The sequence below is a fragment of the Mixophyes fleayi genome, chromosome 3 (assembly GCF_038048845.1).
Source record: "Mixophyes fleayi isolate aMixFle1 chromosome 3, aMixFle1.hap1, whole genome shotgun sequence".
Classification (NCBI taxonomy): Eukaryota; Metazoa; Chordata; class Amphibia; order Anura; family Limnodynastidae; genus Mixophyes; species Mixophyes fleayi.
In genome coordinates, this window is record NC_134404.1 from 327,838,619 (window position 1) to 327,982,797 (window position 144,179).

At 41.5% G+C, this 144,179-nt stretch overlaps 2 protein-coding genes across 2 annotated transcripts in view; one reads left to right on the forward strand and one right to left on the reverse strand.

The window, feature by feature from the left end:
• Nucleotides 1-16,394: 16,394 nt before the first annotated feature.
• On the forward strand, nucleotides 16,395-90,502 carry PPP2R5A (protein phosphatase 2 regulatory subunit B'alpha). Its single transcript, XM_075204221.1, has 13 exons — nucleotides 16,395-16,884; nucleotides 51,989-52,185; nucleotides 61,609-61,710; nucleotides 63,917-64,009; nucleotides 72,188-72,318; nucleotides 74,854-74,913; nucleotides 79,423-79,531; nucleotides 82,088-82,141; nucleotides 83,688-83,738; nucleotides 84,970-85,089; nucleotides 85,372-85,499; nucleotides 86,046-86,147; nucleotides 86,893-90,502. Exons 1-13 carry the CDS (start codon nucleotides 16,737-16,739, stop codon nucleotides 87,017-87,019), a joined length of 1,422 nt encoding a protein of 473 aa, XP_075060322.1. The 5' UTR covers nucleotides 16,395-16,736; the 3' UTR covers nucleotides 87,020-90,502.
• A 31,115-nt stretch (nucleotides 90,503-121,617) lies between these two features.
• Nucleotides 121,618-144,179, reverse strand: part of PACC1 (proton activated chloride channel 1) — a 27,661-nt gene continuing 5,099 nt past the window's right edge. Inside the window, exons 2-8 of the mRNA XM_075204222.1 lie at nucleotides 142,642-142,744; nucleotides 141,851-142,060; nucleotides 139,632-139,786; nucleotides 135,405-135,547; nucleotides 128,193-128,337; nucleotides 127,530-127,637; nucleotides 121,618-124,075 (exon numbers count right to left, since the gene is read on the reverse strand). Coding sequence (XP_075060323.1) covers nucleotides 123,914-124,075; nucleotides 127,530-127,637; nucleotides 128,193-128,337; nucleotides 135,405-135,547; nucleotides 139,632-139,786; nucleotides 141,851-142,060; nucleotides 142,642-142,744 — 1,026 coding nt within the window. The 3' untranslated portion in view covers nucleotides 121,618-123,913. The remainder of the gene's footprint in view (nucleotides 124,076-127,529; nucleotides 127,638-128,192; nucleotides 128,338-135,404; nucleotides 135,548-139,631; nucleotides 139,787-141,850; nucleotides 142,061-142,641; nucleotides 142,745-144,179) is intronic.

Here is a 144,179-nt window from a genome sequence, read left to right on the forward strand (position 1 = left end):
GCAATTCTGTAGTTACTTAATCCTTCATAGCCAGTGGCATGAGTCTAGGTGTACACACTGTGGGTTGGAGTCATACAGCCGCAAGTCATACACGACTGGAAGTTTTTCTATCAGTTCACAGTCAAATAGAATTTGGAACACTCTAAACTCAGGGGTCAATTATTGTATGGAGTGTACATCTGTTCCAAGTTTTACCAGTCCCAATTTAATGCTGCCAGGCGGTCCAATAACTGGTTTGACTGGGCGATCAACTACATGGCATGGGAGCTATCCACAGGTGAAATCCAGGTCTGGTGTACGCAGGAGCTTAATGACCTGACCCTCATAGACTAGTAGATTTACTGTGTACTTTTTTTCAAAGAATTTCACTTTTACTACAGTATTTATCTATGATTCCAGCCCACCGACTGCTGTACCAGTGTCACCATCACCCTTGATAAAGTTTGACAGCAACTTTGCAGCTTAAAGTTTTAGCAAAAATCTCCCGCACAAGGTTATTTGTCCCTACTGATAAAATAGTAAATCAGGTATACTAATATAAATAATATAATAATGTCACTGTAATGCAAAGCAAAAATAGACAGAAATTATTTTTCTCTTTTGAAGTACGAGAGTCAAAATTGCTTAATGTGCACTGGAAAACCTCAAACTATACACCAACTGCTCAGTAAACATAATCTAATTCCGCTCCAAATATAATCACATGTAAGATGTGTTCTAGTTTCCTCCATGATTTATAACACTTTAATTGACGTAAGACACAGTCTGATCTTGTTCTCTGATCTGATGCAAGATACAGCTAATATCTGACCCCATAATCAAGCATCACTGCCGTTTAAAATGACTGGTTTACAATACAGCCACCCATCCTGAGGGTGCCCAGCAGAAGTAACTTTTTAATATGCCTAGAAGTAGTAGTAATTCCATAAATGCATGAAATAGTAACAGTTATATGCCCAGTTACATGTCTAGCAGCAGTTATGCCCAGTAATATGCACTGCAATAGACATAGCAATAGTAATGCCAAACCAATAAGCACAGCACCAGTAATGTTCAGTAATTTGCCCACTAGTAGTTTTATGAATGGCCAGAAATATGTCAGGAATAGCAATGTCCACTAAAATTCTAGTGCCCAGTGGTATGTAAGGTGTAGTAATACCTAGTAATAAGCCAGCAGTATTGCCTGGTAATACGATACCATTAACGGTCAGTAATATGCCAACATTGGTAATGTCCAGTAATATCTCAATTGTAATTATCAGTAAAATGGTAAACGTAATATGCCCACAGCAATTATGCCCATCAGAAATGCAATACTATTATTATTATTATTATCATTTATTTATAAGGCGCCACAAGGTTTCCGCAGCGCCGTACACAATACAAACAATGGACAGTACAGGGAATAACAGTACAAAACAATGAACGAGTAGTATCAAGACTTCAGAGGCTCCAGGCAAGGCAAATATATGGAGGTCGGAGCAGAAGAGAAGGTAGAGAGACAGGAGGGAGAAGGGCCCTGCTCATACGAGCTTACATCCTAAGGGGAGGGGAGACAGACGACAGGCACAGAGGGTGTCGGAGGAGGGGAGGAAGCGCTCAATAATGAACACAATAGTAGTGATTGATGTACTTATTATAGGGTATATTACTAGATATTCATGCCACCACTTTCTGTTAGGCCCCCACACTCTACTGCTACTCTGCCATAGTGCCGCACTCATGATCTTTGCCCTCTGCTTAGCTGATACCCAATCTGCACTATCTCTAAGGATGAGTAAAAGTCAATCCTATTGCAAGCCTAAAAAGCTTTACATCCACTAAACCGGGAACACCCCCATTAAATGTTCAATCTCAATATCTTGAAGTTTATGCAAAACAAAATGTAATTTCTGCATGTAGGCGCGAGGAAGGGATCAGCGAGGAACACCCAATCTACCCAGCTCTTGTCATCAGCGCAATCAACAGTTAATTCAAAAACAGGCGGATGACATAATTCATTGACTTTTGCGCTACAAACCCAATTTTTTTTTTATCAAACTTCACAAAAGATCCTTTATGTTTGGAATACACTGAATTGACTTGGAATTACTCACAATCACTTTTTGTGTTTCTCTGTCATTAAAAAGATTGTCCGTTTCTATGTAACTTAATTCTCTTCACTCCCTGAGGCCTAGACAGACATTTCACGAATATACATTTATGACCTCTACTGAGCTGTGAGCTGCTGTACATCTTGCCTGCTTTACGTGGGATCCATTTGTTTAGATTTATGTTCCCCTTGGCATCGCCATCCTCTCAGTCCCTGGACAGAGCCCACCCCTGACCGACCTGTCACAGCAGCATTGCACTGGCTGTTGATATGAAATGTTTGCTATGCACCTAAGAAGCTGGATGAGATTTTGGGCTTCAGAAGCTGGCACAAGCGGAATGAGAGCTGCAGGGCATGCTAGCGGGCATAAAACATGGTGTTATTGGCTGCTGGACTCGTATACTAGGAAGAATGAAAATAGGTTACAATATAGTATCATTGCATAGCGGAAAATGTATGTAAAAAATATTGATTACTGATATCATCATCATCATTTATATAGCGCCAGCAAATTCCGTAGCGCTTTACAATTGGGGTATAATATAATATGAGCAATGGTTTTGGGTATGAATTTAAACTGATTATTTGCTTTTTCGTATAAATGGACAATCCCTTTAACAAATGTATATTTTACTTACTCTCCTCATTTACATTTGATGGCTGGGTTTCCTATTCCAGGACCTCAACGCACAATCGCTATACGCTGTCTGTGTCTTAGAATTTATACTTACAGACAAAAGAGCAGCGATGTTGTTTGTTCTTCATATTTCTACACTTTGCAAATCATTCCATTGGAACTTTGAACGTGGATTACAGTACAATATGATCTGTGGAGGATTATAGAGGAGACAGATGGGTTACAGCCTAACTACCATGAAATCCCATGGTAACCGTGCCTTCTTTATTGTCAGAGAGAGCTAGGAGTTTGCTGTTTTAACACATATGACTTGCACTTGTGTGAATAATTAACAATATTACATTTCTCCATATATTAGCGCTATACAAAAAATTCTAATCATGAAGAAAACAATCAGTCCTCATTTTATAAACTGACATTTTGTGCCACAAAAAGTTTTGAATAATCAGAACTGTGAATGCTTTTTTTTCCCTTTATTGTCAAAATAAATTATTAAAAAAGGGCTTGTTACCTCTGGGGCTGGACCGCTTAAGAACAGGCTAATAAACACCAAAGGGGAGAGATAAATCAGACAATTAGCTAATCAGGCTGTTCAGTATGCTAACCAGCCTGACTTACAGCTGGCACTGTTTGTTAGTATGGAGCGCCACGTTCTGTCTCCTGGATCCCCGGCGGTCTAGTAGGACAGGAAGTGGCGCTACTGTGCAAAACGGAAGTGTCACTACTCCCAATATATGGATGTGAGGCAGCACTACAAGCTGCATGTATATGTTACCTGAGGCTCTAACACAACATAAACTATTTGTCATGGCAATATGGTTTCTGAGATCCGTCTTGGGACTAGCTGCGGCAGGGATGAAGTGAAAACTAGGAGGCCGGATGAAGGTCTTGCTCATAGAGGGAGGATGTGCTCTATACGTGTCTACCAGATGACAGGAGGCGGAATGCTGGACTGGACTTCGCACTGGAATAAGCGACTGGAATCTGGATGCAGGAACAGGGAAACTGAACCCACGATAGACTCAGCACCCTCCAGGGTCCAGAAACTAAGAAGATTATCATACTAAAACTGGTACTGGGGGGTGACTACCTACTAGACTGGATAAGCCTGGAACTGGCCCTGGGCAACTCAGAACCTGCGTCAAGCCTGGAACTGGAAGCTGATACAAGGAGACACAGAGATGGCTCCAGAAGTTGGAAGACTCAGAGCAGTAACCTACTACCCCAAATAGACAGTAGGTGAGTCAAAGGAATAGGCTGAAATGAGCTGGATCCACACAAATGGTTAATGGCTGAAGTCTGTACAGCAGCAGACAGAAGGAAACTGCATCCACACATAGGGTTAATGGATGAAGAGCTTAAAAAGTAGTTTGACCTGGGGGGCAAATACCCCCTTGCCCAGCCGCCCTTGCCATCTTACATGCTAATCCCTGCAATTATAGCTTGTTTGCTCTACGTCGGCGCTCTAGACCTGTAGATAAGTGCTGCTCAGGAGGGACAGAGTGTTGTCTGGTATGATATACTGAGAAAACTTCATAACCATCTCCCTCCCTCCGTTAGGAACAAAGACAGTGGGGTGGAGATTTGTTCCCCCTTAGGCTTCAAATAGCCTGTAATTAACAAAACAGAATGTCTCAGTGACAGGTCTATTTAAGTCACCATTACTCCTCACAGTCAGTGGTGGGATAAGATGAACATAGACCAGTGTTGGCTAACCTGTGACACTCCAGGTGTTGTGAAACTACAAGTCCCAGCATGCTTTGCCAATATATAGCAGCTTATTCCTGGAAGGGTATGCTGGGACTTGTAGTTTCACAACACCTGGAGTGCCATAGGTTAGCCAACACTGACAAAGACCTTGGTCAGCATTAACACCATGGACCCCCAGGCAGGCTCCAGCAACTCCTTCTTACCATGTTCTTTGAGCTGTAATTTATTACCACACTAATATCACTCCTGAATGCTTGACTTCAACAAGATGGGGGGGACGACAACCTATACGGCTAGTTCTCCTACAGGGCACAATCTGTAATAACCACCACTGTGTGATGGGCTGAGTCACATGACATTCCTGGCAGTATATACTCGTACCACAGTGATCTCATTCTTATTATCCTTCATTTATATAGTGCCAACGTATTACGCAGCACTTTCCAATGAGAGAACATTTATTCATTTACATTACTTCCTGCCCCGGTGGCACTTACAATCCACAGATACACACACAAACACTCGCTATGGCCACTTTCACTGAGAAATCAATTAAACGAACAGTACGCTTTTGGGCTGTTATATAAGTTATACGCCTCATATATCTCACTTTGGCCATTTCCAGTATTAGTAGACATGTACATTATTGCCCATTTACTCTTCATACACTTATTTGTGATTTTGTTGTGCAGATTCTATATTGGTGTCCTTACTGAACCATGTTATAGCATGATTAATGTAATGGTAATATTAATTCTCTGACCCATTTTTCTTTAAATCATTGAAACATCTGCTTTGTAATGCACCTCTTCACTGACTGTAATCTGCTTGTCTGTCTGTTTTATATATTCCCTAAGGGTGCATACCGATTAGTAGACTAATTCAACAATTCTTTTTCTTTTTAAATGTACAATTTTTTTAGTGTAAAAAAGTAGTGAAGAGTTGAACATAATCACATGCGTGTTCAATAATGTCTTAATGTAGCTTCTTAGTGCTAGTTATGGGCAATAGGGTGGCAAAGTGGTTAGCACTGCTGACTCACAGGGCTGGGATGGTGAATTAAATTCCAACCAGGACCCCAGCAAAGTGGAATTTGTTTGTTCTCTCCATGTTTGCATGGGTTTCCTCCATGTGCTTTGGTTTCTTCCCACATTCCAAAACCATGCTGTTCTGTTAATTGACTGCTAACTAAAGTGTGTGTGTGTGTGTGTGTGTGTGTGTGTGTTAGAGAAGATAGATTGTAAGCTCCAGTGGACCAGAAATGATGATGTGAATGCTTAAATATTCTCTGTGGTGGCACTATGTAAATAAATGATAATATATAGTTAGTTGTGACATATTTTACAATAGGGATTCACAGATTGGTTCACCCAGCTTTCATCTGACCTATGTTGACCTGCTGTTTGTCAGCTGTTGGATTGATGAAAATATATAGAGGCTAGAAAGCGCCCATACTGGTGAATAGGTAGATGTAACACAACACATTAAGATATAGGTAGCATTGTACCAAACTACATAAATAAGGCTTATCTGTAAATCCTGAATGGTTAGCTTGTCCTTGTGGTGTCCATTTGAACCACTAACAGTAGAGTAATTTCTTCAGAATAGGGTCTCTCTGTCAATTGCTGAGTAAGATGTGACGGCTGTCAGCCCAGTATGCGGACAGTCGGAACCCTTTAAACAGGTGACAGCATAGATTAATGTAGCCGGGGTAAACTAATCATCCCAAAACGTGTTCAGCCTCATCCTAATTGCTATGTGTTTTTTTCAATGCAATTTACCCTGGACATCCATTCTTAGACAGACTGCCAATCTCCCTATGATCAATTGTTTCTTGAAAGTTGCTGTTCAACTCACTGGAGAATAGACAGCAATAATATAAAGCACACAGCCAGGAGATGCAAGCTGCAGCAACATTTTCTAGTGTCATTTGAGAACATGAGGCTGATGAACTACAATTAGCATAAAAATACTGATTATCCAAAGGTGGACCTTGTTCAAAATTGCAGATATTTTCTCTGTAATATGTGACATAAAACATAAAACCTCGGTAGTGCGAAACGCGTCATTCCACAGTGGTGGAGGTCTGTGATGACACGAATGATGTAGTCGCTCATCAGTGGACGGGACAAGATCACATCATCTTGATCTACACACCCTGGTCCTAATACATCAAGGCACGCACACTGAGCGCAACCTGCGTTTGGGTTTAAGCGCACTTATCTTGGCTTTGTGGAAGCCTGAATTCATCAAGGCACGGATCTGAAGATATGTGTGCTATTGAATTTGGGTGTAGGTCTGCTGTGCTCTACTACACAAGACACTGCAGGATATGTCCAACACCTATGTGGATTATAAATTAGTCAAAGAACGCAGAGGGATATACCGTATAACTATATACTCATGTATAAGCCGAGTTTTTCAGCACATTTTTGTATGCTGAAAAAGGCCACTCGGCTTATACACGGGTGAACTTACCTGGTGTCCGGTCCCTCGGCTGTTAACTTCTGCATTGGAACGCATATGCGTTCCAACAACAGGAAGTTCGGCATTTGGAACGCAAACTTGCGTTCCAAATGCCGAACTTCCTGTTGTTGGAACGCATGTGTGTTCCACTGCGGGGGTAAGTAAAAAATCTCTCTCGTACGAACTAATGCACAGGCTAACCCGATACCTGTAGAACACCGCCCACAATGTGTTTGCTTAAGCTTCTGATTGCCTAGCATCTCTCAATCTATTTCCTGATTGGCTCTATACCTCCTTTGTCCACTGCATATTACTTGGTTTGGCTTAGCTTATAATCAGAAAGGACGGCTGGCTGAAGCAATCAAATGGCTTAGGTTTGAAATATATCCCAGCCTGTGAACAGGGCAGTTGTGTGTATGTTCAACAGTGTGCCTAGCTGCCTAACTCCAGGTCCTTCATTAATACACAGCCCTTGTTTTTAGGATTGTATCCCATGTAAAAGCAAACTATTTAAATGTTGCAGTATTTACTTTCACTGTTATGGAAGCTAATGGACTTGAAAGAAAATATCGTATTGCTGCTCAAAAAGATCAAGGGAGAGATGTGTATTTACTTGTCTATAATATCACAATACTTCATATGCTTAACTTCTATCTGGCTGACTTTTACAGCAGCTTTGCCCATTAAAAACTACTTTTCTCCCTTGTATTCCAGAAAGTGGGAACTTTGTGCCTAAATCCCTTTTTATTCCCACTTGTGACAAAATATTACACACAGGGGTCAAAGAGCAAGTGCTTGTCAATTACAATTTTTCTTTTCCCCCAGTCTATTTCCTGCTTTTAAAAATTGAGCTAGTGACTGAAGGAGGTGTCATGACAGGTGATCAAATTGTAAATCAATAAGTGTTAGAAATATCCTTGATCTCATGAAACGTGTTGAATAAAAATATTTTACACATACAAAAAAAAAATAGAAATATATCTAAGTCTGTGACAGTTAATTTGATATGTCTCTGCAGCATGTGTGTAATGCAGCTGAATCCCTCTCCCTCAGAGCACCCTAGGGTGTTGCTTACATTATCTTTAATTTATTTCGGTTAGGTGCTACCCATGATTTTATAATCATTTATGAATGTTCCTTGTCATGTACTGTTATTTATATGGTTTAGCTAAAAATTATTTCATAGATTGAACCTATCATTTTTATTTAGGTTTTTGTGGTTAAATTAGCGCTGTGTTCCACCCTAGGCTTATACTCGAGTCAATAACTTTTCCCAGATTTATGTGCTAAAATTAGGTGCCTCGGCTTATATTCGGGTCGACTTATACTCGAGTATATACGGTATATATATCTATATATATATATATAGATATATATATATATATCTACTATATAAATGCCTAGTGGCGTGTGTGAAAAAAAAAACAACCCAAGCTGCAGCGCCACCTGCTGGGCAGAGTTATACACTGACCTATATATTTCTTGAAGGAGAAGTGACAGTTGGGAGTGGTTGGTGGTTGCCGGGGGTAACAGTGGGGAGTTTTTAACACCTTAAGTAGCTTGATGAAGGATGTGGCGATGAAGATGAAGGATGAGGTGATGGAGAAAAATTATGAGGTGGTGACATGTGGACAAAACCACGTTAAAAAAGGGTGCTTGCGTCGGGAAGTAACGCTCTTCCCCTGAGGAGGCCTGGGCTAGGCCCAAATGCATGACAAGAACCTTTTTAACACCTTAAGTAGCTTGATTTGACTAGAATGCATGAGTATCATGCACGGGTTAACTTGTATATATATATATATATATATATATATATATATATATATATATATATATATATATATTTAATGCCAACTGCTAATTGATAATTGGTGATCAAACAGTAAATGTATTTCACATGAAATATATTTATCAAGATGCAGTCAATGTCTACTGAACCTAAAATACATTTTTACAGTTGCTCCTGATTGCAAGCACATGTTATAGCATGATATAGATGACAAGACTGTCATCACTACTGATCAGGACTTAGACTAGTTCTGTAGCTGGAGCAAGAGATACGGCGGAAAAACAAGTAACTTTGAGATGCTCAGAGCTTGATTCGAACGTAACTGCGTGCACTCGAGTCTGGCATGCCCTTACTGTACAGCACAGTGGCTCAGTGGTTAGCTCTTCTGCCTTACAGCACTGGGGTCATGAGTTCAATTCCCGACCATGGCTTTATCTGTGAGGAGTTTGTATGTTCTCCCCGTGTTTGCGTGGGTTTCCTCCGGGTGCTCCGGTTTCCTCCCACACTCCAAAGACATACTGGTAGGTTAATTGGCTGCTAACAAATTGACCCTAGTCTGTGTGTGTGTGTGTGTGTGTGTGTGTGTATGTTAGGGAATTTAGACTGCAAGCCCCAATGGGGCAGGGACTGATGTGAGTGAGTTCTCTGTACAGCGATACGGAATTAGTGGCGCTATATAAATAAATGGTGATAAATAATACATTGACTATGGCAAAAATTACTCCTTTCCCGCACGATCACTCCCTTTGCGTTCCATGATGAAGCGGACAGGGCTGCCTATATGGTCCGCTTCTGGGCATGCACATAGTGATTTTGTGTACAATACACTCAATACACTACGAGCCTTGATGATTCAGACCCCCGACATTGTAGACTTGTCATCCGCATCTCCTGAATCAGCAAGTATGAGGTTAATGCTGGCCACATATGCTGTGATATTGCCATAGATATTCGTCAATTCCCCTCAAATAGCAGAATGTGTGGCCCTAAGACAACTGTGATGGCTGACGATAATTAGATAGATATGATCGGCTCATTACTGAGCATGTTGGTAATTGTGCTTGGATAATGACCATTAAAGGGCCATGTGTGCAATCATCTTCAGGCCACAGTCACATCGGGAACTGAACTGAACGCTCAGCCCGAGGCGCCAATAAGAATGATCTCGTCTGGCTTGACCACCTACATTCAGGGGCAACCCGAAACTCGCCCGGTCTGCATATAGCCTTACTTTAGAATCAGTAAACAAGAGTGCTATTGGTAGTTTGAACCCAAATCTAAGACGCTGAAGATAAATAGTTAAGAAATATGTAGAGAATGTGGAAAAAGTCAACAAATGGAGGAACAGTAAATATATAAAAACGTGAGAAATAAAAAGCAGGATAAAATATAATGATAAAGTTAATCATAATATTAACATATAATGTATAAAGACATGTACACAATGACTGTGGACAGTGTCCAACAGGTATAATGTAAAGGCAAAATGTAATATACATCAATATCAGGAATGGTGTAAACTTAAGAGTTATTATAATAGTAGACAATGAAATGGTTTGTGAGCTGCCAGCGTTCCGTAGCCCTGGACAGTGGAGAATACAGCTGAGAGGAGCGAGTGTGGCTCAGAGTGTAGACTGGGACAGTTGTGAGGGTGCATTAGTGTGAGTAGGGTAGGTGGGGGATGGGTCTAATAACGAGATAGGTTTATCAGAGAGCTAAAGATTTGAAGGCTGTGGGAGAGTCTGATCGGACATGGTAAGAAATTCCATAAGAGGGTAGAGGCACAGGGGAAGTGTAAGTGGGAGTGAGACATGGTTATCAGAGATGAGGCGCAGGTCACAGGTAGACCTAACAAATCATGAAGAGAGTATTTTGAGAGCAGGCGTGAGATGTATGAAGGGGTGGTGTAATTGAGGGCTTGTAGTTGAGGGCAATCTGGAGAATATTGGGAGCCAGTATAGATATCTGCAGTTATAGAGAGTCGACAGAGGAAGATCTTGCTGCAGCATTTAGGGAGGACTGAAAAGAGGATAGGTGAATAGGGAATAAGGGAATAATCAATAGGAGGAGGGTACATTAGAATCAGTATAAATGTGCAAAAGTAAATACTAGGTTTAAGTAGCAAAAACAATGGGAAGTCTCTTTTCCTCAAACTTGCCTGCTCTTCCAGAATGTCCAGGAAACTCCCAAATTTTGGAAAATTTGGCAAGTATGCCTTTCCTGCTACTTCCAAGGCCTTGTACAGACCCTCTTGTTCCCCTTTTATTAACAAAAATATGTAAATGCGTACAAGTGAAACTTAAGTAATCACATAGAGTTATGAGTGCCATCCACATCAAAAATTCTAGAAAGAATATTTAGAAAATGAGCACAATCACACACAGACAGTTGCAATTCAATTATATATATTACTAGCTGAAGTACCCAGCATTCCCTGGGTTTAAATCTTCACGTTATTTAGTTTTCAATGAGTTGGATATAACTGTCAACATTTAAAATAATTAACATGAGGTGACTGCCCGGTGTCGCTTTTGTTTTTATATTAAATGTTATCCAAATCCATCCAGTGGAAGGCCCAGAACAGGGTCAAAGTTCTGGCCAGCGTACACCAACAGGAGGTCTGACCAGGACCCTAACCCCCCCTAAAATATGGCCGGGATCCAACTGGACCACATCGTGTTGGTTTCATTTTAATCGGTACAGAGGTGTCCGAATGCATAACCGGAGGGACAAACAGAACAATGAATTTTATATATAAGATATATAAATATTATAAAAATTCATCAAGTGGTACAAACCATAAATGCCGCAGCAGTCAATGTATGATTGCATCATGGCTACCCATAAACTAGTGTTTGCAATACATGAGTAAATGTTATTTAAATAATAATAATAATAATAATAATAATAATAATAATAATAATAATAAATGTATTTAAAAAAACAAATACAAATGTCATTTAGTGAAAGTCAAATCTTACCTGAGTAATAGTGAAGTGTTACTTCGTCTCTGCAGCAATAAATTAGGTTAATGAGGAATATGAACCCCTCGTTGTGGATGTAGGAGGCCAATATTTATTTTAAAACCCTTTAAATTACCTCCTAGGTTTTCAGGGTGATAGATCATTTTTCAGTTGGTGAGAACCCTCTACCCTATTCTACAGGCATGTACAATGCCCACCATCTATGTTAAAGCCATGGATTTCTTCACTTATCATACCCTCCCAACTGTCCCGAATCGCGCAACTCAAAAGTGGCGGATCTTCTGCAGGAATGGGCGAACATTCACCTAAAAGTGGGCATTTTGGAGATAATCTGGGCAGGTTTGGGCAGATCAGGGGTAGAATTTATTGTGTCCTATTCTACATATCTCATTGTTGGGAGGTATGATTTATTATTATCCATGATTTACATGGTGCCAACATAGGCCCTGGTCACTAGAGCATACAATCTAAAGAAGATGTGAGAGACATTAGGTACAGTGGGCCAGAGGATGAATTCTATTAAGTTCTAAATAATGCTTTATGAAGAGGCCACACAACTAGTTGTTTTATAGCACATTCAGTTATACAAAAGCTGTACAAATGTGCATATACTCAATAACAAAAGTGCCTAATCAATCACTGAGTTCATGAAGCTGAACGCATACATTAAAGCTACACAGTTGCCATAGGCAAACCAATGGGGTGTTGGGGTGGGGGGGGGGGTTCTAGTGCCTGGAAACCTCCCACCAAGCCTGGGGCACTGTATAACTGAGGTGGCTGGACCCTTCCCCCGCTTGACACGGCTCTGCTTGAAAAGGGAGAGCTGCGTGCACCCAACAGTAGTGCATGCAGCATTGCCCATGTATATTATAGGGATAGGGAGAGTTGGAGAGCAGCCAAGCACTGTCTAATATTATAGCCACGCCCCCATGTATGCTGTCCACGCCCACTGGCGGCGTGGTGTGGAAACCCCCCTCTACAATTCCTGCATTTGCCCCTGCGTGCCTTACATTAAAGCTACACACATGCCTTACATTAAAGCTACACACATGTCTTACAATCTGATCCTTCACTTTTGTGAAAATACATTTTATTGACTTATAAAAAAAAAACACAAAATGTATTTTGTATGTATATTATCACCAGAACCATCTATCTCAGGTTTTCAGCTACAGGACCCTTGTCTCAGATAATACAACTGTTTTTAATACTGGCAACCTGCACTGTACTCATTATTTTATGTTATATTATGGGTTCAAATGTCTGTTTATGTTGTTGTGTATGCTATAGAAATGAAAGCCCTTTAAAATGTGGAATTTATGGAGATATAAATCATGCCTGATTTGCAGATCTAAGGAGGAAGCTTAGCATGCTTGTTATGAATCTTCAAAGACGATTTAGTGGCTGTACATCAATAAAACCTAGGAAGACCTTGTGAGCTCAACAAGTAGAATACACATGCAGAAGGAACATATTAATTTAAATTAGCATATAAGCAGAACCATTTACCTTTTACCAGTATGAAAGCAATGATTACTGCACTTTCTCTAGCATAATATGTCACATAGAGACATCATATATTGTTTTTTTTTTATTATTATAGTAATAATAAAATAAACAAATAAACAAAACATAATTAGAGTTACCTATTTTAACTACATAATGATTAAAGGGTTCTTGAGAGGTTCATGACCAAGGGGTATATTTACTAAAATGCGGGTTTGTAAAAGTGGAGATGTTGCCTATAGCAACCAATCATATTCTAGCTGTCATTTTGTAGAATGTACTAAATAAATGATAACTAGATTCTGATTGGTTGCTATAGGCAACATCCTTACTTTTTCAAACCAGCCGTTTAGTAAATATACCCCCAGATCTAGTTTTATGTTTTGGCATTACATTGGGTTTCAATGGGAATAACTTTTCTATGTTCTTGTTGCATATCCAAATACATTATACATTTATTCCCTGACAGTTATGAATTTTCTTTGGAAGCATACTCGAAGAAATATATTTTTATTATTTTATGGACTATAGAGAGGTAAAAATACCATTAGATGGTAACCCAGGCTGAAGGGGTTAAGGGGACTATTTAAGAATTACCGGCTTTTTTGCCCCGTTAAGTATCATCTGTCATCGCAACGATTACAATTGTACTTAAAAATGCCTAAACCATGCAGAAAAAACCATTGCCGCATAGTTTAGGCCCTAAACTTTAGGGCTTCATAATTAGGCCCCTAAGAGACAAATAAAAAGTCTTATATTAATAATAAAATCACACTTACAATTAACCCCTTCAGCCCGGGTTACCGTCTAAAGACTGGTTCATTGCTTTATGCCATCATGAGTCTGGTAGGAGAACTTGCCCCACCTTTATTGGAGATATTTATATGCTTATTAATTCATCACTGTTCGTAAGTGTGTTTTTATATATTATTTTTTTTTTCTTAAAAAAGGATAATGTGCCAGAAGCCTTTGTATTTGTAATTTTATATATATATATGTTGGAAATCCCTGGGTTTTTTGGAGAATCTTGATAACATTCCGGATTATCATGAAGGGAACTTGGTACATGCTGCTTTTTATTTACATTATATATTATATTATTATTATATTCACCAGGGGGTGTGAGAAGGCCACTGTGTGATTTGGTTTTCTCAGTACGTGGTAATTTACACATGTATTTAATCACTGTGAGAAGATCATATATACAATTTATGCTTTTTGCAGTTTTTGGTGTCACGTGGTGGATTTAAACATCAGAAATACTTCACCATATTATGTCATATGTTTTATCATTTTCCTAATATATGTATGAATTTGTGGTTTGAAAAATGCACATGGTGTAGGAAGACTGTATACTGAAGTATTATATGTGGGACAATAATTGACGAGGAGTCTTGTTAAAGGAAGAGATATTGAACTGAACATTGAGTATTGAATTTTTCTGTCTTTATTTCTTTTGTGAGAGCTCCAATTTTCTTTATCTGTATTGGTATATATAATTGTTATAGGCATACTTACCATCTTTGTACTCTTTCCCTACGGGAGTTCCCGGAGGAAAGGTGAACCGGAAAGATGGAAGGAGGTGGGGTGAACTGCATCATTTTGCACAGGGGTGGGGTCAAAATGATGCGATTATGAGAATGGCTTGCTATCCCAGGAGTCCAGGAGACCTACCCGGAATTCGGAAGTCTCCAGGACATTTCAGGAGAGTGGGCAAGTATGGTTATAGGGTGTGTAGAAGTCTCTTTGTTTTGTTACCTGGATGGTATATGTTTACAATCCACTGTCCTACCTCTTCCAGATCTTACAGTGGTCCAGATTGCTCCCCGCTAGGAGGTGCGAGCAAACATTTGCAAATATGGAGGTCTATTTATTACTGCGTTGACAATCACTTTGCAACTCTGCAAATTGCAGCTATGCATTATTAAACACCGCTGTAATTTACCATGTCCGGCCCAGTGAAGTCCCCACTCCTCCACAAACTCTTTCTACTACTTACCGGCAGCCTAACTCTATGCGCATAGCACTTCCATCCAGCGAAGGCAGAGAGGCTTGGACCCCTTTGAAAATGAGAGGTAACGTCAGTGGAGGGCTGGCAAATTTTAGCCCGGGGGGCAAGACTCGACTCAGCAGCCTATTTTAAAGGAAAACAAATGCAGATGGCTCAGTGACCCAGCCCAAGGTAGCCCGCTACGGGACAGGACCAGATGCCCCCCCCCCCGGGGAATGTCATCCTTAGGTAGAGCATTCACAGGTTAATAACTTGGAGAACATTGCAATCCCCAAATTGATATCTGGGGTCTGCATTGAGATCATACTTGCCAACTTATGGCAGTCGGAGTCCAGGAGCTGCGCATGCTGGGGAAGGGGCTCAGAAAATCGCATTATTTTGGCCCGGGAGACTCCCGGACAAGTATGGTTAAGATACGTTAAGCCCTTTATAAATTATGCGATGCCCATTGTACAGATAACTGCTGCTTTCCCCGCTTTTATGGCTGATCGCACCATTATCGCAAAACTCCTAACTGAATTTCTCTCAGCGCATCACATGTGAAAAAATAAAATGCAAGGCAAAGTGCGCCTAATTAAAACACCTCCATGAAATCAAAACTCCTGTTTCAAACTACTAAAGATTTTTAAAACTGCTGACTTGTTGCGTTACTGTTTCAGATGTCAATGAATGTAATTCTAAAATGCAAAAGCAGCAGCACCAAAGAGCAAATCAGTCCATTGAAAAACATTGTGGTAATTGTTCTATTCAGACACACAAGACACTGGTGTGGGGAATATTATTTGCAATTTTTTAGTGACATTTGGTTTTTGTTACTACAATAATAATGTGTGTGGACAGTAGATTTACTGACTGGCCACGCCCCCATGCTGGTGACAATCGCTGACACACGTGCTCTTCCTGTCAAGTTTTCAATCAGCGTTCATTGATCTAGACAGCTCACACACGCACCTCATTGGTCGGTCTTTTGAAAGACCCCCATTTAGCAGCTCTCTCATTGGTTGCTCTACCTGTCCATAACGCGCCATCACTGTCTCCATGACAACGGACTGTTTCCACTTCTGACCACTAAGCAATTTTTTTTCACTCCCCAGTTTGGTGTTACGACGTCAATCTCGAGGCCCCGCCCCTATCACTCACAGCTCTCTGCTGCCCCCCGCTGGCGATGATAGGTAAATTACTCCCTCTCAACCGTCTCGAGAGCTTCAAACACGCTGCACAGTGGGGAAGCGGCGGCTGTCACGGCTCTCTCCGCGCTGTGATTGGTCGGCTGAGCTGTCAGTCATTCTCCAGAGCTCGGTGCTGCCACAGGTTTCCCCGGCTGCCGCCAGCTCTCACCCCGCAGCCCCGGAGCCCGCGGCCCATGGAGCCCGCGCTGTGAAGTCACAAAAGTTCCCCGGAGAAGATGACGGGGAAAAGTCCGGCTGAGACATCCCAGGGAAGCTAGAGGGGTCCGGGAGACTTACATGCGGCCGGTGACCCGAGGGCAACGCACACCCGGATTACTGTGAGCAGTGACCCGGCCCGGGGGCGCCCTCGCCATGTCGGCCGTCTCTCCCGCGGAGAAAGTGGACGGATTCACGCGGAAGTCGGTGCGGAAAGCTCAGAGGCAGAAGCAGGCGCAGGGCTCGTCCCAGTTCCGGGGACAGGGAGCGCTGGTGGAGCTGTCCCCGCTGCCCGTACTCAAAGGTAACATCCATGTGCCCCCCCCCCCCCAGGCTGGACCCATGGTCATATGTGTGTACACCCCCCCCCAGGGTGGACCCATGGTCATACATGTACCCCCCCTGGCTAGATCCATGGTCATACATGTACCCCCCACCCCCTGGCTAGATCCATGGTCATACATGTACCCCCCACCCCCTGGCTAGATCCATGGTCATACATGTACTCCCCCCAGGCTGGACCCATGGTCATACATGTACCCCCCTGACTAGACCCATGGTCATACGTGTACCCCCCTGACTAGACCCATGGTCATACGTGTACCCCCCCTGACTAGACCCCATGGTCATACGTGTACCCCCCCTGACTAGACCCCATGGTCATACGTGTACCCCCCCTGACTAGACCCATGGTCATATGTGTAACCCCCCCCAGGCATGACCCATGGTCATACGTGTACCCCCCCCACCCACCCTGACTAGACCCATGGTCATACATGTCCGTCCGTCCCCCCCATTCTGACTAGACTCATGGTCATACGTGTACCCCCCTGACTATGACCCGTGGTCGTGTGTGCGCCCCCGTTGGGCTGGACCCGTGGTCGTGTGTGCGCCCCCGTTGGGCTGGACCCGTGGTCGTGTGTGCGACCCGTGGTCGTGTGTTCGCCCCCGTTGGGCTGGTCCCGTGGTCGTGTGTGCGCCCCCGTTGGGCTGGTCCCGTGGTCGTGTGTGCGCCCCCGTTGGGCTGGACCCGTGGTCGTGTGTGCACCCCCGTTGGGCTGGACCCGTGGTCGTGTGTGCGCCCCCGTTGGGCTGGACCCGTGGTCGTGTGTGCGCCCCCGTTGGGCTGGATCCGTGGTCATAAATGAGTGTGCACTCACAGAGCAGGAGGGCTAGGGGTGGTGTGTGGAGGCACTTACACCTGTGGGTTACCTACTGTTAGGAGAGAGCAGGGCTATTGGGCGAGGGTTATTTTCAGACAGGAGATGCACTTGTGAGGTAAGTTGTGAGTGGGGGGTGTCGATTGTTTTCAGGCAGGAGGCTCAGCAGTCTGTGGGGGACTAATTGTCAGGCAGGACCTGTATTAGGAGGGGGATTAAGTTATTTAAGAGGCTCCTAAGATGAGGTCATCCGTTACTGAGGAGCAGCACCTGGTGGTGCAGTGAAATGCTCACTTGGTGCAAGACAGGGGCAACTCCTGTTGTGCGGTGAGGACCACAGTTGCTGTGAGGCGCACCTCCTAGGGGGTGAGGCGGACACTTGGTGCCATGATTATTGCCTTGGGGTAAGATGAGGAGGCCACTGTCAAGCTAGGTACAAACTACAGGTTTTTCAACCTGTTAGGTCTAATATTGCATTAGTAGTACGCTCCCAGGATTGTTTTATTGTTCCAAAGCACATCATATCTTTTGATTTTATAGCTGGACAAAAAAATCTCTATAAATGATGGAACAATGTCGGGCAAATTCTGCAGTGTGTATGCACTCAGGACCGGCAGTGTAGGCAGATCTGCATAGTTTAGAGTCGTGATCTTTTCAGCTGATGGTTATGACAGATGAAGAGCACAGATCTGACGGTAAATCTTGTAGAACGTGTATAGTGTGTACACATGAATCGGCATGTTGATCGGGACTTTCAGTTATTGTTAAATCATTAAAGATATGACATTGGATGAAATTTTCTGTAGTGTGCACCCAGCCTAACATAGGATCAATACCCAGAGAAATGTGACTTCTGTGCACGCAAGTCATGTAACCAATGAGCTAATATTTGTAGGTGATTTTGTTTATCCGTGTTATCTGAATGACGATTGGACAGAAAACTGTAAATTAGCTGGTACATATTTATTTTTCTTGACAGGCCTAAGACAACTGTTGCTTCAAGGTGATTCGTACAAGCCTCTGTGGTTTACCTTTATATTTACATTAATGCTTTGACCTTGATAATAAGTACGGATTGTTACAACATGATGTTTTGCAAACTGTGTCTTATATAGTGCAAGTAAGGTGCACAAATATCCTGATACACTATTGGAAATATAGGATTGTCATTGCAGCGAGTATAATCACTGTTATACAAATCGAATAACAATGTAAATCTTTTCCATAAAGCCGCCCAGTCCTAATTACCATCCAAAGCTCTGGCGTTTATATAGTTCCTCTTTTCTGGGGAATATTGCATGCTTGCTATCTTGTTATTCTTTCACAGGCCAGATTTAGCTATGAAAATGTATTTTAACCCCATCTGCTGCCTGTTTCTGGTGTAAAGAGTTGTTGTATACACTGCAAATGAACTCTTTGTTAATGTTTCCTGATTTATCTGCCATTAGTTATTAAAACACTTAAGTAAATGCATGTTTTAAATGTCCATTGTTAAGTGCAAAGAGTAACTTTGCAAAGTTCTATGGAAACGTAACATTTAATGACGACCCTGAACATTTTTCTGTATAGTGTTATTACTGGGGATCATTGAGGGGTTTTATACGTGCTATTATACTTTATGAATTGTGCACTATTAATGGAGAAGGCGACTCATGTTAGAATAGCTTTTACAGCTGTTAATTTTAATGAGTCTGTTGTACTTTTAGTAATATCACTTGAGACATTTCTTGGCATAACTCTGCAAGAGGTCTGTGGACAGAATATAAAGGTTGAATATTTGTTTTCCCTGCCTTGTTGCACCCGGTCAGCTTTTCTGTTGTGGTGGTATCCTAGATATAGCTGTCGGTAGCAGGGAGTTGCCTGACCTGTCCTTGATGTACACTATCTGGAGATGCTGGTAGCGCTGTACAAACGACACTACCCTAGTGTGATTGCAGCAGGCAAAGTCAACACCGTTCCTTACAGGAATCACATTTATGGCCTACCATATGTAGATTTACAGCTTATTAGGGTTTCCTCATTTGTGGGACACTTTTAGTAACTATGAATTAGTACTGGAGTGGTACTGATAAGTAATCTTGCAATTGGAACCATTTGAGACCCTTGTAAAGACTATTTTAGTTTCAAAAACCCCGAAGGTTTTGCAAAAATTACGAGCCAGCAATTTTGTAATAGATAATTTGCAAATCGCTAACAAAATCTTGAGTTGTGGTGGTGCATATCAGTAGATAATATAACATCGTATGTAATAATAGCCAGCAGATAACTACTCCACACTCTACATCAGTGTTTGCTAATCTGTGACACTCCAGGTGTTGTGAAACTACAAGTCCCAGCATACCCTTCCAGCAATAAGCTGCTATATATTGGTAAAGCATGCTGGGACTTGTAGTTTCACAACACCTGGAGTGTCACAGGTTAGCCAACACTGCTCTACATCATTCTGCCGCAGTGTCCCACGTATTATACCATTCTGTGCTTATATCACACTTTATTAGCTTATCACCGTGATGATGTCTTCGGCCCTTTTAACCTTCGAAAGGGCCGCACATTATCGTTAACTCAGTAATATGTTAAAAGAATACATTTAATCAAAGAGACGACTATCTAATTATATATCAGCGGGAGTTTTACACAAGTGTTACAAGTTCTACTAAACAAATTTGAAAATACAGGAATGAACTGGGCTGTCTGTTGCCCATCACTACTCTATGGCCCCTTGTTGCCTTCTGGCTCTCCCCACATCTGCAGGGCATCTGCACGTTTAGAAAAGGTTCTAAGAGGTTATAGCTCGCAGGCACAGTGTTATAACACACTATTACACTGACCAGAGCCGCACCCACTCCTAGTAGTGAAACCCTGTACGTGACGTCACCAGCAGAGCTCTGACAGCTGTAATAGCTTGCTGTGCCTGGGTACTTCAGTGGTTGGGGACCAGACCTAAAAGGTCCAGTCTGATTACAGAAAGGGGAGGAAATGTGGGACAATTAGAGACACATTCTGGAGCAGCGTAATGGAGGCACAGGCTGCTCTAATATGCCGGTCACTTGGGCAGATCGATTGCAAAAGCCGTCAGAGGTGGAAACGTGATCCAGTAACCTGGTTGTCTTGTATTTGCCTTGGTGATCTTGCAGGCAGAATTTTTATACCGGAAAAATGTTCTGTGTTATTATACTCTTGGCGCGTATGTGCAGCACGGTGGCTCAGTGGTTAGCACTTCTGCCTCACAGCACTGGGGTCATGAGTTTGATTTTTGATTGTGGCCTTATCTGTGAGGAGTTTGTATGTTCTCCCCGTGTTTGCGTGGGTTTCCTTCGGGTGCTCCCGTTTCCTCCCACACTCCAAAAACATACTGGTAGGTTAATTGTCTGCTAACAAATTGACCCTAGTCTGTCTGTCTGTCTGTCTGTCTGTCTGTGTGTGTGTATGTTATGGAATTTAGACTGTAAGCTCCAATGGGACAGGGACTGATGTGAGTGAGTTCTCTGTACAGCGCTGCGGAATTAGTGGCGCTATATAAATAAATGGTGATGATGATGATTGTGTTGCATCTAATTCACACGTTGGTTAAGCGGAGTTCCAAAAAAGTGTCTCTCTTATAAGCTTCAGCAAAGCCAATCAAGTGCCTGTTAATGTTACACTTACCGAAGTCCAATTTTAAGCAAAACTCCTTTTTAGAAAATAAAACAAAACCATTATTTTAAAAATGATAATACTTTTAAACCAAATTGAGTGTTTAAACATGTTTACAATTCTTTACCAACTACTGAATCTACCTGAACATCAAATACACAACTTTATTACATTCAGAAGCAATAAAATGTATCTAGAGGAGAAACAAGTGGGAATTGCCTTCATCCAAATTATAACCCTTGCCCATAAATATCTCCGCTAGCCCTTCAAATAAAACGTCTTATTTAAATGAATGTCCTTTTCCCTGGATTACGTGTATCAATAAATACAAATAGGTGGCTAGTGAAATAGAATGACAACTCTCAGCACATAAAGCATGCTGCAGTTGTTGGTGTTGCAGGAGATTGTGTGTGGCTGGTAATGTACAGTGTGGTCTTAAAAGCATGCAGTTGTAACCTGTGACCAAGTACAATTGTTCTAAATTGTCTATTTAGTCCTCCTAGCTTCCCTAGTTAAGTCTAAAAGGAAATATTTGGATTTAGCAAAAACTTTGGTAACTGTTACACCTAACTAAAGAGCCAAGAGACCAATAGCAAAGGAAAGTAATTTACTTTACTTATCTCAAAGTGGTTAACCCCCTTTTTTTAACTTTTATTTATATAGTTAAGTCAATCATCATCATCATAATTTATTTATATAGCACCACTAATTCCGCAGCGCTATACAGAGAACTCACTCACATCAGTCCCTGCCCCATTGGAGCTTACAGTCTAAATTTCCTAATATAGACTGTAATAGTCAATCACATTAGTCCTTGCCCTAGAGAAGCTTGCAATTTATATTCCACAATATATATATCTATATATATATCTATCGATATAGATAGATATATCGATCTATCTATATCTATCTATCTATCTATCTATCTATCTATCTATCTATCTATCTCTCTCTATCGGGGTACACACGCATTTGTCAGAGGCCAGTTGACCTACGTATATGTCTTTGGGGAGTAGGAGGAAACCGTAGCTCCCAGAACAAACCCATGCAGACACGGGGATAATAAACACAGGGGCCCTGGTCTGAATTCAACCCATGACCTCAGTGCTATGGGACAGCGATGCTAACCACTGTGCCACAGTGCTGTCCCTCTGTAATTTGCAGAGTACATTCTAGATTGAGCGTCTGGTGGAAAATCACATTCATCTAGAACCACTCAGGAGTCTTTCTAACTGAATGAAAATGTCACGGTCTGCAGAGGCTTTACATAATTTGTAGCTATAATAACTGTTAACTGTACACTTTTATTATTTTGTTTGGTTAGATAAAACATGCTGAGGATGTCCGTCTATAGAAATAACATAAGATGATTTGCCTTTAAAGGGTCTTTTATTTGTAGTTAGTGTTGAAATGTGCTGACAGCTTTAGAGTTGGAGGAGGCGTGTCCTAGCTCAACTCTAAATTACAGTTTAAAATAAAGCTGCTTAGAGTGTGTGTGCTGCATGCAGAGGGCAGACGGGGTTTTCCCTGCATGGAAAAAATAAATTGCATTTGCTGCTCTTTGCATCGCAAGATGGTTTGTCCAAGTGCAAATTTGCTCTTTAGCTGGATTAGCTCCTCACTCAACAAGGCCCAACATGTTTTCTACCATAAAAGATCATGATGGCACATTGAATGCCTTTTTAATTATAAGGTATCCTTTTAGTCTTGTTTTTAAATCTTAGATTGCACTAATATTCTGTAAATGACATGCATTTTAGCGTTAAGCTAAATCCTGCCCTTTCAATCTTATCTTGTATACATTTTATCTTCCAGGCTTTTTAAAATTGTGTACATTTTTATAGCATGTAATTTTGACTCCCTCTGTCTGTTCTTATATCAACCTGTTTTGTTCTGGTTCATTGGTACATTCACACCCGAGTCTTTATACTAGTGATGGGAAACAGGGCCTCATGGGTGACCCTCAAAAGGGCCGTACATTACCTTTAATCTTGGTAATGGGTTAAAGCAATGATGGCTAACCTGGGACACTCCAGGTGTTGTGAAACTACAAGCCCCAGCATGCTTTGCCAGCTATCAGCTAGTTATCTACTGGCAAAGCATGCTGGGGCTTGTAGTTTCACAACACCTGGAGTGTCACAGGTTAGCCATCACTGGGTGAAAGCAATACAGATGATCAAAGAACGAGACATCTGTAATAACATATCAGTGTTACAAGCTATAGCAAACTAATCTGACAATTAGGCAGGATGGAGCTGGGGGCCCCAGGTGAAGCCTTGGAGGGCCCTTGGGCCACTTGTTGACGTTAATGCTATATACACTAGACTTCCACAACTGGTTGGTTGCACTTTAATCAAACAATACACAATATTATACTTTTTGTTTTAACACACTGATCCTGCCAACCAAGTGACGAGATCTATCCAGTTTGTGCTGCTATTTGTGTGACACCAAGACGCCTCTTTAGTATTTGAGCCGAACAATGAGATCGCTGTGTGTGTCTAGATCTTCCAATAACTGATGTCTGGTGTCAGTGGCGCTGTCCCTACACTAAATAATTATTAAACTGTTGTCACTATTGTAGTCTGCTCTGCAAGACTGTAGGAGAATAGAGTGATGTTATACATTGTGTACAAAATATTTAATCAATAACATACATCAATCTGCTAGGTTCCCTTGAAGAAATATTTCTTCTCTTAAGCCAGTCTTAAAATAGCTCCAATATTTTCACGTACTAAATGACTTGGATTAGTTTGGTCCAATATGTTGTGTAGGGAGAAGTCCTGCTTGCAGGGAACATAGAGAAGATTTTCAAGATTATTTTAATATGTCCCTTTATAGTGTTGGACTGGTACAATAAACTACTAATAAACCACTAATAGTGTAATGTAGAGTTCTGTTCAGATTAAAATGTTCCACATCTATTTGTGTATGCAGCCCGTTGCACAAAATTCTTATCTCGTGATATTTCAATTAACATTGTTAAAATGTCTCCTCTCCTATCTTCCTCTGCATAGTATTCTTGCTATGATGCTGTTTACTCCAACATGTAGTATATTGAATTTCATTGTTTTTTGCAACCTTGTTAAAAGTATTGAGTAGTTCATATTCTACCTCTGTGCACGAGGGATTTAGGTTACTACATCTTCCAGAAAGAAGTGTAGTGTTTGTTTCATAGTGACGTCAGCGTTTTGTCAGCTAAAGGCCTCGTATACTCCAGCGTTATATGGAGGCCTGATCTCAAAGCCTATTGAGCACGCTGTAGCTTAGAGTGTGAAAATGAATGTAAAAGAATGGATCGGTCCATACATACTTTCTGGCAAGTGTACTCTTCGCTTTACTCTGCATGAATTCCAACATTGCCAGAAGCACTTAATAGGCCTAATGCCCTGTAAAAATACAATTGAGTTCTATGGGAATGCTCATAAGTGTATTGTACATTATTCTGCTGCAAAGCTTGGAGGCCAGTTAGTAAAAGTGCTTCAGATTTTCTGTTACAAGCGAGGACAAAGTACCAGGTTTTGTCCATGATTTAAGTAACGTTGCTTTTCAAAGCCTGTGTACAAGCCCTTAAAGAACCTTGTTCATAATCACATATTTAAATACAGCTATTTGTCTAGGAAGCATTTATAGCAATCATTGTAAACACCTGACCTTTTATCATTTGTATATTATGGGTGCAAACGTGTCACCATGAGCTGTTTTTTGCTTCCTAGCTTTCAGTTATTGGAATAAGAGCCTGTTGTGCGATATTAACCATGAAACAAAACACATTGTTCTAAGCTGACATTCCACTGAAGCGCAATTAGACAGCTTAAGCGCTTCTTAAGTTGGGTACACACCTATGCAGTTGCCGTGCACATCACACGATTCACAACCGTTTGGTCAGATATTGAAAGAGTGTGTTTCCCACGATCATGTTTTATCCTCCCAAAACACATCGTGTCTGTTGATTTTGTTTTCAAAACTTCCTAAAAATCACGATCAACAATGTCTGTCTGGCAAATGTCTGACACTTCTGCCAATAGTCCCTCCAACATTTTGCAGCGGGTTGGGTATTGTTTTACGGTGTGGATAACTCCGACACCGAACAGTACTACACCTAAATTCCGAATGTTTTAAAAAACCGAGTGTACAATAATTACTTGCCTGCATGGCGACCCTGTAGATGTCCAATCGCATTAGGATGTTGACTTGAAGTAAGTCCGACTATTGACATGTCAGTCAGTAGATTTTAACGTCAGCGCGACCTGTCTGACTTGTAAATTAAAGCGGCAATGTCTGTGGGCTCCTGACATTGCCGCTTTACAAGTCAGACAGGTCGCGCTGACGTTAAAATCTACTGACTGACATGTTAATAGTCGGACTTACTTCAAGTCAACATCCTAATGCAATAGGACATCTACAGTGTCACTATGCAGGTAAGTGATTATTGTACACTTCGTTTTTTTAAAATATTCGGAATTTAGTTGTAATACTGTTTAGTGTCGGAAGGGTGGTAATCGTGAAAACTATTACCACCGTTTGCAGCAGCGTACGCAGATATCTGTAGATCGTGCAAAGTCACGATCTTTTCAGCAGATGATTATGAGATGAAGAGCACAGATCTGGAGGTAAATCGTGTAGGTGCGTACACATGAGTCGGCATGTTCATCGGGACTTTCAATCGTTTGTGAAATCCTTGCAGAAATTGCATCTTAAGTAAGATTGCACAGGTGTGTACGCAGCTTAATTGATGGGCAGTATTCTGGTCCCATAGCAATAGAGCGGTAATAGGAGGTTGCAGTATATACCTAACATATCATTTTTATTTCTTTTTGTTCTGTGGCATTACATGGGTCACTCCTTCTAATTGGATAACTATCGTGGTGTTATTTGCTTCATCTCCCAACCCTGAGACTTGTCGCTGTGTATCAATCCATGGAGTTCCGTTTTACCAAACATAAATCCAACAGAAATTGTGAATGGCAACAGTGTGGAAACTTGGATGCAAGAAACGGAGTTCTGGCTTCTTGACGTTTTCTCTCTTCTTTCCCCCTACAAGGACCTTTTGTAATTGAGACTTAGGACGGAAAGATGGCACAGACAACTTTACCATATTTTTCCTTCTAAGAGTTTTCTGGATGCTGTTTCCAGCGTAAATGCCGCATTCAGTGGGCTGCATATTTTTATTTTTATTTTTTTTCATCGCTGGCTTTGGCACTTCTGGGCTCGTCACATTCTGACTTCAATATCTGTAATGTTTTTGTAACACACAAATTATACCTTGTTTGCATTTTCAGGTAATAACATTGGTTTCTGTATAACCCGAAACTAGAATGCACAGTAGTTTTAGGTCTGTGGTGCGATTGCGGGAAATGATCCATTTTTTTTTTATTATTTACAAAGAAAAAGTTAGATATATGGATTCTTATACCTTCTATAAATAGGTCTCCTAGCAAGAATGGTCAAGTCATTTGTTAACCTTGTGTGTGTGTATGGGGACAGAGATAGAGAGACGGGGAGGGATGGAGAGAGAGATTCCACTTTTCAAATGCGCTTCATCTCTCTGCACTGTGCAGAGGTCACGTGACCCGGAAGTCGGCTGCCCAAAGGTGAAGGTTTGGCGGGCCGCCTGTTGCCCACCGCTGCTCTGCAGCATTGTGTTTTGGTATGAAGGGTCACTTTTTGCGCCAAGTCTTTTAGTTCACTTACAGCAGATTTACACCTGGGATGTAATATTGTGTACACCAAGAAAAACCAGGTAAGCTAGTGCATATTTCTAGTTGAAAATACATTTTGTGGTTTTAAACTGGATTTGAAAGTCATGGTGTTCTTTTACAGAGTTAAGGGTTAATAATCCACCCTCTTGAGAAATGTGCACTTCCCACTTTTATAGAATTCTCCTTGATCTCCTATCTACAACATAAGAGGAAGTAGGAGTGGCCCTTTATACCTGTTGTATCTCTGGTGATGCGCTGACCACACGTTTTGGAACTAGTCACGTATCACAGGTGTCGCATAGTTACTGTGAAAATGCAGCATCCACGTTTTACGTTGTCTGTCTCCAGGAATCTGGCTTGTCCACTGAGATATTTATATTGCTCTATACTGCTGTCAGGCTCCTATGTCATCGGGGAAGTTTGCAGTGTACACAGATCTGTTGATAAAAATGTATATAAAACATTGAGTTCATGGTGTCAGTGCTCTCTTTTATATATGAAAACTACTTTACCGGTGCAATGTCTAGTTTAGGACTGGGAAGTTTTTGTGAGATATATATATATATATTTTGTATGCCATAGCACTTGTGCATGACGTCAAGTTTTCAAAAGCCTGGTTAAAAAAAACAAAACCTCTAAAATGGAATTAAAACAGACATAATACATACTGTCCCTCTGTGGAATGGTGCTAAAGTGTGTAATTTAATTTTGTATTGTAGATGCCAGGTCTGATGTGTTTTATATGCTGCCCTATTCCTACAGTACCAAGTTCATTCTTGTGTGATGTGTTTGGGTCCCTCCTGGCTCTTATTACATTATTAAATGGTTTACATTACACAGATGCTCTATGTAGCTGGGATTTGAGCATTGAAGTTAAATGATCTCCCAGCTGCACATACAGCAAACACCATTTCTTCTATACTTACTTAGATAACTATTTTATATTACGGCACAAATGTGATCCCTGTGTATTGTTTGAACATGCAATGTACTTTGCATATTAAAAAAGTGGAAAGTCCCAGCACGATGACTATCAATGCATTATGCAGATTCATACAGGAGGGTGTGATATAGATTGTGATTTGGAGCATACGTTTCCAGAGTAAATTCAGCATAAAGTAGAATTACAGCTTTCCAGATGCCCAGGATTACCGTATATTTGCACATGTTTTTCCCGTGTTTGCGTGGGTGGGTTTCCTCCCACACTCCAAAAACATTCTAGTAGGTTAATTGGCTGCTTTCAAAATTGACCCTAGACTTTGTGTGCGTTAGGGAATTTAGACTGTAAGCTCCAATGGGGCAGGGACTGATGTGAGTGAGTTCTCTGTACAGTGCTGTGGAATTAGTGGCGCTATATAAATAGCTGATGATGACGATCTGTAAAAGATCTATATTTTTCCATCCCAGTCACATGGAATCTGGGTACACAACATCCGTGAAGGCAGAGAACGGTATTTTTGTACATTTTCTTCAGTTAGTATGACAACCCTGAGATTTCTCACTGCCGGTATAATGGACGGCTCTCCAGTTTTAAGCTTGCCATGGTGTCTTTGGTCCTTGTTAATTATACGGGCGCCGCAGGGACTCTGCCAACCTATTGTTTGGTTATTTACACACATGATGAGCTCCTCCGCTGTAGTTCTCCAATACCCCTCCACCCCAACACTCTTCTCCACCTGCACACAGCACGGACTGTCCGCATCAATGTTCTTAAACAGCTGCACTGCTTACCAGGGAAGGGGGAGATCTCAGTGTGCAAAAGGGTAGTCATCCTAAGTGATATGGGACTGGAGGGGTTTGGTTACCAGCATCCACTCACCACTTGCTCTTGATACTGAATGGCAGGTGGGCAGAGTCCGTGTGGTTCCTGTATATTCAGCAAGTACAGTTTCTTCTTTAGGTCTGTGTTTTTAATCAGCTTGGCCATGTTGTGAGATTATAATTTCATTGGAAAAAGTGCAGGTTTTATTTGTAATTCATTTTATTGCACTCTTTACACTTCCTTTGTCAGATCTAAAATTGCACTGCTCTGAGAGCACAAATTTAGCAAGTTGCGTGTTACATTGCTGATTGGTGTCGCTGCTTAGTACTGTTATACATGCTAATCAGCATTACACCTTCTACATCGCAGATATTACTTGGTTATGTTCTTAAAGAAAACTATTGTGGAAGTAGAACATATAAATGGTAACATTTGGTATAAAAAAAACAAAACCAAAACTTTAACATTTGAAAAGATTTCAGTCCCTTCTTAATTCTGTCCACATGTTGCTAACTAATCTGGAGGGTACAGTGGTTGACATTGCACTGGGACCATGGTATCTCCTCTGACCAGGGCATTATCTGTTTGACGTTGTAGTAGGTTAATTGTCATTTTCATGAAATTACTCTGTGTGTTATCTTGTGGCAGGTTATATAGATGGTAAGCTCTATTGGGGCAAGAACTGACATGAATGACCAAATATTGTCTTGAAAAGCGCTGTGTAATATGTCGTGCTATATAAATAAAGATTAATTAACAATTGTTGCGGTGCTCAAGTTAGGTTAGATTAGCAATTATGACTGTCTTGTTACTTTCTCACAATGGGCAGTCGCTGAATGTGTCATCTGCTGTGGTGTTTTAGTAACTGGAATTCTGTGATTACGTTTTCTATAATCTCTGCACTAATATTTCTGTGTACAGTCTGCATACACCAGCCTGTGAGAGATCTGGGGGAGGGGTTTGTGTTGTGTGTGTTTTTTTTTTTTCCTAATGATCATGCATTGTGATGTCAGGCTCTTTGTGTAGAAACAATTTGTAATTCATATATTTTTTTTTTTTTATTTTTTTTTTATTGAAAATGTATTTCAAAATTAGTACATCACCATGATCTGTTATCATAGGTCAGTTTGACAATGTCCCTGGTGAACTAAACAATAATAATAATAATATAGTAGATTTGTAAGGCGCCACAGTGCTCCGCAGCGCGGTACAGTAGAGAAAACAGGACGTACATAAAACAAGGACGTACAAGGCAGACATGAAAACAAAGGGTATGGAGGACCCCGCTCATTAGAGCTTACATTCTTAGTGGAAGAGGGCACAGCTAAAACAAGAGTGAGTGTGGCTTAGAGTGGAGATTAGGACAGTTGTGAGGGTGTATTAGTGTGAATAGTATCAGAGATAAGGTAAGCTTCAAAAAACAGATGGGTTTTTAGAGAGCATTAAAAGATTTGAAGGCTGTGGGAAAGTATGATTGAGCGTGGTAGGGAATTCCATAAGTGGGGAGCAGCACGGGAGAAGTCTTGTAGGCGGGAGTGAGAGGTGGTTACCGGAGGGAGAGTATTTTGATATGAGATTTGAGATGTATGAAGGGGTGGTGGTGTTGAGGGCTTTGTAGGTAATGGTGAGTAATATGAATTGAATTCTGGAGGACACAGGGAGCCAGTGTAGGGATTTGCAAAGTGGTGGAGCAGGGAGAGAGGAAGATCAGTCTTGCAGCAGCATTTAGGATGGATTGAAGTGTGGATATATGGATGTCAGGAACGCCAGATAGCAGGAGGTTGCAGTAGTCAAGACGGGAGATGATGAGATAATGGATAAGCGTTTTGGTAGCATGTTGAGCAAGAAAATTTTAGCCCACTATTTATTTTTAGATATTTCACTCCTGTGTTAAAGTATGTTTTAAATGTTTTGAAGCAAAACTTTCTCTGCCATTTTAGAAAGTAAGGCTTACCTTTTTGTCCCTCTTTACCTGAACTACAGGGGGGCCCACCTAGGTGTTGCTGTGCCTGCATTAGGGTCCCTGAAACCACAGCGTGATGCGCTGTCTACCCCACCTCTTATCCCTATCTAGGGATGTCCGATGGTCCAGAGTTTGAACTATTGTGTTGGTACGACGTATTATATTCAAAATTGTACGGTTTTTTTTTTTTGTTTTTGTTTTTTTTTTATTATTTCCATGTAGTTTATAAAACAAACCAGAGGGGTCCAAGCTCAGTCCTCAAGGGCTTTCAACAGTTCGCAATTCAGGATTTCTTTAATCATACACAGGTGAGTTAATCCATTTGGCTGGGTTAGTAAATATCCCACCTGTTTCTACAGACAGAAATCCTGAAAACATGAACTGTTGGTAGCTCTTGAGGACGGAGTTTGGACCCCTCTGCTCTAAACCTATGTCACATACAGTCAGGTCTCCCAATGCACTCTCGGTACGCTAATGGCAACAATCCCCTTAATGATATATGGTAATGTAGCACATGCAACACACCCCAGTTGTCCCTGTGTTTTCTGCCCTAGTTCTCATGTAAGGAATTGGCTGATCAGACGGTAGGTGGATGTGGAAGGTCAGTAGCTGGTGTAATAGTTACTTGATCCTGCTTACGGGTGGTTAACTTGTACAGAAACCAGCACAGCTAGCCGCAGGTTGTACCACGATCTGATGTCCTGCTCACCTCTACATGGTTTGAGCTGCATCATTCCAGATCCGTAAAGTCAGAATGTCAAATCGTTCTACACCAGGGGTCGGGAACTTTTTTACCTTTTACCCCAAAATACATTTAGATACGCCGACGTTACCCCCTTGATTTGAAAGGAAGGAAATCCTATATTATTAATTATTGGAATTCTAAATTTTATTGAATCTATTCAAAATTTCTGAGAGCTTCAACTTCAAAACTTCAGGTTTTGGAGAAATGATGTTGCCTCATTTTTTGATACGAGTGTATCAATATTGGGGCATTTTGATGTCAGAGCAATTTGGATACAGTCTTCAGCTTCCAATCGATTTCTCTGCTTTGTTTTTATGTTCGTTAGAGTGGAAAATCCTTGTTCACAAAGGTGAGTTGTTGCAAAAGGCAGCAAATTTTGACTGCCTCCTCATGTGCAATTTTGAATGCCTTTGCAGCTGTTGACATCCAAAAATATGACAGATGTTCAGCTCTTTGGAGAGATGCATGAAACTTTGCCCACCTCTGCCAGTTCATTCCAGACAGGTTTTTTTTTCACAAACCACAGAAGGCGATTAAGAATCTCCATATGAGCAAAAGAATTAAGTAAAATGCTAATCAATACATACATTGGAAAGACGTGAGCTTTATTTCATCAGGTCTACATTGTGGGCAACTAGTAGGCTTATCTGAGAGAGCACAAATGATTGACTTGGAAGGACATCAAACAAGTGGGTGGCTAGGTTGTGTATCGGCAGCATTACCCCCAGGAATTTCATTTTTACCCCATTTGGGGTAATTTACCCCTGTTCCCTGACCACTGTTCTACACAGTAACTGCAGTATGAGAAAACTGATGGGTGCACCAGCCAGACATCCACAGTAGAGTAATGGGGGGCAGGATGGGGTGAGTAGTAACGCTTCACTATGCATGATTCACTTGCGGTACATCTTATTTTTTTTTTTTCCTATGTTTCCTTTATAGGTAGAGAAACTTTTGAAGAAAACACATTAAGATATGTAACAAAAAAAACAAAAACTTTAAAGGATCAATGTTGTTTTCTAGACATGAAATGGCCCCGTACAGCTGTACTGTATAGGAATGTAATCCATATTCTGCCAGTTTCTGAAAAATAGAATTTTAAGCTTATTGGGGCACATAATGATGATGATGATGATAATATTCCTAAAGTGGGTGAATAATACCCCCCATCCTCTAAACATGTCCATGCTCTTCCCTCCAGTGTTGGTAAGACGGAGTAAGGGCCATGTATTCCGGTACAGTGTGAAGTACATTTACTGCTACTTTCTACTTCCTCCACTTTGTAAGATTACCCCCCTTGTGTGGGAATAATAGCAGATTATACGTTTGTTAGAGGAATTCGAGATGGTAAAACGCAGACTGTTTTCAGTTCATATTGTTGTGTTAAATGGTTGATATCGTGTAGGCGTCGATGCTATAGGAAGTCAAATGAGTCATATATTCAATTTTCAATGTTGGAAAATAACTCCCAGTTGTTTTCCTTTATGCTATTAGTGAAAACAAATCATATCATAATCTGATACAGTGCATATGCATTCATAGACCATTATTTACTTAAGATCTGACTGATTTTAAGTAAAACTATTCATATTTTCATTAGATGAATTTCTTGGATTGAGTTTGATCTAATTGTCTGACTTAATTAAGTAGTTGTAATCTGCCCTTTTTTTTCTTTCTATCTTTAGAATTATATGTATAATTAAGTATTTTCCCAATTTAATCTTAATCTGTAAAACAGTACAGTCATTTGGTTAGTTTATTAGATTTCATTTTATCCTATGGAAATCTGCCAAGCCGCCCTTTAAAGGGCTAGATGACGACTTTGATATTGGCATTAATAGTTGATGTAACAATTTTAGTAAAACTATGATGCGATTTGAGTCCCAAGTGTGCCGAAGCTGGAGACGCACTTTAGGTTTTCCACCTGATTATCGTGCCAATCACACGATAAGAAACAGTTAGGTCAGATATTGCATTGGTGAGTACGCTCTCATGTTTTGTTGTACCAAAACACATCGTATTGTTTCACTTAAGTTTATAAACAGACTAACAATCTCTATAAACCATGGAACGATGTCGGGCCAATCCTGCAGTATGTATGTACTCACGTCCGGCAGTGTCCATAGATCTCCATAGAGTTTACAGTGGCACGATCTTTTCAGCCGATGGTCATGACAGATGAAGAGCACAGATCTGAAGGTAAATCTTGTACAACGTGTATAGTGTGTACACATGAATCTGCATGCTGATCGGGACTTTGTCGTTGGTAAACTCGTTAGATATGGCATAGGGAGAAATTTTCTGTAGTGAGTACCCAGCCTTACTCTTGGGTGAGTAACGTCAGTGATGCGCCAACTTGGTTTTAAGGGTGCAGATGTTCCAATAAATTGAATGGATCCCAAACAATATCCCAACTTTGATCTTAAAAAGTTAAATGTTTTTCTAATTTATAATTATTTGTATGTAGTATGTACGAGATGATTTAAGCACTTTGTCTCGGTGCAGCTTTAAACCATAAAAATGAATTATCTGATAAGACGGCAGGTGGATGTGGACAGTCAATGAAGAGGAGCAGGATTCTGAAATGTAATTTTTTTTTCCTTTTCAATTTTAATGTAGGGGGGCATCAAATGTATTGAGCTTCACTCGTATTTTTGTCCTTGAGAGAGGTCTCAAAAGGTCATAATAAAAATACTTTTCAGTTGTATGCTGGAGACTGTAACATGGTGTGTAGCGTTGGATATTAGTGTATGGTATACTGTACTCTGGTGCCTGTATCAGATGTTACATGTGAAGTTATACAATTACGTATTTGATTTAGGATCTAAGTTCCAGTTTCTTTCTTGGTTTAATTTAGAATCCCTCATGCATCCAGATAGTATTGAAGCTAGTAGCCACAAGATAAAACTTTACTGTATAAACTGCTGACAAGTGACATTACATGTTCTGTCGGTGTAAATCATTGCACTATATGTAAGTGCGCAAGGCCCTAAACACAATGGAAGTGAGTGAGGATAATTATTAACAAAAACAGAGGTAAGCGCTCATCTAATATGCAGCCCCTATAATACAATCGGCAATATATAAAACAGAAAGGGCGCAATGGACATGTATAGTATAAACAATAAAATCGTACAGACAACAAAAATGTTTATAGCTCCTTGTGAAAAATGTAAGTGGAAGTACCGTAGAATAGTATACCGGATGGCGTGAGGAGGGGAGAGCAAATAAAACTAATTCTTACCTTAGAATTCCCTATGCATGCTGGCAGTCCTCGGCAAGCCGTCCAGGTAAAACGGTGAGTCTCCTATGGATAAAGGCTCCGGAGTGTCCGGGTATCTCGTGTAGCCGCGTCTTGGAACGCGGAAGTGATAGATTGATCCGCACAAGTACGGTGGCTGCTTAGGTACAAAAATGTGATCCAACGTGTTTCATCCAGATAGGACTTTCTCAAGGATCATTTTTGTTGTCTGAAACATTTTTGTTGTCTGTACGATTTTATTGTTTATACTATACATGTCCATTGCGCCCTTTCTGTTTTATATATTGAGGATAATTATTAGTACCTTTTTTTTTTTTTTTTTTTTATCAATAAGTTTTTATTGAAATTTTTCCCAGGCATATGGGGGGTAAATTAGTTTTCTGTCAGGATACAGTTAATGTGTTTGGAATATTGTAATTTGTCACTTGTGATCCACATGCTGTTTCTCTAAATGTTGTCATTCTAATTGTATCAGTCTACAGTGACTGAAATGATTTTCCATTAAGACAGGCCCAGGCCATGTACATGTAGGAATGTATCAGTGCTGGCTGTTCCCACTCAGAGAATGAGGCCGTGTGTACACAGTATATGTAACCAGTGTTTTATCAAGGGAATGGTCTATTTCATTTTACCATTATGGAAAATTCATTTTATGATGGGTATTTTCAAAGATGTATGGCTTACAGGGGACTTGTCATCCTCACATTAAAACCACACCGGTAGCTTCAAAACATTAACATCCTAGTTACTGGAACTCTTGAAGACCAGAGCAGCCTCATAATTCAGCCTTATATCTGGTGCACTGGAACTATGTGTAAACAAATTTCATATTCTATTTGCAAAATGATTTCTATTGGCAGCTTTTTGGATATCCTTTTTTTTTTTTTGTTTTAAACCGAGTAAATATTCCATGATTTACACTGTTATATTTTTTTATGCAATTAGTACAATGACAGAAACGTAAAATCCACAGAATACACCGTTTAGACAGCCCCATACTAATAAAGTGGCAGGCTCGCCATTACTTGAACTGAGCTATTGGTATGTCCTGTTTGACCGCAGGCCGAGGTAGAGCCGTCAACGCACAGCGTTGACTGAGGGGCATGGACTACTTGGAGTGGAGCATTTTAGTGAATATTGCACCTTATTGGACCAGAAGACGTTGCCATCCAATGAGGTGCTTCCTTCACTGTACGCCACTTACCTTACGCTAAATATGCAGTACAGGTTTGCTCTGCAATGCTGATGCGAGGAGCTCTGGGAGATCTGTTACTTGCTGGCGTTGTTTTTCGGTGCACGTGTATGTTCGTGTCAGTGTGACTGACACAATTATTGTGAGCTATTCAATGAAAGCTTTTTCTTGGGGAATAATCGTATTGTGTAAAGTGTGGGTTTTTTTTTTTTTTTTTTCCCTTTTTAAAATTTAAGTGTTGCACTAACAACGAGAATAAGTTTTTAATTAATTTAAGAGTTGTAATGTTTTGCAGCTGACTTTTACTATAATTAGAATTAGGTTTTATAAATGTTTCTATCTTCTTGCCCAGAGAGTAATAAAAGCCCCATTATTGCCTGGGACATAAGTCCTATCAAAATAGGTTCCTCTTTCTTCTAACAGGTTTATTCAGACACTGCCGAGATGAAAGGATATTACTAGACTGAACCGATGGGAATACAGAACCATAAACTAGCCAGCCTTCTCTTGTGCTTTAATACAGCTAGTGATGATGTGTTTTTGTAGTTGAATCATTAGCAGTGATGGAGATGAAGAATACTGCTGCAATAATTAGGTTGCATTTCTTATTTTGAAGTGAAACAAATTATAGCGGCTTGTGCATGCTATGAAATCCCTGCTGTGAAGAGATTACTTTCGCAGCTCAGGGTTGGTCAAGGTTACTCTGAGAATTACTTTACAGCATGGTAATTCGTTAACTACATATTTTTTATTGAGTCCTAGAGAGCAGTAAAAACAAATTGCTAAAAAATGTTAATTTGGTGGAGGTGAGCGTGCCATAACTCTGAGGAGCGTTGCTACATCATTTGTTTTACTGGTGGCAGCCATGCAAAGCATATTGCACTCGCTTACTAATGTTTTAAAATGAGTTATTGTTTGTTGTGAAAGCCTCCATGAAGGGGAGGGAGATGCTGGATTGTCTTTGTATTAATACAGATGGATAATACAAGTTTATTCATATCTTCCCAACTGAGTCGGTGATGGGTTGCAGGCCCCCTTCTGAGCCTTTATCTGCAGCCCCCAGCTTCTTGCTGTTTGCTTGTCAGATTTGCTGTTATGTAACTCTCATATAAAATGCCTGCTAATGTTATTACAGATGAGTGTCTTGGATTATAAGCATTGTTTTAACGTTTATTACTGGCAGTAAGGGTAAGGTGCGGCCCTTTTGGAGGGTAGAGGGCAGCACAGGGTGGCCCCTGAAGTGTATCTGGATCCCCATCACTGAACGGAATCATTCTCAGAATGGAAAATGTACAATGCTACTAAATAGGTTTTATTCCTTAGATACATAGAATTGATATTGATAAAGGAATGGGCCATGTAAGCCTCTCATTGTTTACAACTGTGACGTCTGCTAGAAATTAATTTATTTCCATTAGCTACATTGTTTATGTATGTGTGTGTTATATCACACACACACACACACATCTACCTACCTATAGGGAGATTGACATACCTTTAAAGTGGTTGTGCACTTAATATAAGCAGGGGTTGTTAAGAAAAAAAACAAAACTCAATGAAATGCTGGGCAAGTTGTTTCTGCAGAAATAAATATGACAGTTGCTTTAATTCACTGTTTCCGAAGTCCAGTCTTAAAAGTGCAATTCTCCAGTTCACAGGTGATGTGATTAGTATCACATGTGGATCTGTTACATTGTGCCAGTCAGTAAGGGGACAGCCAGTGGTGAAGAATTGAGGCTGATCAGGGAAAGTAGGAAGCAAGTTGGGAATACTTAGCGGCGACTTCTCAGGTTTGTGAAATGTATGTTTTACGCGGTTCTGTACATGAACACTCCAGCACAGATGGATATAGAGGTGAGCAATGTTTGGGTACCATAGTACCCGGAAATGTGCCCAGCCGGACATCACGGTGATATCTGGCGGCTCATCGCTAGTAATTGAATAGTGTGTTCTGTTTCTTTTTATTTTTTTTAAATTATTTTTATGTTCTGAATTTGTACTTGTCTATAATAGTTTGAGGTTTGTGCCTTGTAAGATATGTAGAATTTCCTTTTTTATGCAACAGTTGTCTCTCCCTCAGTGAACAACCATAAAATTACACATCAGTTATGAAATATTGTGACTTATTAGTGCAGTAAAATTTATTTTATTGCACTCCTTCTCTATTTTAGGTGAGATAAGACCTTTATTACTCTTTACACCTCCATGAAGAATTCAGAAGACAAGAAAAAAATTCAAAACTTGTCTGCAGATTTCTCTGGCCCACAAGTAGATATGCTAGAAAGGTTTTTTTGCCCCCTTGCGACTGGACCAGAATTCACATTTTGCAATGCGTTAATTCAGATATGTTTTTTTTTCTGCATGTAAATTTACGGTTTTCAGGAATTTTGATTTGTGTACAGTTTTTTTTTTTTTTTGTGACCCTCCCCCTCTTCCTGGCCACAGCCCCAGAAAAAAATGAGGAACGGGGGTGTGAGCAGATGGACGAATTTCAAGCTGCTGCCACTTATGATTGGTCCGCCTGCATAGAATGTCCCTTCGCCGCAATTTAAAGATGTTTTTTAAAAAAATAAAAACAAATAAAAAACAATTTGCTGGTAATATAGAACAGAGAGAACCATAGGATAAACAGCTGGTGCTTAAAGCTGCACAGTCTGTATAAGCACCAGCCAATAGGATCCTGGTATAAGTCTGATCCCCCTTTATTTGCAGGGCCCCTGGAGAGCAGTCTGACCACCCCCAACCCATGTAGTGGTAAGCCTGTGTTTTATATGTATCCTCCCCCCCCCCCCCCCCCCTTTTGTCTTGGGATGGAGTCCAACAACATATTACTGTTTATTTGGAGAAGCTCTAAGATCTATATATTATATCTACATCACCACCACCCCACGTATTAAGGTATACCAGCATGCGAATTCCTGGTTGGAAAGACACATGGGCTAGGATTAAAAAAACAAATATTGTAAGACTGGCATCATTTAGGGTTTTGGGACTGCCTGCCTTTCACGCATTTCACAGGAGTTCACAACACACACGCAATTGCGTGTGTCGCACAAGTCACGGTGCGCTCTAGCCATAATGGGAGGCGGATCGGAAAGTAACTTTTATTTATTTTTGTAAACCTTTTCACAAAACTAGTAGATGATGTTCTTTGGATCTAATATCATACATGTATTCTTAACCGGAGATCCCCATCTCCCCCACTATTCTTAGGCCCCCACCACATAGGGAATTGTTGACTGTATCAGGTTACCTGGCATCCACCGCTGCAGAAAGCAGAAGCTCATTTAATGCAGTGTATTAGTGATTGAAAGGGCATGAACCGAATAATAATATTTTCCAGCCTGACGTAAGTGTACCATGGCGGGTTTGGAGCAGGTTAAAACATACGTAACTTTTCAGATGAAAAACTAATAGTCATTTTGGCTGGTGAAATTGGATACAATTGAGCGTGTCTTTTGACGCATATTGGAATAACTAAAGATGCTTCAAATATACAAACGCACCAAAAAAGATTAAGGAGGGGTGACATAAACCTGCTTGGTGTCTGTGTTTACTTCCCACGTCATTGTTCTCCCCTTGGCACCTATTTCCCGGGTGCTCCACCCGGCTGTTTTTACTAGCCACCCAGCTCTTGGAGCTCAACAGAGTCCTATTATAACGGAATAAACCATTGTTTCTCCTGGTATAACAGACATTATGTGAGCACTACAGCCAGCAGTGTGTGTTACACCACTGACCACCAGTCTGACCAGTCTTGGCAGGTGTGGGCAATAACCTCCAACGTTCTTCATTATTATTGCAAAGTATTACAACTGCCTCCACCCGGCTGCTACTTAATGCCACCCGTCTGTCAAAATCTTCTGAGAACACTGAGTGTCCAATTGAGGAAATTGTCTACTCTTTTTCTAATCCATCTGGGTGTTGGAAGTGATGGCAGGTCTGCCACTATAGGGGCATATCATGTACTCTTATTAAATAACCCCTTAATGTGATTTTGAACAGCTGAAATTGCATCCGGTTTTAAGCATTCACTTTGTTTCAATGTACCAGAACCTGTATGAATAGTTTCTTAAGAGTGCTGAGCTTAGATAAATCTTAACATAAGTATTCCCATCCGATGACCATATAATCAGTGTGAAAATATAACTCTCTTACAACCTAGGACTGTAATATTTTGGAAACCAAGGCTTTTTCTTCCTGTGACCAGAGCCTGATGATACTGCAAGGTATACTGATTGGAACCAGCTGTTTATAAGGTTATGTGAATCTGACTGTGGATTAATCTGAACATTCTGTGGTTTAGTAACATGTGAGCTTGAAAGTAAAAATGTGAGCAGTGCAGAATTTGGGTCTTTCTATAATTGCTATGGATTCGAAAAGTGAATTTTGTTTTGCAGAACAAATTATACTTCCCTTGTTTGGATTCTAAAAAAGACTGCAGAATTACCTTAATGGGAACAGATTTGTTTTGGGATGGAAAAAGTTGAACCTGATATTACATAGGCATGCTGGGTTTCATAAACTCCTTATTTAGAAGTAATTTTTAACCTGATTTGGACTTGAGTTTAATATCTATTACTAGTGTGTTGCATTGAATGACTTTACAAAGAAGTGCAGTTACCATTGCTTCAAGTAGAATTAACTTTTTTTCAGCTTGAATCTTTTAAATAGCTCGTTCAGTTTTTAATGTTTTCTTTTCATTTACAGTTGCCTGCATGTTAATATAATTTTGTAGAAATACTTATTTAAAATGTAACTCTAAGGACGTTAAGATATGAAAGATAACTTTTATAATACACAATAATTTTTGCAAATAGAGGATCAAGTGGAACCTATAAGGGAGTGATCACAACGTGAACGTTTTAGAAACCAATGTACAGCTGTATTTCTGCAAGTAAATTGGTATCCACAATATGTGTGTGTGGTACTGCGTTTACTGTATGTGATTGAGCCAGGGGATGTTATCTAGTAATTGGTTACTTGATTGTAGCAATGGACAGGACAGATTTCTTTTATATCTAGTGGCCATTTCTGTCTGTGGTTAAAGAATAAATGTTGGCTTAGTTAGAACTGCAAAAGCGATGTCATTGCTGCTTTCTATGGAAAACACACCAGATGTATAGGACATGTACAATGATACGTGCTGGTACCTGATAACTGAAGTAGCTCAGTGGTTAAATTCTCTGAGAGAAGCAATGAGAATTTTATTTTTGGTTTCTTGTACCCCTGAATAAATAGCTTCATCCCAGATTTAGCTTTTGTGATTGATTGGTCAGGGGAAAATGTTTGAAAAATGTAATTTATGGTATGGAATTGTATGCAATGCATAACATATAAAATGTTTAGGAATAGAAATATAAGGAGGCTTGGTTGTATTCATGTTCCATGCTTTTGGTACTGTATGAAGCAGAGCACCTGATTTTTAGATTTTGACCTTCATCTGATTTGTTTCAGAGTCTAAACTGGGGTAGACAAAATTATGTAGATTTCAGGAGCCAGTCTGTTAAAACTAGGAGCCAGAAGGACAATGCTTATTAAAAGCATAGCCAAATGCTTGTACTTTTTTATTTGTTTTTCTTTTTTCTTTTACAGCGCATTCAAAGAATGTTCTCAGTTTTCCTGCAACAAGAAGTGTCAGCAGTGTGTACCAGTGTTTTGTCCAGCTAGTGACCACCTTCTCTCAAAGCTCTGAAGAAGGGCACTGGCTGGCAGAAGCAATGGGCACACACTGCTTGGCACTTTCTTTTGTGGATTAAGCCTCACTTTTGATTGAAGACCTGTGAAGATGCCTAGATTGGCTGTCTCTCTAGCTCACTGTATTTTGGGAAGAGTGCTTTAATGTTGGATGTCACCCAAGTGTTAATGTGTCTTTTGAGCTAGCTAATGGTATCCCCAAAGTTCTTATCCAAATATACTGCCTGGTGGGCAATCTATGTAAAGTCCCCTATTCTGCTTGGAGACTGCACATTTTGTAGGTACCCGGTCCAAGAAACGCTGCGCCACTATGAATTCAGGGAGAGGTTACAAATAGGAGGTTTTAATACCCCCTTCTTTCAAAACACAAGGAAGTTCTTTATACAACTTTACTTTTAGTCTCTTACATTTTTGGAAGGGAAGTGGCAGCTGTGGACTTGTGACATATTGTACTCTTCTACCTTATTAAGTAGTTTGTGTTCTGTCCTCGGGCATTTGTGCACTAAATATAGTACTTTCACAAAAATTCTCTCAATTGCCAACATTTTTGGTGGAAATAGTTATCAACAGTTTGTTTTGTTTAAATCCTACTTCTCAATCCACTTAGTCTAGACTGTCTTGCTGACTCTTTTACTTTAAAAGTATAGGCGATGTTGGTTTGTGTTGATTCAAGGTTGTCTTATTCTTCTATAGATCCAGCCAGTAGTGAAAAACAAAACAAAACAAAAACCATTCCTGTGGCAGGGTCAAAATTTGTACCTTCAAATATGAGATACTTTTGTCCATATAGTGTATTTGGCCACACCTGTTAATTATTAAATTGAGGTGTTTCAATCAGACCTGTTGCCAGAGGTGTATAAAATCAAGCACCTGGCCATGCAGTCTCCATTTGCAAACATTTGTGATACAAAATGGGTCATTCTGAGGAGCTCAGTGACTTCAAGCGTGGTACTGTGATAGGATTCCACCTGCGCAGTAAGACTGTTCGTGAAATTTCATCCCTGCTGGATGTTCCACAGACAACTGTAAGTGATATAATTAGAAAGTGGAAGCGTTTAGAAACAGCAGTAACTCAGCCATGAAGCAGAAGACCACGTAAAATCATAGAGCGTGGTCAACGACTGCTAAGGCGCATGTTGCGTAAAAGTCGCCAACACTCTGCTGATTCCATAGCTGGAGAGAGCTCAGCTTCCACTGGCATTAATGTAAGCGCAAAAGCTGTGCGGCAGGAGCTTAATGGAATGGGTTTCCATGGCCGAGCAGCTGCATGCAAACCTCATATCGCCAAGATCAATGTCAAGCTTTGGATGGAGTGGTGTTAAGCACACTGACACTGCACTGTGGAGCAGTGGAAATGTGTTCTGTGACAAATCGCCCTTCTCTGTTTGGCAGTCAGGTGGGTGAGTCTGGGTTTGGCGGATGCCGGGAAAACATTACCTGCCTGACTGCATTATACCAATAATGGGTATGGGGCTGTTTTTCAGGGTTTGGGTTAGGCCCCTTATCTCCAGTGAAGGGCAATCCTAATGCTTCAGCATTACCAAGACATTTTGGACAATGCTATGCTTTCAACTTTGTGGCAGTAGTTTGGGGAAGGCCCTTTTCTATTCCAACATGACTGTGCCCCAGTGCACAAAGCAAGGACTACAAAGACATGGTTGGATGCGTTTGGTGTGGAAGAACTTGACTGGCCCGCACAGAGCCCTGACCTCAACCCCATCGAACACCTTTGGGATGAACTGGAATGGAGATTGTGAGCCAGGCCTTCTCGTCTAACATCAGTGCCTGACCTCATAAATGTACTACAGAATGAATAGGCACAAATTCCCACAGGAACAATCCAACATCTTGTTTAAAGCCTTCCAGGAAGAGAGTAAGCTGTTATCTGGAACCAAAGTGGGTTTCTAGAATTGAATGGCTTGAATGATTTCTTCGCTTGAGATGGGAGAATTTAGAGTAAGTAAATTTGCATGGAGTAGTCACTAGAATATAGATAAAAGTCTATTGCCTTGTTTTGTTTTTAATATATTTTCAGGGGTGACCAGGCAATTTACAGAGAGACAAGTAAAAGTTGTTAAATTTGATAGCAATTTTGCATGAGTCATATGTTAAAGTGCCCTATTAGAAACAATTTCATTGCTTCAATTAAATTTAAAGGTTTTTTTTTGACAGGAAGAGAATCTGCATTATTGGTTTTATCATAAGAGTTGTATCTGTTTGAGTGGTCCAGCATTTATCAATGCTTTTATCTGTCCCCTACGAGATGTGATTTTCAACATTGACTTGAAAAGAAGAGTCGGTTAGAACCACTTTCTAATTGAAAATGGAGTAGAATTATTGACAGGTGCCTTTTAATTATGTCTCCAGGATTAGGGACTGAGAGAAATAGGTAAGGTATGGTTAAGAGGGATAACAAAAAGCCAAATTGGGCAACAAATGTTAACAAGAATGTTCTTGAAGAAATTTGGCACTAAAACCTCTGATTTCAATACAAACTTATGCAGGAGAAGTGTGTGGGAGGGGGTGGATGGAATAGCTGCTCAAATTAGTGATAGTCTGAAGAACCTCCCAGGGTTAACTGTGCAATATTTGTTTTTATAGAAAACAAACAAGAGGTGGAAATGGGGGGTGGAAATGTGAAATATCACCAAGGACACAACTGGTGGAGTTGCATGTGGCTTGCATAATAATCTCCTTTGTCTTAAAATAGTGCATCCGTATAGTATAATCTCTTGGAACTTGTCTGGAGTGTGATTTAGGTTTCTGTTCACTGTGAGCCTCTGTGCATTGGGTGCAGTCGGTGGATCTGCTTGAACAGACTCGGTAGAAGGCCTTGGGTGTCCACTGAAACGGTTGTTCCTGTAAGACCTGTTTTCAAGGTCTTTGCTCTGAAATAGAAGCTTTATAAGATAAACACAAAGTGCCTCCAGTTCTTTAAACATCACTCTATGGGACCTGTTCTGTTGTCAAGTTCGGGAGTCTCTGATTTAAATTCATTTGCATCTTTTGAGCTCCTGGTGGAAGGTGGATTTAATATCTAGCAGAAGATTGGCGATAAGGAGGTGCGCACCGGCTTCTAACACCTGTTCTTGTGGAGAATTTGGGCTGGCGGAGTTTCGGCTGGATATTGTTGGGAAATGTTTAATATTTCTTGAATACTGCAGCTTCAGGATAAGACATTTCTTTTGCTTAACTGTTACGTGATGCTGAATTAATTACAATGAAATTATAATACTCAATACTGAGGGATGTTTAATTAATAAAGCTGGTGGTTAGACACTGGTGTCTGTATGCCCCCAGAATTAGACACCCATATTTAGATTTGCTTTGGCAGATGTACTGAAGGTAAATAAAAGGGTGCTATGTAAGTTGCCCTATGTTTCATTTATTTTATTTTGTTATGGAGGCTGACCCTGGAGAGATTTCACTTAATGGTGGCTGGTGTTTATTATACCCCTGGGTGTTATTTGCCTTGAAGACAGATGGTAGGCTGCAGTAATTGGCTAGAGAGCCTCAGGAATAAATGGATGCATCAGCATGTTGATCACTGATCTGCACTGGGTTAATATCTCGCCCATGCAAGGCATATAGTGGTGGGGTACTCAGAAAACTGCAGATGTAATAGAGGAGGGGAACATGCATCCAGTTCGCTCTGAAGACGGGTTCTGCCTCCTACATGTTGTTTTTAAGTGCATTGCACAGGTCAAAACGAGTACATTTAGTAAAAAGATCCCTTAAATCCTTTAAACCCAGTAATGAAACCCTATTAATTTGTCCTAATAGGCTAGTTCTCCTGAGTTTTGGAATACAAATTCTATGCATGTTATCTAAGATATATAGATATAGGGCCTAGAAACCAAATAATTTGCCTCCGGTTTCCCCTGTTATCGGTACTGATGGATACAGTGCAAGCTGTATTGACCAGCAGCTGTCATATCAGCCATTGTTGGATCCAGCATACACTGCATCTATCAGTGCTGACAAGCAGGCGGGATGTCTCAGATGGGCTTCTCCAACCATATGGAGATCCTAAATGACATCACTTTTGTAACCTCACAGTATTTCTTGTGATGAATGGGAATGTCCAGCTTCCTCACTGCCTTATAAATAGAGCCCCTTTGAGTGTTGAGTACAGTGATCAGATTTCTTAGAACCTAAAGCTGATATATTGAGCAGTCTTACTCCTAATATTTATTGGTGGCAGGAATGAAGATATTAAGGATAATGTGCAGCCACTGACATTAATAGGAATGACATAAATATATCATCATCATCATCATCCACATTTATATAGCGCCATTTATTTATATAGCACTAGCAAATTCCGTAGCGCTTTTATCTTGATGCATTGCCTGTAGAGTCTGGAATTTTCAGCCTTGTTCGAATGCTTTTTTTTTGCTTTTTGTTTTTTTCCTGCATCCAGTTTTTTTTTAGATGGATTAACATTTGTATTATAAAGCTCAGATCACGGTCATGTTATTTCTTTCTGTAAATAGACTAATACTTGTACAGTGTTATGACTGTACATAATGAGCTGTTATCATAACACATTCTAATGTAAGAGGTACAAGTAAAAATGTCTGTGGACGGTTCCGTCCAGTCTGTTCTACCAGAGGTCTTGTTGTGATGCCCCACTAATAATATGAAGGAATGTACAGTGTGAGAACACTGTCATGCTTCTAAACCAGGAGATAAAGGAAAATATGTGAACAATATCAACTGAATCAAATCTCTGAGGCTGCCAGAAACCCAACTCCCACAACTCTTCCCATTATAATCCGGTGTGTATTTATCTCAATCTGTGCCAGGCTCAATAATCGTTGCATGCCATTTCATGAGCGAGATCCGCGTGTGTCTTCATTCTGCTCTCACCCTGTGGCACCCAATTATTCATCGCACGTCAGAGGCTGGCTGTTTAAAAATAAATGGCTAGAACATATTCTATTCGATACTCCTCTTATTATTTGTAATGTGATATTATTATCTCTACCTCTGGAGACTTGGTGTTATTTTGGGTGTTTTGGAGGGGGCTGTATCCTAGCAACAGGCGGGGACATCACCTCTTGGTGACATGCTGAAAAAGCAGTTCATTGATTCTAACTTGGGAAGCTGTCACAGGATATCAGGGACACTGTGGATTTGTTTCTGCTATAGAGAATGGCAAACGTTGAATCTTATACAGTAATACTGTGTCCTTTTATCAGTATATGTGGGAATAGGTGGCACTAAATACCGATTGTCTGACGGATTTCTTCCTATATCCAATGAACTTGAATAGCTTCGACCTATATCTTAAGAATTTAAATAGCAATGACCCACATGTCGGTTGTAAAGAAAAGCCACTCCAGTGACGAGGGCTGTGTGTGTTGGGTGACGTTTATGGAAAATCGGGGCATGGATAGAAGATGTTACTATGTTTAATATAGTAATTTTTTTATGTTTTAAGCCCAGCTTAGAAAATGAAAGCAAAACTTTGGTGCAAAGGGAAAATGTGCTGTAACCCATAGTTGCTAAAGGTTTGCTTTCATTTTGTAAACATGTTTAAAAAAAACAAAACTCCAGTTGAAGCTGTTGCAGCACCTTATTTCCATGACCCAATTTTCTTAAAATTAAAAGATAGCTGGGGACAGATTTAAAAACAAAACTGGTGCACAGGGAAAGGTGTTGTAGCCCATAGTAACCAGTCTTCACGAATCTCCAGCTATATTTTCCTACTAATCTTGCTGGCCATGCACTTTTATTTTGGCTGGTTATTTACTCAACCTGATAACCGATATGTATAATTGCGATAAACTGTACAAAGTCATCAGCAAGAAGCTGAACACCAGCAATAAATAGTTGACAAAAATTGACAGGCGATCGTGTTTCAAAATGATCAGCGCAGACGTTTCCTGGTGGATACCATTGAATCTGATTGGCTGCAGGTTGTTCTAACCCCACCCACTTTGCAATGACACAATGAGCAGGTGATGAAAATTGATACAGTGAAGGTTTTCGAACCCTGGGTAAATGCACTTTAAATCTGCAATCCCATGAAAGATGTATGCTTGTTTTGATGTTTTCTTTTATTTGATTGTAGCAAGCTATTGTGGTGGGCAGCATGGTGGTTAAGCGGTTAGCGCTTCTGCCTCACAGCGCTGGGGTCATGAGTTCAATTCCCAACCAATGGCCCTATATGTGTGGAGTTTGTATGTTCTCCCCGGGTTTGCGTGGGTTTCCTCCCACACTCCCAAAAAAACATACTGGCAAGTTAATAGGCTGCTATTAAAATTGACTCTAGTTATTGTGTCTGTGTGTATATTAGGGAATTTAGACTGTAAGCTCCAATTGGGCAGGGACTGATGTGAATGAGTTCTCTGTACAATGCTGCGGAATCAGTGGCGCTATATAAATGGTGATGTTGATGGTCCTTTTTAGTGTTACATTTTCTTGATCTTTGATTGCATGGTGTAATGAGATTACCTTGATAACCACCTGTCATCTAATGTAATTAGCAGGCACACTTTGGAGAACCCTCTTTACATGCGTGTTTATATTGGGCACACACACCCTCCCCCAGCTCTCTCCTTCTTATGCTATGATTTACATGGAGTCATGACTGTCTCGGGTACATGTTATTTTCCTTGAAGAACAAGCTGGAGTGCTGAAGTGCAAATGTATTCCAGCTGAGAGATTGCGCCTTGTAATGGCAGTGAGATCAGTCTCCCCTACAGAGCTTTATTTAGCAAAGGCAAGATTGAATTAAACAACATTTTCTGTTGAGGGAAAAAAAAAAGTAAGTATTTGTGTGGTTGCAGCTTTAAAAACTATGGGTGCAGTCTCTACAGGTGCATCCTCAGGATACCACATTTTGGCAATGTGTTATTTAAAATACAGAGTTCTGTGTGCTCTCCTTTGTGAAAAATGAGATTTTAGTGTAAAAGCTGTGACTGTAACCTGGATGCACAGCTGGTTTCATACAATTTAACTTAACATGGCAAAGTTCAATTTTCGATTTGGTAGTTGTCTCTGGTGAGCGCATAGCACGTACAAAACGCTCAGGATTTCATGGTCTCTGGTTGAGTAGCGTGGGACTTCTTTTTCATCCGCCACCCCTCCCCAACGGCGCTGTGCCCAGGAAGGTTTACTAGCGTGTTTCAGTTAGCTGCATTTTATTGTATTCATTCTGCTTTGTACGCATGTTCCTGTACGTTTCACTGTATTTCACTGTGCTGTTTTTATTTTATCTCATAATTATTTTTGGTCTTTGTGCATTATCTTCATTCTATTGCTTGATCCAAACACCCCCTCCACCCCAGTGAAAACCTCCAAATGAATAGATATGTATTTCAAGCCCTCCATAGGATGTAAACTGGGGAGAAGTGCTACATTATTTAAAAAATACAATTAAAGAAACAAAACAAATCCTACACCATTCATATTAAAGGAGTGTGTGTTTTATTTTTTTTTATGAGCCGTAAAATAAATTCTGCTTGTGAACCTGGGGCCTTGCTGCTGCAAGCTGGGGGGTCCAACAGTACCCAGCCCTGATTTTGAGTCCTGAAACCTGTAATATTGCATTTTGATTATTATTTGCCCAGCCCTTTGTGGGCAGCCAAAAATAAAGCCTCTATTAATTCTGTGCTGTGCTTTGTATGTAGATCTATGAAATCAGCACAACTGAATCACTCTGAAAATTACATAGTAATCCCTGAACTGAAAGTGTTTCATTAAATGTACCTTTGCTCTGATATGCCGACCGTTTGTCTGCAACTCTAAAGTGTTACAGATAAATGTATTTAACTGTAACGTTGTTGTCCACAACTCCATATATATCTGGTATGGACAATTTGTTGATACATACATTAGAAATATGATTAAGATGCTTCCAAACTAATGCTCGCTTTAGAGCTGTTTCTGTGATGCATTTATAACCCACTTTTTCCAATGCAATCTATTATACTGAGATGTAGATCGTGCTGAGTTAAATATGTGTTATTAAGCTTGTGGACTGCAGTGGTTGGAAGGCGCCCACAAGAAGCCATTTATACTGTTTTTAAAGTGCAGTAACAGCAGATAGGTGTAACCTGAGGAGGGTACTGCTGGCTGCCCATTCATCGGCATTCACGTTTCAGAATTGTCCCTCGTTATTTTGTGTGACCACCTTTACGGAAGAGAATTCAGAAATACTTGGGGGATTCATCTAGTGTATTCTAGCTAAATGTTGTCTAGAATCTATGGGCAACCCCTCCAATTTTCCTTTTTAGAAGTTTTGGTAATACTGGAGGGTGAGGTTTTTTTTCCTTAGATTTAGTCTAGGAATTATTTAAAAAAAGTAATTATTATTATTTATTAAAATAATTAATTATTTTTAGTTTCCAGGAATCTGTTTATTGTAAATTGTCCCAAATTTTGTACAGAAACACATATAAACATTTAAATTATAGTTTCAGACCTTCATTGTACAGTAACTGCAAAATAAACGTTAATGCTCCATAAAGACCAACGTGACAGCAGATTGTTGGTCCTCCTGTGCTCCTTATCTGCACTATGGACGGTGGGGTTTTAGAACCAATACTTGGAATTCTTGCTCTGAGAAAATAGTTAACGTGGAATAAAACCCAAACTCCTTGGTCTCTTTCTGAAAACTCCAGCTGGCATTCATGGATTTGCAAAGAACAAGTTGACTTTTTTCCAGGCTTGTCATACAAAGACAACTCAAACTCTCGCAATACTACTGGAGGTCATATCCTAATTCCTTGTAGCTCTTGCTATTTTGCTACTAGAGCAATTATTACTTATCTGCATTTCTCTCGTCTCGGCACATTGCCAGAGTCCGTTCAGCACTATCGAGCTTTCACCAGTTGTCAACCGCCAGAACCCCGTGGTCTTCCCTGTGTAGCGGTTTTTCAAAGGGTTCCGCTGTTTCGCTCACAGCCCCGTCTAATAAAGAAAAATTGCGGTTTGTGATTGGTCCAAAGTAGTTAACAAAATGATAGAACTGTCAGCGCCCCTGGTAAAAACGGTTGAGCATTGCCAAGAGTCTGGTTTGGTGACTTGTACATATGATAAGGTTGTTTTACAGGTGAAGGTTTAGTTTTTAATATGAGGGAGTCATACAAACTTGTTTGCTGCAGGAATGTGCAGATTATTTTTTTGTTTGTTTTTTATTCTCATTCTGCATAGAATCCAATCTATTGTGTCCAAGCTGATTGTTAAGGTGAGCTGGTGATAGTATGTCTTGCATTGAGTCGTGAGTTGTAGCTGGAGATGACGATATTTTAGTGAAGTGAGATGTAGCTACCTTGGAATCATTGAACAACAAATGAATGTAACGTCTAAGCCAGTGTTTGCTAACCTGTGACACTCCAGGTGTTGTTAAACTACAAGTCCCAGCATGCTTTGCCAATATATAGCTTATTGCTGGAAGTGTATGCTGGGACTTATAGTTTCACAACACCTGGAGTGTCACAGGTTAGCCAACACTGGTCTAAGCTTTAGAGAAGTAAATATTACTCAAACTGTACTTCCATTGAGAATAGGCACATTTATAGAAGTACTCTAGCTACTTCTCCTGTGCATTTTAAATGGTAACTATACTGAAATTGTATACTTTAAAAATAAATTAGCTGTTGTTGCATAAAACTTTACATCCTTATCTTATGTCTATTGTTCCAATGGTGCTTTACTAAGATAAAGATGTTCTGTAATATTTTCACGTATAATCAGAGTCCACTGTTCCATTTAGTTCGTACCTGATAATAGAGCTTGAGGCATTATTATAATCCCATATATAAAGTATGTAGATTGCTATAGCTCTTTATGCAAAGTTAAATCAATCCACATGTTTGCTTTCTTTGACAAGCTCGTTATAATTCTATAGTACAATTTCCCATTAACACATATATTGCAATTTGTTTCTGTACAGTAAAGTGCCAGCCCTAGGTTTCAAACTGGAGTCTGCCAGCAATTATAGTAGTTATGTCCTTGGGTTTGTTAAATAAGGAAAGTGCACTGAAGTCATGAAGTGAATCCTCACATCCTGTCCGATAACACTGAGATGTTTGTCAAATGTACCTGTCATTTTGTGGGGAGTATGCTTGTGTATTTAACAACCTTCACCAGTATTTAGTTTTTGTACACTTTTAATGGGACCGTGGGATTGTCTTTTTCACAGCCAATCGGAATCCTCCGTTTAGCATCTGTCAAAGAATCCAAGTTCTGTTTATAAGCGTAGGTGTAACCAGCCGTGCCAGATGTACTCACTGCACCACTGTCAGTTACATATCTCTGCTGTCTTCATCTTTTTGTAGATGCTGCTTCCAATGACCAGCAAGAGCTCTTCTGTCAGAAGCTGCAGCAGTGCTGTGTACTCTTTGATTTTATGGACTCAATATCGGACCTGAAGAGCAAAGAAATAAAAAGAGCCACACTAAATGAACTGGTTGAATATGTGTCCACAAATCGAGGAGTGATCATTGAGTCTGCATACCCAGATATCATAAGAATGGTAAGTCCTGAAAGGAGAGATGAATACTTTATAGAGAGATGTAGGGTCGGTGCATATAAGCATTGTCAGAAAACACAAATTGGGGGAAAGAATTATAACACCCAATTGATTTCAAGTTGTGCAATATTTATGCTCAAATAGTTGTTGTTTTTTTTTTATTTGTTTTATCAAGAATAATAAAAGAACAGTAAGCTTCATGCAAACCACTCTTTCCATGTCTCATTTAGAAGGGTCGTCTGGTTTGGGCCTCCGTAGCACTTCCTCTGGCATTCGCTCTGTTATGGACGAGCACTTATGAAATGAGAAAATCTTTCACTACTTGATAGGCAGAACGCGACAGTGGGATATGCATTTCTTATTACTATAAGCTTGGTGCTGCACAGTGGTTAGAATTGCTGCCTCAAAGCGCTGGGGTCATGGTTTCCATAACGACCAGGGCCCTATCCGTAGGGTTTTAATGTTCTCCCTGAGTTTGGCTGGGTTTCCCCCCACACACTCCAAAAACATACTGGTAATTGGCTTCTGACAAAATCGACCCCAGTCTCTTTGTGGTTTGGAATTTAGACTGTAAGCTCCGATGAGGGCAGGGACTGATGTGTGTGATAGTTATTCTCTGCATAGTGATACATCATGATTGGGACGATATAAATAATGATATGGGCTGCATTCTGCCATGGATTATGCTGTGTAGTCATAGTAGTAGACTGGAGTGGTGCAGGGCACATCTAGATGCCAAAGCTCCTACTTAATATCCAAATGTTGAGGACTCCCATCATAAAGGCATCATCAATTTATATCGCGCCACTGATTCTGCAGCGCTGTACAGAGAACTCTCACATCAGTCCCTGCCCCATTGGAGCTTAGTCTAAATTCCCTAACACACACACAGACTAGGGTCAATTTTGATATCCGCCAATTAACCTACTAGTATGTTTTTGGAGTGTGGGAGGAAACCGGAGCACCCGGAGGAAACCCACACAAACACGGGGAGAACATACAAACTCCACAGAGATAAGGCCATGGTCGGGAATTTAACTCATGACCCCAGTGCTATGAGGCAGAAGTGCTAACCACTGAGTTATCGTGCTGCCTCATGGCATCTGGGGAATGAGAGAAACTTCTAAATAAAACAAAAAAATTGTCCTTTTAATGAGCATTTAAGCCATATAGATATTCCCATATGTTTACAGAGCTAATTAAAAATGTCCCTTCTATGCACTGCTGTTATATGAAGTCTGTGTACTCTCCAGTTGCAGGACAGATTGTGGCTGACTTTCTAGTAGGGGTGAACACTTTCGTCTGCTTCCCCTTTGTTCCCCCTTGTCGATTTACGTGGTCAGTCAAGCTCTGTCCTTCTTATATTTTTATGTTCTGTTACGATCCTCGTAAATGTTTAGAGAGAAATGTGTGTGGACTAGTTTGACAGCTTCCATTATGCGTCCTAACGTTTATTTTGCCAATGTAAACTTGGCCTTAAGGTTATTTAATTATTGCAAAACGATGTTTTATGCCGGTACCTACTCCTCTGTAAACAGTAACTTTTTTGCTTTCTGCTTCTAATATTTATAAGCTACCCGTCACAGCAATACTTGTTCATTGTCGACTTGTGAAATGGTTTAGATGTATTTAATGTCATTGACAGCAGCTTCCCGGTGTCCTCGGTGATGTCCCTGTTTGTGAAACAGGTGGGAGCATAGTTACTAATTCTGTGCATAAAACAAAAAGTGCATTTTCATCTGCAGGACCTTTTTAGATGGTCAGAAATGGGCAACTATGCAGTTATTACTCATAACTCCCAGCGTTATAAATAGCATACAGCAATCCCAGCTCGAAAAGAGTCCGTCAGTGTCTCCATGGCAACTTCGTAAACTTAGATCACAACATGGCTTCCACCGGGCTGCCTTTGTAAACGAGATGCTAATTGATGTGCATTTCAGCCCCCCCTTGCCATGTTCTTTCTGTATAATTTACACAGTCGTTCTGCCATATATTCTGGGTTAGAAGAAAGAGAGAATGATTTCAAATTTAAAAGTTCATTCATAATTGTAATGTCACATAATTTAACCCATAGGGTCTGGATCAATGAAGAGCAAAGTGCCATAGAAACCTTGCGCAAGTTTCCTTGGCGGCACGTTCCAGGTTAAATCGCTCATAGTCCGTGCTGTACCCGCAATAACAGTGCAGAAACTATCACTTTGTGCAATGTCTGTGTGAGAAATCACTCCTAACTGCATCTGCAACATTGACACTAATATTTATTTTTAAGCTTAAATGCTAAGATTGGAGAGAGATGTATGCATATCAATAGGGAATAGTGGAAGAATGAACAAGAATAACCTTTCATTTTTGATCCCTTTTCTTGACATGATGTAATTAAGACATTTGGTTGTGGTTTCATTTGCACAGTTACCATTATTGCACATTGTTGACATCTTGGGGGTATATTTACTATGCTGTGGTTCCAACGAACCTCTGAAGAAAAGGACTTGAAAACACCGGGAATCAAAGACAAAACCCGATAGACTTTGTCTTTAATAGAAGTGTATTTTTAAAAAATGACTTCAAAGTGACAGGAATCAGCAGTTCATTAGAATCACCGCATAGTAGATAAATATACCCCTTAGTGCAGGGGTGTCCAACCTTTTAGCTTCCCTGGGCCACATTGGAAGACGACGAGTTGGTTTGGGCCGCACATAAAATACACGAACACCAACGATAGCTGATCATCCAAAAAACCATAGAAAACATAGTTAACATATTAAACTTACTTGCAAATGAAGTTAGTAAGAGTTAGGAAACCTGTTGCAGAATCATGATTAAAGCAGTAGTCCCATTACCAGCTACAATTTAACTTGCCTGCATCTGCCCCTTAGTGTGGGGTTCGGGGAATTAAATGCCAAAAACTTTTTTCCTCTCTTTCTGCACCCATGAATCATTTTTTTTATTGGCAAAATGGTCACCGATATAGGTAGCATCAGGAGGACGAATAGAAATCGACAGAGATTTAATGATAGGGTGGCGGGAAAATGGCTCATGGAGCAGCCTCCGATGAGGGTAACAGTGGGTGATATTTTCGCCCTACTCAGCACTGCACATTTAAAATGGTTTAAAATATTAAAAATACAATCATCTCTTAATATTTATATTAGATACATACAGAGAACACAGCTAGTTCATAATTGCATGGTGCAGAAAGTCCAAATTCAGAGTAACAACAATAAGATACTGCTGCTGATAGTTCGTGCAGGTGACTCCTCTGTGCTGCGCTACGCAATGGATGTCGGGTGTGATGACGTCACCCGCGACATTCACTGTGAGCGCCGCAGGAGGAGGAGACCAGGGAGGGAGCCGGAGCGCCAACTGACGTGACCGCAAGGTAAGTATTTTTGTTTTGCAGTATTTTTTTTTTCATTTACAGCACTGCCCCCTTGCCACAACCAAAACTCCTGCTGGGCCACATTTACAGGCATGCTGGGCCGCATGCGGGCCGCGGGTTGGACAACCCTGCCTTAGTGTGTCCGGTTAACACCGTCTTTATGTGGTGCATAAGAAGATAGCTGTGGCTGCACAGAGAAGTAGGCTGTGTAGTAGATGGTTTGTGACATTACTTGTCCTAACAAATTTAGTGCATGAAATATTTAGTGTGTGTGTCTGTGTGTACGTGCTTTCAGGGTAAAATTGTAGTTGCTGGTCCCGGGGTTGCAGTGTTAGTCTGTTTTCCACCTAGTCTTATGGTGATGGTATGTCACATTTCTCCATAGAATACTTTGCACAATAGTTGCGGTGTGAGCCATACAGAGAATAAATTGTGTTAAGTATCCAGATGTAGACATTCAGTGGATTTTACGTTTATCGGCCTTATACCTTGAGTCCCCCTTATTAGGCCTAGATTATTAAGGACATGCAAGGCAGTTTCCTAGTTAGAGGCAGTATACCATGGGAATGCTGTGTATATACATTGAAATATGTCAGTATCAGACCTTGGTACCAAGTAGATGATTTGGGGCAGGGGAGATAAATGGGGAGTTAAAAAAATAAATAATAAATAAACCTGTATTAGCTTTTTATGCGGTGTATGGAAACCTGTCTGCACAGGGTTAATCTGTAATACTATGGCTATATCCACTTCATGCAGGGTGTGCAATATGGAATTACATAGGAAAATTGGATTAGATATAATTATGCGCTTTAACGTTCAGCTCAGGTTACACTGTTGTGTTGTCTTTAGTAAATGACCTCCGGAATTAGTGGGGGAACTGTCATTGATGTCATTGTCCTATTCACTTGCCATTGCCAGTAATGGCTTTCTGAATCGCATACTTTGCATATATACTCACTTAGGGCCTGATGCATGTTCTGCAATTCGTAAAGTATATGCTCTTTACGTTACTTCCCGTATGTAGATACGCACAAGTATCTGTTCAATAAAAGGTCACATCAGAACACTCACTCAGTTTAAATTTTAAAATAACAACTCTTAACAGTAGAAAAAAAAAGCATTATTTATTTCTTCTAACATTAAATATATAAATATGGCGTGTGTGTGTGTGTGTATGTGTGTGTATTTATTTATTTTTAATGAAAAATCTATGACATGTCGTTCATCACTGTCGGCACTTACATCTGCCCTGTTGATTGTGCAAGTGGTACAGCTAAAACCAGGCGTACTTACGACAAACGCAGGACTACAACCGGCTGCATCTACATAGGAATGCCCTTTCTGTACATTGCCTACATTAATCCGCCCCTTTCCTCCCTCGTTCCGGCTATTAAGTAGTATCCTTTGCGTTCAGACATGAATTTCATGCAATTACGTTTATTGGTGTAAGGTCCGTTTCTGAGCATGTGCAGAGAAATTTCACGCAAGATACAGTACAATGACGTCCAGCTGCATGTTGGTGTAACAAAAACACTCAATACAACTTTTGCCACATACATGAATATGTATCTACATGAATCTATACATGGCACTGACAAAGGACAACAATCTGAAAGAACAAAGCATAGCATGTCAGTTAAGCATGCTGTGACTTCACTGCCAATTTTCCTGTGTGCAAATCTATGATTCTGTACAGTGCATTTTTGAGATTTCACTCATGCGTTAGACTCTGCACTGCTCCACAGTAGGGAGAGAGAGGAGCTCGGTCCTCTGCAGGAGCTGTTAGAATATGTCTGTCTAAAGTACTGGTATGTGACAGGTAGCCTGCTGGGACTTGTCATGCAGGTTTCAAATTCTGACATTAGTGGGAACGTCTAACTGTGCATTGTACAGTTACCACATGTACCGTTCCTGACACAATCTGCAGCAGAATGGTTTCCCATAATCTGTCTTGTGCTTCCCGGTATTTTGCATTAGGTGAAAAACAAGTAGCTGTTAGTGGTGGTTGTACTGTGGACTGCAGAATGTTACATGCGTAAGAGGTTGATAAGAGGTGCAGGTGTGATATGGTTAATGAGGGCCTGTTGGTGATAGAGTACAGTCTGGTGGGACAAGCAAATGCTGACATAGTGGGACTCTGTGGTAGAACATGCAGACGGGGTGGTATCAAGCAGGGATCTAGGATGGGCTATAGTGTAAAGGAGGGGTTTGAGACAGAATTTAAAGGATTGAAGGTTGGGAGAAAGACTAGTCAGGCAGGGCGGAGGGTTTTATAAGTGGGGAGCAGCACAGTGAAAGCCAGAAATAAACCCCCCGGAGATTGTGTGGTTAGTGGCGTTGTCTTGTCTAGGGCTGCACTAGGGCAGGAAATGGTAGAAATAGGAAGAACTATTGGTTCAATTGAGGCTGAGAATAAAGGATATTTTATACTAGCTCAGACCATGGCTTCCATCACTGATCCTCAGTCATGTTTAATGTTTAGTATTAATACCAGTTCATGGCTGCAACACATTAATTTAGAAAGTACATTTGTTTGTTGAGATATCGGTTTATTAATGTCTGGGTGATGGGTCGTCTTTAAATATAAACTTAAGCTATAGACCTAAACACTAGGGAAATAACTTACTAGTTCTGAGTAATCAGTGTTGGTATTTGTTAATTATACGGTCACCACAGTAACTGACCATTACCACTTGAACCTATATTGCAAATCTCCTGCTACCTATGTGATAAAATAATGTATTCAGTGACTTGAGGTTGGCAGCTGAAGATTAAAAACTGCTTTGGGCCATACTTCCAGATAATTAACTAGCCTGTACTAGCAATTTTACATGAGATTAGTTTTCCGGAGATAAGCCAAGCATGTATTCTCTACCTCTTCTGCAAGCTCTTGCTGTGTGAGGAGAGCAGTAGTAAAGAGTCTCTCACTTATACTGTACTTCCACATGGAAGTACCCAGCCAGTATTATGTTATTGGAAGAGGTAGTTCTGTACAGGAGATCGAGCAATGACGCTACTTTAGGTGGGATTGGGGCTATGCTTACTGTACAGTTATACAGAGGCAAAGTAAGTACACTAGCGTAGGCCTGGACAACCTGTTTCTCTCCAGTTGTTTTGAAACTACAAGTACCAGCATACTGTGCCACCTATCGGCCTGCAAAGCATGCTGGGGCTTGTAGTTTCAGCTGGAGAACCCCAGGCTGTCCAGGCCTGCACTACAGAGACCATAGAAAGAGAAACTATTTAACTTCATACCATCATGAAATCCACTTGCTATTTATGTAGTTTATCTCTAAATGGGAAACCAATTAATGTAATCTGTTTTGTAATAACCTTGCTTCTGGTTAATAAACGGACAGCACAATTCTGTTGGTTTTATACAACACATGGAAATGCACTGATTTTATTTAAGTGTGGGTGATCAGCAAATATTCAGTACATGAATAGATACAAAACAATGACATGATATAGTCCACAGTATAAATGTCTGGAGACTGCACATTATTTTGGGTATGGTTGAAGAAATCTTCTGAAACTATATTTTTTATTAACGAATACACAATTGTTTAATATATGTCTATGTCCAGACAGACCACGTTGAAATTGAGGGCTAGCGGGCGGCATCTTTCCTTCTGGCCCCAGGCGCTTAAATTTTAAGTTCTGGCTCTGGACATAGTTGATAGCTTCCAGAAGTAAATCCCTTCTTACATTAATCCCTGGGATAGCTGGTACTTCCCTAAACTGTATGACATTTTGGGAGTGGTCACCTGACACCTGAAGAAGGGGGACCACCTCCAAAAGGCTGCGTTGGCTTTTTTTATTATTATTATTTCATAATCTTTTAATTATAAGGTGCCACAAAAGGCCCACATCTCCGTATGTGACATTTCCATTAATAGATGATTCATTAATGCTTTCTGTGTACAGCCTTTGAACATTATAATGTAGCCCTTTTACCGTGATAAAATAGTACTGTCATTTATTTATTTTTTATATACAGGCTTTTTTTTATGTTTTAAAATACAGCTACGTGCATTACGTATCTCTCCCTTGATGGTTATTTTGATGTTTCTTCCATTATAACCTCAGTGCCTGTCTACACACTTCTCTGCACTCTTCCCCTAATCTTGCACAGTAATCTCTTGCTCCCCAAACCAAGTGCAGTCAGCATCCAGCTTGTTCAGTCTGGTGCTCTTCAGGACTTCACATTTTACATGCTGAGATCTGGCTGGTTCAAAACTCAAGTCATACTTGGTGCCTAACTAACGACTTTCCTATCCGCTTTAGTGAGCAGGGGCTTTAACACCACTTGTGTAGCTTATGTTCCTGTATTGTAACCAATGTCTGTTTTTGTATTTTCCACAATCATGTAGTCTTATAAATGTTATATAATGTGTCCTGAAAATGAATGTGTGATTACTGGCATTATTAGGTGTGTAACTTACTGGTGTATTTTCATACAAAGCATTTATTGTATCTCCTATAACATTTTAGTCCTTGTGTGTTTAGCAGATTGTATATGGCGTAAGCTGTGTTTATTCTGGGTTTGCTCTCCTCTGTAGGTTTCTATAGTAATGACAGAGTTTACTATGCTGTGTATACAGTAAGAGGAGAGAGCGGACAGTACTGCAGAGTGCATGTCACTCACATGTATGTGAAATAATGATCCTGCAGTGTCCATTGCTGATATAGTGTCATGCCTGTGAATTGGAATGCGGTAGCCCTTCAGTAGAAATCTACAGTGCTATAAACAGAACACGGCTGTGACGTTGATACTGAAAGCTTTCAGTGTCCTGGTTCCAGAGCTTTTCATGTTCTATGTTCAGGTTTCCTCCTCTTGTTTCTCAGGAAGTGCGATTTCCTGAATGATATCGCAGCAACTAGAGAACAGCTTTTCCACTTTCTCCTTTCTCCGTTACAATTAGCTTTACCTTTTTCCTGGTCTTATTTCTGGATGGATGTTTATTAGACTATGATTATAGTTTTCTACAAACATTCCTATCAGCGGATCAGGCATGAAACTGATGGTGTCATTGTGTTTGTGCTGTTCCTTGACCTTGGATGTCAGTCGTTCTGTTTATACTGCTGTTCTAGTGTGTGCTGTAGCACATTGACAAATCGTTTCATTCTGTCTGAATTGTAATACATGAATGCTGGTGAAAATACCTAATGGGCTTCCTAACCAAAATGTATTCCCTCCTCCTCCTCCTTAACGTACCACACCACAAAGCTGCACAGAAATGCCAGTTTCCAGCGGTGGCTTTAATATTGGTTGCTGATAATAGCCACACACACAAGGTCTCCACCACCCGCTATAATTGTTAATCGGCTACCTATGAGTTGTTACCCACACCTCTTGCGTTGTGCGCTCATTTGGGCCATCTTTACCTTCTGTTGCATGTTCTCCTTTATTTGCATTATTATCCAGTTAATGTACAGCGTAATATGTTGATACTTTAAAAATAAAGGATAATACTGTAGTATTAGGCTTATTTAATTTATTATAAGGCTTAAAAATAAGGAAGATAAAAAAAAGTGACAAATGGCTCTTAAGTGCTTGTAACCCACTGGGTTAGACTTATTAAATGTATTGTACCATAAAAAATACTTAATTGTATGCTCAGTATAAGGAATGAGAATGGTGGATATAGCTTTATGCTTGTGGTACAGACTGTGAACAATCTCAGGGGGGTTTTATCACTTTGGCTTTTCCCCTTTCAACGTTCCTACAAAATATCACAACATTACTCTGTCCTTTTTTATAAACTGTTCAGGTTTTCAATTCATTATTCTCAGTTGCCTATTGCACATCTGCAATCGAAAGCAGGGAACATAAGAACTTCCTGCAGGAATTCAGAGATTGCAATTGTGTGCAGAGAGATGAGCAGCTATAACCAGCCGATATAAAGATTTATACAGTGACTAGATCACTGCACACTGTTTTGTTTTCGCTTAAACTGTCTGTTTTCCTCTCAGGTTGCAATAATCTTTTGAGGATTTTGTATATGTAACTAGTAACCAGCCTCTCTCTGCTTTTGTTACAGATTAGCTCGAATATTTTTAGAACACTCCCGCCCAGCGACAATCCGGACTTTGATCCCGAAGAGGATGAGCCAACGCTGGAAGCGTCCTGGCCTCACATACAGGTGGGCAGTTGTCTATTCAAGTGCTATAGCCGTGCTGTTTGTTTAGGTTAGTTCTCGCCCTGCTCATTCATTCCCCTGCTTAGAAACAAAACTTTTGTTTTTGTTTCGGGTTTGACCTGACAGGTGAAGTCACCCGACGTTGTCCCTCATTGTGTCAGACCCAGCTCTTAGACATTGGTAATCCGTCTCCCAGCAAAGTAGTGTTAGGAAAATATAGATTATAAACTTAACTGTGGCAGGGACTGAAGTGAATGATTAAATATTCTCTAAGTACTGCGTAATATGTAGGCGTAATATACACAACTGGTAAATAAGTCTCAGCATGGCATACCAGCGTTTGCATTACACATGTTAAGATCTCTGGAGGGTTTCCTAATAAATAACTTGCTAGGAAAAAATTAACATTGATTGCAAAACAAATGGTATGTTGATAGGCAAGTAATGGAATGTGCGTATAGTTTCCAAGTGAGAATTATGTGTGATAAAACAATAAACTAGACCTGTATTCTGTGCAACTGGGGTCACAGAAGGCTGTGCAGCAAGGAGCCTGTTCACACTCTGTGTGTGTGTCCTGGATGTGAGACACACACGCTGCACAAGGAACAGCTGATCGGAGAGTAGTAACCGAGATCTTGTACAGTACAAAGTGCTCATTGTCCAGTAACGGTCTGTGTAGAACATCCTTTTATGTATCTTGTGACTTGGAAACCTCGCTGTCTCATGATGAACTGTTCATCGTGCTCTGCTTCTAACTCGTCAGGATTATGTACCCTCTAATGTGAAGAGAAAACATTGGGGGCAGCACACAGGTAACTGTACAGGAATTGCTGTGGTCAGATTCCTAACGTGGTTCTTCTAGTACAGTGTAAAAACTAAGTCTTATTGCTATAGTTACAACAGTTCTTAGAGTTCCCCACTGAGTATCAAAGTGACAAATTAGACATCAGTGTGTTTCTGAGAAAACATTACTATTGAGTGGAAAATGGAACATTGAGATACAAGGTTTAGGTTTCTTTTTGGATTTTTTTCTTTCTACGGTTAAAATTTCTCTTCATATTTGTGTTTATTAACGGGAGCTGCCATGTTGTCACCCTGTGGGGCATATTCAGTTAGGATTCCGGTCCGCGGTAACGCGCGTTACTGCGGAAACTGCGCACTATTGCCGGTAATACGGTACCGCAATAACGCAGATTTTCATACGCTACCCTATGGGCTGCGAACTAAAATCCACATTATTGCGGTACCGTGGATTAAGTTTGCGGCCCGTTCCGGCGCGATCCCGTGGGCCGGAATCGTAATTGAATATGCCCCTTACAATGTAATGCAATAGCTCCAGAAATGACATGGAAGATGTTACACAAACGATGTTTTTGCTGTGGAGATTGCATTCCATCAAAGCCAGTTTGATGCATTTGTTTGTTTTATTTTTATTTTTTTTAATTATTAGATGGCAACTGGTCTTTGGAGATATGTAATGGGATATGTAAAGAGAGTTTTGCCTAGTAGAGTTCCCGAAAGAATATGCTGATTGCTTAACTGGTCCCAATGTAGTAATTGACAGACTGGCCACACTTGCTTTTGGAACCTCTGGGGGTAAACTATGCAGATAGCATTTTTTTTTTTTTTGTTTAGCCCACTCAGTACTTCAGAGGAAATGAATAATAAAATCGCTCTGGTGACAGGTTCTATAGAAGAAGGTTGGATACATTTTTAAATCTATTAATTCCACTTATGCTGTGGGAACATTTACATTGTCATGTGTGATAGTATGTCGTAGTCACAGAATGTATGTGTGACATTTACATTTATTTGGCCTTTTATGTAGAAATTCTGAACATGTATGAACAGTCTAAATATTGTCTCTGCCTATGTTCCTTAGCTGGTTTTCTCTTGAGAGAGGCCAGAGCCCAATCTCATTTCAGGGTATGATAGATTGGACCTTTCACTGAGAAATGATGATGAAAATGACAGTGTCCTCTACAGTTATATGACCTGTGTGCGTACAATTAAAACCTGGGGAATCGCAGTGTCTCAAAGGACTCAATCTGAGACAAGTTGCTGGAATATAATCGCACACGGCCCATCTACCAGTGATTCCACCTGTCACAAGTGTAAAATGGTCATTTTATATGGCTGTAAATACTGTACAGCTTGTTTGTTAAAATAACATTTTCTTCCTTCTTTTTTTTTTTTTTTTCCCCCCCAGCTGGTATATGAATTTTTCCTGAGATTTTTGGAGAGTCCAGACTTTCAGCCTAGTATTGCGAAGAGGTTTGTGGACCAGAAATTTGTACAGCAGGTAATTATTTTATTCCTTTGTCATTATTGAATTTGATCAGAGATTTCCTATGTTTCATTTTACCCTGGCAATTACCCATGTAAATCGTCCAGTCTGATCTCTGTCTGCCAACACTGAACAGATGTATCTGTTCTCAACACCAGTGTTACATAGTAAGTTGACAGTGAGTGGTGTACGTGTAGTGACACAAGGTGATGTCATTGTGTGAAATACTATATATATATATATATATATATATATATATATATATATATATATATATATATATATATACTGTCGGTAGAAGTCATGGCTGAGCTGAGAACAGCTGTAAATATAACATTTGTCGCAGTCCATAGGAAATTGTTAGTGCTGTGTCAGTCAAATAATCCCCAACCTGCTCGGAAAGAGGCCTAGTAGACCCTACAATGCTGTATTGCACCCAAATCGGCAGCAATCCAGATCAAATCTGATTGGGATTGACCAGATGTTGATGATCAGAAAACATGGCAGACAGATGATCCAATCTGCCAAATATTAGTCATTGGTCACCCAGGCTAACTGGGCACCATGCAGTTTTATGGTGCATACATCCTCTTATTTATTTGTGCATATTTTTTTAACCATAGATGAAATGCATTAAGGTATTAATGATGATGATAGTAAACATTACAATAAGCAAAAATGCAAAACATTGTTTGTCCTTTTAAGTCCAGCAAAACCGGAGTAGCGAAGCCCACTATCCAGATCTAATGCCCAGAACGGCCACATAGCCAACTTATAGGATAATGTCTGAGACCAACGTAATCTTCCCCCGCAGTCGATTACAGTTTTCCACTGTACAAAGCAGAAACATTGAACAAATTTACATATATTAAGAGACCTGCCAGAGAGTGTAACCACATAACACTGCACCACAGACATTAACCTAAGCCCATCATTACATTCATTCCCATTACACAATCCAGAATAGTAGTATTAGATCTGTAACTGGTATCATCATAATAAACCTTTTACAATGGTGGCTGTAAACCCATGTACGTAATCATGAAGTATCAATCAGTGAAACGAATTAGAACCAATAATCCAGCCATGTGCAATGAGGCGAACAGAGGCAGCTGTCACACACAGTTGTGTTGCCGCTAAATATATGGCATTAATAACGAGGAATGCAAATGTTCTAGCCACAAAGTTGCATATTATTGGTTTGTGCATTGTTGGTAAATCTGTTTCGAATGATGTCTTTCATACTGCATATTCTGTCCATTTCAATGTTAGATTGGGAATAGGATCTCGCGTAACAGAATGATCAGAACCAGGCCCGCCGCTATAAACCATAGCAGATCATACAACGGTCATTGGGATCGGCTTCTAAAGCAGCCCAGCAAGAGACACAGGCCTGTAAGGGCTCCCCACAGCGGCACCGATACGTCCCTCTGTATTTTACCATTTAAGTACTAAGGGAGGATTGTATGTTAAATATTTCCCCATTTGCTATGAAGGTGTTGCATAGCTTAAATCATTCCCTAATGGAAAATAGTAACAAACTAGACCACACCCCAATCTACCCATGTCAAACCAATGAGAAACCATTTTTAGCCTCTGAAAATTGGAACTATCCCATGAATATGAAGGTTAATGGGAGATATAATGGTCCTCAGTTGGCTTGTGGAACTCTCCAGTCAGTAAAGTTGCCATTGTTTGTCATCTCTTCCCCATAAGCCCTTTGTCTTAGTGTCCTCTTGCCAGTCACATTGATGTGTGACGATTTTTCACAATACAATAAGATGAAGGCGCGTCCTAGTTTGCTAAGAGCTAGAACATAAAACTGTTACTATAAATGGAGCTGCCAATATACAAGTAAAGAGGTAGGGCTTTGTTCATTGCATTAAATAGAGATTCACTAAAGTCCCTTCTGATCTTCAAAGCTGTTTGTACAGCAGATTTTATTATTGTTTATATAACGCCAGTCTTACTATGCAGCGATGTACAGAGCATATGTAATCATTCACATCACTCCCTGAACCATTGGTGCAACACACACACGTACTCATATGCATTTTCTCTATAGGTAATCTACCAGTATGTGTTTGCAGTGTGGGAGGAAACCCACGCAAACATGGGGAGAACATGCAGACTTCATAGATAGGTCCTTGCCCAGAATCGAACCCATGACCCCAGTTTACGTTTATACTTTTTTGGTTTATACCTAACCTGACTGTCATTGCTAGAGCAAACACATCTGTATGGGAGAGCATTAAGTTTACCTCTCCATCTGACAGTGGCCTGTGTGGGCTTCATGATATCCAGCTCTGTCCAATTTGGCCACTCACGTGTGATTTTGTGCACAGATCCGATCACTGGACTCTCCGTTTCAGCAACAGGATTTGCCCTGATATGGGCGGAGCATCCACACTCTCCGGCTGCTGCATTTGTCCGTGCCGGCTAGTACTGCGCTGAAGAGGAGTTTTGTTTTTATAGGAAAGAAATTAGCACATTTAAATGTGCAGTAAAATGACTATATCACAGAAACTAAAAATGAGCAATAATCATAGGACAATAAACCAACAATGTATACATTAAATACATATTAAATATAAATCTATAGGAAACGGATTATACAAACTGTTAATAAAGAACAGACCATAAACAATAGGGAACGTTCACTCAGAATTCTATAAAGATCAGTCTTTTATCAAGACCTGTCCTCAGGTTGACTGACTGGGAGAGGTAATTGCATCATTGATGTATATAGTCTATATATGTATAAATTGTAGGTTCTGCAAACATTAGCAATACTTCTGACCTCATCTACCCACTAAAACCAGTCTCTGTGTGTGCATCATGGTGGCGCCAGTTAGTGGGACCGTAGCTACTGCTGTATCCATTGTTTAAGTACAAGGTTCTCCAATTATTTGAATGTCTGGTAACTTGGTGATACTCGCATAACACATCAGTGATGAGAGGGTGGGTATGTAGTGCCACCTCATCAGATACTTAAGCTGAGTACACACTACACTGTTTTCATCCAATAATCGGCTCAAACAGCCGACATACGACCGCTCGTTCAAAAGTCGGGTCAGTGTGTGCAGTGACACGATGGTCGAAAGTCTGCCCAAATGGACGATTATCGCCTCATTTGGTTGGTCGTACCGTTTAATATTTTCGTTCCAATCTCGTTTCCGCTGTGTAGTGTGTATAAACTTCCGACCGATCCACAACAGTGAGTACGAAATTACAGTCATTGCTCACGACAACATGGCTGTAAAAAGTCGCTAAAGGGACGTCCGTTCTTCCCTTTATCGTCCTAAACAAAGCTCGTGTATATGCAGTCCATGGACCGAGCGATCGCGTCATCGATCGCATGTAGAATCGGTCGGCATAAAAAGTTGGTCGAAATTTCTGTAGTGTGTACCCAGCTTTACACATGGCTTCTCTGATCTGTGCACTTACAGAACCCATTTACATAGTGTGGAATATATTAGTCCGGCGCTCTCTATTCAGCATTATTTCTAGTTACCTTCCCCAATTTATGTATTTAGACAAAACCTCTTGGTTTAAATCCATTTGGGTGTGATCCAGCCGATTGGAGGATAGCATTGGCACATGGCATCTATTAGCATATTTTGAGGTCATAGGGTGAGCCTTAAATTAGGTATTTTGTGCAGATGATTGGAACCACTGTGATGGGATCTGTGCCGTCATGTTCCTCACAGACCCAGTCAGTTTGCGGTGATCTAGTTTGATTCACATGTGGAATAAAGTGAGCGTCTGAGAGATGTGTAAAGCAAGCCTCCCAATACGTGTGCAGGATCCTGCGTCTCCAGCACGCCCCCAATACGTGTGCAGGATCCTGCGTCTCCAGCACGCCCCCCAATACGTGTGCAGGATCCTGCGTCTCCAGCACGCCCCCCAATATGTGTGCAGGATCCTGCGTCTCCAGCACGCCCCCCAATACGTGTGCAGGATCCTGCGTCTCCAGCACGCCCCCCAATACGTGTGCAGGATCCTGCGTCTCCAGCACGCCCCCCAATACGTGTGCAGGATCCTGCGTCTCCAGCACGCCCCCCAATACGTGTGCAGGATCCTGCGTCTCCAGCACGCCCCCCAATACGTGTGCAGGATCCTGCGTCTCCAGCACGCCCCCCAATACGTGTGCAGGATCCTGCGTCTCCAGCACGCCCCCCAATACGTGTGCAGGATCCTGCGTCTCCAGCACGCCCCCCAATACGTGTGCAGGATCCTGCGTCTCCAGCACGCCTCCCAATACGTGTGCAGGATCCTGCGTCTCCAGCACGCCCCCCAATACGTGTGCAGGATCCTGCGTCTCCAGCACGCCCCCCAATACGTGTGCAGGATCCTGCGTCTCCAGCACGCCCCCCAATACGTGTGCAGGATCCTGCGTCTCCAGCACGCCCCCCAATACGTGTGCAGGATCCTGCGTCTCCAGCACGCCCCCCAATACGTGTGCAGGATCCTGCGTCTCCAGCACGCCCCCCAATACGTGTGCAGGATCCTGCGTCTCCAGCACGCCCCCCAATACGTGTGCAGGATCCTGCGTCTCCAGCACGCCCCCCAATACGTGTGCAGGATCCTGCGTCTCCAGCACGCCTCCCAATACGTGTGCAGGATCCTGCGTCTCCAGCACGCCCCCCAATACGTGTGCAGGATCCTGCGTCTCCAGCACGCCCCCCAATACGTGTGCAGGATCCTGCGTCTCCAGCACGCCCCCCAATACGTGTGCAGGATCCTGCGTCTCCAGCACGCCTCCCAATACGTGTGCAGGATCCTGCGTCTCCAGCACGCCCCCCAATACGTGTGCAGGATCCTGCGTCTCCAGCACGCCTCCCAATACGTGTGCAGGATCCTGCGTCTCCAGCAGCCCCCCAATACGTGTGCAGGATCCTGCGTTTCAGCACGCCCCCCAATACGTGTGCAGGATCCTGCGTCTCCAGCACGCCCCCCAATACGTGTGCAGGATCCTGCGTCTCCAGCACGCCCCCCAATACGTGTGCAGGATCCTGCGTCTCCAACACGCCCCCCAATACGTGTGCAGGATCCTGCGTCTCCAGCACGCCCCCCAATACGTGTGCAGGATCCTGCGTCTCCAGCACGCCTCCCAATACGTGTGCAGGATCCTGCGTCTCCAGCACGCCCCCCAATACGTGTGCAGGATCCTGCGTCTCCAGCACGCCTCCCAATACGTGTGCAGGATCCTGCGTCTCCAGCACGCCCCCCAATACGTGTGCAGGATCCTGCGTTTCAGCACGCCCCCCAATACGTGTGCAGGATCCTGCGTCTCCAGCACGCCCCCCAATACGTGTGCAGGATCCTGCGTCTCCAGCACGCCCCCCAATACGTGTGCAGGATCCTGCGTCTCCAGCACGCCCCCCAATACGTGTGCAGGATCCTGCGTCTCCAGCACGCCCCCCAATACGTGTGCAGGATCCTGCGTCTCCAGCACGCCCCCCAATACGTGTGCAGGATCCTGCGTCTCCAGCACGCCCCCCAATACGTGTGCAGGATCCTGCGTCTCCAGCACGCCCCCCAATACGTGTGCAGGATCCTGCGTCTCCAGCACGCCCCCCAATACGTGTGCAGGATCCTGCGTCTCCAGCACGCCCCCCAATACGTGTGCAGGATCCTGCGTCTCCAGCACGCCCCCCAATACGTGTGCAGGATCCTGCGTCTCCAGCACGCCTTCAGTTGTGGTGCTGTGTTTGAGGACCTTGAGATTCCTTTATCTGTATGAATAGCACTAGCATTGTTTTTGTTTGACTTTTTTTTTTTTAAATAAAGTATATTACTATTAAATATAGAACAATAATGCATTTGTATGTTTTCTGACTGTTATACTTTTAGACCAGCTGTTAACAAACCAGTTAGGAGAAGGTTCAGTGGTGTTTTAATAATTTTAAAGTATAGATAAATCTGTCCATTTGGTATACTGACATATAGGGTTTACTTAGGAACATGAAACGGCCATCTTTGGGGCGTAAACTATTTAGATGACAAACAGGTTTCCCGTGATTGCTCTCTGCTGTCAGCCCTGGTGACAACATCAGGTATTGGTCAACCCATTGACTTACTGAGGAAGGGGAGGGGGGATCCACAACTTTTTTTTTTTTTTAAATAAATTGGCCCTAATGTTTTGTGTTACTGCTATGTAATTGGGATTTCTGCCTGTAGATAGCAGCCATTTTTGTTAGTTTGTGCAAACGGTTGCCTTACACACATGTGGCATTAGAGTGATGAGAATGTGTTGGGTAATCTGTCTTTTTAAGGGCTAGTATCGTGATACTTAAGGCTGGCAATGATTTGGGAAATGCACACAGCTAATATACATCGGTGAAGAGGCTGTACAATGTATGTACTAGCTGGGCTTGGATAGACATGTCAGTGGGATAACTAGCACCTTCAGTACAGCATGTATTTGCATCAGTTGTCATTTCACTTACGGACAGGGTGTTATTAGGAGAGTGGTCACTTATAACCTAGCAACCATCGAATACATTCCGTATTAGGCCAAGAGAAGTGTTCTATTATCTTATGGCAAATGAGTTACAATTGCATTTGTAATTAAAGCCAGGCTATTGATATTTGTATCCCTTGTAAGAAGTGTGTATGTTGTGTACTGAGCTGCTCAACTGACACATAAACCAATATGGAGTATTAAACATTATTGTTAAATAATGAGGCCAGGTTTGTATCTATGTTAAAGTATATAATAAAGTTTTAACCCCTTTATGACCAGAGGTAGTTTGCACCATGAGGACTGGAGCAATCTCTGCACTTTTATTCTGTGCTGGCTTCGCTGAAAATAACTTTATTTCTAATATAATTAAGAAAATGTTTTAGATTTTGGGGGGAGAAATTGGGGCTTTTATTCTGTAGCTTCTTGAATACATGTCTTTATTTTGTGCGCAATTGTTTGGGAGGGGACAACACAGGCAGAATAACAGAAAAAATACAATTTGCAGAATTCTTCCCATAGTTGCTTTTATGCAGTTTACTAAGCTCCAGAAAATGAATCCTAAACCTTATCGGTTAGTACTCCCAAGTATGAGGATACTAGATTTATATACTCTTTGTTATGTTTGAGGTAGTTATAGAGACGTAAGCAATAGTATTTATTAGAATTTGGAATTTTGAAACTGGGCTATTTTAAACTAAAATTGTATATTATATAGTGACCTAGTGGTTAGCACTTCTGCCTTACTGCACTGGGGTCATGAGTTCACACAGATAAAGCCATGGTTGGGAATTGGAGTTTGTATGTTCTCCCTGTGTTTGCGTGGGTTTCCTCTGGGTGCTCCGGTTTCCTCCCACACTCCAAAAACATACTGGTAGGTTAATTGGCTAATATCAAATTGACCCTCTCTCTTTGTCTGTCTCTGTGTGTGTGTCTGTGTATATTAGGGAATTTAGACTGTAAGCTCCAATGGGGCAGGGACTGATACGAGTGAGTTCTCTGTACAGCGCTGCGGAATTAGAGGCGCTATATAAATTGATGACGATGATGGCATATGTCTTTTCTTTTTCTTTTTCTTTGTCTATTCCCCCCCCCCCCCTCTTTCTCTCTGATCACGTGACCGTGAATTATTCCAATATTTCATGAACACTCTTTGACCTGTCTGTGTCAGAGGTCAGCGGTCCGGCCAATTGCAGAGGCCTGAGATTATTGCTGCTGCCTATATACTCCTGCTGTAAGTGTACGGTGGGTGGCTGCAAATGAATTAATATTGGAAGTTATATTTATCTTTGTTTGTTTTATTACCCATTAATATTGTTTTCTGTGCATTCTACACACCGTTAAGTATACGGTCATAATGTTAAAAGTTTAAGATTAAATGTTTGTTTTTCTAATTTAAATTGGTTTTAGTTCAGCAAAGTTATATTCAATTGAGACTCTGAAAACATTTGTGTGTAATGTTTCACCTTGTGCGTTAGTCTTTTCACGAGATTACCAGCCCAAGCTAATTTTTATAAATATACCTTCAGTGTCCCAGGTTTTAAGGTATGTAAAGAGTCATCTTGTATCCATTTACAGATTTAGGTTTAGTATTTTGAATACGTTTTCCATTGTGTCTAATGTACAGAACACCAAACTGGGATAGTGTTTATATTTAACGTAGGCTCTGGCTGTTTAAAGTGCTCAAACCACAATTTCTTGACATGATTGTGCTTGTCATGTTCCAGCTTTTGGAGTTATTTGACAGTGAAGACCCCCGGGAGCGAGACTTCCTCAAGACTGTACTACATCGGATTTATGGCAAGTTCCTTGGCCTAAGAGCATTCATCAGAAAACAAATTAACAACATTTTTCTCAGGTATTGGAATTGAGATTTGTAAGTACACACCACAAGCAGTTGATATTTCCCACATATTGGTACAGTGATTAAACGCACAATCAGCTGTACTGTTGCCTCACTTGCAAAGCTGAAAACATGTAAAAAGGGAATTAACAGAGTTCTATTGAAGCAGTTATATTTGTGTAGACTGGAACAGCAGAAATGTGGCAAATCATTCACTCCTCCAAGTCAGTGATGTGCAGCTAATTTGGTCACACATGGAAGCATGTTGGATAAATCCAGTAATATGGAATTTTGGCTTAACCGTATGGATTGTGGTTATTACCAGGCGAAGCAACAATACTTTGTGATTAAACAAGGAGAGTAACATCATAAGCACCTGCATGATTCAATCTAATCATTCTTTCATTAGGAAGATGCAGGTGTTTGATTTCACCACTGGAAGCCACTTTAGTGTCACAAAATAATTGACCCAATTAAGTTACTTACTAATAATCTTCTCCCCAGAGCCCCCGGGACTGCACCATGCAGGTGATTTGTTCCTAGGCATCAGTATTCGTCTCACAGCCCCTTCCAAAAACTGGCGCAGTGTGACCCTGCAGGGTTGTGAGTGTGTGCCAATCAGGAGCCTCAGTCACTGCCATTTCAGCATCTGATTGGTGGTCCCGCTCACACCCACCTTCTGCAGTCATTTTAAAGTGGTAAATGAAAATGTTCACCACTTTTGCAGTGGGCAATTCTTTTGGAATAAAATAGAAAGTACATCTCAGATGGGGCTTGTAATATACCCAATAGAACATAAACATGAATGTAAGGTAGAATGATTAATGCAAGATGTGCATGTGTTCCGTACTCTTTTCATAGAGGTATTCCAAGCCCCATGACAGGCATATTTCTGTCTATAGGCACCATTCATTGGACAGAAGCAATAATTCACTTTCTATTTCTCTAAAACTAAATTCCAATTTTGTCCAAAGTGTCTCCAGTGTTTCCTTCACTAAGCAGAGCAGCATTTCCTTAATCCTGCATAGCTACAGTCTGTTAGGTTAAAATGAGAGAATCATTCATTATCATTATCCACATAAAAACATTCTTTTAACAGGTCCCATTCTGGATACATGAAGAGGGAGCTGAACAACTTAATATTATATAGTCTAGTCTGGATATATTTGATATATTACATACAAACGTTCAAATTCCTGTAGCCTGGAAAAAACTTAGTTTTGAGCTGACTTTGTCTTAGTAAAAGAACATTTATATATAATAGGTCATAGAGAGCCACCTCCCCTTACAGGAAGGCCGCTGAACACAAAAACTCTTTTTGGTGTTCTTCATAGTTCCATTTTTAAACGCTTCAACCCCAAATGTGAACATTGTGTGAGTGCTCGTCAAGCCACTCTTGAAAATGTTGCTGTTCATTGGTTCCTGGAAATGCATTACTTGTTAGTCAGTCATGTGCGAACTTGTTCCGCTCTTCATACATATGATTGATCTTACTTGTCATGGTCTGTGATTAAACTGCCATGTGATTAAAAGAAAAAAAAATGTAGAAACAAATTTAACAAAGTTAAAACTAATAAGAAAAGTCTGTAATATCTTCAGGATGTTTAAAACTAGATCTTGTGGGAATAGCACAGTCCCCAAACAGCTCTATTAAAATCAGTGATCATGTCAGACATTTTACAAAGGCAAACACTGCTCTCCCTAGAAGAGAAATTTAAATCCATAAAATTTATAGAACAGCTTTGAATCCCTGGTATTTTATAAAATTAGATAAAAACTGGTACATATATAGGTCTCTTTACTTAATGGTTTCCTCGGCTACCCATTAAAACAAATAAGGATATTCTGTGAAAAAAAAAACACTTTGCTGGTGAATATTTGACCCAACACTGGTGTGGATTATATTATACTGACTAAATATATAAGCACATTTGTACCTGGGTACTACATATGTCTAGACAAGCATACATCTGGTAAAATGCAGACTGTGCAAGCTGAGGGGTTTTACACGACTTCCAGTGGAATTAGGACATTTAAAGAGCTCTAAAAATGAACAGTTAGTATATTGCATAATAAAATTGTATACGAACTATTCATTACTAGCACTTAACCTCACTCTGTGATCCATTCATTCCCCTGCTCCACTCTCCTCTCATGCTGCCTGTTTTCTAGTTAGTGTACAGAGGGGTTGGACAAAATACTACAGTGTAAAACGGCACATCAGTTTTTTACTCCACGCAGGTAATGTGCAGTGGGGCATGAACGAGGCTTTGGTGTTTGGGCGTTGGTGTTTGATTAGCGCATGATGGATATGGATTGGTACCATATCACCGAATGCTGCCCACAGGCAATACATAGTAAGGATTTAGTTTTAAACGCTCTAGTTTAACGTTTTAATCCTCTTCTGATCATATAGTGTAACAGATATCATGTGTTGCATAGTCACATAACTTGTATGTGCTGAATGTACCATATAGAAAAAATATTTAAATCATGATGCATCTTAAATTACAAATAATTTTTGCTAACTAATCTTTGTTTCCTCAATAGGTTTATCTATGAAACTGAACATTTTAATGGGGTGGCGGAATTGCTGGAAATATTGGGCAGGTAATTAATAGCCAACATTGTATCACGCTGTAGAATCTTACAAAGCGAGGGGTCTTCATGTTTGCAAAATAATTGTCAGCAGGTGACCCGCTGCAAATTTTGTGCTTGCAGTTACAAAGGGTATGAATACTTTTAAAACTGTTGCTTTAATTATGTTTAGTATTGTGGAAGGTTTTGGAATATTTAATTTGATTTGACCTGGTACTCAAGACTTTTAAGGATCAATGACGGCATTCTAGTTCAAATTGAAAATCGGCGGGACCAAAATGTGAAAGATGTGTTGTATATGAACACTCTATCACGGCACTGTAACCAAGATCAGAATGTAGCCTAATAAATCAGGAGGCGTGTCACTCGTTCAGTGAATTGATAGGCTGCATCCTCATGCATATTTGTTCAGACCACAAACTGCTTATCTCTGCTATGTGTAAGAGAGGTTCATTGTATATAGCATTCCCCAGATTTCATTGGTTATTTGTTACACTCCTTATAGTTCAAATTGGTTAACAATGGATTTATAAGGGAGTTAGGCCAGGAACACACTGGAGAGTTTTCATCCAATAATCCGGCAAATCAGTCGACATGTCGGGATGGTGTGTATAGTGACACGATGGTCGAAAGTCGTTCCAAAGTGTGATTGTCAGCTCATTTGGTTGGTTGTACTGTTTAATATTTTCCGGACAATCCACCTAACAATCATGTAGTGTGTGTGTGTGTGTAATTTTCCGATCGATCCACAACCAAGTGCCGATAGTTCTTCGAGCTGCGACTCCTTCGGGGACGTGTGTATGTGAATTTCTGATGCCTGTACCAGTCCCACATGGTGTGGTGTCTGCATGTCACTCATTTGGTAATTAGGTGCTTCTAGTGGTAAAGCAATAACAGGTGTCTATTACATTATTGTGTATAGCATATGTCTGCCAGTTTAATTATAAACCTTTGTCAGTGTAGTCTTATAAAAAAAAAACAACAACATTTTATTTGTCTATTGCTTATGTCTGCTTCCTTAGTTATAGTGATGTGTCACTTTATTGTACACTCAATACACATTAATAAAAAGGTTAAATATGTTACATTTGTCTTCCTGCATAATTAAATACATTTTTGTATATAACACACATTTTTGTTTCTTATAGATGTGTATTTTATATATGTCTAGTTGCCTATTAGTACACCTGTGTAACTTGTTCTGTATCTTACACCTGTGTTCTGTTAAACCCTTTTACATGTACATTTAAGATGTTTTATAATCAAACCTTTAAAAGTATCCTCATTAGTAAAAATAATTTTGTGTGGTTGAGAATGAACATACAATATACACGTGCTAACGAATGTATGAAGAAGGCATGTTCCCTTCGTTCTTTTTATGATATTTGGAGTAGTTACTACTGAACATGCTCTGTCCCTTTATTTAGATTCCTTGGGGATATCGTCACATAGTCGTTTAAGTCTATACAAATTTGTAATCTTTGCTTACGACAATATGGCGGTAAAAAGTCGCTTCCCGGATGGTCGGTCTTTCGTTAATCGTCTTAAACGTGACCAGTGTGTACGCGTTAATTGCCAGAACGATCGGACCAACGGTCGAAAGGAAAGTCGTTGTAGAGAACACGTTGGTCGGAATATTCTTCAGTGTGTACCTAGCCTAAGTCATTGATACCTCTGTCGCCAAAATCCATACTTGTTCAGTTCTATGTAAGGGTGGATGGGATTTAGGGGAACAATCTAATACTAGATACGCAACAATGTTTAAAAAAATATGGTGTCCATGTTTTTTATTTTAAAAGTAAAGATGTTACCAAGGATATCCGGAGGGCGTAGACACTCCAAGGAAGCATACACCTTATACACAAGTAGGACTGTAATTGTGTATGTGGAATTGTACATACCTAGATGTCGGCTGCTATATCGTTAATGACTGTAACAACCAATCATGATCTATCTGTATTTATAGTACCAGAGCGTCGCCATCACGATGAAAGCAATCTGTATGAATCCTTTGGATGTGTAAATGGCATGTTTGACAGATCAGATGTGAAAACTGTACAGAAGTTGTTTTTTTTTTTCTCCTACTAATGACCGGAGCGGCTGGTTTCTCGTTTTCCTTCATTGACTGCTTTTAAACACTGAGCATAATTGTTAAAGCATTGGTACATAGTACTGAATGGAGTGTTGGAACTAGCATTTATAATATGTTACATCAGTATCTCTAATCACTAAAGCAATTATACATCGTAACAAATAAACTCCACATTTATGAAGCCAGCGTTAAATCGGTCAGATGACATAACCTCACTGTCAGTGCCTCTTACTTCCACAGTGTTATTACAGTAACATGCTCTATTGCAAACAGCTCACCTGCACCACAGTCAGCAGTGGTGCATTCATGGGAGGGTAACATAGCACCAGTGACATGTGCTATATAACTGCCCATTGCAGCTCTTACAGAAGGCTCACAGATCATGGACATGCTGTGGTTAGTGCTCATTAGTCATCAGTAGAGCGTTTTTTGATAGACTATAACCCAGTACAAAGGCCTGTGAGCTAGTGACCTCCCCAAGTATTTACAAAAAAAATGAAATACAATTTTGGAATTTTAAGGGATAATGTATTCTATACTGTTTTTTGATTATATGTAATATAACTTGCCCCATACTGTTAAATAGAAGACTATTTGAAGTCACCACAGATGTCCAATCACCATATAAAATAATACGATCTGCAGCGTCTGCGTGTAGTAAAGGCATTTGGTGGCGTCACATGATCATTCGTATCGTTGTGTCTGTAGTAAGGACAGAGAGAGTTGCGGGTGAGGGGAGGGGTCTTGTGCACCTGGAACGCCCTGGTCATTTCTAATATCTTTAGAATCTACATTTGAGGCTGTGTTTCCGCTGTGCGGACAGCACTGAGATTGTTTTGTCTTACAAACCAAGTAGGTGTATAGTACATCTATATATTTATAGCACTTTTATGACGCACTTATTTCTATGATGCAGTTGTGTGAGCAGGGCACATCACATACCAAATTAAAGGTCTTGGTCTGTAGATCTGCAGAAAAATATTGGTGCTGTAATCGGTTGCATCGTGTAGGAGTTATTTCACGAAATGGTCTGCCCAACATTTACAACAATGCATTATCATTGTCCTCTGGAAAATGTGATAGTTGGCAATACACCTGTGAATCTGCTGGGTGACCTGGAACATATGACCTGCTGGGTGGTCTGGAAACTCTGACAGTTGACAATACACCTGTGGATCTGCTGACTGCTCTGGAAACTTTTTATCAGAAGAGAAACAGAGTGAATGAAAGAATTGTGTTAACAGGGCACTCTTTTTAAATTGATTTTGCATAATAAATATTAAAAGATATATAAACTTTATTGATATCATTTTAAAAAAACATTATAGTGAAATATTAAAAGAGAGCAATGATCATGTAAATACCAGAATTGCTAATTACTGATAAAATGGTAGAAAAACGATCATGCTGCCTCGTTGTCCTAATATGCATATATAGTGTTAATAAGATGGATCCTGATTATCTTAATAATTAACCAAGGGATCACAAAACTTTAATAAGAATATTTGAGTAAATAACAAATAAAAATAATGCGAAGATATTTGGAGTATCCCCAATAGATCAATTCTGGTACAATACAACAATGAGACCAAATTAAATACATCTGGTTAAACCAGCCTCATCTTATTATATAAGTGCTGACACAGTAGATAATTATAACTGTAGTGTGGTTTCCTGCACTATTACACTGGAAAAGTATCTATATTAAGTGCGTAGAGTGTGTACATACTATTTCTATTTTAATCACTTATATTGCTTTATATAAACAAGGTTGACTGGATAAGATACATCCCCTATGAGATCCCTATAATAATTGAACGGATCACTGGGCAGCAGGCGTTTGGTCCCTCTAATAATGATTGCACTGGATAGCAGATTGTATCGTATTTGCTAAATAACTAGAGCCTTAATTGGTCCCGTACTGGATAGTGAGCTTATTTTAAATGCTAAAACAGCATGTCTTACAGGAACCATGCCCAGGAATGAAACTTAGATGGAAGAAATCATACATAAAGGGGCATATTCAATTGTTATCGAAAACGCCAAAAATCTCGCAGCGCGCACACCATTACCATTATTACGGTAATAGTGCGCATAAATACCGGTATTACGTTAGTTTTCTCGCTGAATTTCAGCTCGCAGCTCCCGGAGCCACGAGCTGGAATCCAGCTTACTATTACCGTAATAACTGTAATAGTTTTAACGCTGCGGGATGTTCAAGCAATTGAATATGCCCCATAGTGTAGTATATAAAGAAATTCTTTAGTTCCTTTAATATAGTGATTGATAGTATAGTTATTTATTCATTATATTCCGTTGTTAACATTGTTACATGTAGTGTAGTGTATAAAAAGTTATGCTGTTAATGTTATTTATTTGCAGAAATGTTACTCTTTATACTAAAACTTCTGGTTCTGTTTTCACCACAGTATCATCAATGGTTTTGCTTTACCATTAAAATCTGAACATAAGCAATTCCTCATGAAAGTCCTGATTCCTATGCACACAGCAAAAGGCCTGGCCTTGTTTCACGCACAGGTGGGTATTGCGCTTGTTCTATGTTTTGTTGGTTCCTGCAGGAATTGAGTTTCTGCCAGGAAAGACTAGAATAACATTAATGCCAGAATCCATTCCTTTTGCTTTTAATTTGTTATAATTTAGTTTTGGCACACATTTTGTGTAAAATCTCAATCTCTCAAGCTTGATTAAAAAAAATTAATAATAAAAATAAACATGATTGATGTGCTTCTAGAGCAGGATTCTAAATCTCACCCTGTAGCTGTCATGAATTTGTGATTAGTGTATAATTTTTTTTTAAAGGCAGTTTCTCTTTGTGAACTGCAGCCGGGGCAGTCATGGTATGAAAAGTACATTAAAGAATAAATCCAACTTCTGTAGTCTTAAGATATTTAGCCTAAGTAGATGTGACGGGGAACTAATTTATTTATTTTTTCGTAGACCTAGCTGGTACGAAAGGCATGCAGAAAATGCCATTGATGCCACATAGATTAAATTAATAGCATACAGCAGCATGTATAGGTTACAGTGCATCACTGGGAAGTAGGGGGAGGGGAGGAGGAAACATCTTTTAAAGGTTTCATAATATGCATAGTTCAAATGTGTGGAAAGAGAGTTCTACTAATTGCAGAGAATACCGGGTGGGGGTTTGCTTAAAAGGACAAAAATAAAACAAAAAACCAGTTTGGTGTTTACTTTAGTAGTTGATGTAATTAAACAGTCAATCAGAAAGAAGGTGTCCCCCATACCAGAGCAGGCGGTCACTGTCTCTGTCCCACACAGCCATGTGATCAGTATATATCAGTGTTGGCTAACCTTTGACACTCCAGGTGTTGTGAAACTACAAGTCCCAGCATACCCTTCCAGCAATAAGCTGCTATATATTGGCAAAGCATGCTGGGACTTGTAGTTTCACAACACCTGGAGTGTCACAGGTTAGCCAACACTGGTATATATGAACACTTCCCCCACGTGCCCAGGCATAGACTGGTGACATGTCTTTTGTGGGTAGTTTTGCGTCAAAATTATTATTTATATATTATTGTTATTTTATTTAATCCTGACCTATTACACAGCGCTCTGCAGAGAATGTGTAATCCTTCCCATGAACCCCGGGTCCACTGGAGATTAGTCTGTATTCCCTACCACATGAACGCACCCTAGGGTTAATTGTGCCAGGTGTGTGTGTGTGTGTGTGTGTGTGTGTGTGTGTGTGTGTGTGTGTGTGTGTGTGTGTGTGTGTGTGTGTGTGTGTGTGTGTGTGTGTGTGTGTGTGTGCGCGCGCGCGCGCACCAATCTCCACACAGATGAGGTCCTGGTTGGAATTGAACCCATGACCAGGGCTTTGAGGCAGCAATGCTAACCGCTGTGCCACTTTGAGATAGATATATTTTCTCTTTCCATATCCTCACAATGTAATAAAAATATGGATGTCCTTTTTGTCTGCCAACCTTGTGTGTATGCCATCTGTGATGGTATATGCAACCTGCCTAAACATATCCTAAGTTGGGTATCTTGGTATGTACCCCAACATGCTCTTATCACTCTGCCCAGCGCCCCATGCTCCCCAGTTTTGACATAACACATGAACAGCGGCTACTGACCATCTAAAAAAGAAAAAGGGAGTAGTTCTGTTATAGTTTACATTCAATTATCTTGGTTCTGGTTGAATTTACAAAATATTCTTTTCTATATTGGTAATGGCTTGTCACATAGGAGCACTTGTAAAGGTCCATTCCCTGGAGCAGTGATGGGCAAACTACGGCCCGCGGGCCAGATCTGGCCCACTTAGAGGTTTTATCCGGCCCGCCAATATTTTAAAAAAATTCATTAAAATATGCATAAAATTATTAGGGCCGACCCTGTGTGTCAGAACCTTAATTTTTATGCCTTCCCAGCCATTACACTTCATCCTCCTTCCTAAAAGGACACTCCGTATGTCAATCACTCAAACACCTGCCCGCGCCCTAATGGCTGAAAGTCATGTGAGAAGAGATGGGCTGGGCCATATACTAAGGTGGATTTCGATTGGCCGCTGTGTTGTCAGTTAGTGGCTCACCAGAAAGACGGATCTGCAACAACCTGCTGAAATAAGTCCTGTGTCTGTACGATCGCTGCACTTATAGAGGTAAAACTATTATATAACACCCTCCCGTCCCATTCAAAAAATTTGTATTATATATTTCGATATTTGAGTTTTTTTAATAAATTTTATATTGGCCCGTCTAAAGTTTTTCTTTTTTTATTTGGCCGGCTCCTGAAAAAGTTTACCCATCACTGCCCTGGAGGGTCTGTACAGCCGTTGGTACTTGCATGGGACAGGACAAGCCTCAGGGTTCTAGAACTTCCATGTGTGTAACTTAGTAGATCAATAGCTGAGGGGTGTGCTAGTTTTCTTGTTACACATTAATGTGACGTTTCAGCTAGAGTATCTTTACTACAAGTAGCCACTGTTTAGCTTTCCCATCACAAGCACAAGCTACTGTCCGTTCTTAATCGTGTTTCTTTGTATCGGATGACTGAACTTGACTCTGTACTTAAACTCCTTTTTAATAAAGACTTTTATTGTGTTTGCAGCTAGCGTATTGCGTTGTCCAGTTTTTGGAGAAGGACACCACTCTTACAGAGCCAGTGAGTATTGTACACTTCTTCTCTATGTACTTTGGCTTTTTGATTCTTTATTATTATATTTAAATGTAACCTACCTTGTAAAATAAATGAATGAGTCCTTAACGCGCATGAAGCCAGATTTTAACTATACCAGACTGCAGCTATACCACGAGGTCCTCGTGCTGCAGTTCTGACATCAGAGATTTCTATTTCTGTGGAGTTTTCCATTTTTATGTCGGTGATTATATGTGCATGGCCACAGCATATAAATTCTATAGCAGCGATTATAGCTTAATATAGAGTTTGATGTTCATTGAGGTAAATATGTATGAATCACAATCCTAGAAAAGAGTTCACCTTGAAGTACAACGAAAAGCAACCACAGAAATATCACGCTCGGATAGAAAACGTGATAAATGTACATCTTCTGTTGTCCTGAGTGGGCGTCTGTGGAGCTGCACAATAGGCCCAGATTGGAAAGTATCTGTGCTAATAATAGCTGGAACATGCATGTGGGTGTACAGCTTGTATTTGTCTCTCTGCTATCAAATACCATAAACATGAAAAACCAGAAGCCCTGTGCGCTCGGTATAAAGCACACAATGGCCCGGCCAGTCTTATTTATAGGTTCTGTTAAAATAAAAGCCATTGAGCCACATGAACTGTACCATGTAACCACATGTAATACAATAGGTGATCACTGCTGCTTCGGAGGGGTGTATTGGGAAGTAACAGACAGATAACACCGTACTATAAAGAGGTGGAAGTTCTCTGTATGACTTGTAAGCTCTGAAGATACAATCACACATTTACTGTACACAATAGGTAATATATAGTAGAAGTGCAGATATTTAGACTGCACTTCCTGGAGGGAGGGAGTGTGTGTATGTGTGTATCTATACATCATGTGTGTGCATTTATATTGTACACACGACTTCCTGTCTTTCGCTCTGTTGAATTACACTACAAGCTCCACTTGCAGTCCACATCCGCTGGTAACTGAGGTCATTGTTTTGAATTTGGCTACTGCCCAACATTTCTGCCAAGGTGGCTTGAAATATTGTATTGATACAATACAATTGTATTTTAGTAGTTCTGTGGAAGTGATCTCTGGGCTGATGCGTTACTACAGAGGTACAGACCCCAATATTGCACCCTTGGAGGTTGTTCATGATTGATTCTTTTACTACCATCTTTGGGGGGAATTCAGTCAGAGGTGCTGCACGACGTGGGCTGTGTACATTGCTGGCTAATAGAGAACAGAATCTCCGCCTATTTTCCATCCCATCTCTATGGGACGTGGGGGAAAATGAGAGGAGATTTTAGTAAAACATTTTTTAGGTTTTTCTTTTATAAGGTTCAATATAATAAATCATGTCTGTAATCTAAACACATTGGGCAATAAAAACTGTTTGTGCCAAAAAGTGATAGTCTCTTAGTATATAAAATCAACTACATTTGTAACCAACAATATGTATAGGTGTGGATAAGCTAACTGAGATGAACAAGAAAGTAAAGTTTGTTTGTTTTAATTCACGGTTCAATATAGTCTTTCTTCTAATTGCAGGTTATTAGAGGATTGCTGAAGTTCTGGCCTAAAACCTGCAGCCAGAAGGAAGTGGGTATCTCTCTTGTGATGTAATGTTAAGCAGTGTGCAGATTGTGTTATATGGCTCTGAGTTTAATCATCTGATTTCCAATTCATGCAAATAATTGAATGTGGGGAACTTCACTAGTAAAAATACATTTTGTGTTATTTTTAAAGGACAGTCACTGGTACATAGTCTGTAGACATTAGGACCTTTACCCAGTTTTTGCTTTCTTTTAATGCATTTATTAAGGGACGAATGATTAAAATGATTAGAACAGTCCTGTGGCAGGGATTTCCATAGTTTCTATAAAAGTCTACATGCTGAGCACTGGAGAGCCTTCGTTTTTTATGTATGCCCTATAAAGCACTCCTTATCATCATCATTTATTTATATAGTGCCACTGATTCCGCAGCGCTGTACAGAGAACTCGCTCACATCAGTCCCTGCCCCATTGGAGCTTACAGTCTAAATTCCCTAACATACACAGACAGACAGAGAGAGCGAGACTAGGGTCAATTTTGATAGCAGCCAATTAACCTACCAGTATGTTTTTGTAATGTGGGAGGAAACCCATGCAAACACGGGGAGAACATACAAACTCCACACAGATAAGGCCATGGTCGGGAATTGAACTCATGACCCCAGCGCTGTGAGGCAGAAGTACTAACCACTGAGCCACCATGCTGCCCCATCTATATATGTGATATCCTCTCACAATACAACAGCTTGGGGGGGGGGGGGGGGGGGATCATGCTCAGGGAGGACAGACGAGAAGGGGCAGGGAGAGCAAGCAGCAAAGTCAAGATGTAACCTCCCTAACCTTGTCCTTAGCCATTACTGAATGCATATCATAATGCTTTGTCTAGCATGTAAATATCTATGTACTATGCACAATTGTCTAATAAATAAAACAAATAACACAGGGCATGTATTGGAACAATTTAATATTGGAATAATGAAAAACAAGTCCTGAACCATACATCCTATTGTTCCAAATTGAAGAATCTGGACACCTTAGGTCACATCTGATTGGCCCAGACCTTGCCCTTCAATTGACCTTGGCCTTCAAGATAGTTTGAGATTGGAACATTAATTCAAAAGATGATCTACATATTACTCTTAGCTCTGTACAACAGAATTTCATTGTATCCACATATATCTTCAATGTTTTCAACCGTGCTCTGCGTGCATTGTAGATTGCAGTGTGATATAAGACCTGTTCCATCATTTTACTTTGATTTTTCCGCTTCACCCTAGGTGATGTTTTTAGGTGAAATAGAAGAAATCTTGGATGTAATCGAGCCAACTCAGTTTAAAAAGATTGAAGAACCTTTATTTAAGCAAATATCAAAGTGTGTGTCCAGTTCTCACTTTCAGGTAGGTGGAGTTAGTGAAATTATATTATACGTTTTGCATGTAGCATGTTTTGGCCAGTTCTATGTTCTACCTGGGTAGTGGAAATTAACCCCTAACAGGAAGTTAATTGGCCAAAAAAGTTCAGTATGAGTTTCTACTTGGAAATGGTCACAAATACATTTATCATTTCTGCAGTCAGTCCAGGATTAGGGTTATGTTTTACTCTGGCCTGAAATGTTACTGTAAAGTGTTCTGTGTAGATCATGAAACTGAGCTGAAGTTTGTAATAACTCTGTTGTGTAGGTTGCTGAGAGGGCCCTGTACTTCTGGAACAATGAGTATATTCTCAGTCTGATTGAGGAAAACATTGATAAAATCCTACCAATCATGTTCAGTAGTTTGTACAAAATCTCCAAAGAACACTGGAACCCGTGAGTACCCCATACAATTTTAATGCTTATTTGTGTTTACTGATTACTATGTCAATTTTGCTTCCAAATACTAATTGGCTCTTGTCGATTATATTTTGCGCTGCCTTAAAACGCCATGTTTGGGTTTTTCACATTCTAAATCCTGTGAACGATTGTATTTAAACTACACTTGTTACTCTTTGCAAATTGAGAGCTTTCAGTGCGTTTAGATTATAGATAAACGTTCATGATTCCTGTGTTAGCGGAAAAAGGAAGACTTGGAAAGTGTCGTTTTAATGTCAAATCATACGGATTGTGTTTCTAGATCAATTTAGTGAAATAGCAACTTAATGTTAGATGTGTTAACTGTTTAAAGCAGTGCAGCATTAGCAATGATTTTGGTATACATTTGCAATCCACTTTATTGGAAAATGTGTCTGATCTCTTAAAGCAGTGAGAGAGGAGGAATCGATGAATAAGAGAGCACAGCTACCATCTTTGTTTAGTGCTCTGTACATCATTACATCTCACTACAGTCTGTTTGTGTCTCCCTTTCTGCTTGTGTAGGACGATTGTAGCCCTAGTGTACAACGTGTTGAAAACATTAATGGAAATGAATGGGAAACTCTTTGATGATCTTACCAGCTCGTACAAAGCAGAACGGCAAAGGTATGTATAGAGATTTAACATATATAGATGATCTGCAGTGTGAAAATGTTCTCATTTCCCAACAAGTCTCATTCATGGCAAATGTGTGAGGAATCCTCATCGGTGTGTTTTGCCTGTGACTTACTCATTCTCCCTTTCACATTCACAAAAAGAGGGGAGGGGGGGTCTTAGACTATTTCTAATATACAAACCTTGCAGGATTCTGCTGTGAAGATATTGAGGAATACCGGCATGTATTTCTCATTCCAGTTAATTAGTTCACAAGTGGACCTGCTCCCCACAATACAGGCAACAACTATTCACAAGTGCCATCTCTTGAATCACTAGGGACCAGTGACACCTCAGCACGTTGCTATTAATTTGCCTGAACAACTTGTGATATCACTGAGGAATGTTGCAGGTTGACCAATATTCATCTATTGCTCCATTAAGAACCCGCCAGAATGTGGTTGGGTGCCCCCAGTTCCTAGTGAATTGGTTGGTTGAATTTTTTGGGATGGCTATACATTAAGCCCACAATATGGCTGCGCTTCAGGATGCAAATATATGTTTGAATTCATGTCTTCCACACACAATGTCTTAAATGGTTCTCCACCTTTGCAGAAGATCTCGCCTTGCATAATGCAGGTGGAACCTCAACCTGACTGGTTTGGAAGGGTTGGGCAATAAACTACTCTGAGCAGGTTCTCTGATGGGATTTGTATGGGTGCTGAAGCCAATACATACATTTGTGTCCCTCTACCAGAGAGAAGAAGAAGGAGCTGGAACGTGAGGAGCTGTGGAGGAAGCTCGATGACTTGCAGCTGAAGAAGGCCTTGGTGGAGCAGGAGAACAGCACGTTCAGTCTACAGAAAAAGACAAGTGCCAAATAAACCACAATGACGACAACCTCTGCTTCATAGGCATACTTTTGTATATTTTCCTCCTCCCCAAAATATGTAAAGTAAATAAAACAGATTCCCCATTTAAGATATAAAGACATTTTTTGGGGGGGCCACGCTTGTTGATTGTTTGGCTGTGAGAAGGGCCAGTAATACATTGCAGGGCAACTTGTTGCTGACCTCTCCGACAGCAGGTGTATTAACAAGTCCTGTGTTCCAGCATTACCACAGTGTTTTCTGTGCTCTGCCAATGATTACTAGGGAAAAGAATAATTTTTATAACCTGTAATATGAGTGAGGTAATTATGGGGGTGGGGAGAATTATGACTTGAATTCTTTATTATATATTTTTTTTTTTTTTTTTTTTTTTTTATTGTGTTGCACATAGGTGTGTTAGTCTGCTATGTACATTGTTTTTCTGCGTTTTACATGTGTTTATCTCTTTGCAGTTTTCTCTTTGGAGGTTCTTACTGTGCTCCTGTTGCCCGCTGTCAGTGGAGGCAGCTATTTTATTGGCCGAACCAACGTTTTATGAGAATGCAGCCTATCGACTCACTGGGATCTAGTGACATCACACTGTTGATGGCAGACTGGACGTTGGACTGGTAGACTGGACGTTGGTACGGCCCGCAATATAGCTGCTTCCACTTTTATGTAGGGGACAGGTGGACTTTTAAGAAAATAGGGCTCTTGGCACAACTGTTTCTATTTTAAAATAAAATAAAGGTACTTTTTGTCTACCCATCATACAAATCCCACTTGGAGTCTCCACTCCCTTCACAGTTATAGAGTTTGTTATAAGCAGCCAGAGACGTCCCCACTTCCGTTTGGCAAACAGTACTTAGGACTTACTAAGTTTGTACCCACAGATCAGGCTTCCGGTGGGAGACTATCCCGCTAGAATGTGGTCTGTTTCCTCTGGCGTCTAAGACTGTGAAAACACGGACATGGAGCAGCCTTGCCATTCATTTACATTGTAGTGGTCACCTATGCAAATCATTCCAGTGAGTATTAGACAGTGTGCAGTGACTGGCAGGGAAGTATTAGTGAAGTCGGTGTCCGTGTTAGTGTTGTGCACTTTCCCCAGGTATTCCAGTAATAAGATTATAATATTATAATGACATTATTCGTGTGCCAGAGACCAGCAGTGAAGAGCTTTGTACCCTTTTTTTCACCAGCCCAGCGCAATAATCTCCTCTCTGCTCTGTCCGGATGGTCATTAGCTGATTCCAGGTCGCAGCCATAGTGGACATAAATGGAGATCCTTTTAATTGTCTTCTCTTTACACTGCACCCATTGCCCTAAACACAGTGGAGGCCATTGTTTTGTAGACTGAATCAGTATTCATGAGAATGCAGCCTATCCATTCACTAGGAAGTAAAGCAGGCAAAACAGGTATTTTAATGGGAATTATGAAATTGTTTCTTTATGTTTTACACATACAGTGTATTGTTAATCTCTTGGCAATCCCTATATATATTTTTTTTAAAGGATCCACGTCTACATCTTCTCATTTAGTAGAGTTGTCATCCAGTGTGCTCAGGCAGTAAGCTCTTCCAGCTCCTGCCTATATGATACGTCTAGAACATGGCCCACAGTGCCGTTATTGAGAGGGTTTCGTGAAATCTGGCGCATAGGTATCTCTGTAAAATAGTGTTGTAAACCCTAGAAGTCAGTTGTATTTAAACCGCTTTAATTTTATAATTTGTACTACAAGATTGGCACGCATCTGGTTGCTAGGGGTTACCACATTGTTTTACCTGCACCAGTTTAATACAAATCCCAATGGTTCCTGGGATTTCAATGTTTGATTGTTACAATCAAGGGCTTGATATACAACTTGGATAAGAAAAGATTTTCATAATGTCAGTTTAATAGGATTGACCTTCCGTATTAACCCCAAATCTTAAAGTGCAGTAAATGTGTTTGATACTAGTCCTTTTTTAGAGCTAGATTCATTCTATACAAGATTAAATTAAATGTAGCAGCGTGGGATGATTCATGAGTTATTAATGTCTTCTGTGAACGCCCCATGCACACAGACAAGTGTTTGTTGTTACAGCCTATAAGGAGGATCCTTAATATATGGCCTTTGCTGTCTGCTGTATCTATATGCCAGGAACACATTATTAATAACTTGCAAAAAGCCATGGTATGATGTAACCTATCAGATATCCGCTTTAATCAATCTAGTGCAGCCAGACTAATGAAAGCTGAAATCTGATTGGTTGTTTCAGATGACAAGTTCCGTTGAGACCTTGTACTAAAGTATAAAGAAAATCTAGAGCGAACATTCCGTAATGTGAATAGAATGTGAGCCACAAGAAAGTTGATTATGGTCCATCTGCAAGTTTTGTTTTTTTGTGTGTGTCTTGCAAAACCTGGGCTCCAACAAAACATTACTACCTACATGGCCAAGAAGAGTCCTGCTAACCACACTCTGGCTTTTGTATCGATACGCCGTCAGAGGGATTCAACTTGTGGCTCTCCAGATGCTGTGTAACTAAAAGCACCAGCATGTCCCATCAGCCACTGTTGGCAGAGAATGCTGGGAATTGTAGTTCCAGCACAGCCGTAGAGCCACAAGTTGCCTAAGCCTGCTTTGTACGGACAGTTACATACACTCCAGTATGCATCATTCACATTATTGTCATTATGACCTATACGTACATCACTTTCTACAATGAGTTCCCCTCCCACTTTCATCATACAGAGACCTGCAATAATGTCTTCAGAGGAATCAGGGAGATTATTTTCAGGGTACTTCTACTTTTTAATATGCCTAATGTTAGAAGGCTTGCGCCATAGAAGGTTTCACCATATTAAGAATGGGAGAATTTGTATTACATTTTAACACACTTTTTTTTCCATTATATTTTTTGTTTGTTTTAGTAGATGATTTTCTGTTTATCCCATTTTAAAGAGCTCCAAAGAACCAGAAATGAAGGATTCCATCCATTTACCCAGGTTTTGTCTATGGACTACGACTATTTTCATACTAGAATGATATATTCAATGAGAAATACAGTATATAAATATATATTTTTTAAATTTCATGTTACATTTCCTTAAAAGCAGAATTTATATTAGATAAGCTTTAGGATACTGCAGAGTCTATTATTGTACTAAGTAAATATTCTATAATGGCAGCAAATACATTTGTATGATATGCTGATGAGAAATTGTGATACTGGGAAATTGGAATGTGAATATATGATTTACTCTGTGAAATTACTGTCTATATTCCATCTTGTAGGATTCCGTTGAAAATGCCTCATTTTATGTAATAGAAATACAGTATTTCCTGAATATAAAACTGAACGCATTAAATGAACGTCTTGCATCTTCTATCTGATGGAGTATATCTCTGGAAACATCATTCCAATCACTTGCAGTCATGTGAAATTCTGTTTTGTAATTAAAGGCAGTCACTGGGGGGGGGGAACAGCATTTAATAAACTCGTTATGTTTGTATATTGTCCCAGCGTGTTCCTGTTTTGTGTGCGTGATTCATTACCTGGCAGATTACCCATTATAAGTTACTTGCCATCATCCCTGCCACTTGCATGAGACACAAGGCTTTCTGTACGGAGATTCTGTGCCATTACACACCAAATCTCTCTCCGCAGGTAAATGGGCCAGATGATCAGCTGCTGTTGCGTAACAAAGCCAGCTGTGTTTGCAGCTCTAATTAAATCTACCCTGCCCTAAGGCAATCAAGTCCGCTGCTAGACCTGGCCAGGGTACTTACACGCTATAGAATGTAGTTTTATCATTGATGCATCGCAGCATGAACCATGTTGACCTTGTGTAACTGGAATATTCTTAGGATGAACAATGGTGACAGTGCCCAAAGCCAGAGACACACACGGGCTGATCTTTTGGCCAGGTGTTGGGGGACGCAATCGTTTTTTCCCTTTTACTGCATATTTGCAAATGAGATCCGTGCAGTCTGTGTTTGGATCCGGCAACCAGATCACATTGGGGCCTGTTAATTCAGCCATCTGCAGACTAGATTTACGAACATGGCCGCAAACCTAGACCTCTGATCATTCTCAGTCCTGCGGATAGTTTTGGAGCCACACATGTGTTGATACCTGTCTGCAAGGCCGGCTATAGAAAATGACCATATTAAGAAAGATCATCGACAATAAAAATGGTGGCGTTTGCTGACAGATATACCAGATTGAGAAGTAAAAAATATTTGTTTTATTTAAATTTTTTTAATAAAATATAAAAGGGGTTAAAGACTTCTCCTCTCACCTGTGACATTGAAGGATATTGGACATCTGCAAGAAGGGGAGTCACCATATAAAAACAGCAGGCTGCATTCTGAGTGATATTATACCGATCTGATATAGTGATTCTAGAACAGTGATAGCTAACCTGTGACACTCCAGGTGTTGTGAAACTACAAGCCCCAGCATGCTTTGCCAGTAGATAACTAGCTGATAGCTGGCAAAGCATGCTGGGACTTATAGTTTCACAACACCTGGAGTGTCACAGGTTAGCCAACACTGTTCTAGAATGTGTGACTTAAATATTGTCTATTCCTAACTTCCATGTCCTTAGCCATTTCCTAGACATGAGAAAAAGTCAGATCTCTAGATTTAAAAATATTCACTTTTTGAAGAAATATAGTACAGGAGAAGCTCTGCAAGGAGACTTAATATCATTATAAAAGTCCTGCAAATACAATACGGTGCTCCCCTCTTTATTAGGTCAGAACATTGAATAGATTTCACTGTGGGTTTCTCACTTACACAAGGAAGAGACATCTATTTTGGGAGCTTAAATAAGGAACCAATGACATAAATTAGACACAGCAGCCCTGTGTCATTAAGTAGAGCAAGGCCATACAAGAAGTAAGTTGCTCCTGGACAAACCATGTTACAATGCAAGGGGTGCAAATTAGTTTATTATTTTGCACATAAGTTAAATACTGGCTGTTTTTTCATCTAGCACACAAATACTTGATAGCTTTATTTTTACACTGAAATGTAAAGTTGATCTAGGACATGCCCTACCCCAACTATAAATCTGACCCCACATTTCAAATTAACCCCCCCCAATGCAATATGATTTTGCCCAGGTGCAAATTTGCTCCCTTTTTACGCTTTGCTCTCCTTAATGACTTGGGCCCGGCGTGATTAATATTTATGAAGAACTGGTTCCTGGTGAACGGATACATTCTCCAGCATATTCTCTCCCGTCCACAAAGTGAATGGCAGGCGAGTGTTGTTTAAAACTAACTATTCTTATTCATTCACATCTGAGTATTAAACAAGTGGATACAAATAAAGATATGGTCATTTTCATCATTTGAATGTCATTTCCAATTCATTTTGGCCTTTCTCAGCTAACGTATAACTTGCATTACTTTTTTTTTTTATTGTAAATATACTTTCTGAGTAGTAAAGGGGAGATGCATTGACTGGTAAGTTCCTCATTCCTCTCCCCCGAAAGACAGTCAGGGCTGCTCAAAGTGGGAAACCATTTATGGAGAGTGACAAAGGGTCCCCAGTTAATGGCTTTAGCTGACGGGCAACCGTTTCAACCAATTATGAGGTTCAATCGGCCCTTCGAATGGAGTAGCCTACGCTCATGTTTTCCACATGCTAATCACAGACATTAGTTTGTTGGATACAGTGTTGTTATAGCAGACAATGGCAGGTGATGTATATTTAGCATGTACAGATTGAAAGGGCACATAGCGATGTTACTGGTGTTTATAGATTCTAAAAGAGATTCCTGTCTGCAATTTCCATGTAGTGTCAAGTAGGACGTAGATCTAATTGGGGATATTGTACTTTGAGACTTGTATTTTTCTGAAGATACTGTATATTTTTGTTCATATTAATAGGGTTTATGAATACGTTCCAACCACATAGTTGCTGCTTTTAGGGACATATTTAATTATGACAGATCCCGGTTACGTGCGGCTGCACCATAACCGTTACAGCGCTGCGATCTGCCGTCTTAATTGAATGCCACAGAGTTTTGATTTTTTTACTTTATTGTTCTGCTTTATTGAATGTTGATATTGTCGCTTTGGCTATATCCTTTCATATTTCACAATACAATCCTAATGCGCAAATGGATATTTAGCTTTTTAATCCCCATATTCCTCTTTTTTTTTTTTTTTTTTTTTTTTACGGTTTATACTTTTCACTTGTGTCCCATTGCTTTATATTCAGAGATGAATAGAGACCTGTGTACTAACTGTTGCATAGCGCATGCACGGTTATATGTTGATAATGCTTGAAATGTACAAAATTTGCATTTTGAAGTTGGTGCAACTTTGTGTTTGGCTTTGTCTGAACTGGTATTACTGTAATTGATGCACGCACGGTTGAAGTACCAGAGCTTCTGGCGCACACGTTCTGCTGTTTTGCGCACTTTGTCATAGACCGTATCCATTTCAGGAAGTGATGTCAGGATGTACGACCCGGACTAATGGAGAATCATGACTATTGACAATTTGAACACAGCACCTGGTTTCTTGCACTATATCAAGGACTACTTTTGTACATAGTTTATCTATTAAACTGTATATGTTCCTGTTTCTATCCCATAACATACTACGACCATGAGGAGTACATACTGGCTAAGAGCTTACATCACTGCGCAATTACAGATTGTGACCATGACTGTAAAAAATCTAATTTATCTTTTAATCTGCTTTCTGGACATCGTTATTAATATCACACCTCAGAAATTGTAAACTGTCTTTATATACTTACTATGCTAGCAGACCTCTTATCTATGTGTTTAATATTGCTATAGACAACTTCATAATGCTTCAGATACACGAGTACTAATACCCGGAGATGCAAAGTGTGCATGTGTATTGATACTTGTACATTATTTTGTTGCTTTACTGCTTGAAGTCTCGTCAATGTTTTTGGAGGTCTTTCTTGCAATATCAGCTATTTATTTAGCGCCACTAATTCTGCTGTGCTGTACAGAGAACTCGCATCAGTATGCTCTATGCCATTCTAGTATAGATTCATGGTTCGAAAGGCAGTTTTTGTAGTTATTTTCTGTTTGGACCTGTTACTAGATAGACCTCCTGTAAAAGTCTCAGCTCTGTTTCTGAGTAGGCTGGAGAAAGCATATCCGGGAAAGAGCATAGAGCACTGTATAAAACTCTCTCCTTGGTAAACAAGGTTCTTGCAGAAATAGGCAAATAAAATCAATGCTATAGAGGACCTGGCGAAGGCTGCACTCTAAACATGTTTGTGCTAACAAATAGTTGCATTTGTTATAATAGAGACAAATCGTAGAACACCAGAAATGTCTGTTGAATGTTACCATGACTGAGCTTTACAAAAACAAGTTTGTGATCACCAGGCAAAGTGGGATTGAAGTTGTGATGGACAATTAGCTGCTAAGTGGAGCGTTTAGAACTTTTCCTAGTGAAATTTGCAGCCTGGAGGAGATATGACCAGAAGAGAGCAAGACCCTGAAGAATTGAGTAAAATCTAATAGTCTGTTTTTGCTTTGTTTTATTTAATCCTTTAACGTGTACATATCACCTGCAAACTGTTTAGTTCAGCAATTTTTGTGAACTGAAGCAATATGCACTCTAGCAATGCAGTAGTAATAACGAACATTAATGAGGCAGTTTGTGTCTCATGTCCTCATCATCATCCACATTTATATAGCGCCAGCAAATTCCGTAGCACTTTACAATTGTCTCAGTGATATCACTAACATACTTGCTGAATAGATATGTAGATATAGACACACGCCTCCCCTCTTAGAGAGCGAATGGCGTCGCACAGAACCTGCCCAGCCCCTAGTAAGACCACCTGGGCGGACTCCCCAAGGTTCCGTGAGAGTAAGCAGGAAGCATCTCTAGTTTCTAGTAAATTTGAAGCCTGCTTTCTTGTGAAAATTTGTTTGACACAATGAATTCGCTTTTATGTTTCAAGAGCTTCATAACCTTTATATGGGGGTATAATTTAATGGATGTAAAGTTTTTCTTAAATCCTACCGAATCCACCTGGATACACCCCTTTCTTATCATTTAATTCCTGATTTGTATTGATACTGTCAAATATCCTATGCAATAATTATAATTAATTAACGGATAACTTGGGCATTTACAAAGGGACCAAAGCACCAGGTAGCAGACCATTTCTCCCCTCTTTTGATTTACTGAAGCTCCCTCTATTGATCAGGATGTGGCTGTTGTCCTAGTAACCACAGGAAGCATCTGGTGGTGAGATATTGCTGCGAGCTCATGGGGTACAATGGCAAAATTTTGCCATGGAGCCCAGAAAATGTCTAGTTGTGCTTCTCGTCTTAATTATTCATTTACATTTTTGCACATTTCACCCATGTTTTTAGACAGTTTGCTACAGACCAGTTCTATAATAAAATAATAGCCAACAATTATTTGAAATCATTGTCTATTTGGACCCCAATCTCTTTAATAATAATTCTGGACTTTTGCCGTTTGACCAGAGGTTCATACAAACTGGACAGTTGAAAACTGGAAATCCATTGCCTAATCTGATGAATCTCTCTGCTCTGTAATGCAGATGGTAGGGTCAGAACTTAGCAAAAACATGTTTTCTTGGCACACATTAGGTTCCTCAATACCAACTGAGCATTGAGACTAGAAAACGGACACCACTATTACTGGATGGATTAAGTTCTCATAATTTCAAGTTGCAAATAGAAGCTTCTGCTAATCCAAAATACATATAATTTATTCCAGGCTACAGTATATAGAATATGTTTAAGATAGCATAGATGGGTTAATTGGTGCATTAAGCAGATTGATGTCAGTTCATTTTTTACTAACCAAGGTGCTCTGGAGTTAAGAGGATATTGGCATGAGTACGTTTAAACAACAGATAGTGTAATAATTCTTCTATTGTTTCAAGGAGTGTATAGTATTTTGCGGTGTATGACATGGGCACGTGGGCAGATTTGGGCACACAATTCGGCTCTGTAGAACCTGGCAGCTCAAAGAATTTTTTAATTAGATAATAAGGTCTCATAGATTGTGTATTTAAAGGTACTATAGTTCTATAGTTATTGAAAACAAAAATAACTTTGGTAATATCAGCCAAGATCTTTCATTTGGATCTGTGACTTCAATGTGGAAATATTAACCGGGAAGGGGGGGTTGTTTTTCTTCTAAGCTCCTTGTCCTGTAAATGCATTGATGGTGGTCTTGTCCTGGGACCATTATATGGGCTTACTTTAACCAGCCCTTTACCTACTATGAACGGTGTATGAATACCAGATCAGATGATGGATCCAAAGCATGGTGGGAATTGACAGCTGGTTCCTGATTGGAAGAGGGCTGCATCTGTCCAAATAGTAATTTTAATAGTTATTGTATCATTCAGGCCTTGTGCAGAAGTTTTACAGTATAGGTCCTAGATCATACTTGCCAACTTTTCCTCATTGGTATCAGGGAGATCACGGGGGAAGGTCAGGATGGGGCTTGATGAATCGCATCATTTTGGCCCCAGAACTAAGATGATGCGATGTTTGCATCATTAAGCCCCACCCTCCGCCACTTATCTGTTGTGGGGTCCAGAACCGGGAGGTTGCCCTGCTCTCCCGGGAGGTCTCCCAGACATGCGGGAGTCTCCCCGACATTCCAGGAAAGTAGGCAACTATGCGTTAAAGAAAAGCAGCTAATGAATCTCTAGAGACTGAAGTGTCTCTTGCATTTTTGTCTCCATTACTGAAGTCATGTTGTCTTACCTGTCAGTGTTTAATTAAATCTTGGTCTCCATGAAAATGGCCACCTACATAGGCATCAATACATGGACATAGGACACAATTTCTGAACTGTGTCATCATGCCACAGATGCTGAAGCCAACCACGTCTTGTACTGGCTCAGCATCAGGGAGAATGCCAGACTCTTCAGGGAGTGAGGGAGATCACCCCTATTTCAGGGAGTCTCCCTGACATTTAGGGAGAGTTGGCAAGTATGTCCTAGATAATGTATACAGGACCAGCTTCAATGAGCAAACAGTTGGGACCTCCACCTCTGTGCAGGAAGAGTGGGTTGTGTAAATACCTTCCATTAGATAATGATCTCTAGAGTGAGGGTTCTCAAACCTGTTGAGGCCGGATATGCTATCAGTAGGAGGGAGACCGGTGGAAAGGATAAACAACTAAAATCAGTAAAGTGCGACTACTGTAAAGTAGTTTTCTAACATTTTCTGTGTTTAACATGTTACAAGAGAGTGAAGTTTACAAATACTCCTGATGAGTCCTTATAATTATTTCCTTATCAATGTGGACATTCTTCTCTTCCACAGTCCTGGGTAGAACACTCTTTGGCCCTTCAGTAGGTTGCACTACACAGCCATTATGCATATGTTGCAATATATGGTCAATGCAAATAATATGTGTAATCTCTTGGGACAGATACCAGATCAGCCAGGTGAATGCAGCATTTATTTAAATTACAGGTCCAATCTGTTAAACCTAGTACTGCCTTGTTTAATTACATTTCTACATTGGTTACCTGTATTTCAACAAATCCAATATAAAATTCTTCTAACATACAAGGCCGTCAACAAAATTACACCGACATACATCTCCTCACTTGTCTCAAAATATCTCCCAACTCAACACCTCCGTTCTGCACAAGATCTGCGTCTCTCTTCCACACTCATCACATCCTCCCATTCCCGCTTACAGGACTTTTTTCAGGTTGCACCCACGTTGTGGAATTCCCTCCCTCGCACAGTAAGACTTTCCTCTAGTCTCCAAATCTTCAAGTGTTCTCTGAAAACCCAACTCTTCAGACAAGCTTATGATATTCCTCAACCACCATCTTAATCTCCTCTATTACCACCTTCTACACAGCTAACATAAGACAACAACCCTCTGACCAACATTGGTACACACACAGCCCAGGCAGTACTTTTACCTTTGCATTCTATCTGGTCCAGTGTACAATATGATGTAACACGTGCCCCTGTGTTTCAAACTCCCATTGTCCTATAGATTGTAAGCCTGCAAGCAGGGTTCTCTTACCTCTCTGTGTCTATGTATTACCCAGTATTGTCTTATTAATGTTTGTTCCCAATTGTAAAGTGCAACAGAATTTGCTGGCGCTATATAAATAATGATGATGACATTCAAAACTTGTGTTCCTGTAAAAAAAATTTTTTATATATATATATATATATATATATATATATATATATATATATATATATATATATATATATATATATATATATAGGTAGGTGTATGCTGGGTAGAACTTTGACCCGGGTAGCCTGTTCTGAGTCTTCCACTGGATGGATTTGGATGACATTTAATATGAAAAAACAACACTGGGCATCCACCTCGTGGGTGTGTTGGAAGAGCTGCTAATTATTTTTACAGTTTTGACAGTTACAGACAGCTCATGGATAACGTAATAACTTGAAGATTTAAACCCGGGCAAAGCCGGGTACTTCAGCTAGTAGAAAAATAAAGTAGCAGCTCTTAATATATTCCTGGTTATCATGAACATGTATGTATGCGAACATGTATGTCCAAGTCTCTGCAGAGGAATTTCCATAAAAGCACATTTTGTATCTAATATTTTGTATTTATAAGAATTTTTTTCTAATGTACTTTTAAATCGTCGATTTCTCTTTATATGACCTGGTACCAGAGGACTACATTTTTTCTAATGAAATACATTTTGAAGTTCTGTTAAGTTTAAATCTTAAATGCTGATCAATGAACTAACAGTGGTCACCTGTTCCTCTTACCAGAGATGCTCCAGTATTAGTGGTCGCAGGTTTGTGGCCCAAAGTTCTAAGTGATCATGTCCAATATCACTGGCTATGCTAGTGGGTCAAAACTACTGACAATGACATATTTTAGGCAAGTCACACACAGCAATAAAAGACCAGTATTAACATTTGATTTTGGGTTTTGTTACTATTTAAGCATTTTTGTAGCACATAGCAAGTCTAACATACAGTATAGTTTGTTGCAAACTGTTGAGTCAGAGAATGGTAATTCATTCTGACATTTACAGAACACTGAACAATGTACAAAATATCTTTGCACATATTCATTAATTAAATTGACTCTTTTTGTTAAAGTTTAACAGTTGTGTTGCTTTAGAGAAGTGGTGTTAAGGATTTTATTCAAAATAGGCACATTAAAATGTCACAATTATTAGTGTCATAATAATATCTGCAAGTCGAATAACAAGTGTCCTAACAAAAACACATTTCTAGTTGCTAAGATACACTGGCAGCCACTTGCACGACTTCTAAAACTAATACCACGTTGGCAGATTTACCTGGTATGTGCTGTGTTCCCTTTAATTGCATGTAGAGCTCCCGTAATCCTGAAGATGAGAAACTCAGACTCAGACTGATGCATGTTGTCGTAGGGATCTGTGATTCCTCATGTCCAATCACTGTAAACTTGCATATACATAGTGTCCCAATCCAATTTCTGCTGTATTCCACTCTGATACGGGACAGTCTTTGAACATAGCTTGCTCTTCTGATATTCCATGTCTGTCCCGTGTTACCAGTGTATTATATGGTCATTCATAACAGAATATAATATGGCTTTCTTACGGATATGTCATGTAGGTACAAACAAGGCACTAAACCATAGCAACCACACTTTATTTATATAGTATTTTACCAGGAAGAAATACATTCATGGTCAACTCTTGGTTTCAAGTGTCTCCTGGAAACCACAAATAAGCTTGTGAAATGGTTACAAACAGAAGGCATTAAGCTTTAAAATTACAAACGTTTATGGAAGGGGATGACTAGTTTTTAAAGGTTTTAGACAGTTTGTAGTTTTAAGTGCCTCAGGTATATTTTTCCAGAAATTATTAGCTCGGTAGGAGAAAACGGAGTAGTCAGATTAAAATTGGGACCTATCGGCTGATTTCTGGAAGTAGATCTAAGGTGATAAGTGCTGTAAATTGCAGGGGTAAGAAGTCTGATCTGGTAATTTCCTAACTTTTGAAGAATAAATGGGAAAAGTATACTTACGTCTGGACTTTAAGGACAGCCAACCTAGATCTGATAAAAGGTTACAATCCTGTTTTTTTTTTTTGTAGTTACACTGCAAAACTAAAACCGCAGATTAAGTTGCGAAGTAGATTGTTGTTTCCAGCTAAACTGGACATCAATTGGGATTTCTATTCCTTGCAAATGGGCACACATTACTTACCGGTACATCGATTTACGTAAACGGCTAATTTTCCTACTGTTTGAAAATTAAGACTCCTAATGAAGACTTCCTGCTGTTTGAAACGATTTAACGCGGTTTACCACTTTCTTCCATTTGTTACCTGGGATTAGTAGGGACGTTCGTAACTCCTAAAGACCATTTAAGTTCCCAAGTGGGAAGAATAATAGCAAGATTCCGTATGTCCATATTTATATTGCTGTAATATGTTGTGTTCAGCCATCACCAGCTGATATTTTCATTGTATGATTTATAGAATCTTCCCTGTGCTGCTCATTTCTTTTTTTGTGCTTTTACTTCTGTTAGGGGGTTGGCACTTCCCTAAATGAACAGCTGAGGTTAGAAGTCTAGGTTTTTTATTTATTTATTTATTTATTTACTTTTACGGCTACTTTTCACCTTAGCGCCTGACATTTTCTCTTTTGGATTTCTAATCCTTAAATCAGGTGCAGTACACTTTGCAGGTTTAGACTATGTCCTATATAACATGGAAGCTGTTTAGCCGCTTCTTTTTAGTTCTATGTAGCGGGCAAACTTTTCTCCCACAAGCTTGAGTTGTGTAAGGACATGTATGAGGTCAGATACACTTCCTAGGAGGTATATCTTTTTGTGGCTACAGGAGCCCTGCTGATACCCTACATGATGGCGACACAGCAGCACTGTATAACCACTTCTGATTGGCTGTTTGCACATAACCCCTCCAGCTGATAGTGCTTCATTAGCGATATGGTTCCATTATAACAAGTTGCAGCTGTTTAATTAGATTTATTTACCTTTTTTTATTTCTATTTGGACTACTACACTAAAGAAGATTCCATTTGATTTATACAGCAGTAAATGACAGATGTTGTTTGTATTTCATTACAAATGTGACTTTCACATTTATTAACTCCGTTAAGTCGCATTCTTATGGCATTGGGCGTAAGTATGTGCATTTCTACGCCTGACACCATTGCTCCATTTTGTTTTGGATGTATCTTGAGATACGTACGACTCAACGCGCACTGCACTTTTTGCTATAGAATTTTACATGTAAAATAAAGCCCAAAGTGTGCATTGAATGTGCTGTCAGATGCTGCGGTCTCATTCTTCTTGGCTCCTGATAGCAAAAGGGCACAAATAAATTATTAATGTCCTTACAGAATTAGAAGTCCTTTGATGAAAACGGTCAGAGTAATATTGTGTTTGTGCAGCTTATGTTTATCCAAATGCATGTATTTCATACGTGCCCGGAGTCACAAAGAGATTTAGAAGAGCCACTTACTGTCCATCACTCCCACAAGACATCGCTGAAGTGACCTAAGTCAAGAGGCTTTGACTCGGGCAGGGTGATATCATCTAACCTTTTATACTACAAGATTTAAAGTTTGTGCTGCTGCCTGACAAGTCCAAGACAATGTTGTACAAGTAAGACGAGGGCACATCTCACCAGCAGGTCCTTGGTACAAGGCGCTCATCACCCACCAGAAGGACCTATGCTGAGCAGCTGAGGGCTGTGGTCTCCGTACAATGCTTAATTTTTTCCCCCAACAAACTAAGAAGCAAAATGAGTTAATTATTACAAGAAAAGTATCTGCTGCAGTGACTGTGGAAAGACTCTGCATAACAAACCAGGAACAGGGAACTAATTCACATTTCTTTGCAAGTTAACCAGCTTTGCAATGCCTGAGGCACTAGAATACATTAACTGTTGCTAACAGAAGACTGGTCAGCAGCTGCTGTCAGCATTTAATTTCTCAATAAAAAGACAGTAAGATATTTGTGCAGTGAATTGGCATTTTTTTCCCCACTAAAGTCATAGTCGCCTACTCTCCCGCAATGTCTGGGAGACTCCTGAATTTTTGGGAGTTCTCCCAGACTCCAGGGAAAGCAGGGTAAACTCTCCCAACTGCCCTCTTTGTGGGTGAAATGGGTAGGGGTGTGGCTAAATGTCATCCTGGCCCTGCCCCATGCGGTAATGGGCTGATATTGGTAATGTTTGACAGGGGTGGGGCCTAATGACGTGATTCATGTGGCCACACCCCCATGTTGGCGGTCCGTTCCGGAAATCATGCTGCCAAAGTTGGCAAGTATGACTACAGTGTACTGATTGGCAGCCATTTTGTGGGTGTGGCAGGATGTTCTTATTTTGGGGGAAGGGTTTTACCAATATGTCTTGGAATTATGTTTATCGCCAGTAACCTGCCAATACTGATACCAACTGTAAGTGCCAACTGTTATGGGACAGTAGTCACCATCACCAGGCTCCTTCCCCAGCACCTGGGACCACCTCCTTCTGGGTAGTGTGTTTAGCGCTGAATGCTTAGTTTGGATCAGGACTGGGTGGCAGAGCGTTGACTCAGGGTGCTGGGTTCCACACATGCCAGTCGGGAGATGGATTAGAGCAGGCCTGTCCAACCTGCGGCCCTCCAGTTGTTGTGAAACTACAAGTCCCAGCATGCCCTTCCAGCTATCAACTGGTTGTCTATTGACAAAGCATGCTGGGGCTTGTAGTTTCACAACACCTGGAGGGCCACAGGTTGGACAGGCCTGGATTAGAGTGTTAGCTCTTGTCTGTAGGTCACAGGACTCCTGCAGTTACAGGCGTCATGCAGGAATAGAGCAGAATGTTTAAAAATAGTTGTGTGTATTGCTCAAGAGTAGCTCTTAAAAGAGATATTACACACCACTGGAAGGTAATGATGTTACACAGACACACACTTTACACTGAGCTTTTTATACAGTTTTATTACACACATCACCGCTCGCTAAGCAGGGGAGCTATGATGGAACTAGACAGGAGCCTGTGAGCGAGAATAAGAGTCCCTGCGTTTTATACAGACTGAAGTGATTTTCTATGATGTCCCGATATTTTTTTTTTGTAAACTCCCATAGTGCATTAGGCATTATGCAAACAATAAACATAAATGTTTCAAGGATCTCTTTACTGACACAGTTATCAGATTATTTTATTTTAAATTTTAATTCTCCCTATAGTGAACCCCTCTTTAATCCATTATAGTCCCCCCATCGCTGTAGTGGACAGGCCTCATTCTATAAATAGCTGGTTCATAGAATTCTATTAAAGCGCCAAGGATAGGTTTGCAGTGACAGTGTGAGCACAATTCTTTACAAAGTAGTTCTCAGCCTATTGGCCATTATGCTTCGATAACAAAGCGATAGAAAATCTTATATTGCTGCAATTTACTATTACAATTTTGCTGGGACAGATACACTTATAAATAATGTAACAATATTTTAATACAGTTCCGAAATGAATAAAATACTTAATAATTATTTATTTTTTTCGTTAATAACCCCTGCTATCCGTATCCTGAGATGGCGGCAGTGATAGGAGGACAACGATTGTGGCGGAACTTGGACTGTTATGAGGCTCCCTATGCCCGTGGGGCCCCCGGGCAATTGCCCACCGTGCCCTTTTCAGAAAGACGGCCCTGCTACTGATGGGTTTAGTACAGGCCTGTCCAACCTGCGGCCCTCCAGATGTTGTGAAACTACAAGTCCCAGCATGCCCTTCCAGCTATCAACAGGTTGTCTACTGGCAAAGCATGCTGGGGCTTGCAGTTTCACAACACCTGGAGGGCCGCAGGTTGGACAGGCCTGGTTTAGTATATATTTTAATACACTAAGAGCGCTTGTCTTTTCACATGCTTCTTTATATGATTTTAATATTTCGCCTCTAGTAGGTCCAGACAGCAGCAGCTATTTATATAGCGCCACTAATTCCAGAGCGTACAGGGAACTCACTCACATCAGTCCCTGCCCCATTGGAGCTTACTCTTTCTCTCGAAACCCACGCAAACACAGGGAAAACACACAGATAAGGTCATAGTTGGTGGCTAAGTGGTTAGCAATTCTGCCTTACAGCACTGGGGTCATGAGTTCAATTCCCGACCATGGCCTTATCTGTGTGGAGTTTGTATGTTCTCCCCGTGTTTGCGTGGGTTTCCTCCGGGTTCTCCGGTTTCCTCCCACACTCCAAAAGTATACTGGTAGGTTAATTGGCTGCTAACAAATTGACCCTAGTCTGTGTGTGTGTGTTAGGGAATTTAGACTGTAAGCTTCTCTGTACAGCGCTGCAGAATTAGTGGCGCTATATAAATAAATGGTGATGATGATAGTCAGGAATCGAGCTAGAAACATTGCCATATTTATGGTTTCAAATTATTACTGGTCTTTTATATTTTCATCAGTTGTGGATTAAACATCATTAACTTGAAATTGTTAAATTATTCAAATCAAAATCAAATCAAGAAGGACTCAAATGATTAATTTACATTAATGGTGTCAAAATTTTGACTCGTTTATTCCACCTGTTGCGTCAATTTTTATGATTTACGCATGATATATGACATATATTGATTAATTAATGAGGAGAGAGATGAAGTATAATCAACTGTTATCTTTCCTGATATAATTAAATAAATATATCCAATACAGAAATCAATTAAACTTATATAAATCGTGCCATCTTTCTCTCCTAGCAGGGGTGGTCTGCCTGCAGCCAAACACTGTCTATCGTGTGCCTGGCAGCACACAGGCAGGTCGTGATGCCACCTGGCCACTCTGTTTAAAACACAATCACAGCGGCCGGGCAGGATTCTCTGTCGGCCACTAGGCACACGTGTATAGTGTGTGTGTGTGTGTGTGTGTGTGGCTGCAGGTAGCCCGCACTACCTAGGAAGGTAGGGGGGGGGGGGAAATTGCCCTGATCGCCCCCTATGGACCCGCAACTGCCTGAATGAGAAATAAGATCAGACAATACAGTGATTAAATTACCCTCTTTAGTATCAATATATGTAATATAACCTCATGGTTTATCCTGGTTAATGGGAAAAGACTGGGCACCCTCTAATGAGATATAATCATAATTGAATGTTACAACAGACTTTACATAGAGTAGTGGAAACTATTATTGCTCGACTGTGTATACGAGGATATTTACTAAGGATATGTCCGGTGTGCTTGTATCTATTATTTACTCTTGTAGTATTACGATGCCAGCAGGGTGTGGTGAGTCAATAGTTCTTAACTGCCAGCTTTAATTATTGAGTGCTGGCTGGTGCTTTTTCAATTTCTTTTTGTCAGAATGAATAGAACTGTTGACAATGGCACCGAGTACAAGACACGGACAATCTTGTAACAAGTTCCTTAACAAAAAGAAAGCCAAGAGTAGAGATGTCTGAAAAGTTTGAACTGATGGCCGTAAACATTAATCTTAATTAAAAAAATAATAATAATCAATTAAATGTTGAACTATGTGCAATCTGACCCATCTGTCTTGAATTTAGCTTGATTTTTTTTTTAAATCATTCTAAAACTCAAGAAATATCATCAAAATATGTCTGGTTTGTACATATCTAGCTAAGAGCTACTTTACAACTATTACTTTTTCTTTTTCCTATTCTTATTTTTGCTATGAAAGTAGTTTTTATTAACTTTTTATTGTATCTATTATTCCTTCATTCAATTAAATGTGCAAGTAGCAGAAATTGAGCGATCTTTCCAGTCTGCCCGTATTTATGAGTAAACGTCTCTTGTTAAAGACAGTCTAGGTACGGTCTGCGTATGCGAGGTACGGTCTGCGTATGCGGCATTTGCCGTATTGAGACAGACACAAGACACTGCAGGGTACAAACAATACAGTACATACTGTGGCTCAGTGGTTAGCACTTCTGCCTCACAGCACTGGGGTCATGAGTTCAATTCCTGACCATGGTCTTATATGTGTGAAGTTTGTATGTTCTCCCCGTGTTTGCGTGGGTTTCCTCCGGGTGCTCCGGTTTCCTCCCACACTCCAAAAACATACTTGTAGGTTAATTGGCTGCTATCAAAATTCACCCTAGTCTGTGTGTGTGTGTTGGGGAATTTAGACTGTAAGCTCCAATGGGGCAGGGACTGATGTGAGTGAGTTCTCTGTACAGCGCTGCAGAATTAGTGGCGCTATATAAAAAAACATGATGATGATGATGATACATGCAAAATCAAGCCCCAGGAGAACGCACAGAAGAAAAAGAGTTATCAATGATTGTCACCTGTTAATAATATAATCAGTAAGGAAAGACATTGGAAAAAGATATTTTTCTTAATTATTTTTTTTTTTTTACATCAGGATGTTCTCAATGTGTACTGTGTATAAAATTAATTATTACAGTTACTCCAAACTTGCTGTGGCATGCAGACACGTCCATCATCACTATTGGCACTTACACCAGACCTGCAGCTGGTGCAAATGATATGACTGAAAAACACTTACCTTAGAGATGCCCAAAGCTTGAATCGGACACTGCCGCGTGCGCTTGACCTCGGCTCGCCCTCACTGTACATTGCCTATGTAAGTCCTCCCCTCCCCCATCCCGTTCTGACCTTCAAATCGCTGGCGGTGGTATGTGTCATTGTGGAGGGACAGAAGATGTCAGAGCCGGTGCCCGTGAAGAGGGCGAAGATATCCGGCAGCGCTGTGCCCCTGGAGGGGCTGAAGAGGTCCCCGATGGTGCCCAGCTACAAGAAAGAAGAGGAGAAGTACTCACCCGTCCATCGATCCAGCGGCGGTGAGTATAACTTCTTTTTTGCAGGTCCTGTGCGCGGGGGAAGGATGAGCCAATCAGGGCTCATCTTTCCCCGCTGGCCAATCAGCGGCCGGATGCGCGAGCCAATCGCGGCTCGCGCCCGGCCATTCAAAAGATTGGCGCCGACGCGAGCCAATCAGCGCTCGCGCCGGCGGATGACGTCACGCCGGCGACTATATAAGTCGCCGGGTGGCGCCATTTTGGCAGAAGTCCGTCGGCGGAGAAGAGAGAGGACGTCTCTTCAAGACGTCCATCAACAGAGCCAGCAGCAGCGGCGGCAGGGGGCCCTTGTAAGGGCCGTGAGCTACCCTGCCGCCAGAAGACTCCAAGCAAGCCGCCGGAGCGGAGATCGCCGGCGGGGAGCCCTTGTCAGGGCTGAGAGCGCCCCCGCCCCAGCTGCAACTGGAGACCCAGCGCCGAAGCGGAGAAGAGGCGCCGCCGGCTGGAGGGTCTGGAAGACCCGGAGGAAGAAACAGAAGACGGCGTGTCAAGTTGAGTATCCTGCGCAGAGCAGGTAAGTATACTCAACGTTGAATTCGGGCACTAGGCCCGTGGGCACAGTCGGGCACAAGGCCCGTGGCACAATAAAGTAGGGGCACAAGGCCCAGGGACCTGGGCACTAGGCCCCAACGTGTTAGTGGGCCAGTAGGCCATTAGTATATGTATATAAAGGGGACAAGCCCCTGTTAGATAGAGAGGGGGACTCTGAGCCCCAGAGGTACAAGGGCACAAGGCCCTTAGGTAGTTAGGGGCCTAGAGGCCATAGGAAGGCCAGAAGGGCCTGGTTAGAGGCTGGTAGCCTGTAGGTTATTAAGGGCACAAGGCCCTCAGTTAGTTAGAGAGGCCACAGGCCTCAGGCAGGGGCTAGGACCCCCTAGGTAGTAGGGCATAAGGCCCTAGTGAGTGGGCTCAGAGCCCTGAGATAGAGAGGGGGCTGAGGCCCATTAGTCAGAGCAGAAGGCTCTGTGTGTAGCTGGGCAGAGACCCATGGTGTGTAGGGCATAAGGCCCTGGTGGTGTGTGGTAGAGGCGTGGGAGCCTCGTGAGAGTAGGCGCGGTCCTGTGTGAGGTGAGCACACGTGGTTAGGAGGTACGGTCGAGCGTAGGCTCCCGTGGTGCTGTAGCAACCTGCTGGTTGGCTAGCAGCGGTGTGTTCGGGTAAGTAGCGGCAAAGTACTGTAGATTGTATTTATTCTGTCTGTGTGGCGAGTGTAGTTTACATTACAGTATTTTGGTGTGCTTTCTAGCTGTGTCCAGGAGCAAGACGTCAGGCCCCCATTAAAGGTAGGCTCTTGTTTCCTGTGGTTTTCCGGTGCTAACCCGTGCTGTGGGGGACAAGTGTAAGTACCAGCATACACATAGTCAGGGGAGAACACATGTAGTTTCCCTGTCCCTTAGGTCCCCGGGCTCACACTGGTACCCAGAGGGGGTGGCTGAGTGAGTTGGTGGCAGTACAGCACACCTTGAGGCAGTTCCAGGGGCGGCCGTGGTTCTGATCAAGGGTCCTCAAGGGCGGTTCCGTGCAGGTGGACCTGTGGTTCCGGACGTGGGGACACGTGTGAGATACCCGAGTACAGGCAGTCGGGCGGTTCAGTTCGATCGGCTGTTCCGTGCGGCAGTCGGCCCGCGGGTTAGTGTGCTGTTTTACTGAGCCTCAGCCGGGCTTAAAGAACCCGTACTTAGGGCCTGTGTGTGACTCCATAGCAAGAAGGCAGCTTCTTGGTACGACCTGGGTGAGGGGGTTAGGAACCGCCCTCCGGTTTAGGCTGTGAACACCGGCTGGTGTTCCCCGTAGCGTGTAACTAGTAGTTCCGTTAGTGCACCACATTTAGTTAGTCCTAGTGTTTGACGTAGTTGCGTTGCCGACCATTAGAACGTTGTTAGGGTCGGGTCGCCGTTGTAGTTAGTCCAGTTTGTGGGTGCCATCTTAGTTCACGGAGAGCGTAGAGGGAGGCTGTGTGTCTTGTCATCCGCAGGAGTCGGGAAGGTGCAGGAGAACCGGATCGGAAGTGGGAGTGTCCCGGTGAGTATCACGCTCGATTCCTCCTTTCGGTTAGGCCCTCACCGGCAGGTGTGTGAGGCACTTGAGGCGGGATTAGTCCTCGGATTAGTCTTGGCCTTCAGTGCCTGTAGTCCCCCGCGTCTTGGCAAGAACAAAGTGAGGAGGCGGCAAGGAGCTTGGACTGACCGTGTCCTTGTCCTTTGCCGTAGTCTCGGACAGCCCTTACCTGGTAGGCACGGCCGTAATCTCTGCCTCTATCTTAGAGGGACGTGATTGGAGGTGGCTGCGGATCTGCTGGGATCGGATCGCAGCTGGGAAATCAGAAGCGGACTGGAGGTGACCATCGTTTACAAGGTGAGTTATTTTCTGTTGCGTCTGTCCCTGTCTTTTCCCCGCAGGGGGCGTTACATTTTGGCGTAGTCGGCAGGATCAACGATGGCTCATCGGGGGATCATTCCGCTGTACGAGGGATACAGCTGTGTCATCTCTCGTGACGAAGTGGCAGCGTTCACGAAGCAAATCCTGGAACGTTGTGAGACAAGGAAGAAGAAGAACAAAGGTACTAAACGGCAACCGGTGGAAGAAATGCTGTGCTGGAAGTGTGGGTTGCCTGGACACTTCGCATACCAGTGCCCAGTTACCGAGGAGCTCTTTGATGAATGGGAGGACGAAGAAGTCTCCGATGAATGGGAAGACGTAGAAGTCTTCGAGTGGAAGGACGAGGAAGCCTTCCATCCATGGTCTCAAGAGAAGTCGGAATCTGGAGGGAAGGATCGGCAGAGCCTGCTGACTGTCGGATCGCAGGTGATCGTCCCGTCCAAGCAAGATTCGCGACAGGAATACCCGCGTCAGCCGGATGCTGGAGCTGGGGTATTGGAGACGTCGGATACGTCAGACGACTTGTCCGTGGCTGTGGAAGAGTTGGTCCCTGAAGACGAAGGGAGAACTGAGCAGACCCTCTACGGGGCAACGCTGTGTCCGGAGACATGTGAAGATGTCTGCCCGGTGGTACCTGAGAGGATGGAAGCCATCAGTACCCCGGAAGAGAGAGCTGCTGAAGAAGTACTGCCTGACGAAGACTGTACTTTAGAGAGCGCAGCTGGAGAGTGGTGGATGTTGTCACCTTCTGAAGAAGCTTCCCGCACAACCGAGGAGGTATCGGACGGATGGGAGGTTCCGGCAGGTGCCGAGGAAGAGACTCCCTGGATACCGACTTCGGGCGAGGAAGTTGCCAGGATGGTGTGGATCCTGTGCGAGAGGGCTTTACCGCGAAGGACCCGGTGGACGCAAGTCAGGGATGCCGGTAAGCGACCCTTGGAGGTGGACGTAGAGGAGAAGACGTTGATTGTGGGGACCACAATGGAAAAAGGCGGCGGAAATGTGGAGGGACAGAAGATGTCAGAGCCGGTGCACGTGAAGATTGCGAAGATATCCGGCAGCGCTGTGCCCCTGGAGGGGCTGAAGAGGTCCCCGATGGTGCCCAGCTACAAGAAAGAAGAGGAGAAGTACTCACCCGTCCATCGATCCAGCGGCGGTGAGTATAACTTCTTTTTTGCAGGTCCTGTGCGCGGGGGAAGGATGAGCCAATCAGGGCTCATCTTTCCCCGCTGGCCAATCAGCGGCCGGATGCGCGAGCCAATCGCGGCTCGCGCCCGGCCATTCAAAAGATTGGCGCCGACGCGAGCCAATCAGCGCTCGCGCCGGCGGATGACGTCACGCCGGCGACTATATAAGTCGCCGGGTGGCGCCATTTTGGCAGAAGTCCGTCGGCGGAGAAGAGAGAGGACGTCTCTTCAAGACGTCCATCAACAGAGCCAGCAGCAGCGGCGGCAGGGGGCCCTTGTAAGGGCCGTGAGCTACCCTGCCGCCAGAAGACTCCAAGCAAGCCGCCGGAGCGGAGATCGCCGGCGGGGAGCCCTTGTCAGGGCTGAGAGCGCCCCCGCCCCAGCTGCAACTGGAGACCCAGCGCCGAAGCGGAGAAGAGGCGCCGCCGGCTGGAGGGTCTGGAAGACCCGGAGGAAGAAACAGAAGACGGCGTGTCAAGTTGAGTATCCTGCGCAGAGCAGGTAAGTATACTCAACGTTGAATTCGGGCACTAGGCCCGTGGGCACAGTCGGGCACAAGGCCCGTGGCACAATAAAGTAGGGGCACAAGGCCCAGGGACCTGGGCACTAGGCCCCAACGTGTTAGTGGGCCAGTAGGCCATTAGTATATGTATATAAAGGGGACAAGCCCCTGTTAGATAGAGAGGGGGACTCTGAGCCCCAGAGGTACAAGGGCACAAGGCCCTTAGGTAGTTAGGGGCCTAGAGGCCATAGGAAGGCCAGAAGGGCCTGGTTAGAGGCTGGTAGCCTGTAGGTTATTAAGGGCACAAGGCCCTCAGTTAGTTAGAGAGGCCACAGGCCTCAGGCAGGGGCTAGGACCCCCTAGGTAGTAGGGCATAAGGCCCTAGTGAGTGGGCTCAGAGCCCTGAGATAGAGAGGGGGCTGAGGCCCATTAGTCAGAGCAGAAGGCTCTGTGTGTAGCTGGGCAGAGACCCATGGTGTGTAGGGCATAAGGCCCTGGTGGTGTGTGGTAGAGGCGTGGGAGCCTCGTGAGAGTAGGCGCGGTCCTGTGTGAGGTGAGCACACGTGGTTAGGAGGTACGGTCGAGCGTAGGCTCCCGTGGTGCTGTAGCAACCTGCTGGTTGGCTAGCAGCGGTGTGTTCGGGTAAGTAGCGGCAAAGTACTGTAGATTGTATTTATTCTGTCTGTGTGGCGAGTGTAGTTTACATTACAGTATTTTGGTGTGCTTTCTAGCTGTGTCCAGGAGCAAGACGTCAGGCCCCCATTAAAGGTAGGCTCTTGTTTCCTGTGGTTTTCCGGTGCTAACCCGTGCTGTGGGGGACAAGTGTAAGTACCAGCATACACATAGTCAGGGGAGAACACATGTAGTTTCCCTGTCCCTTAGGTCCCCGGGCTCACACTGGTACCCAGAGGGGGTGGCTGAGTGAGTTGGTGGCAGTACAGCACACCTTGAGGCAGTTCCAGGGGCGGCCGTGGTTCTGATCAAGGGTCCTCAAGGGCGGTTCCGTGCAGGTGGACCTGTGGTTCCGGACGTGGGGACACGTGTGAGATACCCGAGTACAGGCAGTCGGGCGGTTCAGTTCGATCGGCTGTTCCGTGCGGCAGTCGGCCCGCGGGTTAGTGTGCTGTTTTACTGAGCCTCAGCCGGGCTTAAAGAACCCGTACTTAGGGCCTGTGTGTGACTCCATAGCAAGAAGGCAGCTTCTTGGTACGACCTGGGTGAGGGGGTTAGGAACCGCCCTCCGGTTTAGGCTGTGAACACCGGCTGGTGTTCCCCGTAGCGTGTAACTAGTAGTTCCGTTAGTGCACCACATTTAGTTAGTCCTAGTGTTTGACGTAGTTGCGTTGCCGACCATTAGAACGTTGTTAGGGTCGGGTCGCCGTTGTAGTTAGTCCAGTTTGTGGGTGCCATCTTAGTTCACGGAGAGCGTAGAGGGAGGCTGTGTGTCTTGTCATCCGCAGGAGTCGGGAAGGTGCAGGAGAACCGGATCGGAAGTGGGAGTGTCCCGGTGAGTATCACGCTCGATTCCTCCTTTCGGTTAGGCCCTCACCGGCAGGTGTGTGAGGCACTTGAGGCGGGATTAGTCCTCGGATTAGTCTTGGCCTTCAGTGCCTGTAGTCCCCCGCGTCTTGGCAAGAACAAAGTGAGGAGGCGGCAAGGAGCTTGGACTGACCGTGTCCTTGTCCTTTGCCGTAGTCTCGGACAGCCCTTACCTGGTAGGCACGGCCGTAATCTCTGCCTCTATCTTAGAGGGACGTGATTGGAGGTGGCTGCGGATCTGCTGGGATCGGATCGCAGCTGGGAAATCAGAAGCGGACTGGAGGTGACCATCGTTTACAAGGTGAGTTATTTTCTGTTGCGTCTGTCCCTGTCTTTTCCCCGCAGGGGGCGTTACATTTTGGCGTAGTCGGCAGGATCAACGATGGCTCATCGGGGGATCATTCCGCTGTACGAGGGATACAGCTGTGTCATCTCTCGTGACGAAGTGGCAGCGTTCACGAAGCAAATCCTGGAACGTTGTGAGACAAGGAAGAAGAAGAACAAAGGTACTAAACGGCAACCGGTGGAAGAAATGCTGTGCTGGAAGTGTGGGTTGCCTGGACACTTCGCATACCAGTGCCCAGTTACCGAGGAGCTCTTTGATGAATGGGAGGACGAAGAAGTCTCCGATGAATGGGAAGACGTAGAAGTCTTCGAGTGGAAGGACGAGGAAGCCTTCCATCCATGGTCTCAAGAGAAGTCGGAATCTGGAGGGAAGGATCGGCAGAGCCTGCTGACTGTCGGATCGCAGGTGATCGTCCCGTCCAAGCAAGATTCGCGACAGGAATACCCGCGTCAGCCGGATGCTGGAGCTGGGGTATTGGAGACGTCGGATACGTCAGACGACTTGTCCGTGGCTGTGGAAGAGTTGGTCCCTGAAGACGAAGGGAGAACTGAGCAGACCCTCTACGGGGCAACGCTGTGTCCGGAGACATGTGAAGATGTCTGCCCGGTGGTACCTGAGAGGATGGAAGCCATCAGTACCCCGGAAGAGAGAGCTGCTGAAGAAGTACTGCCTGACGAAGACTGTACTTTAGAGAGCGCAGCTGGAGAGTGGTGGATGTTGTCACCTTCTGAAGAAGCTTCCCGCACAACCGAGGAGGTATCGGACGGATGGGAGGTTCCGGCAGGTGCCGAGGAAGAGACTCCCTGGATACCGACTTCGGGCGAGGAAGTTGCCAGGATGGTGTGGATCCTGTGCGAGAGGGCTTTACCGCGAAGGACCCGGTGGACGCAAGTCAGGGATGCCGGTAAGCGACCCTTGGAGGTGGACGTAGAGGAGAAGACGTTGATTGTGGGGACCACAATGGAAAAAGGCGGCGGAAATGTGGAGGGACAGAAGATGTCAGAGCCGGTGCACGTGAAGATTGCGAAGATATCCGGCAGCGCTGTGCCCCTGGAGGGGCTGAAGAGGTCCCCGATGGTGCCCAGCTACAAGAAAGAAGAGGAGAAGTACTCACCCGTCCATCGATCCAGCGGCGGTGAGTATAACTTCTTTTTTGCAGGTCCTGTGCGCGGGGGAAGGATGAGCCAATCAGGGCTCATCTTTCCCCGCTGGCCAATCAGCGGCCGGATGCGCGAGCCAATCGCGGCTCGCGCCCGGCCATTCAAAAGATTGGCGCCGACGCGAGCCAATCAGCGCTCGCGCCGGCGGATGACGTCACGCCGGCGACTATATAAGTCGCCGGGTGGCGCCATTTTGGCAGAAGTCCGTCGGCGGAGAAGAGAGAGGACGTCTCTTCAAGACGTCCATCAACAGAGCCAGCAGCAGCGGCGGCAGGGGGCCCTTGTAAGGGCCGTGAGCTACCCTGCCGCCAGAAGACTCCAAGCAAGCCGCCGGAGCGGAGATCGCCGGCGGGGAGCCCTTGTCAGGGCTGAGAGCGCCCCCGCCCCAGCTGCAACTGGAGACCCAGCGCCGAAGCGGAGAAGAGGCGCCGCCGGCTGGAGGGTCTGGAAGACCCGGAGGAAGAAACAGAAGACGGCGTGTCAAGTTGAGTATCCTGCGCAGAGCAGGTAAGTATACTCAACGTTGAATTCGGGCACTAGGCCCGTGGGCACAGTCGGGCACAAGGCCCGTGGCACAATAAAGTAGGGGCACAAGGCCCAGGGACCTGGGCACTAGGCCCCAACGTGTTAGTGGGCCAGTAGGCCATTAGTATATGTATATAAAGGGGACAAGCCCCTGTTAGATAGAGAGGGGGACTCTGAGCCCCAGAGGTACAAGGGCACAAGGCCCTTAGGTAGTTAGGGGCCTAGAGGCCATAGGAAGGCCAGAAGGGCCTGGTTAGAGGCTGGTAGCCTGTAGGTTATTAAGGGCACAAGGCCCTCAGTTAGTTAGAGAGGCCACAGGCCTCAGGCAGGGGCTAGGACCCCCTAGGTAGTAGGGCATAAGGCCCTAGTGAGTGGGCTCAGAGCCCTGAGATAGAGAGGGGGCTGAGGCCCATTAGTCAGAGCAGAAGGCTCTGTGTGTAGCTGGGCAGAGACCCATGGTGTGTAGGGCATAAGGCCCTGGTGGTGTGTGGTAGAGGCGTGGGAGCCTCGTGAGAGTAGGCGCGGTCCTGTGTGAGGTGAGCACACGTGGTTAGGAGGTACGGTCGAGCGTAGGCTCCCGTGGTGCTGTAGCAACCTGCTGGTTGGCTAGCAGCGGTGTGTTCGGGTAAGTAGCGGCAAAGTACTGTAGATTGTATTTATTCTGTCTGTGTGGCGAGTGTAGTTTACATTACAGTATTTTGGTGTGCTTTCTAGCTGTGTCCAGGAGCAAGACGTCAGGCCCCCATTAAAGGTAGGCTCTTGTTTCCTGTGGTTTTCCGGTGCTAACCCGTGCTGTGGGGGACAAGTGTAAGTACCAGCATACACATAGTCAGGGGAGAACACATGTAGTTTCCCTGTCCTTAGGTCCCCGGGCTCACACTGGTACCCAGAGGGGGTGGCTGAGTGAGTTGGTGGCAGTACAGCACACCTTGAGGCAGTTCCAGGGGCGGCCGTGGTTCTGATCAAGGGTCCTCAAGGCCGGTTCCGTGCAGGTGGACCTGTGGTTCCGGACGTGGGGACACGTGTGAGATACCCGAGTACAGGCAGTCGGGCGGTTCAGTTCGATCGGCTGTTCCGTGCGGCAGTCGGCCCGCGGGTTAGTGTGCTGTTTTACTGAGCCTCAGCCGGGCTTAAAGAACCCGTACTTAGGGCCTGTGTGTGACTCCATAGCAAGAAGGCAGCTTCTTGGTACGACCTGGGTGAGGGGGTTAGGAACCGCCCTCCGGTTTAGGCTGTGAACACCGGCTGGTGTTCCCCGTAGCGTGTAACTAGTAGTTCCGTTAGTGCACCACATTTAGTTAGTCCTAGTGTTTGACGTAGTTGCGTTGCCGACCATTAGAACGTTGTTAGGGTCGGGTCGCCGTTGTAGTTAGTCCAGTTTGTGGGTGCCATCTTAGTTCACGGAGAGCGTAGAGGGAGGCTGTGTGTCTTGTCATCCGCAGGAGTCGGGAAGGTGCAGGAGAACCGGATCGGAAGTGGGAGTGTCCCGGTGAGTATCACGCTCGATTCCTCCTTTCGGTTAGGCCCTCACCGGCAGGTGTGTGAGGCACTTGAGGCGGGATTAGTCCTCGGATTAGTCTTGGCCTTCAGTGCCTGTAGTCCCCCGCGTCTTGGCAAGAACAAAGTGAGGAGGCGGCAAGGAGCTTGGACTGACCGTGTCCTTGTCCTTTGCCGTAGTCTCGGACAGCCCTTACCTGGTAGGCACGGCCGTAATCTCTGCCTCTATCTTAGAGGGACGTGATTGGAGGTGGCTGCGGATCTGCTGGGATCGGATCGCAGCTGGGAAATCAGAAGCGGACTGGAGGTGACCATCGTTTACAAGGTGAGTTATTTTCTGTTGCGTCTGTCCCTGTCTTTTCCCCGCAGGGGGCGTTACATCATTTATGTGCAAACATGAATTACGTTCGTTGTCACAAGTCTTGGTTTTGCACATGCGCAGAGCAAAAATACCCAAAATATGCTACGTAAACTGACTTACGTTCCTAAGGGAATTAGGCCCTTAATCTCCATTCACGATTATCTACAAAACTATAATTATGCTTTAATTGTTTAGAATCCCTGATTCATAACACCAGCAAAATATTAAAAGCAAAGTTTGTAATAAGTGATGTGTGAAAATTGCAGAACACACTTCAGTAGCGCGTGTAGCCTGTGATTCTTATTTAGATATAATTTTACTTTCTCTGTTATTATTCAGCGCTGCAGCATTAGTGGCGCTATATAAATAGATGATGAAATTGTAATGCTCCCTTCGAAATTTAATGTGGTCATGCTTGATCTTTATTTAGATGATCTATTTTTCTATCTACATGGTGCTAATCTGTGAAACACTTTCTTTTATATAAACAAAAACATCTTAGTCATCCATTCTAAAGGGACCGATATTCAAACATAGCTCAAGTACTTTGCTATTTTCCAGTACTGATTAATGATCATATATAATTAGATGAATGATTCATATCTCTTACTATTAGTAGGTCTATTATTCTCTCCAGTTTATTAATATCAGGGCTCAGAAATCATTTGGTCGTCAGCTAATGTTGTGTCTCACTACCATGAAGTGCTAATTTATCAAGCACATACTGGGCAATAGTTTGTTTCCCCAATTATCTAAAGTACTATAAGTTTTGCAGTTCCCAGGGATAAGAACAATTGCTGCCTTATAGTATCTGGTCATTTGACTGCTATTTATACACTACTCGTCCATCAGCCACTTTCAGCAGTAATTTGTATTCTGGTTCTCCTGCACACTAAAGGCAGATTCTAGATCACAAATAATTTTTTATTGAAAGATGCCCAATTTACATACAAAATTAAGTCAGAACAATGAGTGGGTAAACTCTGTACCTTTAAAATGTATTGTTATTTTCTCAGAGTACATTAGAGGCAGTATAAAGTAGTATGTGTTAGATTTAAGATAGAAGTGAGTGACTAGACCATAATCTATTAGTGGAAGGCCCAGCAGCCGCAGGGGCACGATTGTGCCTTGAAGTCAGCCACTAAGTGACATCCACTGTATTTTGAGAGCGGTATCAGAAATATAAAGACATTCGACAGAGGAGAAGGGGAGGGCTAGTGGATTAGGAGGGAAAATTCCAAATCCAAGGTCTCTCGGGACCACTGGGACGATCAGACAATTCAAGATGAGGTGGATCTTAAGGACTTGTGCAAAACTGAGTTTTAACCCGCTACACCATGTAGCACAATAAGCATTGCATTTGTCGCCTGAGGAGAGAACAATGTCATCCACGCTTTCATAGTATACTACCATAGCACACCATTATTTTATCTTAGGAGGTGTGGGAGACCGCCAATGTCCCGGATTTAATGCCTTAGTGGCACAATTGAGTTAAATTAGAAGAGATTTTTTGGATTGGGATATTGGTATAGTGCTCTTATTTAGGAGCCAAAAAGATGGAGTCTCCTCGGGATTTCACTCCCTAGTATGGTTTTTGTATAGAAGAAAAAAACCACCACTCCAGAAGTCTCATCATTTAGGGCGCTCCTACAAAATATGTAGGAGTGTGCATGCGGCCTCACCACATCTCCTACATAAATTAATAGACTTGGACAGCGGTACCATCTTGCCAACACTTTATATTGAGTTTCTAGAACCAATAAACTCATTGAAGATGCCTGGGTGGCAAAGAAGATGTCCATCCAGTCATTCTCCCCAATAACCCCATCTAAATCTCGTTCCCAATTCCTCATAAGTTTCAGAGTTAAACAAGTTTTCCATGAGCAGTTTGTAGATCTGGGATAATAAGTGCAACGGACAGAGGACTTTCAAATAGATTCAAAAATCGTGAGCACACTTCCAGTATCCTTACGAATATTGACAGACATCAGGAAGTACTTCAACTGGAGATGTCTAAATTAGGTTGAAGACACCAGCTGGCCAGCACGACGGATCCCCACCTGTTTCCGTTGAAGGAAGTTCTGTTCTTATAGACCGGGAGAGATGTCAGAGTATGCATGTAATGGAGTCTATGGCGAGACTGGGGAAGAGATAAAATCTAGCTTCAGCAGTCTGCCACAAATAACTAGAGTTGGACCTATAGTAGGATGCTATAGGCTCTGCAACTTGTGGAGCCAAGGAATCAGTTTGATGGGATGTTGAAGGAAGCCACTCTCTATAGACATCCACTGTTTATCTCCACGCAACTTCGTCTATTCTAAGATTCTAGCAAGCATATTGGCATCATAATAAGTTGCAAAGCGGGGCAGTTGATGTCCGCCCAGGCGTTTGCGTATACATGAGATGTCGTGGTGAAAGCGAGGCTTTCATGCCACACGTCTTTTATTATTTGATGTAAAGTTGTGAACTAGGACTGTGACTGGGCAAGGTTTGGAGAAGGTATAGAATTCTCGGGAGAATATTAATTTTAATTAAATTGGTCCACCCTATCCAGGAGAAACCTTTCCTTCGCCACAATCTTAGACGACGCACGCATCCTACTCAACATGGGGAATAAATTATCTGGAAAGCTGTGAAATATCTCTGTAAATAACCAATACCAGATATTTAAGATGGGTTGGATTTGAAAGCGATGGCATGTTTGAGACCATCCACCATAGCAGAGGGGGGGGGGGGAAAGAAATATTTAGTACTGCGGATTTAGAATAAATAATTTTGAAGTTAGAGTATTTGCCGATTTATTTTTTTTTAAATTCATCTACCAAGTTCAGGAGGGCAATGACCGGATTGGCAACCACTGCAAGGAGATTGTCAGCAAAGAGAGCTAATTTATATTCTTCCTTCCAGACTTTAATCCCAAAAATGTTAGGATTCGCCCTGATGTCCCTCACTAAAAACCTCCATACAGAGGACAAAACTGAGAGGTGGGAGTGGGAAAGTGGGAACCCCTGCCTAGTCCCATTAGTAATCTCAACAGGATCAGATAAGGCACCATTTATTTTAACCTTGGTGGTGGGTTATTTGTAAAGAGCTAGAATCCTATGGAAGCTCAGTGGACCCAGTCCCATATGTGTCCGTACACCTTGCATGAAGCCCCAGTCTATCCTATCGAAGGCCTTATCGGCGTACAAGGACAGGAGCATGGAGAGAATAGTAGAAAGTGAAGCCACGTGTATTAAATCTATGACTTTAGTGAGCCTCAGGACTGGGAACAAGCACCACCTGGTCCGAGTGAATCAGTGTAGGAAGGAGAACCTTCAATTTATTTGCTGCAAGTTTTGCATAGAGCCTCCCATCCATGTTAAGTAAAGAAATTGCGGGGTAACTAGGAAACAGGGATGGGTCCTTCCCCTCCTTCGGAATCACCATATTATGTGCCTCGAGATACTGCTTATAAAAATGAGTATCCTCTGAAATGGCATTAAAGGCTCGGACTATCAGGGGGCCAGGTGGTCCTTAAACATTTTGTAATAAGCAATGGTAAAGCAGTCCGGACCAGGGCTCTTTCCGTTTGGAGAGGATTAAGTGGCTTCAACTAATTCTTCTAATGAGAAGGCTTGCTCTAGGAAAGATCGGTCAGCATCGAAGAGGGTGGAAAATTTAAACTGCACTAGGTAGGAAGTGACTGATTGTTGTCAGACTACATGATCCTCCCGAGGAAGGTGACAGGACAGATTATACAACTTAGTATGAGTGAAATGCAGCCGCGTTATCAGTGGTCAATCGGCACTCACGGCCCTGTTCATCTTTAATGGAGCTAAAGTAAGTCGTAGTGCTTTCCGTCCTCAAAGCTCTAGCAAAGAGTGTGCCTGGCTTGTTCCCCCACTGGAAAAAGCGACTGCAGCACTTATGAAAATCTAATTTGACCCCATCATTGAGGAGTTTGTTTAAAGTCGTCCTGGTTTTTGTCCATTTCGCCAAAGTTGTCCCAGATAGGGAGGGACTTGTGTTTAGTCTCTAATTCCTTGAGTTTTTGGAGGAGATGGTCTTTATAGGCCTCCTTCTGTTGGTTCATAAAGGAACCGCGCTGAATCAACTTGCCCCTGAGGACACATTTATGAGCCTCCCAGAAATATTAGAGACGTCAGGAGTGTCATCGAGAGCAATTCACTCCTCTATAGCTGATGTCCGCTGAGTTTTACAGTGATTCCTGCAGAAGTTCATTAAGTCTCCAGGAGCAGAACCTAATCGGGGTGGTTAACTCGAATAGCCAATGAAACAGGAGAGCGATCTGGCCAAGTGGTAGCGCCTATTGTGGTTTCTAATGTTAAATGGGGGAATCGATGGGCGATAAAAAGGAAGTCTGTCCTCAAGTATAATACGTGTGGGTGCGAAAAGAATGTATAATCACGATCTGCAGGGTGTTGAAACAGCCAGGTGTCCACCAGCTGGTGCTCGTGTAGGGCGCGCCGTACCTTGCCATACAATTTCTGTGGATGTCTGGGGGGCTTGAATGGATGTGTCCAGATCAGGACTAAAAGTCCAATTTAGGTTGCCTCCCACAACCAGAGCCTCTGTCTGTTCCATCACACCTTCCAGAAATGACAGGTGCCCCTGATTGGGGGCATAAAATTTGAGAAAAGAGTGTCATTGGTTAAACAATGTACATCTGACTGGAAGTGCCCTAACCTCCAGCAAACTACATTTCTGGACTGCAGTGAAAGGTAAGTGCTTGAAGAAGAGCACGGCTACTCCAGAGTCTTCCCCCTTACTTTTATTGCTATAGTAGGACAATGGGAAATGATGGTTACGAAAGAGGGGAGCTAAACTTGCTTAAAATGGGCTTCCTGGAGGAAAACAACATCGGCTTTGTCTCTCAGAATCTTAAATAAAGCCCTAGACACGTAAAAGAATATTAAGTCCTCTGCACATTCAAACTTCTTATATTAATGGAGCATACAGGACAACACAACCAGCAAAAACTGACACGCATTTCGCTAGTTTACAGCTTTGTCAAGGCAAGCCATATGTACGGGATCACTGGCTTTATATAGAAAGTTTTCTCAAACCCTCTACTGACCTCATAAGTATTTGGAATATTCTGTGGCTTGTTTTGGGATACTCCTTCCTTCATATCTTTATACATTTTGACCAATTATCAGTTCAATATAGTCCATTCACTAGGAACCAGTGACATCACTGAGAATGCAGCCTATCCAGTCACTAGGAACCAGTGACATCACTGAGAATGCAGCCTATCCAGTCACTAGGAACCAGTGACATCACTAAGACAATGAAGGAAAAGAGCACATATTGGAACATATAAGCAAAAGTGGCATTTTTATTCAGGAAAAGTAACAAGTGTCAAATTCAGAAATAATGCAAAATTATTTATGATTTTATCTGTTGTTCATAACATTTATTTCTTATGCTGTGGAATATTTGAAATTGTCATGTGAAAATGTTTGGCATTAACATTCATGTTTTTAAAACCACCACTGGAAGCACATTTCTAAGTTTAATTTCTTGGCAGTACAAAAGCAAACTTTTCAATGTTAAAAATATTCCAACTAACATTAATGCCCACTTTTAAATATTTACAAATAAGGCATGAAAATATTTGAAAAACTTTGTGAACTGTGATCATTAAAATGTTTTTTTTTTAAAAGGAACTCTAGTCAAAAGTTTTTATTTCTGTTGCGTGTAGTAAAGTAAGTGTTAAAATACTGTATTTGTTCTGTCTTCAGATAAACTGTGGAAGACACTAGGGGGTATATTTACTAAACTGTGGGTTTGAAAAAGTGGAGATGTTGCCTATAGCAACCAAATTCTAGTTATTTATTTAGTGCATTCTACAAAATGACAGCTAGAATATGATTGGTTGCTATAGGCAACATCTCCACTTTTTCATACCTGTAGTTTAGTAAATATAGTTATGCATCTGCACATTCACATCAGTCTCTCACTATCACTTTATAACCACCTCTTTTATTGCATTAAACTTTTCAGGTTTCCTGAACTGAATTGTAAAAATGTAAAGACTGTACAACTAAACTGTGTAATAAAGTTTTGTAAAATTTGAATTTGAATTAGCTTTACTTCTCAGTGTTTTAAGGCTGTGCAATACCTTTTTAGCCAGCAGATGTCACTGTTGCAATCTCTGTCTATAGCCTCATCTCTCCATATGAGCCAGTGGGTGGAAACAGTGACACCTGCTGGCTATAAAATATAGTAAGCACTTCTACAAATTTGGGTCTAGCAATTTTTTTCCCCATCAAAACAGTGATGCACCCTTCAAATTCTCAAACAGAAATAGCATGCAAGATTATAACTTTCTGGACTGCAGCGTGTGTGTGGATTCCTTATGGATTAACAGTTTCTTAAATGTGTCAAAGTTGTTTTAAAGATAGAATCTAAGGGTGCAAAACATATTCTCATCAATTGCGGATAGGCACAAAAATGAGTGGAGTTCCCTTTAAATCCTTGTAAGATCTCTGCTACATCAATAAAACTGCCCACACACTGCCCAGGATTCATCCTGACAACTCTCACGTCACACGATCAATGCATTGTATGACCGCACACATGGTGTGACTTCCTTCCATACCAAACCAAATTTGAATAGGATTAGTTACGAAAGTCACATGGTACAACAGTTGGTCAAAATTACACAGCGTAGGACGCAGGATTGGAAGCCTGTTAACAGTTACTTTAATTTACTTCATCTTTAAAATGTCAACAAACAATATTCAATATTCACTGTGGAAAATATATATAAAAACATATCAACAATCTAACCAAGAGCTCCCAGCGGAACGGACCAGCACTGGCGATTTAGAAAAAAGATTGTTTTATTTTACATCAGAAGAACATATTGTTGGCAGCTGTTGGTAAGATTGTTATATATAAATTAAATAACTTTTTTTTCACACTTTTATAGCCCATATAACAGGGTGGTAAATACTGTTTGTCATTTTATTGGACTAAACCGCTGCAACAGCCCCTTCAGCTGCTCCCTGGTGCAACTATATCTGACAACTTCTGTGGCCTGTGAAACACGAACCAAACAAATCTCTTATTCTTCCCAGCGATGGACAAACATGGACTTGTGACCCAGCCTTTGTTCGCTCACTCACATTTCAATGCTTCCACCGGCGAACACTTTACATACATATGCTAAATAACCATCACTGGCAGTACATTGGAATCCAGTTTCCTCCCAGGATTCTTCCATGTCGAATATGCAATTTTTGTTTGGTTCACATTTTTCCGATAATCCAAAGCAGCAGCGAGCGCCACTCCAACAAACATGGCTTCAGCGACGTTCTACCCTAGAAATCGGTAGGGTGCGGTGGTGATGTTGTAGATAGCGTCTTTGTTCGCTTATTTTTCCCTGTACTTATTGTTCTCAATTTAGGTGATCCGGCACTGTATGTATAAATCAGTTTTATGACTGTGGTTAGGATTACCGTGGCACTGGCCACGTGTTAATCTTCTAATTTTATGTTAGATATAGGTAACAAAAAAGTTATTGAGCAATGTTCGAGCCCCATACAAGCAGCCGCCTGATCCTACTGTAACGCCCTGAGGTCTCCGATCTTCCACCCACAACCTCAGCTTATGTTGTTCAGCTCCCGCGCCCTCTTTTTTAGATGCCGTTTGCGGATTTTGATCATCCACTTCACGCTGAGCTTGGCAAAGTCTGCAGCTTTAAATAAAACCAGGAACACGCCACAGAGCAGAGCGATCATGCTCCAGGGGTTGGCAGTGATGATCTGCAGAGCGAAAATAAAAGAAGGAGAGGAAATAACAAGAGACAAGTAAATGAGAGTGTATGAGAAGCAGATGTTTACGGGTTCTGTTATAAACGGCTTGTTCGCTCTCCAGCCGACATGTGGTTCTCAGTGAAAGAAGTGTGAAGACAGCTGTTTTCTCCAGAGCTTTAGTGATGACATACTCATGGGTGGTGGCCTCTGTCTACTAAAGAATGTTACAGAGAAAATACAGCCCTATTTGCAGCAAATCTACCACTGCCTCCTCTATGACAACCTCCGTCACTCCTGCCTACAAGACTTCTCCTGTGTTGCTACCCACCTATGGAATTCCCTACTATGCCCAATAAGACTCTCCCACAGTCAAATCTTTAAATGGTGTCTGAAAAACTACCTCTTTATTAAAGCTTACCCTACTCCCACCTATACTACTCACACTAATGCATCCTCACACCTACCCTACGCCCACCTATACTACACACAGATCTACCCTACTCTCACCTATACTTCACACCCTAATGCATCCTCACACCTACCCTACCCACATTAATGCACCCTCACACCTACCCTACTCCCACCTACACTAATGCACGCTTACACCTACCATACTCCCACCTATACTACCCACAGATCTACCCTACTCTCACCTATACTTCACACCCTAATGCATCATCACACCTACCCTACTCCCATCTATGCTCACTACACAAATGCACCCTCACACCTATCCTACTCCTACCTACACTACCCACACTAATACACCCTCACACCTATCCTACTCTCACCTATACTACCCACACTAATGCACCATCACACCTATCCTACTCACACCTATACTACCCATACTAATGCACCCTCACACCTACCATACTCCCACTTATACTACCCACACTAATGCCCCCTCACACCTATCCTACTCACACCTATACTACCCACACTAATACACCCTCACTTATACCCTACCCCCACATCTAGCCTACTCTCACATATACTACCCACACTAATACACCCTTACACCCACCATACTCCCACCTATACTACCCACACTAATGCACCCTCATACCTACCCTACTCTCACCTATACTACCCACACTAATACACCCTCACTTATACCCTACCCCCACATCTAGCCTACTCTCACATATACTACCCACACTAATACACCCTTACACCCACCATACTCCCATCTATACTACCCACACTAATGCACCCTCACACCTATCCTACTCTCACCTATACTACCCACACTAATGCACCCTCATACCTACCCTACTCCCAGATATACTACCCACACTAATGCCCCCTCACACCTTCCCTACTCACACCTATACTACCCACACAAATGCCCCCTCACACCTACCCTACTCACACCTATACTACCCACACGAATGCCCCCTCACACCTACCCTACTCTCACATATACTACCCACACTAATGCCCCCTCACACCTACCCTTCTCCCACCTATACTACCAACACTAATGCCCCCTCACACCTACCCTACTCCCACCTATACTACCCATACTAATGCACCCTCACACCTACCCTACTCCAGCTTATACTACCCACACTAATGCCCCCTCACACCTACCCTACTCTCACCTATACTACCAACACTAATACACCTTCACACCTACCCTACTCCCACCTATACTACCCACACTAATGCACCATCACACCTATCCTACTCACACCTATACTACCCACACTAATACACCCTCACTTATACCCTACCACCACATCTAGCCTACTCTCACATATACTACCCACACTAATACACCCTTACACCCACCATACTCCCACCTATACTACCCACACTAATGCACCCTCACACCTACCCTACTCCAGCTTATACTACCCACACTAATGCCCCCTCACACCTACCCTACTCTCACCTATACTACCAACACTAATACACCTTCACACCTACCCTACTCCCACCTATACTACCCATACTAATGCACCCTCACACCTACCCTACTCCAGCTTATACTACCCACACTAATGTCCCCTCACACCTACCCTACTCTCACCTATACTACCAACACTAATACACCTTCACACCTACCCTACTCCCACCTATACTACCCACACTAATGCCCCCTCACACCCACCCTACTCCAACTTATACTCACTACACAAACTTATCCTCACATCTGTCCCAATCTCCACTCTGAGCCCAGATAGAAGATGAGCTGTCTCTTTGTTTTCAAATCTGTATTTTTCCATTTACCTTCTATGTCCCTATTTTATATATGTCCCTGTTATCTGAATGTCCTGTTTTCCCAAATGTCGCTCTGCGGAGCACTGAGGCACCTTACAAATTAAAGACAATAATAAATGTCAACTCCATGTATATTTTTATTTTAAATTTATATTCAGTAATATTAGCCACCTTTTCCAATTAGGACAGTCTATATAGGTATTACACTAGGCAGCCTGGCCGCTGTATATCTAAATTCATACATTAGATATATAAGTTATCTACCCGTCTATATAGCTATTTTATGGATATAATGACAGAAGTATAATTAATGCCAAGATAATCTTAGATTAGCCAGGTACCGCTGGATAATGATAGATATAATGCTTCTGGGGACAATGTCGTGATGTTTTTCTTTTTAAATACATTGCTAATGTCCACATTATTTACATTAGTTTACGTAAAGAGTTCTTCTTTTTCCTATCTGGGCCCTATTCATAAATGAGATTATTTAATATACTACACTAGGCATAACTATGTCATTACTGTGACTCCCATGCCACCTATAACCAATTATAATGTGCTAGTTATAATGTGATAGTACATTATAGTCAGCATTAGTGAGAGGGGATTACGGGAACCGATTCACCCACTATAAGTACAACAGCCAGAAGTCACTGAACCTGAGTGCTAGAATCTGATTGGTTGCTATGGGCAACACCTCCAATTTTCCTTTTCAGAAGGTGTGATACACCTACCCCTACATCTTATTTAATTCATATACTTTCCTGCATTGGCAAGGGCTCCTCCGGGAGATCAGTTGGAGGTGGGCGTGTTGGGGGCGGGGCCCGACGGGTCACGTCATTTAGCCCCGTCCCCAAACCATAAATCACTGTTTACGGCCAATTACGACAGGGGGCGGGGCCAAGATGACGCGTAATTCACATCCTAAGCCCACCCCCCCCCACTTTACTATAGGTGGCGATTAGAAACCGGAAGGTCGTCTCGCTCTCCCGGGAGTCTCCCGGACATTCCGGAAGAGTAGGCAACTATGATTTAATTATGAGATATAAACTAACCATACTGTACATCAACCAATCAGTTACGTCAGACTAGTGCAAGTTAGACAATTGAATACTAAGGTCTGGTTGCTACGGGTAACAACATTTGTTTCTCTTGATGAATCATAATGAATTATACAAGCTGCCAATATTTATCACTTTCTCAGCATACGGAAGTCACGTTTTATACTCACATCCTGAATTTCTTGAATATAGGGGTCTTTCCATTCAAAGACCACGAAAAACAACTGGTCTCCCTTTTCTGCCGCAGGTCTTCGATCAATGTAATTCACAACGCTAGACTGCAATTAGAGTAGATACTAGAACATTATAATACAGTATAAAGTGTCCTGATGCATTAAACAAATTATATTTTACACACACACACATATACCCTATGTGGGTGTAGTTTGTATGTACTCCCCATGTTTGTAAGTGGTTTGCTCTCACAGTTCCAAAAAAAAAACCCCCAAACAAACTGATAGGTTAACTGGCAGACAGTATATATCCAGTAATATACTATATATCTATATGTCACACATGACAATTCCCCTTTTTGCAAATTTTCAAATTCCCATTGCACCTTACCAAAATTGTGGTGAAATTAGGCCTCTGTGAACGCACCTCCTGCCCCCGTCATTACACAGCTTCAGGACTTCGAAGCCTCAACGCCAACAGTGATCACGCTGGGACTAGTGCGTCAGTGGTGGCCAGATGACGAGCGCAGGGGACGAGGCCTAATTGGTGGGGGTCTGATTTCATCATAGATCCCAACACTGCATAAGTGCAGCCCTATCATTCAGGTAAGGATCTTTGTTGTGTTAATGTGTCACTGAAGGACCTGGATCCTACTTCACCTCTTGTCGGAATTCCACCGACTGGCTCCCATCTTCCTCTGTTGTCTTCACTAAGGACATCTTCACCCAGGTGCGGAATCCCCCGGAGAACTTCCAGCTGGAGAAGGAACTCTCACAGTCCTGCATGAACTTCATCCGGTCTGCGCTGGAAAAAACAAAAACACATACAGAATATTATCACTTTATCTTATATCTTACATTCTTACCTCCTTGTCTGTTTATTAATGCCCAGTCTTGCTGTATTACTGTATAGGTGGGCACTTGTAAAGTGCTAAATAAATAATAGTACATTAGTTCATGCATTATTCTATATATATTTACTGTGTATTTGTAAATGTCTTATATTTTATATTGTGTCCACCTACATTGGATCCTTAGATCCCGATATCTATCACTATTTCCAGCACTTTAGCACCTGTACTAAGATGGCCGTTTTCTGGAGCCATTTATTCACATTTCCTTTACAAAGATGGCCGACAAAAAGGTCATTCCACTAGAATTCCCCTTTACCAAGATGGCCACCGCCATGTATTGCATTTAACTTTATCATAATCACTGTTAAATCTTCCCTCTCATCCTTGCACTATATCCCTCAACTACACCCTGAATAGCTGAATAGGAGACCGTCTGTGATTAGTAAATCACGACAGTATCGTAGCCGCGCATGCGCAGTAAGACCGATGGGTCGCGCATGCGCAGTTCGTCTAGCGCAATGCGCATGCGCAGTTCGTCTAGCGCAATGCGCATGCGCAAAATGGCGATGCGCATTACTATAAATAATCCCTGGTTTTAGGCCACACTTATCACCTCCTGAGGAAGTCCTGTTTGAGGACGAAACGCGTAGAGGCTTCTTTCCAACTGTTCCTGTGTATTTGGGTCACCACACCATCAGTCAATCCTGTGCGGAAGACTGTGGGAGGTTCCTGCTGTACCTGAGGACATGGTATATCTGATACCTGAATTTCAGATAAGCTTGCATTACTCTTTGTGAGTGTGCATTTTATATGTTAAAATCCTGATTAAATACTGTTACCTTGAAATACTACACCATATAGTGTATTATCTCCTTTTTTTCTTACCCATTGAGTGGAAGAGAGATATGATGTTTACAGTATGCTGATGTTTTTGACTGGAGACCAGACTTGCAGTTGCTGAGTATGCTGACCACATAATATTGAAAGTGAAGTGGTTGTTAAGCTGTGTTCCAGTCTTTGGATTAATCATACAGATAAGCGATATAATTTCCTTTGGGTGTGTAATACTATGGTGATGGGCTATCACTAACACACTGCTTCTACTAATCCTATGCCTATATTATTCTGTCTTTTATATGTGCAAACTGGACTCATACCCTTGGTCCTATAAGACCGTCCAGCAAACGTGGAACTTTGATCCATTGACTATACTATTATTTCCCCACTGAACCTGGGATAAATTCCTAGTAACACACCATTGTGCGCCGTATCCTTGTTTGACTTTCTATTTGATTCTGGACTTACCCACCTATTATAAGGAAGGCTGCCTTCATATGTGGAAGAGGTGTATGTGTGGACTTTCTCTATACTAACTTTATACAATACTGCTGTGAGCGCCATTGTTTATTACGTTTTTGGATATAAATAATAGTACTAATCTGAGATTTATTATGTTGATGAGATAAATAATAATAATATTAAATAAATTAGCTGCACTGGTTCATGCTTACTAGGATTGTCCTGTCACGTACAGAGCTCAATGGTTTCCTATGCTCTCACTCTTTGGATACACTCACATAGGCATGATAGGCATGTCACATCCAAGTATAACAATCATTAAAAGGCATTGCTAGCTTACTCGCAATATGAGGAAACTGATATAGGAAAACCAGTTTACTAATCTGCTTATTAGGGTTGTATGAGTTAATTTGCGATACATCGCTATGAATCAGACGATAGTAATCTTTAATATCTAAATAAATTGTAACCGTTTCATTTTCTACAAAATGTATTACTCTTTTGGTAACTGCAGTTGGCAATTATTTCACTACAGTTTTATAGAGAACAAGGGGCCTGATTCATTAAGGATCTTAACTTAAGAAACGTCTTATTTCAGTCTCCTGGACAAAACCATGATACAATGCAAGGGGTGCAAATTAGTTTTCTGTTTTGCACATAAGTTAAATACTGACTGTTTTTTCATGTAGCACACAAATACTTGATAGCTTATTTGTACACTGAAATTTAAAGTTGATATTTGTGTGCTACATGAAAAAACAGTCAGTATTTAACTTATGTGCAAAACAGAATACTAATTTGCACCCCTTGCATTGTAACATGGTTTTGTCCAGGAGACTGAAATAAGAAACTTCTTCAGTTAAAATCCTTAATGAATCAGGCCCAAGGTGCTTATTCAAGATAAGCTCCGTTTTCTTCAGAATATTTCTTAAGGTTTCTGACATACACTAGTATTAACATTATTGGAATACACACTTTTTTTTAGCTTTCTTTACTTGATTTTAATATTTTGCTCAAAGTTCAGTGAATTTACTTTGCAGAAACAAATCGCTACATGGCTTTTATATAGAATCAATAAAGTTTGTGAGTTTATAACGGATTGCGTCTCTGAGTGCGCAGTGAGATGATGGTTACATTCCTATTTTGTTTCTGATTGAACTGTTGGTTGTTGCACCACCGAGAAAATAAGCTCAGAGCTAAAAAATTGATCTATGAATCAGGATAGATGACACATAAATACTAATAAAATGGAATTGATAGCAGCCGATGTAAGTGGATTATTCATACACAGTGTAATCAGAGTAGGCGCAGCAGACGTAACAAGCCCATCACTTGTTTCATGGTTTTTAAGAAGTGACTCACAGATTACACACAGATTACATACTTTGATATTTCAGAATTGAGTTTAGGTAATTACTAAATGATGATTAACTTAAACAGACATTTATTTTAATTGTTATTTTATATAAACATTTAGTAAGTCTTAAAAAAGTAACTTCTCATTTTATTTGCATTTATTAATAAGAGTGAAATCTGCCTTTACATATACTCTATATAGACTCAACCTCTATGTATTGTATTGTGGCCCCATGAGCTGCCAGGCTACTCTGATCATGTGCGCTGCTCAGTCCTGTCATGTGGCTCCATATACTACACTGCGATGCCATATGCTGCCCAGTTATGTCTGTTGGCCCTATATGTAGCTCTGTGTTCCTATATGATGCCTAGTGGTGTCATGTGACTCTGTATGCTAATCAGTCATCCCATATTCTGCCTAGTAGTGTCATGTGACTGTATGCTAATCAGTCATCCCATATTCTGCCTAGTAGTGTCATGTGACTGTATGCTAATCAGTCATCCCATATACTGCCTAGTAGTGTCCTGTGACTGTATGCTAATCAGTCATCCCATATACTGCCTAGTAGTGTCATGTGACTGTATGCTAATCAGTCATCCCATATTCTGCCTAGTAGTGTCATGTGACTGTATGCTAATCATTCATCCCATATTCTGCCTAGTAGTGTCATGTGACTGTATGCTAATCAGTCATCCCATATTCTGCCTAGTAGTGTCATGTGACTGTATGCTAATCATTCATCCCATATTCTGCCTAGTAGTGTCATGTGACTGTATGCTAATCATTCATCCCATATTCTGCCTAGTAGTGTCATGTGACTGTATGCTAATCAGTCATCCCATATTCTGCCTAGTAGTGTCATGTGACTGTATGCTAATCAGTCATCCCATATTCTGGGCAACACAGTGGCTTAGTGGTTAGTACTTCTGCCTCACAGCACTGGGGTCATGAGTTCGATTCCCGACCATGACCGTATCTGTGTGGAGTTTGTATATTCTCCCCGTGTTTGCGTGGGTTTCCTCCCACACACCAAAAACATACTGGTAGGTTAATTGGCAGCTAACAAATTGACCCTAGTCTGTGTGTCTGTGTGTGTTAGGGAATTTAGACTGCAAGCTCCAATGGGGCAGGGACTGATGTGAGTGAGTTCTCTGTACAGCGCTGCGGAATTAGTGGCGCTATATAAATAAATAGATAGATGATGATGATGATTCTGTCTGTTCGTGTCATGTGACTCTATGCTAATCTGCAATCCAATATTCTGCCTAGTCATGTCATGTGACTCTGTATGCTAATGACTGATCCCATATTCTGCCTAGTCATGTCATGTGACTCTGTATGCTAATGACTGATCCCATATTCTGCCCGGTCGTGTCATGTGACACTATCTCCCATTATTTTTACCCCATATACTGTCTGGTCACGTCATTCTAATATAGATGAAACTTTCAGCAGACTAGATGGTAAATATTACAGCCATCCCTCTGAACAATCATATCTAACCAATCTGGTCTCTCACCCGTTACCAGATTGTGATTCAGCCGAACCAGAGACCAGATTGATGTGAAGCATTAGGAAGGTATATAATGTATCTCAGCCTCTGCATCTCACTTTCATCTGAGAGACGCTGGAGATCTCTGAAGTGTAACCCACATTGACAGAATTACTTGGAAAATAAATGGGACAAATAATCAGGAACAGCATGTGGTGTCCTTGTGATCAATACAAATAGATTTACACAGTAATAGCCCATCTATTTATATACTAGAAATAGATTAGATTCAATACTCTGCCACTTTGCTATGTACATTGTTTCTAGGAACAAAATACTGAGACATTTTGTAGAATTCTTTTTATTGAGACTGTCTGAGAAATATTTTAAGTATTCTATACAGTAAATGTAAATGTTAAACTGCCTTGTTAGGTCCACTGGTTCATTCGAGTCTATGATAGACATTAATATAAATTATTATTTACTTAAAAAACAACAAGATCTTCCCTAGTATAGTGAGGAGATACAAATTCACTGAATTTGTACAGGAACATAAACTTAAAATACAGAAAGCGCTACTTACATGTTTTAACTACCCTTGTAAAAACCTACAGGGGTGTAAACTGCTCTGTGTTGACTGTATTAAATAACGTCATTTCGTACTGAGAACCATAATTCCATATTCTTAAAAAGTTTAAAAGTCAGATAGCAACAGTCAAATGACAAATGTGATCTTAGAACTGTGAGTTGGTTACAGTTACCCCCAAAGAAAACTTTGGCTACAAAAAAAAGAGAGTTTTAAAATGTGAATTAAAGAACAGAGTAACAGTATTATTTGAGAATCTGTCACAGAAATAGACAGCGGGCCTGATTCATTAAGGATCTTAAATGAAGAGGATCCTTATTTCAGTCTCCTGGACAAAACCATGTTACAATGAAGGGGTGCAAATTAGTATTCTGTTTTGCACATAAGTTAAATACTGACTGTTTTTTCATGTAGCACACAAATACTTGATAGCTTATTTGTACACTGAAATTTAAAGTTGATATTTGTGTGCTAGATGAAAAAACGGTCAGTATTTAACTTATGTGCAAAACAGAAACCTAATTTAATAAGGATCCTCTTCATTTAAGATCACTAATGAATCAGGCCCAGCATTATTAATCTGCATTTTTGGGAATGAACCATAATGTCATAACAGGTTTCCTACCTAGAAAAAAATAATGATAGATAGATAGATATATACACACACATAGATAGATATATGTAGTCATATATATATATATATATATATATATATATATATATCATCATCACCATTTATTTATATAGCGCCACTAATTCCGCAGCGCTGTACAGAGAACTCATTCACATCAGTCCCTGCCCCATTGGAGCTTACAGTCTAAATTTCCTAACACACAGACACACAGACTAGGGTCAATTTAATAGCCGCCAATTAACCTACCAGTATGTTTTTTGAGTGTGGGAGGAAACCGGAGCACCTAGAGGAAACCCACGCAAACACGGGGAGAACATACAAACTCCACACAGATAAGGCCATGGTCAGGAATTGAACTCATGACCCCAGTGCTGTGAGGCAGAAGTGCCAACCACTTAGTCACCGTATATATATATGCCCACATATATCTCTCTCTCTCTCTATATATATTATATATATATATATATATATATATATATATATATATATATATAGAATTGCAACACTGAGTGATAGAAGCGGCTACAACAGGTTCAGGAAGTAAGCGACACAATAAATGGCTTACGGCTTATACGGGAACGCTGATGTGCATGTGCCAATGTTTACATAGACATTAGTAACTGTTATAAAAACTAAAAACTTTTTTTTTTTTAATCATCCTGCTCATCCACTTTATATTTAAACTACGTCAAAGTCTTAATGGCACTGATGACAAACCTGTGAGCCAGGAAAACAAAGGACTCATTTAAACGCTGTACTACAATTCCCCGGAGCACAAAAGCTCATTGTTTGAATCTTGATCTCATCAAGCACACACATTATATTATTACAGCATCCTCACCAACGGAACAAAAAGCGAAAACACCTAAGACTTCAACTAGAGACTGCAGTAAAATTAAAACTTCCCGTTAGTTTCTGTTCACACTTTACATTTCTTTTCTGTCTATCATGTGTCCTGTTTCCGTAAGTGTCCTATGTTTTGCCTCTAGGTTCTATGCCCTGGTAGTTTGTCATGGGGAAGTGAGATGATAATGATGATAATAATATATACTCTATTGAATATATTAGAGTATATTTAGTCATCCAAGTCAATGACTTGATATGCCATAGACTTTCTCAGAAATATGACAGCATGTGGTCAGCAACTTCTTTAATAACCAAGGATAGAAGACTGGGACATTCAGAATAAATTATAACCTACTGACCCAGTAGGTTGTGGAATATAATAGATTGTGGAATAATAGTATAAATAGGGCTCACATACTTGTGAAATAATTTTTTTAAAAAATATCAGGACAGTTGTGTTACCAGAAGTTTGATTGGGCCATAAAGCCTACCCTATACCTCCTTTTAGGTCTCAAATAAGGCAAAACAGTTATAGGAACCTATTCTAACTTATCATGGTATTTTGTGTGAATCAGTAGTCTGAATTATGGGAAAGTAAGTATTGTAACTTAAATATTTTTGGCGTGTGGAAGGAAACCGGAACACCCGAAGGGAGCCCACGGAAACACGGCGAGGACATAAACTCTACACAGATAAGGCCATGGTCGGAATTGAACTCACGACCCCAGAGCTCTAGGGCAACAATGCTAACCACTGAGCAACCATGCCCTCCTTGTTTCCCTCACATCATAAGAATGTACGTACCTGGTTAGAAAGTTCTTGTAGGAAGAGAAGAGTAAATAGTCGATAGCACTAAAGTCTTGTTCCGTCTCATTAAGGTGGAACTGCAGGAAGACCAGTTCTCTCTTTCTCACCTCACACGGCCCTTTAACAATGAGGGCGTACTTCTACAAAACATGATCCATAAATACAAAATATCAAATAATATGTCAGGTCAACGTTAGTAATATTTATAACAACCTAACGGGACAACCCCTTATCTCATACCACTAATAAAGGTCCATCCAGGGGCCCCCAGCACTTACCTTATAAGTAAGTATCTCCGCTATGTGACATTACTATGTATCAAAGGCTGTATTTACATTTTTCAAAAGGTATTTTCCTAGGCCATAAAATCCTTATTTTTTTCCTGCTGTGATCAGGAGACAGGAGCTGCTGTTGGGCTATCCAGCAGTGTCATGATTCTGATACTGCTGGCTGGTACATGCAGTGCATGATGGGAATATCAGATGGGGGGGAAGGGGGCGGAGCTTGCAGAAAAGAGAACACCTTTAAGGCCGCAGAAAAGACCTTTGAAAAACGAATGCTGCAAAGTAGTGAGTATATTAAAACAAACCTCTGTTCTACTATTAAGTAAAATGTGACAGGTCTCTTAAGCAAGTGTGAAATCTCTTACATGTAATGTGCTTAATTTCTAATATGTTTTGGAACAGCTGGTAACAAAGAACGATTAGTCTGTATTCAATGGCACCTGGACCCGGGAGTTGCAGTTATTCTATCCATGAGAATGCAGCCTATCAGTTCACTAGGAAATAGTGACATCATTGAGAGATAAATATTGGACCCGCCCACAAAATGCCCACCTCCAGCATGACAAGGACACTTTAAGCCGTCGCCCCCTAATAACTAGGGGGCATTGGTGTTCTGAAACTTGGCGTACGGCTTAAACATTAATTACCCAATTATTAGTTGCACATGGCACTGTAACCTCTCTTTGTAGCCGCTAAGTAATATACTCCTTACCAAGGAGTGATTCATTAATGGAAATGCTGTAGAAAACTACTTTCTTTTAGTCTCAGGGTAACAATGGACCCTGTTGCCACCTATGTACAGTCCGTAAAGTATAAAAAGGAGAGTTGTTGCTTTACATTATTTTCTGTTCTCTGGACCCACACTGCCATCTAGTGGATTTCTGCTGCAAGAACCACTACAAGTTCAGTGCTATTATGAGTTATATTTGGCGCAGGTTACAACTAATAATTTGGTTCCACTAACATCCCCAGACAAATTTTCAGTCCCACGGCCAATGCTACAGTACAAGCTGTTATCTGAAATGGTATAGCAAAAAACAGAAAAAAACCCTGATATGGCGCCAATGCAATACCAATGAAGGTAAATGAGATGATGGAAAAAATAAATATGTACAATTTCCAGTAATATATGGACAGAAGACAAGCTGCTGCACAACTAAGTGGCTGCGCCCACCAACATACAGAAATATAGAGCAAAAAACGGTATGCAGCGCTCAAATCTAACTGTCTCCAATATAGGCTAATAAAAATAATGAGTGGCAGATCACGAGTGGTCAAGTATATAAAATCAACATGTTTATTGTGTATATTAAAAATCATGCATGTAAATACCTGTATGCTTACAAAGGTATATTGTGAGGAGAAATAGAAAAAGAAGAATAGTGGAACATAGACGTAATATTCTGAATAAATTTCATAATCATGGAGTATAAAGGCATTTTGCAACAGTTCACAATAGTGATCCCTCCTGTCTCACTGTATTGGGTTTAGAACATGTTAAAACAACTGAGAGAGGGGGAGATAGATACAACAAACTTTGTAAACAGGAAGTTGTTTGGATGCATAAACTTAATTCTATCCATCCAGATGGTCTCAATGAATCCATGGAATTAAACTGTTTTTTATGATTGAATGGGAATTTATTTTTGTATAATAATATCTTTTTCTGGTCTATTTAATCGATAAAATATTGTATATTACATCTTGTCCTTGATTATTAATATGATCACTATTTGTGTATTGTCATTTGAATACATGGTTATAATGTTATGGCCATTTTCAAAGAGTGGGCCATTACTGTCTTTTCACCATTGTATCCTTTCTCCCCTTCCCCCCTTTTTTCTGGTAATTTCACACACCATCTATTTATTTATTTTTTTATTAATTTTCATTTATTATACATTTTTATTTTTGTATTTGTAAGTATCGTTTATATTTATTTTACAATATCATTTTTATCTTTATTTATTTATATTTTTATTTTTATTTCCATTTTCTTTGGTATTGTTATTTTTTCTTTTATTTTCTTTTACTTACTTTCCACTTTTATTCATTGGTAATATATGATATATACTTTACCATTAAGGAAAATAATACAGAGACACTAGTTTATTGTTGTCTTATATTTATACGATTTATTATTATAATGGTATATAATTGTTGAAATCAAAATCATCCTTGGTAGAACTTGCCTCCGTTTGGAGCAGACACATACAGTTACATATGTGTGCTGCTAGATCTGATCACCAGTTGTCACAAATGTGTGCTACATAAAGTCTAATCAGTGAGTTGATTGAAACTGCAGTGTATATAAAGGCTTCCATAAGCCTCTAATGATTCTGGTCATTCCCTCTGAAGAAGTTACGTTCCGTAATGAAACGCGTTAGGGGGATAGAGTCAACAATTTAGTTGGTCTCTGTATACTTTTTTTACCTATTGTGCCATTTTTATTTTCACTTGGCTATATGCTGTAATTGCCGTTGCACTTGGTTCAACCCACCCAGGAGTTGTACTTTTGGATTCATCTGAAAGCGGACAAACAATTGCTTTTACCATCCTCTTTTCTCCGTGGAGCATTCTCATCAGAGAGCCGTGTGTGAGGCGGTCACAGATATCACTGTTATCCGCGGATCATACAAGTATTATCCATTCAATGTATCGCTTCAAGGCACTCATGTCAGCATCCCGCTAAAGCCTAAATAGGTTTCATCTTCATTCACCTATGATTCCAGTCCGTACTACGAAGGTGTGTGATCACTATTTACAACCATCGGACACACAATAACCTCAAAGAGACAAGTCTGCAAAGGTGTAATTTATACGGGTATGTGGAAAAGCGCATCACATCTACCATCAGAGACAGTAAGTACTACAGTATATTCTACTCACATATGTGTCTTTTCCATCTATGGTGCATGAAGCGGAATATTCATTTATATGTGGAACTTATACTATAAAGCTTGTTTGAACTGAGGCCCTAGTTCATCTCTGCCCAATACGGAGTTATATATATGGCCATATAGACATTATCATTCATAGGAAGAAACTTACCACTACGTGTGGATTGATGATAACGGCAACTATCAGCACTATATATCTTTTTGTGGGGAAATCGTAGAGCATTGCTCATGTCTTCTAATTAACATCTTTGACCACACAATTGGCTACATAATATACAGCTGTTATATTTTTCTTTCATCAGTAGCGTGTGGTTCATATACGTCATAGTGCACTGTGATGTAGTTTTTCCTCACAATATACCTTTGTAAGCATACAGGTATTTACATGCATGATTTTTAATATACACAATAAATATGTTGATTTTATATACTTGACCACTCGTGATCTGCCACTCATTATTTTTATTAGTCTATATTGGAGTCAGTTAGATTTGAGCGCTGCATACCGTTTTTTACCTATCTGAAATGGGATGTAATGATGCTTCTCATATAAAACACTTATCTACTGACTGATCTACTACTTAAAGGCCCATTAAAATACATAACACAATTTGCCTTACATAAAGAAATTACTAAAAAAACATTCACAAATCTGTATGTAATAGTTCCCCTACAGCAGCAGAATTAGATATGCTTCACATTGTATTCACATTTGCTGTCCGTACATAGTATGTAGTGTGCAGTTTGTAGGACTTTGCAATTCTTAGCTATAGTGCCATGCAGTCTCTTTGCTGCACAGTAATCTAATTACTCTCAATGAGAATTTTCTAATCAGTTGGTTTGCAAATACAGCTGTGCACCAGGCAAAGTCTACTTCATTTTTTTGTAGGGTTCCCATGAACCATCGCACAAACTGTATCAATATCTGTATTGTTGTCAGGGACCAGTTAGAGGTTTGTCACTTGCGGTGAGTTGTTAGAGATGCGAGTCTACGCTTACACTACAGAAGCCCAGATGTAACTCAGGATGCTTGTACTTACCATGGTCTGGTTGGTGAAGGGATCGGTGTAGTTGACCTTCTGAGTGATACAACGATTCTCTCCCGGCTGCCCCGGATTCTTTAGCGGTGGGATGTGGTCGTACAGGTGATGCTCACAGCTCAGCAGCCGGGCTTTTCCCGGGTACAGAGCGATACCTTGGACAGGTAAAAAGCAAAGTGTGACACAGGGTCTCTAACCATAAACTGAGCCTGTACCTAGTATGGGGGGGGGTGTCATATGCTGGATGATCGTATACTATTTTCTTATGTGTCCGTAAATGTCTCCCCTTTGCCCGCTGTGTACATTTATGGACCTTATCCTTCCCAAAGATAAAGAAAAGTGTTGGAGGACCCCGGTACGACACACAGTAGACTTCCTGTGTTTACGCCTCTTGTATTAGCCAGTTTTCCTGTGTATGGAAATACTGATAACAGAGAACAATGCCCATCCACTGCCCATCAAATGTAAATAACATGTAAAAAGTTGCAACACAGAAGTTTTATGTATGTGCTGTGTTTTATCTCTGTGCGTTACAAGATGGCTTTATTATTATTAGTATTATTATTATTAACCTGTATTTTAGCTTTATTGGGGCTTTAACCCCTTCTTGCCCACTGAAGGTAGAGGCTACGTCCTGCTGTTCTGGGGTCTCTGAGCACCAGGATGTAGCTCCTGGATCCTGTGCATTTTGGGATGGGCCCCCCCTGCCTGGTTCCTGCAAGGACGGGGCTGTCACTGACATCATCTCATAGCTCCTTAATTACCCTGAAATGTCCCTGGATATTGGTAGTCCAATCGATTAGATCATTTATGATTTAATGAGTGCTCAATACTGTTCTGCCTAACAGACTGGTACATAGGATGGGAGGTGTAGGGGACATAGTGTACATACGGGGAGAAATGCAGAAGACAAAGTGCTGGACACGCCCCCAGGGGCGACTGACATGCCCACATCTGATGTGACCACACCCCCACGCAGTGTGACCACGCCTCCTTCTCAAGCATAGTAATATCCCAATTACTAAAGTGTTAAAGTGGGGAGGTAAGTATTATATGTATTCAGACTGTGGTAACGTTATTCCGATCAGTATTGGGTCCTGTCCATTTTAAACTTTTAATTAGTAGCTACAAAATATCTACTGTTTTTAAAATTCACAAGTGAACAGTATAGTGTCCGTCATTAACAAGAGTATTGGTTCAATATAATCATTGTCATGGCAACAACAAGAGACTTGTACACAAGACAACTGTTAGTTGTGTGGCAACGTCTCAGTTTGCAGAACTGAAAGTGACACCATGCGCCGGCCATGATCTGACAACACCAACGTGTAAATAATTCAGAGACGCTCTTCCACTAGACCACATCGGTTTCATTACAAGAAATGTCAGTACTGATGAGTGTGAGCACCTCATCTATTGAAGGGAAAACTGTCCTGAAAAATGTCTTACGGCGTTCACTATGTTACCATTAAACCCTGAGGGGTATATTTACTAAACTGCAGGTTTAAAAAGTGGAGATGTTGCCTATAGCAACCAATCAGATTCTATCTGTCATTTATTTCGTACATTCTACAAAATGAGAGTTAGAATCTGATTGGTTGCTATAGGCAACATCTGCACTTTTTCAAACCCGCAGTTTAGTAAATCTAGCCCTGAGTGTTACTCACCTCCGATGATCTGCCCTTCCAATCTGTTGGGTACTCCAAAGCCGCTAACGGTGCCCTTCTGAGTGCTATTATTACTACCCTGACTCAGATAGGGAGCGGTGTTTTCGATGATGAATATTGTGTTGTCAAATGCGGTCAGAAGAGATCAGTTATGTGCGATCACCTTCTGACCCTGCGTCCACCAAACACCTCATCTCATCCAATCTGGCCCCCTAGCTATGGTCAATCTGGGCAAGGATCCCGTCGCCCGACACCTAGGCAGGCGTATGTGTGGTCAGCATTAATGTTAAGATGGGAAACTGCACCCAGTACTAGACAAAGTTTTGCTTTGAGTTCTTCTATAATCTCTGGAATGGAAAGTTCTTTATACCATTTATGTTGCATTTTAGCAAATTTATCCAATTTAGTGAACATAGAAAATTAATTATTAGTAATCATGAAAATAATTCACCCTTATAAGATTATACCACTGCACCGTTAACCCTCAGGTCCACTACAGGGATTACACCTTGATATGATCAATACAGGACACCAGAGAGAGGACACACTTACCGGGAGCTTCATGTACATCCACCTCCTTGTACGACACAGACATAACCGGGTGTTTCAGCTTCTCCCTGAAGTCGGTGATGGTTTGGTAGACCAGGAACACAGCGACGGCCATCAGCAGCAGGTAGACAAAGATTAGCAGCACGGAGAACACGTTCTTCAGACAGGTCCGGCTGAATCGTACTGAGGGGCTGTTCCTGTCCGTCTCTTGGTCTGATAAAATGAAACAGGGAAACCATAGCTCTTACTATTAACACAAATACAAGCGTATTGTCCAATGTAACCCTCAAACACCACTGCAGGTCTGTTGAAAAGTAAAGTATTAACTCCCCACTCCGCTGCAGACAGATGAAGCTCCATCCTGTGTCTGGATGGCCGTACCATGATGGTAGCTGACGCAGGTCAAAAAGCTAAAAAATGCTGTCATTTGAGCTACTGTGATGCCACTGGCCCTAACCCTGTGTAAGAATCCACCAATCCACACAGTGGATTTCTGCAAAGTAGGTATGTCAGGATGTCAGTCACTCAGTGCCTGCTCTGTTAGATAAGTATCTCACTTCTAACATGGCAACTTGTGGCAGACAAGTCACATAAAGCACAGTGGCCTACATAACTTTTAACAGTCCTATATCTAGTGGTTTCCCTTCTCTGAGGTTTCAGCAGTTCCACAATTGTCAGTTCCCATCTCAACCCGATGGGGAAGCGCAAGAAATGTTGTGTTTCTACGAACTCTCCCCCAACCTATAGTAACGTTGCACCAGGTCCCTGTACAATGTTGACTTAGTCTTACTCACCTGGCGCAGTAGTGGAGATTGAGTCCCCCAGCTCCTCCTGATCATCTTCCATATCCTCCAGCATCTTATCGTCTTCCGGAGGTTGTTCAATCTCTTCACTTAACTGTGGACAAAGAAAATAGGTCTGTGAGAAGACGGGGTGCTACTGGACTGAGAACTTTGTATTTATCACCCGTTTCTCACAGTTTAATGTACTTTTTAATCCTTGGCCCAGTCTAAGTATATACACCAGAGCATTGATGTATTATGTGTATTATTATTTCATGTTACTTTGCCCTTGCTATTACCTGCAATATTGTATGTAGTATAAATATACAGAATATTGCCAGACTGTATGAAAATAACAGGACAGTAGAAGTCATTTTGCTTGTGTTAGCTAATGTAATTACCATTTGTCTCAAATGTCCATTGTTATGAGGGGCAGCTGAGATTTGGTTTGTAATCAGAACAATGTCTGAGTTAACTAGCTGGCAGCCCATGGTAATTAGCTAGGTCAACAGGTAATCTGAGAGGTAATGAGGTTAGAACTTCTAGATGATATACGACAGTAATATATTGTGTGAAATAGCATTGGGAAATGTATTAATATGTACCAATATAAATGTTATTGTATCAAAATGTATCACAGACTCAGATGGCGTAACACTGCTGATACAATGTGGCAAAAGTCTTATTGTTTCATGTAAGCGTGCAGTGTCATTCCCTGATGTAATATTGTAACCCCATGTGTAGTGTATCCAGCCAAAACAGCTAATTGAGTCAAGACATTATATTGTATAATCAAGGTAAAAGGGACAGTATGTCTAGCAGTTAAAGTGTTCACTGATAGACCTCTGCTGTAAGGGGGAGGTTTGAGACATTTGACCATACTTCCTGTGTATACAGGGAAGAATATAGGGAGAGCAGAATACCAAGAGAGCTATTCTAGCTTGGAGGATCCTGGTGTACAAGACATCAATGAGAAGGACTCTGGGCCAGGCATCGTGGTGCCGCTGGAGGAAACCCTACCAGGACAGGGTCTATGTGAGCCATTAACCCAGGCTGGGTGACACCGTAACTGTCTAGCTAATCGGTAGTGGTAATATTGCGGGAGGATAAGACTCTGAAAGACACTGAGATTATTACTTTGGAGTGCTGACTGCAAGAGGCTGCTGGAGGATACATGCTACCATTACCCTGTACCTTGTGAATGTCTTGTGATGTTGTGCTGTCGTAATTAAGTCATATTTTGGATATACTCTGGTCCACCTGAATGAATTGAATCCCACAGAGGGTAACTGCCATCCCAGCTAAGGGTGGTATCCTCACACCGTCTAAGATGATTAAATAAAGACTTCACTCAAGGAGAGCTCACCCCACCTAGAGACGCCCAGCCCCAAGAGAGTACAATTATAAAGGTCTCCCCATCCCCTGGGACTTTACCTGAGGGAGAGTGAAGTTACTGAGTGGAGGTCTCCATTAAAGACTAAACTACCATAAAAACACAAATAGAGACCGAAGGATGAAAACTGCAGCATAAATAATTTCACAAAGTGCTT

Coding starts and splice junctions, on each gene's coding strand:
- PPP2R5A (XM_075204221.1), top strand. CDS start 16,737: ATGTCGGCCGTCTCTCCCGCGGAGAAAGTGGACGGATTCACGCGGAAG. Junction 83,739..84,969: donor AAACCTGCAGCCAGAAGGAA/GTGGGTATCTCT, acceptor GCTTCACCCTAG/GTGATGTTTTTAGGTGAAAT. Junction 85,500..86,045: donor TCCAAAGAACACTGGAACCC/GTGAGTACCCCA, acceptor CTGCTTGTGTAG/GACGATTGTAGCCCTAGTGT.